Below are 144,179 nucleotides of genomic sequence, written 5' to 3'. Positions count from 1 at the left end.
GAGGACATCATTAACATGCTAGGTAGATACACAGGTCACATGGCCAGGTGACTGATCGTTTACCAATGCTGTTTGAATTCTAAGATATCTCAACGGTTTCCGGAAGAGTAATAATGTTTGTGTACATGTTTAGAATTGTTGGAAACCTGAATAAACGTTGGGTATATTTTTGTAACTACCTGTACCAATGCCATACATGGCAAACCCATTTCCTTCAGTTACTTTGAAATGATTGTGTGATGCAATTATTTGGGGTTTTGAGTAAGAAATGGGAACAATATAAGTGCTATTAATATCAACACCCTCACAATTCAGTAGTACTGTTATTCCCTTGAAGTAATTTTCCCCGAAGCAAAGGTAATTCAGACCCAACAAGGCCTCAGAGATTCATCCAGTCCCGACACTCAATCCAGGTTGGAACATTTGTTTCCAAAACCCATTGTTTTTTCATAATTCATGTCTGCATGATCAGATGGCCTTGTTTCTAGAGACATGGGTGGGGGAGAGCAAGGGTGAGGCGGTAATCCCTGGGTCAAGATGTATTTATTGAAGATTAATAACAGCAGCAATCTCATCATGCTTTCTATGATTTTAGACTTTTTTTTGTGTAGGGGATCAGGGGCAAAGACAGAGGTAGGGGCCTTACTGACTGACAGGCTACAGTAGATTTTCAGCTTTAGGAACTAAATTAATATCTGAAAAGGTACAGGGATTTATGTGGCATTATGTAGCATAACATTTAAACTATGAATACCCCCAGCCTTTCTCTGATAATACAACATACTGAATAAAAAAAAAGCCTGGCCTCATATCAATGGGCTGTTTTAGCTCTACGGACCATATGCATATTTCAGCAGGCCACTTGACACTTTGAAACCAAACACTTTAGGAGCAGTGGGACACCATGTATTGTGTTCACCTTGTCACAGACCATATATGTTCCCCTTAGAGGTGTCTTGCCATTTAAATCCCCCCCCCCTTTTCTCCTATACAGGGGACTTCTAAATGGGAAATTTATCCAAAACAACACAACACTTAAGATTGTCCCACATCCTGCTTGCCCTGGAATGATGCATGGATAAGAACACCTTTTCCGTTCTTGCAATAGCAAAATTGTCTCTGGGAATATTGCATATGCAGAGTGGTGGTGTCCATCTCATCCGCTTAATGGATCAGCTGCATGCATATCGGCCCGGAGAGATGGAAGGGTAGAGAAAAAGAAATAAAATATAAATTCCCTCTCAGGGGTAACAGTTCAAAGTTCAAGGTTCAGTCCTGATACAAATTATTTATATCCCTAATAACTGAGTGGATTGAATAGATTGGCCGTCCCTGACCTTGGTGTTCATCGAAACCTCATCCCACTATATCAGGGCAGGGAGGCAGGGAGAGGAACATTGTGCAGTCTTCAGGCCTGCAGGGAAGGGAGGATTAAGGGAAGGAATGTAGAAAAGGAGAAAGGAGGACAGAAATAAGGAAGGAGGGAGGTTTGGAGGATGACGGCGGAAGGGGGGGGGGGGGGGGGGGGTGGGAGGGGGGGGGCACCATGTTTGCATTCCATATGGAAATGAGGAGGAGCTGAAGGGTGTGTGAAGGACATTGTGGAAGGGCTGTGTGTGTTTGTGTGTCCTAAGGGGATGAGGGGGAAATCACATGGGATAGAGTCATACTGTGTGTTTATATGAAGGGTACTAAAACACCTCTGATCCTGAGATTAAGACTAATGTTTGAAAGGAGCCCACCTCTGTTTCGAGCCAAAGCGGATAGCTTAGAGGATACCATATGTATGTCTAACAATATAAAATTACATTTGGTTTTCAATAATGAAAATTAAAACAAATACAATTTATATGAATATACATGACAGACATCATACAGATTAGTGGTGGGGAACCTTTTCTTTGAACTCAACCAGTCCAAGACAAGATCTCGAAGATCAGCTCAGCACAGGCCATCCGATATTCAAATCAAACTGAATTCATCACATGCACAGAATGAAACAGTTTATGAAGAAATGACTACATCAATCCAGGCAATGTAACAATTATGAAGAACAATATGAATTTAACACAATATAAAATCAAGGTTATGCAATTATGTGGAGGAGTGTGTGGAGTCTCAGTAGCCATCAGATTATACATTTAGTAGCCTAATGGCTTGAAGGTAGAGGCTGATCAAAGTCCTATTGGTTTCTAACTGGCTAAGGTTCCACTAGTTGTGCTGCAGGAGTGAGGACAGCAATCTATGTCTTGGTTCGCTGGACTCTCTGATCATCTTTAGGGTTTTCCTTTCTCTGACAATATGAGGGAAAGTTACTGCCTCTTCCACTTCAAGAAGACAAGAATCAGTATGGGCTTTCAGATTCTCTAGATATTATGCAGCTACACCAGTGAGCATTCTGCCTTTCAGGATCACCACTCAAGTGAGGGTGGCCCAGTACCTCACAGGGACAAAGGAATCCATTGACCTGGCACTGGATGGCAAACGGTCCTGCACTGTGATGTTCTGGGCCATCTGCATTACCCTCTGTAGCACCTGGTGGTCCGATGCATGGCAGTGGGAAGAAGAGGAGAGGCGTTGACATGTGCGCTTCAGAACCGTCTGTTTTTCCTCGCGATGGGGACACAGTGGATGCCTAATCTGAACTATTCAACAGCCTTCCCAGATATATTAACTGTATTTACTGTAGATCTTTCGAAGTGCTCCCGGTTGACTCAAAGTCTTCTTTTAAATGACTGCGCATTTAGAGAAAAAAAGAACAGGCGGAGTCGGGGAGAAAAAGGGAGTGGTGGATTTACGGTGACAAAATGCCCAGGTCAGTCAGGGTGTGTGGCGTCAGTATTGATCAGGAGGCTTCACCGCGCCCATGGCCCGATCCCTGACCCTTAAATAGCGAATGAATCTCAATCCAATAGACTGGAGTGTCTGGGCTTCTTGGCCCAGCTCAGACCAGCCCCTCCCTCTACCACCACCTCCACCATTACACACACACTCAAACACACTCTCTTCCCCCCAGGCCTCCATCGATCGATACCACCAGAGCATGATTCCCACATTATGGATTGGCAGTATGTGTGCATACAACTGCATGTGTGTTTGTTGGTTTGCGTGTGTGTGTTTGGACTAATAAGTGAGTGTGTGCGTGTGTTTATCTGTGTTTTTTATGGCTCGTATATTCCAATTAAATTCTTGAATTTGAATTTAATTAGACCGTGTCTTTTGCGACCAGGGTTCTAATCCTAATTAATTGGCTTAACAACATCCAGGGTGGATGGGACTAATGTAGGGTTACCTTACCTCATTGGTAGAGGACTTTCCATATCATTCCTATGACCCTAGATCCAGTCCTGTATCCGGGTGGATGTTGAACCTTGAATCGCTAGTCAGATCATTCTCAGTGGCCAATGATCTGTGAGAAAATCTTTGAAATGTCAACCGAATACAATAAAAATGTTCCATATATTTCCCTTATATATCACATTTAGTACGCCTTACGGTTGGTTCAGGACAGATTCATTAATCTCTCTTCGGCCTGTCTGGCTCTTTCTTTGGGATGAGCTGTTTTTATAGAGAACTCCCAAATGTTGGCATATTGAACATATTGAATAGTAAATTTTTTCCTCACTATTGAACTCCTAACAGCTATTGTATTTGCATGAGGTAGAACCGTCCAGGTAGCACATTTGAGTGGCAATAAGGCTTTTATTTCAAGTCATAAATTGGGTCATGATACATATACAACCAAATTTACAGTAGATCTGACCCAATTTAAATGCAATTCTCCCTAATCGCTGACAAACTGGATTTTGGATTGCCCATGGTTGGATCATGTATTGATATGCTGGATCCTGTCTTTCACAGATACAATTTCAAACTGTTCCCTCCTGCATGTGAGGATTATGGTCTAGACATCCTGGTTTTTTGAAGACAGCTTGAAAAGAACCAGAATGACATCAGAGCAGTGGTGTCATTAGGCCTGGGTGTCCGGTGCTTTAGCCCCAGATCTTTTATGAATAGCCCCGGATCTCAAATTGACCAAAGAAAATAAGATTACAAAAATATCCCCTGTTCTATTCAACTATAATTCCGATTGCACATTATGACATTGTAGACGTGTAGGCCGCTGCGTATACGTAAGAAATGTTCGAATGTACCTTCAAAACCCTGTACTTTCTGTCCCAGGCGGGGCGGGGGGGTGGGCTAAGCCCCGAATGTACTGTGATCCTGGCGACGCCTCTGCATCAGAGGTGCTTCAGAAGGCACATTGGCTGTCCCAAATATGCTGGGAGTTACTGCAATAGGACAGCGGCTTAGTAACAAATTAAATACTGAAACTGATTAGAATAATAAAAACACAAATATAGCATGGACCCTTCTTTACACTTACAAGTAAATACATTCATTTAGCATTAACAAACATGCTAGCACTGCAAGGTAATTATTCTTAAAATAAAATGGTGGAGAATCCATCATTGCAGACTTTATATGTTCTTAAAGCATATAGATGTAAGAGCATTTACTATGCATTGTCTTGGCCAGAACACCAAAGTAGACATTTCAGGAGTTTCCATGTTTCAGGTTGTCCAGTTGAGATCCTATCCTATACTGTACTTTGTAAAGACTGTGGATCTGTTTGTCACTGGACTGAAGGGGCTATTTGATCTTCTTATCCAAGTACCAGTTCAAAGATTAATTCCTCTGGGACACTTCCAAGTTCAAAAGGTCAGACAGTCCAGAGGGTGGCTGAGTGGACGGCATCAAACAACAGGAGGGAGAGAGGGAGGAATAGAGGAGGAGAGTGCGAGGAATGAGGAGGAGGGAGGAAATGAAAAGAAAGTGAGGGAATGAGGAGAGAGGAAGGGAATGAGGAGGTGAGAGAGATGAGGAGGAGAAAGGGACTGAAGAAAAGAGTGGGAGGCAGTGTCCCACACATCTCCCAACAGAATGAGAGGCAAAGCCTCTAAAATGGTGACTCCAAAGCAAACGTTCCCTCACAATGATACACATTACACAGGCTCAAAATGAGCATAAAATACTGTTTAAAGCAAATTATATGAAAATTAAGCTATACTGTAGGCTTAAAACATTTTGAAATAATATTGCTTTTACTATTACAATTGCTGAGAATTCTTTTTGTTTAATATGTAAGACTTTTTCTTTCTCTCTCGCTCTAAAAGTTATTTTTCAGATCTCCATCAGCCCTCTGGATGCAAGGATAACAACACTTATTCAAGCTTTTTCTCATACAGTGCCTACAGAAAGAATTCCGACTCCTTCCATTCTCGACAATGTTTTGTTATAGACCTCACTTTTACAATTTCTTATATATTTTTTTTTTAACAGTAAATAATGATAAATAATGACACAGCAAATTTTTTTTTTTAAAGATTTGTACCAATTTTTTGAAAATGAGAAACAGCCTTGTACATAAATAATCAGACCCTTTGCCATCACACTCCAAGTTGAGCTCAGATGCATCCTGTGTCCTTTAATCATCCTTAAGATGTCTCAAGAACTTGAACGGAGTTCACATGTGGCAAATTCAATTGACTGGACATGATTTAGAAAGGCTCACAGTGCATTTCAGAGCAAAGAACAAGTCAAAAGAACTCTCCAAAGACCTCTGAAATTGAATTGTGTCATAGATCTGGCATAGATCTTGTGAGGCTAATAAAAACCTTGCTAAAGCATTGAAAATGCTTAGCAGCACAGTAAGCTCCATTACTGTGAAATGGATAAAGGTTGGAACCACTAAGAATCTTCCGAGAGCTGTCCATCCAGCCAAGCTACGTAACCAGGCAAGAAGGGCCTTGGTCAGGGAGGTGACTAAGAACCCAGTGTTTCTCTGCCAAGACAGGAGAACCTGCCAGAAGGACAACTATCTCTGCAGCACTCCATCAATCAAGGCATTATGGTTGAGTGGCTAGACAAAAGCCACTCCTGAGTAAAAAGCATATGAAATGTCATCTGAAGGACTCCAAGAGGATGAAACCAAAATCTAACTTTTAGGCCTGAAGGCCAAGCAAAACTTCTTGTGAAAACAAGGTACTGCTCATCACCTGGCTAATACTGTCTCTACAGTGACGCATCATGGAGGGATTATCATGCTATGGGGATGCTTCTCAGTGACTATGACTGGGAGACTGGTCAGGATTGAGGGAAGACCTTAAAGAAAATCTGATCCAGAGCACACAGGACCTCCGACTGGTGCAAAGATGTCTTTCAGTATAACAATGTCCTGAAACACACAGCTAAAACAATGCTGGAGCGTCTTCAGGACAAGTCTGTGAATGTCCTTGAGTGGCCCAGTCCAATGAAACCAAAACATCTGTGGGGAGGCTTGAAGACCCCAGTTCAGAGAGGATCTGTGAGGAAGAATGGGAGAAACTGTTCAAATCCAGGTTTGCAAAGCTGCTAAAGGCATACCCAAGAGGACTCAAAACTGTAATTGCTGCCAAAGACTTTACTTAGTACTGAATAAATGGTGTGAAAGTGAAAACATATGTTTAATTATTAAATATTTTATCAAATGTACATGAAATATTGTACAAACATTTTGTACACACAGTTATATTGGACACGCACCAGTGTTGCAATTTACATAGTTTTCAACAATACTTGTATATAGGGAATTAAAATATTGATATCTGAGGCCATTTTTCAGTGGGTGAAGAACAACTCAATACAAATAAGAGAACACATTCCAGTCCACAGTCAGAATATTGGGATTATTTTCCTAAAATGCAGCAACTGTTATGAGTGTCCTTTTTCCTTCAGTCCTATGTTCAGGTATATTCAGGTAAGTGGTGCTGAATCTAAACTGGGCCTCCCATACCACTATGGCTCATACTTGGATTACTCTAATGTGGATAAAAGGCTCTTGTCTTCATTTAATATGATGGTCCTTTTTGCGTTTCATTGATCTTGATGCTAACCCCTATGCCCCATCCTTACTTCATTCAAAACACACACACACATCAACACAAACACACACGCACACACACACACACACACACAAACACACACGCACACACACACGCGCACACACACATACTGCTCACGTGCGTACATAAGGCTTTGCTAATGTGAACACCCTGTCTTCCCAACAGTCCTCCCCCACTGCTCCACACTCTCTCCCACAAACACACAATCCTTTTACGTAATGAAATTACAAGAAGTCATATGTTCCATCGTGGCCCAGAGTTATGGGGACGTTTTACATAAAATTCATATTGGAGCCATTGTCCCGGATGCATGTGTGCATACGGATTTACATTTTAAAAGGTATTAAAGAAATGAGCATGGTGCAGTAAAAACAGAAAGGAGGAAAAAAGGAAAAAGCCTTGGATTTTCCTGTCCCATCATCTTAGATCCGGGCAGTCATAAATAACAGAAAACCACATGAAATTTTTTTCACACACACACATACATACACGCACACACGCGCACGCACGCACTCACGCACACACATATTACTGTTGTTATTTTCTGTTATTTTCACTGTATAAATTAAACTCTTACTATTAATTGCATACATCGTATGGAGAAAACAGGTTGATCTAAAAACGATCGTAGTCAAATAGGTTTCTTTTATGAGTCGGTTTAGCTTGTGTTTCTGCAAAAGAAAATCAGCTTTGTAGCGTTTCTATATTCAGTCTAAATGCCAAGTTGAATGATTCCCACGTAAGCACCTATGAAACATTCAGTACATTCTGTCAAAAGGTGGAAAATATGCTGATGGGGGATTATAAGAGAAGGTCTGTAAGACTGAACACTCAATTCCTTTTCTTACTTTCTTTGCCTTTACCTTCTTTTCACAGAACCCTCCCTCCAATATCTTCTCTCCTTCTCTCCAACAGGAGAGTTGAACTCTGGCCAGGCCAGGCCAGACAAGGCTAAGGGCAGACCACCCATAATCTAACATGCACCACTGGATTCCGACAAGCAAATCTCACATTTTTAAACACTGGATTATGCATTTCCTTTATTACTGTTGGACAGAACGGATGGGTGGGGACTGAAATGACTGACAGGATTAGGAGAATAGCCCTGAGACTTAAAATAAAAAATATCAAGACGAGGCCAGGAGAAATATAAATTACGTCAAACTATAAATAAAAAGGCAAGAGAACTAGGTCTATTGTGTACAAAGTGCTATTCCTTTGCTAAACTACAACTGTGGAGGTTAGCTGGAAGAAATGCAAAAGACATATTTAGCATTCCCACAAATGAATGCTAAAGGCTACACACATACACACAGACTCACAATTCAATGACTACAATCTATGTCTGGCCGTGTAACAATTATTCATATGTGAGTATATGTTAATCTCTTCATGACAATAATAACAGCCCAGCATGTGGTCACCACATGCTATGTACGGCCCATCACAGCGAGACGAGAGGGGATTTGTTCATGGGAGGGAGTAAGAGGAAAAATGACCTTGCTAGAAATAACAACAGCAACCTTAATGTGCTGCATTACAAGATATGTTATAAAACACTTTTATGAGCCGGTAATAAAAGGTGCCGTGTCGTCCTGCTCCACCCTTCCTCGGTGCCCTATTTGAAGGCTGCATCCGCTAAATGGGTCAGGAACCAGCGACCAATGATCTCTGGGGTGAGTGCTGACTATGACTAATATTTTTGTTCTCACCTTGGCCCAAGTTCTCCAGCTTTAACGGGTCGCCGTTTTCCTCCCGTATTCAGTATGTATGCCAGTTATGAGCCTCTGCATTAAAGGATATGTCATTGTGAGTCTGTGTCTTACAGTACTCTACAGCATTTATTTGATGGCAACACTCTCTCACTTTCTTAAGATGATTTCACCATAATAAGATGTTCGTCTTATAATGCAACTCGGGGGTTTCATGGGCTTATAACGGTTGGTCCCTGAAGGAGTCCACTTGAATAGATATGATTGTGCTATATCTACCTATCTCCTATCTATCTACCCTTGCACAGAGCATGTGACCTGGATGACTGCATTTAAGAACCGGGATGGCGATTCGCACACCTAAACCCACTATTGCCCCCTGTTGGAGAAGCCATGGAATGACATTGTCTGACAGAAGAGGATAATGGCAAATCAATGCCGTCTTCACTTGACTTGTGCTCAGTGGATGTGATCATAGGCGGTGGGAGCTGGGGAGCAGGAGGTTTGGTAATAATCATACTGTTTCTCTAGATAAGAACAGTCCTAATGATTTATTTACCTCCGTCCATTCATCATTTCATTTTTCGCTTCTCACTCCCTTTCACACAATTCTGATCTGCGTTCATCTCCCTCCCCCTTACACACTCTTCTCATGTGCAGGGTCTTTCTTTGTCACTCACTCTCCCCCTTTTTCTCCTCTCCACGGCCCGCCTTGCATCCTTTCTTTTCCTCTCCCTCTCATCTCTCCATCCTCACTTCCTTTATTGTATAGACCCTGACAGTCCTCAAGGCCCTCCTATGGGAGGCTGTGTGTGTTAGGCCAGGACTTATCGATCTGACCATAAATTACCCATGCATTCCTGCATGCCATGCCAGCCCTTAGAGAATAACAGAGAGAGAAAGAGAGAGAGAGAGAGAGAGAGAGAGAGAGAAAGAGAGAAAGAGAGAAAGAGAGTTTTCAGATGTCTTGGGCAAATTGTTAATTAAATACAAATCAATCCTGGGCCATTTATCAGAGAGAGCATCTACCTCACCTTAAAAAAGGGGGTCAGGTAGGCGGGGAAAGGGAATCGATGAGGCGGATTTGAGGGAGGAGTTTCCATTTCATTTGCAAATCAGATGGTGTCGTCTGCATTATCCACAAACATGTGGACACAATAGGACCTGGTGGATGACATGTCTGAAGTTATCTTCTGAGCATGCATTGTGTCTGTAAGAAGATATACACAGGATAATATATAAAGTCCAGGAAAGCAATACATATGGCAGGTCTGTGCTAGTAGAAAACTTCCCAGGACAACTCAGCCACTCTTCTATGAAAATGTCCACTGTAAGACCTTCAAAACAATCCTGAAAACAAGGTGGAAATATTGATGGATTTTATATGATAAATTATATGTTGTATACTAACCAGTGGAATCCTTATCTTCCAGCATTGACTCTGGCAGCCAATTATTTAGACTTGGACTTGGACTCCCTTAGATGACCTAAGGAATGATTACATCACTGTGTTTCTTTCAGCAGATGTTTACTATTGTGAACAGAGAGCCTTGCAGGCACTTTGTATTTCTTTGATTTCTGATGTCTGATTTCAGCAACAATAGGCAGACCCCCACCCAAATATCGTTTTACCACCTGTCGGTTTCCGCTTTCATGTTGCATAATGCATATCCATGTCCATAACATCAACAGTAACCTCCACCATCTCACATTCATAACAGAGTGTCATGTTACCTTATCCTTCAACCGACTGTTCTTCAACCGGAGCTGTCCAGTGCTGAAGTGAGAACATTCAAAACAGGATTTATTTGCCCAAACTAATGTATTCAACCAATGCATGGCAGGATCATAAAAAAATGTGTCTTACAAATCACATAAATCTAAGTAAAAACAAATATGTGTATAGGAAATAACATATAAAATCAAATGGATGACATTTCATCCACACAATAGATAATGTAGTACAGGGATTTTCGAATGTCTTTATATGAAGAAAACCCATGTAATAACTTGAGCCAATGCTAAAGGACCCTCTACTGATTTAAAATATATATTTGCACCTTGTAGGCCATGTAGGGTTAAAAATGTGCAATCTGTGTTCAGCAGCCCTTCAATTTGTTAATTAAAATCAACAAACAAATAAAAACAATTACCTAATGTCAGTGTGTTTCTGCAGTGTGAGGCCATAACAGGTCTCTAAGTACTTTGTGCAAGTAGGGTTAAACTCACCTGCTTGTACCGTTTTATCTCTGGTTGTCTGTCTGCTATGTTTTGTCTTGTTTTGCTATGTTTGTTGATTTATTGGCGATGAAAATGTGACCTACAGTTAGGTCTGGAAATATTTGGGGACTGTCAACATGTTCATAATTTTGGCTCTGTATGCCACCACAGTGGATTTGAAAGTAAACAATGGAGATGCAATTGAAGTGGAGACTTTCAGCTTTAATTCATGTAAACACATAGCTACAGTCAATTCTGTAATTTACATTACAGAACACATTACTAGAAAATATACCACTTACCCCTATTTATATTTCCAAACCAGGGAAAAAGTGGTGAACCGGCCTGCTAGTGGACACAAGTGCATGAGGCCGACACATACTGTGTGAAAAATTGTTTGGCAGGCAAAGAAAAATCCAAGTACAGTTAAAGAAATAGGTTGCATCTAGGGGTTAATGTCCAAAATGCAATCTATAGAATATATAGACTAAATATACATTGAGAATATGCATTTCAAGCCCCCGTACGGTCTCGGTCACATCAACTGGTAAGCCCCTTAATTAATCCGGCCCATCATGTGTGCATGAGTGTGCTTTCATCCGGATCTGAATGTGGGTGTTTCCCGGATGGTTTTCATCTTTTTAAATTACATAAGCCAGATTCATGGTCATAATTGCCCCCGATCCACCCCCTCCCCCACAACCACCCCTCCCACCCCCCACCACCACCCCCGTTCAGCTCAGCAAATCGTCCCTTTAATTATTACAGTGGTCTACCAAACAGACTGGCCAAAACTCTAAAAATCCACTCAGACTGGAAATCACAAGGGAGTTTGCCCCCTACCATAAATTTGGTAGAGCTTATAAAAGTTGCTGAAGGGAGGGATACTGATCTAATAAAACTTTTTGGGGGTGTTTTTTTAAACAATATTTAGATGTTTGGTTTTGGTTTGGTTCAATGGGAAGGGGCAATATTGAAGAGGAACAGATTATTTCTGTGAAATTGATTTATCAATAACCTTTATGTGAAAACTTTACTGACAAGATGACTAGAATGGCCACAACTTTGTGTACGATGTGTCACCCCATTACAGCTTTAAACCCCAAAGAAAGATTAACTGTGAGGCAACACTTACTCTGGAAAGATGATGACACTCCACAAAGCTAAGCAAGCTATTCCCAGCAGTAATCAACATTTATCATATGAGGTCCCAAACCTGAGAGGGTGTTCTTCTTTAATTGCACCCACCTGGTGTCAGAGTTCTTTGAGGCTTTGTGGTCCAGAGTTTGAATAAAAACAACAAACTGCAGCAGAAAAAAAAGAAAGGCCTAGCACAAATCCATCAGATTCACATTCTACCAAATCTTTAAAGGTAAACAACAGTTACATGATAACCACATTCAAATGGCCAAGCTCCTCAAACAACACACTTAATAAGTGATATCACCTTGTCTCATACCTATCAACACCTTAATGAGGTTCAGGTATCAGCAGGTAGGTTAGAGTGGGAGATGCGATGTTCTCTATTTCAATAGGTTAGAGTTGGTTGTCACTCTTATTTTGTATTCTAAACCAATTACCTGTTTGCTAGAACTATTCAGGTGTAAGTAGATTTCAGATGGATTATCATGATCATGTGAAACTTGATAAACTGCTGACACCAAATGTCATTTTATTTAAATCCCCTCCTGTGCCCTTTTGAACCCTCTCGGTAGCCTATATTATAAAGTACGGTACACATGGTAAACCTAGGAAAGTCTCAACAAACCATAAGAGGCAGCATCACTGCAGCCTCAGATGTCAACAGCTGTCTGTTGTCAGGAGAGGGCTGAGGTCCAGATATCAGAGAGATTGGTGTTGTGATAGTATAGTGACGTCCTGTTTCTGACTCTTATTTCACTGGGCTGTCTAGTGGGTGAACTGGGATTACAGTTACAGTACACCCAGTGCCCGGGATCAATGGGTACATTTCTTCTAACCTTGGTTTACAAAAATATATTTATCAAGGTTGATATTACTATAAATGTGGATTTTACTAAGTTAATTTACACTCACCTAAAGGATTATTAGGAACACCTGTTCAATTTCTCATTAATGCAATTATCTAATCAACCGATCACATGGCAGTTGCTTCAATGCATTTAGGTGTGTGGTCCTGGTCAAGACAGTCTCCTGAACTCCAAACTGAATGTCAGAATGGGAAAGAAAGGTTATTTAAGCCATTTTGAGTGTGGCATGGTTGTTGGTGCCAGACAGGCCTGGTTATGAGTATTTCATAATCTGCTCAGTTACTGGGATTTTCACGCACAACCGTTTATAGGGTTTCCAAAGAATGGTGTGAAAAGGGAAAAACATCCAGTATGTAGCAGTCCTGTGGGCGAAAATTCCTTGTTGATGTTAGAGGTTAGAGGAGAATGGGCCGACTGATTCAAGCTGATAGAAGAGCAACTTTGACTGAAATAACCACTCGTTACAACCGAGGTATGCAGCAAAGCATTTGTGAAGCCACAACATGCACAACCTTGAGGCGGATGGGCTACAACAGCAGAAGACCCCACCGGGTACCACTCATCTCCACTACAAATAGGAAAAAGAGGCTACAATTTGCACAAGCTCACCAAAATTGGACAGTTGAAGACTGGAAGAATGTTGCCTGGTCTGATGAGTCTCGATTTCTGTTGAGACATTCAGATGGTAGAGTCAGAATTTGGCGTAAACAGAATGAGAACATGGATCCATCATGCCTTGTTACCACTGTGCAGGCTGGTGGTGGTGGTGTAATGGTGTGGGGGATGTTTTCTTGGCACACTTTAGGCCCCTTAGTGCCAATTGGGCATCGTTTAAATGCCACGGCCTACCTGAGCATTGTTTCTGACCATGTCCATCCCTTTATGACCACCATGTACCCATCCTCTGATGGCTACTTCCAGCAGGATAATGCACCATGTCACAAAGCTCGAAACATCTGAAATTGGTTTCTTGAACATGACAATGAGTTCACTGTACTGAAATGGCCCCCACAGTCACCAGATCTCAACCCAGTAGAGCATATTTGGGATGTGGTGGAACGGAAGCTTCGTGCCCTGGATGTGCATCCCATAAATCTCCATTAACTGCAAGATGCTATCCTATCAATATGGGCCAACATTTCTAAAGAATGCTTTCAGCACCTTGTTGAATCAATGCCACGTAGAATTAAGGCAGTTCTGAAGGCGAAAGGGGGTCAAACACAGTATTAGTGTGGTGTTCCTAATAATCCTTTAGGTGAGTGTATGTAGAACAATGTTCTAATTTAGAACAATTGATGGTAAATAATCCTAAAACAAATGACAATTACCTGCTTCTGGATTAGTCCAGATGTCCAGAGAAGGGTAGTGCAATTGACTAACTCCGTCCAGGATTCCAGTGGTTAGAAATCTAAATGAAGGCCTTGTCTCATCATGCTCTAGGGACTCCATGTGGAGGCTCGGGTGCATGTAATCTCAATCAAGGTAGAAGACCTTAGATTGCATTCCATCCGGCGCATGTGTATTCTGGAGTGCCTTCATCACAAATTGAATATCACCAAATTGGCAGAAAAACAGGGTAAGGAAAACATGAAAATATCTGAAAATATGCATGCCCTATAATTTTTCTACTAATAAAGGTGAGATATTATGCGGTTGATTTTTAATATCTCTGTTTATTAATAAATATTCAACATGACATCTGGACCACACACTCAGGGCTACCTAAATCCACTGGGTGTGTAACCAGGTGGGTGAGTGGGATAGCTTGTTCCAGGTGACTGGATTGTTTCCTAATCGTATTGATTCTGTCTGGACATAATCCTATTGGAGCCGTGCCTTGCTACTATTCTAGCCATGAATCTTGAGGGTTCTCTCCCAAAGCATTGCATAAGTACTCAGCACATCCCTCTCTCTCTCTCCTTCCTTTCTCTTTTCTCACCAAACCACCAGAAACAACAAACATTTAAAAGACTAAATATTTACCCTGATAGACACTTAACATTTTCAAATTGTTCTCACAGTGCAGATAATATCACAGGAATGGAAAACAATGTAAATCAACAACTTGATCCCCAAGTGGCCCTTTAGCGTTACCTTAGGTCTGGCGTTCCCTCTATTACAGAACCAAGAGGGCAATGGGGGGAGAACCATTAGGAACAGAGAAGAGCAGTGGTCAATAATCCGGGGACTTATCCATAACAACATGAAAATATAAGCAAGGAAAATAGAGGAATAGCTGTGGAAAGTCGGAATATCAGAGCAATGATCCGGCACCGTCTGAAGGTGAGAGGGAGATTACCGTCTGGGAATAGATTGCTGTGTTTGATTCACTGCAGTCAGGCTAAATAGGGAAGGGGGGTGAGTAGGAAAGGAAAATGGGGGAAAAGAAAAGAGTTTTGAGTGGAGAGGAGAATTAAGGAATGAAGTAGGAGGAGGCAAGATGAGAAAAGGATGGAGGACAGAGGAGAAAGGAAAGAAGGAAAGAGGGAGTAGAGATGAGGGATGAAAGGGGTAGGATGAGGAGAGGTGAGAAGGAAGGAGCGAGAAGGTAGGAGGGAGGAGGGGCAGTAGAGATGAGAGTTGGAGCGCCATTTTTCACAGCAGACAAAAACATTTGCCTGGATATCAATTTGGAGCTACCAAGCAGTCTTCCCCTCCTGCCCTGTCATCCATCATCTTTTCCCTCGCCCACCTCTCCATTGCCCCCTCCCCCGGCTCTTCATTCCCCCTCGCCCACTTCACATTCCACCTCTCCCCATCTCCCCCTCACACCCCTCCCTCCACAACACTTCCAGATTGCACAGCGCTGAAAGAGTAGAGAAGAGAGGAAGACTCGGGGGTGGTGAGTGGGAAGAAACCACACGGATGACTGTGTGTGGCGGGGGGGTTAAGAGGCGGGGCATGGTGGTTTCCACAACGGCCGTGGCCTCAAGTCTCGTGGCATTAGGCTCTGGAGGGTAGTCCCCGCCCCCTCGCAGCCCCCATATTGGCACCTTCTCCTACACCCCATCACTCATCTCAGGCCCATCATCCATCACCCATCGCGATCAATAGGGGACCGCGCATTCATCAGCCCAAGCGCTGATGGGAAGAGGGAGGGAGAGAAGGGGGAGAAGGGGCTGATGGTTTGGAGGGGGGTTGGACGGGGGAGTCGAGCGAAATCACGAGGAGGGGAGTAAAATGGGGAAAAACAAGAGTAAAGGGGTAAAAGAAGAGTGCTATTTCAAGAGGAAGGGCTGAACATGCAGCATCAGATAAAATAGGTTGTCATCCTCTTCTCACCGTGCAGATGACAGGAAAAACATCAGTCAACATTGGAACTCTGTTAACTTTATCTGATAGCTAAACAAAAGGCAGGTAGATCTGCCGAGGGCACCCAGAACATAACACATGACTGGAGAGGAGTGGATGTGCTTCTGCTTCTGGCCTCTGTGAACCCAGGTCAGTGGGAGGTCAGGCTGTGACACTGATGAAGCAGTCTCAATGATAAGTGGGACATCACAACACAATGAGGGAAGAGGGAGGAGATGTAGCAGAGGAGAAAGAGACAAAACGAAGGGGAACAGAGAAGACAAATGAGTGAGACTTAGCACTTGGCCTTCACACATCTACACACACCAACGCACACACAGATTTTCCCTGCAATGTCACTGTCAGTCATTCGATGGTTGTCAGTTTACTGTAAGGCTATGCACTTTGCAGTGACAGCTCATAAGTTGTACCCAAACACATGCTGGCTAAGGTCTTTCCACTGGCTGAAGTTGGGCTGGAATGGATGGCACAGATGATGGATACCCACCCTCCTGCATAAAAAGGTTAGGGACAGGGGGATAAGTTACTGAGCTGGGCTGTGCCTTCAGAGCGAGTGGGTCATAGCAGTCAGGCTATAATGGATCCGGGAAATGGCTTGATGGCTTGACAGCTTGGAACATGAAACACTTTGCATTTGGCGGGAAACACCCTTAAAAGATTCAGAGAACCACCTTGCACTGTCATGGAAAATGTTTTTAGCAAAACTGTTAAGTACAATTCCGTTTTAGTAGGCTTTTTCTAATTTTATTAACAAACACTTATTAAAAGGCTGCATAGTGCCCTAAACACACTCACAATCACATTTGTCTTTCTATACTTCTGGGGACCTAAGACATAACCATAAGCCAGAAATCCTTGTTCCCTTTTCCCTGGTTGTACATCTAATCCTGACTCTTTTTCTAGCCCCAAACCTAACCCCTTACTCTAACCGTAACCTGAACAAACTAACTTTTATGCCTAAACTTGATCTGCCCTAATGCTTAACCTTAACCCAAATTGGTTATGCCTAAACTTAAAAGAAACCCAAATGTAGGTTCTTCCTTAACTTGACCCTAAAGCCCAAATTACAGCATTGCCCAAAAACTTTGTAAGGACATGGGACCAGTACCCACATGTACACATACCATACAGTGGATATAAAAAGTCTACACACCCCTGTTAAAATGCCAGGTTCTTGTGATGTAAAAGAATGAGACAAAGATAAATCATGTCAGAACTTTTCCCACCTTTAATGTGACCTATAATGTGAAAAATGTAATTGGAAAACTAACTGAAATCTCTGAGGGGGAAAAAAAAGTAATTAAAAACTCACAATAACCTGGTTGCATAAGTGTGCACACCCTTAAACTAATACTTTGTTGAAGCACCTTTAGATTTTGTTACAGCACTCAGTCTTTTTGGGTAGGAGTCTATTAGCATGGCACATCTTGATGTGGCAATATTTGCCCACTCTTCTTCGCAAATGCGCTCCAAATCTGTCAGACTGTGCACAGCCCTCTTCAGATCACCCCATAGATGTTCAATTGGATTCAGGTCTTGTCTCTGGCTGGGCCATTCCAAGACGTTAATCTTATTCTGGTGAACCCATGCTTTTGTGGATTTGGATGTGTGCTTTGGGTCGTTGTCATGCTGGGTCGTCTTCATCTTCAGCTTTCTAACAGATGCCTGAAGGTTTTGTGCAAAAACTGCCTGGTATTTGGAACTGTTCATAATTCCCTCCACCCTGACAAAGGCCCTGGTTCCAGCTGAAGAAGAACAGCCCCAACGCATGATGCTGCTACCACCATGCTTCACTGTGGGTATGGTGTTCTTAGGGTGATGTGCAGTGTTGTTTTTGCGCCAGACATACCTTTTTGAATTATGGCCAAAAAGTTCAACCTTGGTTTCATCAGAACAGAACACATTTTCCCACGTGCTTTTGGGGGACTTGATGGCTTGGATGTTTTTCTTTGTAAGAAGCCTATTCATATGAAGAATACAGGAGATTGTTGTCACATGTAGCACACAGCCAGTACTTGCCAGAAAGTCCTACAGTTCCTTTAATGTTGCTGTAGGCCTTTTGGAAGCCTCCCTGACCAGTTTTCTTCTCGTCTTTTCAGTTTTGGAGGGACGTCCAGTTCTTGGTAATGTCTTTGTTGTGCCATATTGTCTTCACTGTGTCCATGGTATATATAATGCTTTGGAAATTATTTAGTACCCTTCTCCTGACTGATATCTTTCAACAATGAGATCCCTCTCATGCTTTGGAAGCTCTCTGTGGACCATGGCATTTTGCTCTGAGATGCAATTAAGAAAATGTCAGGAAAATCCTCCTAGAACAGCTGAACTTTATTTGTGATTAATCAGAGTCACTTTAAATGATGGAAGGTGTGGAAGGTGTTTTATGTCAACTGTATATGTATATATATATATATATATATATATATATATATATATATATATACATATATATATACAGGTGCTGGTCATATAATTAGAATATTATCAAAAAGTAGATTTATTTCAGTAAATCCATTCAAAAAGTGAAACTTGTATGTTATATTCATTCATTACACACAGACTGATATATTTCAAATGTTTATTTCTTTTAATTGTGATGATTATAACTGACAACTAATGAAAATCCCAAATTCAGTATCTCCGAAAATTAGAATATTATTTAAGACCAATACAACAAAAATATTTTTAGAAATGTTGGCCAACTGAAAAGTATGAACATGAAAAGTAGGAGCATGTACAGCACTCAATACTTAGTTGGGGCTCCTTTTGCCTGAATTACTGCAGCAATGTGGCGTGGCATGGAGTCGATCAGTCTGTGGCACTGCTCAGGTGTTATGAGAGCCCAGGTTGCTCTGATCGTGGCCTTCAGCACTTCTGCATTGTTGGGTCTGGCATATCGCATCTTCCTCTTCACAGTACCCCATAGATTTTCTATAGAGTTAAGGTCAGGTGAGTTTGCTGGCCAATTAAAAACATGGATACCATGGTCCTTAAACCAGGTACTGGTAGCTTTGGCACTGTGTGCAGTTGCCAAGTCCTGTTGGAAAATGAAATCTGCATCTCCATAAAGTTGGTTAGCAGCAGGAAGCATGAATTGCTCTAAAACTTCCTGGTAGACGGCTGCATTGACCTTGGACCTCAGAAAACACAGTGGACCAACACCAGCAGATGACATGGCAGCCCAAACCATGACTGACTGTGGTAACTTTACACTGGACTTCAAGCAATGTGGATTCTGTGCCTCTCCTCTCTTCCTCCAGACTCTGGGACCTTGATTTCCATAGGAAATGCTAAATTTACTTTCATCAGAGAACATTACTCAGCAGCAGTCCAGTCTTTTTTGTCTTTAGCCTAGGCGAGACGCTTCTGACGCTGTCTTGTTCAAGAGTGGCTTGACACAAGGAATGTGACAGCTGAAACCCATGTCTTGCATACATCTGTGCGTGGTGGTTCTTGAAGCACTGACTCCAGCTGCAGTCTACTCTTGGTGAATCTCCCCCACATTTTTGAATGGGTTTTGTTTCACAATCCTCTCCAGGGTGCAGTTATCCCTAGCTTGTACACTTGATTGTACACTTTTTTCTACCACATCTTTTCCTTCCCTTCGCCTCTCTATTAATGTGCTTGGACACAGAGCTCTGTGAAAAGCCAGCCTCTTTAGCAATCACCTTTTGTGTCTTGCCCTCCTTGTGCAAGGTGTCAATGGTCGTCTTTTGGACAGCTGTCAAGTCAGCAGTCTTCCCCATGATTGTGTTACCTACAGAACTAGACTGAGAGACCATTTAAAGGCCTTTGCAGGTGTTTTGAGTTAATTAGATGATTAGAGTATGGCACCAGGTGTCTTCAATATTGAACCTTTTCACAATATTCAAATTTTCTGAGATACTGAGTTTGGCGTTTTCATTAGTTGTCAGTTATAATCATCAAAATTTAAAGAAATAAACACTTGAAATATATCAGTCTGTGTGGAATGAATTTTCACTTTTTACATTATACAAGTTTCACTTTTTGAATGGAATTACTGAAATAAATCAACTTTTTGATGATATTCTAATTATATGACCAGCACCTGTATATGGTATGTATACATGTGTTTTATTATTTATATTTTCATATTTTGTTCTCTGTTTGGGCCCCAGGAGGAGGAGTTACGGCTTCTAGACAGACACTAATATTATACTTAACCCAACACTGGCAGCACTGGCAAAAGCATCCCAAGCCAACCACCTGAAGCTACGACACTGTTACCATAGCTACATGGAGTGTTTTTGCCAGTCACAGTCATCTCTGCACCAGTGATCCTGGTAAAGAGAGGAAGGCAAGAGAATGCATGTGGTCAGGTGATCAGCTGGACGGCCACACCCAAGGATCAGCCACTCTCCAGGTCTCTCCCCCGTCTCCCTCCTCAGGTGTCTCTCTCCTCTCCTGTTTCAAGCAACCCAGATCCCCATCTGCTGGCTGGCCACCCATTCTGGCCGACTGGATTATTCAGGAGCGGCTAAACGCTTTTTGTAGCTAGCTGACTGGGACAAAACCATCAGCAGGCCCACTCAGCCCCAGGGCTCTCCATGCTATTTTGGAAGTTCCCACTGGGAAAAATGCAATTTCCACTTTAGCAGTTAGGTTTTGAGAAAAACATACAATTGGGCATAGTTTGGGGAATTAGACTTACTAATAGGGTTAGGCGTTATTGGTGAGGGTAAGGCATTAAATGTAGGCATAAAGGTTAGTTTGTACTGAGTTTGAGGTTAGGGTTAGGGCCAGTGAATAGGAAACATGGATTTCTGGGTTTCAGATAGAAAAACAACATGGTGTTTGTGTGTGTGTGTGTGGTAAAGAGCACTTCACCTGTGTAAAGGGAGCTCCGCAGGAGATAAAGAAGGGGTGTGATTAATATTAGAGCAGTTGAGGTAACCGCAGACCTCCCAACCTGGGGTCACTGTGTGTGAAGCCTGAAACCAGACCTGCCATTATTCTAAACACAGCCACAGCATACAACAGGAATCATTTCTTCAACCAGAATATGGCTTTTTTGTATATACTTACATCACATACCAAAATCCATTAGAAGTGTCACTTCCATTTAATGTAGTTTGACGTGATGCATAATTAGGGCGTGACTCAACATGCTGCATAATTAGGATGTGATCGTACATGCTGCGTAATTAGGATGTGATCGGACATGCTGCATAATGAGGATGTGATTGGACGTGCTGCATAATTAAAATGTGATTGGACGTGCTGCATAATTAGGATGTGACTGGATGTGCTACATAATTAGGATGTGACTGGACGTGGTGCATTATTAGGATGTGATTGGATGTGCTGCATAATGAGGATGTGATTGGAGGTGCTGCATAATTAGGATGTGATTGGACGTGCGGCAAAATTAGGATATGATTGGACGTGCTGCATTATTAGGATGTGATTGGAGGTGCTGCATAATTAGGATGTGACTGGACGTGCTACATAATTAGGATGTGACTGGACGTGGTGCATTATTAGGATGTGATTGGATGTGCTGCATAATGAGGATGTGATTGGAGGTGCTGCATAATTAGGATGTGACTGGACGTGCTACATAATTAGGATGTGACTGGACGTGGTGCATTATTAGGATGTGATTGGATGTGCTGCATAATGAGGATGTGATTGGAGGTGCTGCATAATTAGGATGTGATTGGACGTGCGGCATAATTAGGATGTGATTGGACATGCGGCAAAATTAGGATATGATTGGACGGGATGCATTAGCACTATTGCACAATAAGACAGGAGATTCATCTGTGAAAAGCTACCCTATTGTACATTAGCATGAAACAAACAGAGCTTCCGAGTACAATTGGTAGGTTATAGAATATTACATTTTTCAGCTTTCCCGACCAGTGATCAGAAACTCACAGGTGGTTTATCTGCAATAGTTCCCCCTCACCCTCTCTTTGTGACTCTCCTACCTGCCCAGCCTGACTCCTAAGATCAGAAAGCGCCATTCCTCCTGTTCATGAGCTGTGTCTACCTGTAGACCGAAATGAAAGACAAACAAAGAGAAACACAGATGAAACAGAATGAGAAATCTCCCTCCCACCTCGCCGCCTGACCTTTTAATAAGAGGCCAGTTGTTAAGCGAATTTCGGGAATCCCATAAACACAAATTGCCGTCGGTAATCTCCTGCCACAGAGCAGAGAAATATGACCACAGAGAGTGATCAATCAGATACTTAGAGCCCCTGCTGACGCCTGGAACGAGGGGAGCAGGAGGAGGAGAGGGCGAGGAGGAAAGGGGGAGGTGGTAAAGTCTAAGTCAGATACTGGGCAGGGAGAGAGGTAGTGAGGATGAAGGAGTTATTCTGTAGGGAGTGGGAACCGTGTTATAAGGAGAGAAGAAGAATGAGAGAGTTGAGTGTAGTATGAAATGAAAAAACAGAATGAATGGGTGAGAGAGAGAGATTGACCAGTCCCAGTTCTCCTTCATCCTCTCCTCATCCATCTGGGAGATGTAACCACAAGGTTAGGTCACCCGTTAGGCTGTTTCCCCATCCTTAACCTCCTGACCTCTGACATTATGGCCCTTGGTCAGAGCTGGTTGTTGAGGTATTTCTTTCCGGTAGCTGTGGTAGATCCGGTTTGGACAGGTTAAGAGTGGTATCCGAGCCGTGATACTTTTGTACTTGCTGTAACTTTAATGGACCCTGATAAGATAGATCCTGTAGCACGGGTGGTGGATTACGTTGCTCACTTCCAAACCAATGCTTTTATCTGAATCTACATCAAGCCCGGACATGTTTTGACTGTAACAAGGGTTGGATTTGTTTATTATTCATATATTCATAGACCTAGAAAATGACAGCTAAAGGTATGATGAACCTTCACAAACTGGGGCTTTAACAGGTGACCTGTGGGTCATAAAAGCCTGCAAATAATTATTTGTTTTTGCAGAGAAAAGTTTTTCGGGGGAAGAAAAGCTTTAAAACAAAAAACCAGGATGCTGAAGCTATGACAATAACTTATGTTTGGTAGAACAGCTAGGGGCAATGGTGGGCTCTATTTCTTTTAAATAGAGTTGTAGTGGTTACCCTAGTGGTAATGGTAATGTTTATGTCTTATATGAGCATAGATGTTGTAAATTTGCCGTTTTTATATATCTCAGATTGGAAAAAAATATTAACATATATGATCATGAATTTTTAAATATATGTTATGTATTTTATTGTATATGGCCATATATTAGTTTTCTTTATGGGTAAGCGGCAGACTGACTCCAAAGGATTGAGTCCCTAACCCTAGGATGTCATTTCTTCTGCAGTTTGCCAATACTCTTTAAATCATTTCTTTCATGCCTGTGGAGGAATTTATTTGCCTAAACCTGCTTTACAACAAGTGTTGGTTTTTTTCTACATACGCAGTGTACTTGCCACTTCTACTATTTATTTCAATGTCTTCTTTTTAGAAGCAATCAACTAGCATCAAAAACAGGCATTGTTCAGATATGTTCGGATATACACTTCCCCAATCCCTCAATAACAGTCAAGCAACTATGACATAAATCTACATGCATTAAAAATGTTCGTTTGAGCTGGTCACAAGGCTTGTGCAGCTCACAAGCCCAGGTGTAAATCACAATAAGTGACTTGATAGATTTTTCTGTGTTAATGTAGCCAGATCTTGGCATGGCCAATAACTCAGGCTAGGAGAGCTAAAGAACCGACCTTCTGTACACTCCTCCAATGTGGCGGGTCACCCAATCGACAATGTGATTGACCCCTTGATTGACCCTTGTTGACTCCTTTAGCCAATCAGGCTAATGGTTTACGGTGGTCTGAGGCCAGACCTCAGTGACCCCCCTAACACCCTCACACACAAACACACTTCAGCCCCGCCCCTCAATCTCACACCCCAGGTCTTTAACCCATCTCTACTTTAACTGCATGTATTGGCGTTTTGCTTCATTTAGGCAGTCTCGTTAGTGCTGACCCCTCTTCCTCTCTGCAGAGCATTTAAAATTAACAGTGCCTACCTACAATTACTTAATAATGCAGCCAAAGAGGTTACCTAGCCTCAACCATAGGGGTTTCGCTATAGTATTTGATCTGCAAAGAAGGCAAAGTGTGAGTTCTATGCACAGTTCCTATGCCAAGACAGTACGTTTTGATGCTGAATCGCTGTAACCACTTGGGTTTAGCAAGGTGTGCCATAAAACCGTGAAATCTCAATTTTCCATCCAGGCTACCTCGTCTAGATCAATAGGTTTCTGCTGTGGGAATCTGCATAAATCAATTACAATAAAATGAAGGGAGTTAGGGGGAGAGGATAGACAAGGCATGGTGGCCCACGTATTCAGTCAAGATTTACACCACTGCCGAGATACATGGAGAATGTGCATCTTTGCTTCTTTTTTAGCATATAAACTGGAAGATCTAAACATAAAACACTATGAATGAGATAAATGAGACAAAAACCTTAATAATTTAATTCCTGCTCCCCAAAGCAATGGTTGACACCACCCATTTCCCACACACACAAAAGTATCAGTTCCATCTGAAGAAATAGTATGACAACGTCTAAAGTGAATTGTGTAGGGACAGCTATACATTTATTTTTAATGGAAGGTAAGTGACATAATCATTGAGCCAATAGTATGGCAGTGGTATTGCTCACCTTCCATTGTAAGCCAGGTGGGTGACTGGGATTATGAAGCAAAATGTGACAACACCAATGTTGGCAGCTCGATAGTAAAATATTTTAAAGAGATAGGGAGTCCTCCAACTTGGATGAACCACTACAACTCCAACAGAGGTGTTTTTACCTTATCCTATCAATTATATAGTTCCTCAAAAACTGGTTTAAAAAAGAGTTGAGTTGTATTTTAAAGGATCTGTGGATGAATATGTTTGTTGGAAAAAACAGTTCCATCTAAATTTGTACACATTGTGAGCGCATTCTGCACTGGGCTCCGCAATGTGAGCACATCCTTCCTGCTTCTTTGCGTTGTGATTCCTTCGTCCCTCTAGCTGAACACAGCGTCAAAGAATGCTAAGGGGCCCAGTGAAGCCTCTTGGCATCCATGAGGATGTATGGTAGATAGGCCACAGCTTTCAACTCACATCCACTACAAGACCATGTTGCTTGCCTGCAGAGCAGAAAGGGAAACAGATCCCGCCCACCCTTCAGGCTCTGCTTAAACAATACAAGTTCCACCACCTCAGATAAACTCAAATGTAACTTCTTTAAGGATTCCAACAGCACTTTATTTACAATATTCATCCCGTGTCCAGATTTAGCAGATTCTGAGAAGTGAAAGCATGTCTATGAGGAGGACCTCCCTGGTATAACAGTAGTTGGAGGTTTTTATACAGTACCCATGACCAGGCTGTGAGTTCATTTGATCATTGCATTGCTGGTTTAATTGAACTGAGCCTTAAGATAGTCTGTTATATTACTAACATGTAAATACACAGTGGGGAGAACAAGTATTTGATACACTGCCGATTTTGCAGGTTTTCCTAGTTACAAAGCATGTAGAGGTCTGTCATTTTTATCATAGGTACACTGTGAGAGACGGATTCTAAAACAAAAATCCAGAAAATCACATTGTATGATTTTTAAATAATGAATTAGCATTTTATTGCATGACATAAGTATTTGATCACCTACCAACCAGTAAGAATTCCAGCTCTCGGAGACCTGTTAGTTTTTCTTTAAGAAGCCCTCCTGTTCTCCACTCATTACCTGTATTAACTCCACCTGTTTGAACTCATTACCTGTATAAAAGACACCTGTCCACACACTCAATCTCCAACCTCTCCACAATGGCCAAGACCAGAGAGCAATGTAAGGACATTAGGGATAAAACTGTAGACCTGCACATGGCTAGGATGGGCTACAGGACAATAAGCAAGCAGCTTGGTGTGAAGGCAACAACTGTTGGCGCAAATATTAGAAAATGGAAGAAGTTCAAGATGACGGTCAATCTCCCTCAGTCTGGGGCTCCATGTAACTAAGGAGTGGCTCCGTAAGAAGCATCTCAAGGTCCTGGAGTGGTCTAGCCAGTCTCCAGACCTGGACCCAATAGAAAATCTTTGGAGGGAGCTGAAAGTCCGTATTACCCAACGACAGGCCCAAAACCTGACGGATCTGGAGAAGGTCTATATGGAAGAGTGGCCAAAAATCCCTGCTGCAGTGTGTGCAAACCTGGTCAAGAACTACAGGAAACGTACGATCTCTGTAATTGCAAACAAAGGTTTCTGTACAAAATATTAAGTTCTGCTTTTCTGATGTATCAAATACTTATGTCATGCAATAAAATGCATATTAATTACTTACAAATCACACAATATGATTTCCTGGATTTTTGTTTTAGATTCCGTCACTCACAGTTGAAGAGTACCTATGATAAAAATGACTTCTACATGCTTTGTAAGTGGGAAAACCTGCAAAATCAGCAGGCTATCAAATACTTGTTCTCCCCACTGTAATTTATACTAGAGTATTTTACCGGGTAAGAATGACCACAATCTTTGTTATTTTCAAAAATGACCTGGGAGCAGTTGTAGCTCAAGGATTTAATGTAACAGATCAGTGTAGCCTGCTGCTTGCGATAAGTTGGAGAGAAATGTTTATAAAACAAATGACGTAACAGCCTCAAATGTCACAGCGCAAAACAATGATTTGTAGTTTTTGCAGAGCAGGTTTGGTTGAATTCCAGCTCTTTATATGAAGACAGCGAGGAAGCACAGGGGAAAGCCACCATGACTTTAAAGGCCTCCTCTCTACACAGCATCTCCTTCCGTAGGATTTGGAGGGAGCACTAGTTGGCAAGTGGTGAGACAAGCTGGCAGGGCGTGCTGTAAATCCCTGTGATTTAGGTTAGGGGAGGTGTAGGAGGAGCTGTGGGTCTGCAAGCTGAAGGCCTGGGAGGAGGATTAGCCACGGTAAGCCCACACTAAGTTTCCTGATCTGTCTTCTCTTCCTGAGCCCCCTAGCCTGGCAGGCGACGTGTCAGAAGGACTTAAGCTGGCCAGTGGAGGCCAGCTGCACAGGTTGTGTGTTTGTGTGCGTGCGTGTGTGTGTGTGTGTGTCTCTGTTCTCAAACGTACATATACATGTGAACGTATAGCTGTTGGTCTGGTTGGCCCCTCCACAGCGATGTACCCCACACAAACACCCAACTGAAAGGCAACACCCTCCCACAGTCGCCTCATCACTCCCTCACAAGCGTTTGTCCCCTGGTTCCCCCATCCCTCTTTCCTCTTTCCTGACATCCACCTAATGCTCCCAAACCTGGCTTTTCTCATTATCACACCACCAAAACAAAAGGCATTTTTCTCTCTTTTCTCTTTCAGCTCTCCTTCCCCCTTTTTTTTGGTGCTGCATGCCAAGAAAGCCTTCTCTGGCGATACAATGTCAACAGGAATAAATTGCACATCTTTTCCAAACAGAGCAATTTCTCTGCCATCTGCTCTCCAACGTAAATCAGGCCTTGTTGATGCAAACCTCCTCCGTCGGAAAAGTCCCATGCTACAGCAGGAGCCAAAAGTCTAATCCCTTGTCTCCCCTGGGCTCTAAATCATCCTGAGATATTAATGGTTCTGTGTATATTAACTAGAAAATATGAATATATGCTAAATGCAATACTAGCACCTGCTGTGCGGTCTGGGTAGAAACCAGCAGTTTGTAATTAATCAATTATGGACATCTTTGTCTTCAACAAATGGTCCTCCCTCAAACTGATTACATTGTATGTAAGTTGAATTGTGTTTCAAAAGAGGGGATAGTGTTTACGACAACATTATTGGTTTTGTATGAAGGGATTAAGCAAACAAAATGTCTGGACGCAGTTATACTTAAACTATCACAAAGACATTATTTGCACAGGTTCTTCAATACCTGCTATTTAAGTGAATGAAGGTTATACCATAGCAGGTAAAACAACAAATAAATGATGTTCTATCGGTCTGTTTTTAAATCACATTCAATAAAGTAAATATAAGAGTACTTGAAAACTGTGGAAAGACGGAAGGGATGTGAAGAACTCTAGCTGTCAAATACAAGAACACACACCAAGAAATAAACACGCGCACACACTTCTGTGATGTGAACCATGTTGCAGTGAATTTCTTACCAGAAATAATTTCTCACCAGAAAAAAACATGGAGTCAAAATGTACATGGAAGGAAATCCAGGAAACCCTGCTCTTTCGGTCACACACATGTGCACACACACACATTGCTTCCCAAGGCTGTCTTCCTGCTGATCCAGCCCCGATCCAGATGTTTCCACATCAGTATATAATCCAGACAAGCCCCCTTATGCCAGGGATTAACACCAGGCCCAATCTGCATGGGGATGGATGGGGACATGGATGGAGAGAAAGGGCTAGAGGTTGTGTCTGAGTCATTCTTGAATTGCAGCACTGAATGCTGTCTTTTGACAATGTAAAAAAACATTGTCAAAGGACAGCATTTTTATTTTATTTCACTGACATAGCTAAATACACAGCTCTGGAAAAAATGAAGAGACCACTGCACCTTTTTCTTTCCTTTCCAAAAAAGTTGAAAAGGAAGGTTTTGGGTGAGGAACAGAAGGGTTAAAATTAAGAGACCACTGCAAATTGAACGCTTCTGTTCCTCACTCAAAACTTTCCTTTTCAACTTTTTTGGAAAGGAAAGAAAAAGGTGCTGTGGTCTCTTCAATTTTTCCAGAGCTGTATACTACAAATCTGTAACAATCCTGGAAACTACTGGCAGTTAGTACACTGGCTTGTTTTCAATTATGTTTAGAGGTGTATTGACATGCTTTGAGGATTTAGATGTAGAAATACAATATTGAAGGCTGTATATCTGCTTTTTTCAGCATCTTTAGTACAGACCTAATGATCAATAGATTCACCAAAGTTCTCCCAGTGTGGAAAACAGTCAATCTCCTCTGTACTTGTAGAGATCAGGTTACTATTGCAATTTTGCATTCAAAGTTCAAATAATTAATTCATAACTATTTTGTCTCATTAAATAATCAAATATAACAGTAAGCTGTAACATTCCTGCATGGGAATTAAAAAACTCTGCTAAGAAGTTAAGTTGCTTTTCGATTTTGATGTTTTGTTGTTTTGTTGGCATTGTCTTATCAAGCAGATTCTATTCGCTGTCAATAGCACAGTTAATCTGTCAGGTTCTGTAGCAAGTTTTTGTTGGATGTCTTAATTCATTGCAAAGTGAAGACTGTGGCTGATCCAAAGACAAATTCTAGTCTAGTTGTTCTGCGGCGTTATTCGAAGAAGGGAAGAGAGTAAGGTAATTAACTTCACACTTCATTACCCACTGTTGTGTTCTGGTAAAAAAAAAATATCTGTGAAATGTGTTTTCCATCCCAGCCTGTCTGGAATCTGCTGTCAATAAAGCTGAGTTCATCATGGCCTATGCTGCAAGCTCTTGAATTTCTCGCCCTGACAGAGACATGGATTACCCAAGGAAACACTGCGGTAAAACTTTACTTTGAGAGATAATCTGCTCTAAAGATTGCCTACTGACTATCAGTAACAATTTAACTATCTACTAACCCTTACCCTGACCCTGATCGTTCTTGTTCACCTAGACATTTCCTCTTGTGAATTCCATGCTGTCAATGTGACCTGTCCATTCTATCTTAACATTGTTTTCATTGACCATCCGCAAGGTGCTTTTGGTGACTTCTTCAATGAGCTTGATATGGTGATTAGTTAATTCCCATACAATGGCTCGCTTCTCATATTATTGGGTGAATTCAACCTTTGTATCTGTGCCTTTGATTAATTAATTTATGCTTCTTTCTTTCCACACTATTCCAAAAACTACAAGCCGGTATCCCTTCCGTCTTTCCTTTTAAAGACCCCTACCAACTCAGAACAATCTCCTCGAACCTAACAAGTCAAGCTTCATAACAGGCCACTCGACCGAGACTCCTCTCCTCTATGTAACAGAAGCTCTTTACAATGCCCAAACTAACTCCCTCCCCCAGTTCTCGTCTTTCTAAAACTATCTGTCGACTGTAAGCATTAGCGACTTCTGAAATCCAAAGGCTTCATCATAAAAATAGACGTTATTTAAAAATTTTGTGAACAAGCTTTATTACAAGACCTCTAAAGAAGTGATCTTATCTGTATTTTAGCCATTCTAGAGGATGAACAAGCGTTACAGTGTTTTTACTAGTGTTTTTACATCTACAGCTGATAAGCATGCCCCTTATATGAGGATAAGAGACATTGAAAGTATCAACGCATAGAAACCAATGTGTAGAACATATTAGAAAAGCAAAAGCAGACTAGCATGTAAACACACTACCTGTAACGGATAAACACAGTGAGAACTCTTCTCTGTCCTGGCACACCCTGGAGACTGGGATAGCAGACTCTGTCCATTTTCAGAAAACATCTGAAAACGTATCTTTTCATATAGTACTTAAAATAGTTCCACAGCCACCAGTCTGTTGCCATTGATAAACTTTGATTTTTATATTTATTATTTGTTTGGTCTACTGAGCTGTTTGGTTGTTTCAACCAGCTTTCTTAAAATGCATGTACTTCCTTGTACTTCCTCTTATTCTGAGCAATTTAATTACTTTGCTTCTGCTAAATGACTAATGGCCGTGGCACACTTCAGTGATTTAAGTGTGGACGTGACAATTGCTAATTGGGACTAGGTGCTATTTGCACTTGAGCACAAAACAAGCACCCATGCAAATGTAAATGTAATGGGCTCCAGAGGGGCACTGTTTTGCACACTCAGATGCTTTACCCAGTGATATACATACATGCAGTCACTTGTGAATTGAAGGAGATGAAGCTGAGAGTGACTAAAGATATTTTATTTCATTGGCATTCATTAAATATGCAAGGAATTCACAAGTAAAATGATGTTTAGTTAATACAATATTTTTTTATGTATAACCAACATAATACACACCCAGCCCAAAATGCTAGGTTTAAATTTTTTACATTATATAAACAACTTGGACAAAACTGTGATCCTAAAAATATTGAAACACAAGTTCAACTGACGCCTACATGAAGGTTTCTAAAGAGCCAACCAAGACACCCAGACACAGAACAGGACTTGTCTGTTGTTTGGTGAAAGGTCTTATGGATCATTAGAGGGAGATGCATTGAACTAGCACATAACGCAATGTTCCTCAAACGCAAGTTTAATTAAACTTCCTCTAATTAAAGTCTCTCTTGTTATTAGCCCTTCCAAATTGATTTAATTTGTCTTTCCTCAACTATCGGCTGTGACCTCTACTTAGTTAATTAATTAATTGATTTTCCCCAAGTCTTTTGGGCTTTCTAAGAGGATTTTGACATCACCTTTCCCATCTCTCAAGTCTCCAAGCTCAGTGCTCACTTTGTGACTTTGCTGCCGCTTCCACATTAAAGACAGTTTGAACAAAGTTCTTTGAACTAAGTAATCTATTGTAGACATGACCATGGCACAGCACAACTGGCAGTCAAGCGATTATATGTTTTAGTCTACATGGAGCTATTTAGACAACAACGTTTAAACAGGCAAGACACAGACACTCAGTCAATAGCATTTAATCAGGCAATACTGCATGTGAAAAGCCTAGAAGGGTGAGCCATTTCTGGGATGGTACAACTGGTATGTATAGCACTGATGATCATACTACGCTTAAAGATGCTGAGTGCCTCAATGCTTGCCTGCCTGCCTTAAATGGTAAGCCACAGCACAGTGACTTGCGTTCTTTAGGAGCAATACATTTTCATGTTCAGAGAGGTGTGCTTAATAAACTGGCCACTGAGCGAATAATATACATGGATGTTCAGTTAATGTACACATTTACAGAATCAGTACCACATATATAGAATTAGGGAGATGAACAGAGTTTCAGTGCAGAAACTTGGAGCTTTTTAGTTTAGAGGGGGCTTGATGTGATCATAGACCACTGCTGGGAGTACAACTGTTGGTACAACAGGGAATAGAGTCGGGGTGAGATCATGTATCCTTGCAGAGGGATAAAAAATCCAGGATGTGTTTACCCATCTTCACATGTTGATTCCTGTTGGTCAGGATGTCAGTGATCTACTGACTAGAAAAGTTACTGTAGCTATGAAAGTGTGTCTTGCAGTATTCTTGAAGTTGTCTTTTGGTTATCAAGCTCTTGGAGTCAATGCTGATGTTATTGTCCATGGTCATGTTGATGGTCAATGTTGATGTTATTGTCCATGGTCAGGTTGTTGGTCAATGTTGATGTTATTGTCCATGGTCATGTTGATGGTCAATGTTGATGTTATTGTCCATGGTCATGCTGATGGTCATGCTGATGGTCAATGTTGATGTTATTGTCCATGGTCATGTTGATGGTCAATGTTGATGTTATTGTCCATGGTCATGTTGATGGTCAATGTTGATGTTATTGTCCATGGTCATGTTGATGGTCATGCTGATGGTCAATGGTGATGTTATTGTCCATGGTCAGGTTGATGGTCAATGTTGATGTTATTGTCCATGGTCATGCTGAGGGTCAATGTTGATGTTATTGTCCATGGTCAGGTTGATGGTCAATGTTGATGTTATTGTCCATGGTCATGTTGATGGTAATGCTGATGGTCAATGTTGATGTTATTGTCCATGGTCATGTTGATGGTCAATGTTGATATTATTGTCCATGGTCATGTTGATGGTCATGTTGATGGTCAATGTTGATGTCATGTTGGCTCTGTATGCAAACTGCTGTGTGTCAAGGGAGGCATGTGAGGGTTTAGCAAATATATATGGCATCATAACTAAAAAATAAAATAAATGGTCACACAAAAAGCGGATATTTCTGCCAAATGCGTCTTATTGCTCGTTACCAGTGACAAATATCATATATTGATGTATATGAGAAGGACATCAAAATGCTGTCATCATCATCGGACTATCATCATGTTGATCAGATAGGTTGAAGGTTCAGAACAGTGAGGAAATAAAAGTAACATGAAGATGTCGTGATAATAACACATGCACAGAACGTTATTGGGATCCTTAGCTTTGAGAAAGAGAGTTCGGTGGCATCAAGTGGGGGGTGGGGCATGATTGAGGATTGTGTTTCTGTAACTACAGCTTAATCTCATGCATATGGTCACTCTGAGGATGAACAATGATGTATTGGGAAATACTGCTGGGATTCTGCAGTAGATTTAGGCCAAAATCATTCTATATTCTCAGGCCTTTGCATCCCAACAGGCATTTGTCCTATTAAAATATTGAGATTAAAAACAAATAAATACTTCAAATACAAACATACTATCATTTGTTGTGAACAGTGGTGTGGTACTTTAATTCTGAAATAAAACCCAGATAATTTGTAGCCCGGAAACTTTGGAAAAAGGCAGTATGTTCCAAATGCCCTCGAGTTTTAAGGGAAAATATATGGTGTGGTAATATTGCCAGCAAATGAATGATTAAGACTAATATATCTCATTTAAGAGGGTCTTGGATGCTCAAATCATCAATATTGGTTTATGGAAGTAATTTTTCTTGATAACAGCATGGGCACTGAACTTCTGCAGCTAGATGCATTTATTAAGGAGAAGCTCTAGGATAAGAGAACTCTTGCCATGTTTTAGTGCTATTTGCTTTAAAGAGGTAGAAAGTAATCGTTACTGAATCTTCCCATTTATCAAATTAGATGGTGTTAAAGTATTTCAACACTGTTAAAATTTGCCCACTAACAGGAAAAAGGCAGTTTGATACCATGCCATTAAGATAAATCTTTGCCATTGACTCAAACGTGTATGAGTGTATTTGTATGTGAGTGAATATGTTTGTGTTCCTTGTAGGTTTGTGTGCTTTTGTACGTGTGAGTGAATATGTTTGTGTGTGTATGCGTGTATGCATGTGTTTCACATGTACACTGGCATAATGAACTGTTATAAAATAAGACATGTTTAGTTTTTCCAAAATAACAGAAAGCAAAATGTAAAATATGTTGCAGAAAGCAGTGAGTTATTAGATGTTTTTGTATGAAAAAAAGCAAATGAAGCACTCTAGAAGTCTCATCGCACGTCACTGTCAGTCAGCAGATGGGTGAATACCTGGACACACAGCTCTCTCTAGTGGTTAAAGTACAGACAGACAAGGTGTTATATCTTCATCAGGGACATTCTTGAAATGAGAATACAAAAAATTAAACTGTACTGTACAGCTCACAACCCACAACATGGATGTAGGTGATCACAGAAGGCCTAGAATGAACATCTTTAAAAGGTCAAATTGAGGATTCAGCCATGGAAAATGACATCAAAATAAGGGCAGTTCTGAGGCAACCTTGTGGAGTACCTTGACACTGCAATTAGCAGTGGTACATTGACAAAACACCACAAACCCCGGAGCTGCCCTGTTGTTATTATGAACACAATTTGAACAGTGAAAATACATGTCTTGTCATATATGTGGTTTATGGTGTCATACACCATGGCTTTCAGCCAATCAGCATTAAGGATAGCAAGCACCTGTATATAATAAACCCATACAGCAGGCCTAAAGGCTATTAGGTTTGTCGGTAATGTACAGTGGTGAAACATTAGATTAAACTAGTATGTCTAGGAACATTTCAACCCACTTAAACCCCTTAAAACAAATTATCATAGTCTCATTTTTACTGTAAAGGCATTGTTACAGTATTTTATCATTGTCATTTGTCAGTGCTAATATTTATATTAATGTGATGCATTTACATCTGTCCCTGATTTAAACAGTAACTTACTCAAATATTAATTTCACCAAATTGAAAGACCAGCTTTGTGGGAACAGCATAGTGAGACAGGTCTTCTATTTCGTTTTTGGCCTATCATTGTTTTATAATCTTTGACTGAGGTGGCAAAGCTCAACACCTGAATCATGTCAGCGCAATTATTGTCAGGAAAATATAGCTATGATTTTAAGATGCAGTCTGATATATTTGCAAATAACAAAATTGTTTTGACTTTCATTTTGGAATGGATATGTTGTCTGTTTGTACCTATTCTATCAGTTACCCATGAAATTCCAAGTTTGAAAGCAAGTGGTTTTATTCCCATCCCCATTAGCTATTCTACTTACTTGAAATATCAAAAATATTTAATTATACAAAAGGGGGGAATTAGATATGCCTCCTCATTTATGAAAAATGCTGCTTCAGTCATTTCATCCTGCAGCCGGGCCTGGCCTAATCTTGGACCAAAAAACAACAAATGGAGTTTCTATTGAACTTGATTTTTTAGTCCTGGACTAGGGTTAATCCATTTCTGCAAAACCGGCTCTATATGTTACCCACTGGTAAATCTTATTCATTACTAACACCTGGAATGGATCACAATAAATGCCAATAAATAGTCTGAATTAGGTGAAATAGTCTTTAGGGACTCAAAGACAGTTTATGGTTGTCAGGGCAGCCAATTCATTTTCAATGAACTCCAGGCTGTCAGTGGTGCTCATGCCCTTAGATTCTCAACTGGCAAAAGTATTTGGGGATATTGACAAGAGTTGACACCTTTAGAGAGTGCTAAGCGCCAATAAATTGTCTGCTTCTTCAGGCTAAATTGTGATTTTCATTTTAGGACTAAGACATACAGAATTGTTTCTTTACTAAGAAACAATTTATTAGCTAACATATTCCTCTAAACTGTCAAATGTTTTGCTTCATTCACTATGAGGGTTATTAATACATACATTTGGTTCACTCCTAATATTTCTTTTTCAGACATATTTGCTGAACAAAGCAACTCTCTCCAGCATTTGGTCACAGAGTTCATTGCCCAGCAGTGGACATTTCAAATTAGCATAAAGTGAGAGTATAGCAACATAAACTTTTTTAAGGTCTTGCTTCATCTAGGCTTTTTCTTCTATTGATTCGTTTTTTCTTCTATTGATTATTGGAATGCAACCATTGGCGATCCTTTCTGAAGTTGGGATCACAGACCTTATGGGTCATCTGGAGGGATCAGCCAATAACATTGGAAATCCCACATAGTCCATTACAATTATTAATGATTAATGATTGAGGCCTTCAGGCTATGTCTATGGAAAATCATGTTTGCTCCAAATTGTGTCCTCTAATCATCTCTGTAAGCCTTAAAGTTGGTGGGCAATTTGACATGTATGGAAAAAGAAAGCATGGAGCTCTCAGCAGAAGTCCTTATCTCTTTGTTGTCTCAAATTTGGCAACAAACCTCAGCCGCCACTCAAATTATTACACTGTTGATTTAATTACTAAAAGCAATCACAATCTGGAAGCAAGTTAATTGGGAGAATTTATACAGCCCTGGCGACAGCTTTATGCATGTTTGATTAAGTATTATAAGGTTTGTTTTTTCGGTTTTGCATAATATACCTTTAAATCCTGCGCAAAGTGATCTGGCGCACCATTAACGACTGTAATAAAGTCTTTTTAAAAACGCCTCTGTTTATGATTTATCTGTAGGAGCCTTGTCTCTCCCCCAGCCGCCTGGCCAGCTGACAAATAGCTGGGATGTAATCATCGGCCACCTCGTAAATCTGCCCCATGAAGGTTGCTTGAACTGCTGGAAAAGTTAGAGGTTATAGAGCAAGTTTACTGGGGTGAAACTTTGAAAGTTATCATTTATCAAACATATACAGGTATCAAATTCTTTCATGCAAAGGTTTCCAAACACACTCCCTAGGCCAACATGTTTTAATGACTCACAGTGTATAACTCAACCTAATCACAATGGCCCGTGTCCACTAGGCGTTTAGCATTGTCGTTTGTTTCGCTGTTTGCTGAGTACTTGTGGGCATGTTTGTCTGTTACAGAAAATGTTCTGGTTTTCTTATCGACAAAGGAAGTTACAATAACTAGGTTATGTGGAGAGCAGTATTATGATGTCAATCCACCTTTTTGCACAGGTAAGGATAAGGGATAATTAGGTTAATGAAAATAAACCAAATAAATAATAATCCAATTTGTTCTATAGGAGAAAGTAGCTACAGGGCAGTACTACAGTAGTTAGTGTAGTGTTTGTGTAATTGATGACGATGTATTATATTAACTAGCCATTAATAATACCAAATTAAATGTCTTCCCGCTCAATATAGTAGTATTTGAACAGGGACACATTGTAAAGCTCTGGAAATTCGAAACCGGCAATCATTTTTCCTCAGTGTTGGTTGTAGAATAGTGAGATATTAGGCTATGGTATGAACTGATGAAAGCGATTCTGCGGAAAGGCACCGTAACAGTACATTGACACTATTCGCGATGGGACCACTAGTAAAACTAGTATTAGCTTCAGCAGCTGATGCGTCTTCTATAGAGCATCACATTACTACTGCTGTTACTACTACTATGTAGCTGTACTAGTATTATAAATACCTGTGCCGTTCGCGAAATTCTGGATAGCCAACGCTAGCATCGCCCAGAGTGCCACACTCATGGGCATCTATGGGCGAGCTAGCATCATGAAATACTTTACGGTTGGTGTAGGATATGTATGGCCTATTCAGTATTGGAGTACATCCTACAAGCTTTCCTACTGGTTTACCGCTGTGCTTTTTTGAACAGCTAGCAATGGAGCGCTTCCGCTTTGAACAACGGAACGAAAGAGAGTTTGCGCTCAGGCTTAAATGAAAGAAGGACCTCTGTTGCATCAGCGAAACAATTAATGAACAAGACAACAGGCAAGCCTAGTTCAGCCGGTCGGCAATAAAATGTGTTGATCGTGGCCACCCTCTGGAGAATCGAACCCCACGACATCACAGAGCTGGGGGATGTTAGAGACCTAGCTCTCCTCCACCTTCCGTTTGAGCATGCCCCACAGATGCTCAATAGGGTTTAGGTCTGGAGACATGCTTGGCCAGTCCATCACCTTTACCCTCAGCTTCTTTAGCAAGGCAGTGGTTGTCTTGGAGTTGTGTTTGGGGTCGTTATCATGTTGGAATACTGCCCTGCGGCCCAGTCTCCAAAGTGAGGGGATCATGCTCTGCTTCAGTATGTCACAGTACATGTTGGCATTCACATTCATGGTTCCCTCAATGAACTGTAGCTCCCTAGTGCCAGCAGCACTCATTTAGCCCCAGACCATGACACTCCCACCACCATGCTTGACTGTAAGTAAGACACATTTGTCTTTGTACTCCTCACCTGGTTGCCGCCACACACGCTTGACACCATCTGAACCAAAAAAGTTTATCTTGGTCTCATCAGACCACAGGACATGGTTCCACTAATCCATGTCCTTAGTCTGCTTGTCTTCAGCAAACTGTTTGCAGGCTTTCTTGTGCATAATCTTTAGGAGAGGATTCCTTCTGGGATGACAGCGATACAGATCGATTTAATGCAGTGTGCGTCGTATGGTCTGAGCACTGACATGCTGACACCCCACCCCTTCAACCTCTGTAGCAATGCTGGTGTAGGGATATTTCCATAAAAAGTTATTTCACATTAACCTGATGAAGAGTAGACAGAACGTCTCATGTGATCACTTGCATATTAATTGAGTGTTAATTGAGAAAACATTTAACCAGGGCTCATATTATTTTCCCAAACAGTTTAATTGTTAAGAGAGAGTGATGAACTATTGCTCCCATGGTCAGTGCAATGAGTGGTTGTTGTTATCTCATATTGAGGACAGAAGGACCTGTAGCTTGTCCTTGACTGTCATTGCAAAATCTTGGGAGGATGAGTGAGACCATAGATAAGGAAATCTTTCCATTTCAGAGAATATGCTGAGTCATGATGAGTAGTGACTGGGGGAGCGAATCCCAGAGGGTTGTGAAAAACATTGATGGAAGATTCGAGAAGGAGCCATCCAGAAATTAGCATAATGGGAGGACCATAATGGGAGGACCTAATATCATTGTATAACCATACTGTATAAAAATGTGTGTTTAAGGTTTGGAAGTTTAAGGTTTTGGAAGTTTAAGGCTTGGTTGCTCTGCAGATCAGCACGGCTTTATGACGTCAATTAAGTCTACTTTTGGAATCGAAGGCTTTGCATTTTTTGTCTGGAAACCTGAAGTGTTTTCCACGACACTGGCAGCACTCATACGTCTATTTCCCAAACACAACCTCTGGATATGATGCTGAGCATGTGCACACAGATTATTTGGTCGAAAATGGTGAGGCCTGTTCTGAGTGGAACCTGTCCGGTTAAACCGCTGTATGGTTTTGGCCACCGTGCTGCAGCTCAGTTTCAGGGTTTTGGCAATCTTCTTATAGCCTAGGCAATCTTTATGTAGAGCTATACAATTCTTTTTTTCAGATCCTCAGAGAGTTCTTTGCCATGAGGTGCCATGTTGAACTTCCAGTGACCAGTATGAGGGAGTGTGAGAGCGATAACACCAAATTTAACACACCTGCTCCCCATTCACACATGAGACCTTGTAACACTAATGAGTCACATGACACCAGGGAGGGAAAATGGTTAATTGGGCCCAATTTTGACATTTTCACTTAGGGGTGTATTCACTTTTGTTGCCAGCAGTTTAGACATTAATGGCTGTGTGTTGAGTTATTTTGAGGGTACAGCAAATGTACACTGTTATACAAGCTGTACACGAGTGTAATTTCTTCAGTGTTGTCACATGAAAAGATATAATCAAATATTTGCAAAAATGTGAGGGGTGTACATGCAAGGTCAAGTTCTTCTTGACCTGGGGATGTAGAGTCTTAAGGTAAAAAAAATCCACCTTGCTTCACATTTGAGAAGACGCTCTTCTGTGTTGCGGCATAAACAGCTACAAAAGACACGCAAAAAAGTAAATAGCGTAAAATATTCAGGTCACCAAAAGCGTGATTGGCTTCCTGAAAATGTTGCGCTTCTGGCGATTTAGGGTCATTACTCCAAATGCTCAGAGAAATGTTGTTGGAAAATAATATTTGAAACATTAACTGCAAATGTCTGCTGGTAATTTTTGCTTGTATGTATGCTAGCAGTAGAGTAAAAAAACAAATCATATATATGACTCCTTCATATAAAATAAAAAAATATTTTTAATGTTAATTAAGATCCAATTATTTCCCTCATTCAGATGGTCCATATAATAACATTTAAATTTCTCCACAAATATGACGGTAAACTTTGTATGTTGAGTCCAACTGCAATTCATTGCAATCTAGATTTTATAAATGCCTCTGCCCTAAAATGAGATAAAAATACACAGATTATTTTTTCCAGACCATGAGGTGATATACAGTACACACGTTCCAATGAATAAAGGTACAGTGATTAGGTATCGATTCGTTACACTCATTGGGTGCAGAGATTTGAAAAATATGACTCCCAGTTGAAGGGTTGACGTTAGAAATGTACCAGAGCGCACATTAATGTTTTGGACAAAAATTACACGTGTCAGTTTGCCCCTTTCATTGTGGTTACAGACAGTGTCGGCCATCAAGACTGGAATACAGATTTTGCGATTATACTTCGACAGAAATCACAACTAGTTATTCTTATTGAGGCACCAAAAACATGTGAGGCACCAAATCATGCCGGCCGCCTAGTCGAGACGTCTGGTGTGCCTAAAAGCATACCCGGAAGTATCGTGATAGTGCCCCTCTTTGTTTTAACTCTTTGATATTTTACGACAGGATTTACGACTTAACGTACAACAGAACCCGTTGTCGGAGCAACACTACCACCCATATATCCACGGAACGACGTTTCAGAGGTTGTAACTACAAACTCAATGTGTTACTCTGTGTGCAGGTCTATTTGCACTGAGTTCGTGACTTGCATCCGTTTTTCCGGGCCGCACCACCATTGTGGTGAAGAGGAAGACGTTTTTGAGTCAGTTGTTGAATATAGAATTGAATGCTGAAAATTCGTTGTTCAAGTCATTCTTCAAGGAAACTCAAAATCCTTCATTTTCTTAACAAACGGTGTGTAAATTCGAATGTTAATTAATTTATTGTCTCAAAACATTTGATGCGTGTGTGTGTGTGTGTGTGTGTGTGTGTGTGTGTGTGTGTGTGTGTGTGTGTGTGTGTGTGTGTGTGTGTGTGTGTGTGTGTGTGTGTGTGTGTGTGTGAGTGTGAGTGTGTGAGTGTGTGTGTGTGTGTGTGTGTGTGTGTGCGTGCGCGCGCGCGTGTGCATGTATCTTTGCGAGTGAGTGCGAGAGACTGATTGAAGGAGACCTACTTGTTATATATTTTATATACTTACAGTATGTGGGTGTGTCCTAGTACAGTAAGAAATGTATGTTGTTACATTTTACAGAGCCTGGTCTGCAATCCTGATATCGACGTAAACCAAATAAACCTTATCAAAGGCCTACATACCTAGTGAGGGGTTCCTAAGCAATAAAAGTCAGCCAATAATGATAACCACCACCAACTCTAAAGCAGAGGACGAGGCCTGTTACCGGGACTCCCAGCAGAAACCGGGTCCTCAATTTCCCCACTCATGCCTGTGATCCCCATCCCTCGGCGGGTGCGCAGTTTCCATGGTCCACACACCACCTGCATGCACTCGGCCTGTGGGCCGGCACGCACCACCCAGCTTGTGCGCACCAAGTACAACAATTTTGACCTGTACTTGCGCTCGCGCTGCATGTACGGCTTCCTGCGTTTCCTGCTCTACTTCGGCTGCAGCCTTCTGACCTCTCTCCTCTGGGTGACCCTGTCAGCTCTCTTTTGCCTGCAGTACGTGTGTGCCCGGGTCTTCCTGCGACTGCAGTACAAGCTTTCCGTCATCCTCCTGTTGCTAGGACACCGGCGCCTTGACTTTGGGGTACTAAACAACCTGTTTATCTACAGTATGCAGGTCACCATGTTTCTGGTGGGAGGCTTGGGCTGGTGCTTCATGGTGTTTGTGGACATGTAGCTTCTGGTGACAAACGTGACCATGGGTTCGCTTGTATACCATTGACAGGCCTCCATCTAAGTGATGCGCAGCACACATGGGCAGGTGTGAAGCAGTTTGTTGTCTGTAGGAAAACAGATGACAAAAGGATAGGTTCGTATTAGTGTTTGAATTGACTCGCTATAACATTACTTTTGTTATGTTATTTTATACATTCTCTGTTGAGAGAGTTCAGAGGCAAATGTACCATGCATTAAAACATTTTGGATGAGTAATTGTGTACCTGTGTGTATGATGCATGTAGGTTGTCTTTTGGATGCCAGTAATATCCATGATAGGTATGGTGAAAAGGCCTGCTTCTTGAGCTGTTATCAAGTCTAAACACATGTAGCAGGCTTTAAGGAAATGTCTGCAATCAGGTCCCACACACACTCATTCTAAATGATTAAAATAAATATGAAGGTTCTCTTTTGTGATGTTCAGCCAGTCCAGTGTGGAGGAGTAGTTAAGATGGCCTGTTAACACCCAAAAGTGCAAGTTGTCATAGGCTTCTCCTTTTCCTCACTGGAACTTTTTCTTGTTGAGGACAGCAGAGGGTGTCCAGTCTTGAAGTGCAAGTTACTCTGGATGAATTTCGTTAAAGCCCTCATTTAGTCCCAGAATCCCACACTCACACACAGAACATTCTGTTTGGCCTCTCTAAGAACACAATAGCCAATCAGCCAGACCTCCATCTGTGCCAACCAAAACAAAGACTGTGATTTGTGGCTGTGGCCCAATGACCTTATATAGCTTATTTTCCCCCTACACTAGGACTGATCTGAAGCACAGACTAGAAGTATGGTGTAAAACATATTCAGTAGTGTAATTCAAGTGTAAGGCCTGTAGTTTTCACATTCAATATGCCCATTATTTTTCCCTTTAAAATGCATTCTGGGATTTTTGGCCACAGGTTTTTAAAGTGGCACTGTCAAGCCAAAAACTGCCCTAAAAAATGTGTGCCATGTAATGTACATGCATATGCCTGTGAATTGAAAACCACTCACTTTCAAATGTGGGAGTTTTATGGCTTTATACTTACAGATTATGCACATATAAAATATTACACATCCAGACCAAAACAGGTTTAAAAAAAGGTCAGTCACAGACAGCGTCTTTAAAGTTCTGGTCAGTGAAACAACAGATGCAGTAAACAGCGGAGGCTGCATTTTCTCCAATACCAAGAACATTGAACCATGTTGCCAAACTGTACCTCCTTTTCTGGACCTGTGGCTACAGTACCTGTGTGTGATTGTATGAGAGGGAATGACTGCTCATTGCAAAGTCATTGTCCTGAGACAACCTAAAAAGTAGAGGTCCTACTCAACCTATCATTTTTCTTCGTTTTCCCCTTTCCTGCAATTCAAGCACAAGGCCTGGCCAGGAAACCATCTGGTCCCTAGTTATAGGCAAAGCCTCAGTACTTAACCCATTAATGGTTAGAGAGCTGACTTTCCAATGTAGTCATTTCAGATCGGTGCTGAATACTTAGGGAAAGAAACAAGAAAACCAATGGCCCAGAGAGAGATGAGTCCAGCTCAAGTTTGTTTCTGAGATTGCTGAATACTGGCAGTAGGGGGAAGTGCGTGACCTGCACAAGCCTGTATTGTTTTTACTCCGGGACACTTAGGTTGCATTTCGACAGGCAGCCCTATTAATTCAACATATGTTGATCCTCATCAACACTCATAGCGAGGGGTCTACTGCTATTATAGCTGTAAAATACTGCCATTATTAAAATATGTATATATTAATGGCAGTATTTGACATATAACAAATAACAGAATCTGTTCAAAGCGTTTGTTCAGAAAGTTCATGTGGACTGCTTTATGTGTAAATGTTCTGTTGTTTCTTTAGTTTCTGCTAATATTCTGGTCATTGCACTGTATATTTTCATTATGCCTAAGCCTTTCAGGAAGGGCATATGAATAAATGGATAAAACATTTTCAAATGATTCTGCTCTGTGTGTTTCTATGGGTCTTTACTGTTAAAACTACTTTGATAAGGCTTGATCATAGTTTATAATGTATGTGAACTTAACTAACACATTTATGCTTTTATATAATGTGTTGGTGAAGATACAAATATTTTCTTAGTTTATTAAAAAAGTTTATTGCTTGGAAAATCTGAATTTCATGCTTGTTTTGTTATTTAAGAGGAGCATAATTTGCATCATTCAAGTCACGAGTGTGTCCCAAGTTAATATATATATTGATCTCCTTGCCACTCTAAAAGCCCCTCTGAGTTTCATCAGCAACAGATGACGATGGAGGATCCCTCCAGCCAAGTTGTTAGGGGCGTTGTTAGCCAAGTTGTTAAGCTTAGGGAGGTGTAGGGACCAATAAGACCCAGTCGCCCCTTCCAGCATGTGTGTAATGTGGCAGCCTTCACTAGCAATGTGAAGTCCCACAATGCACCACGTTTATGTGTTTATTAAACCCCTAGCCACTCTGTGGAAGTCACTCCATGTTTTGTCAGCAACACGTGACCATGGAGGGTATTCCGAGCAAGTGCGTAGGGCATAGGGGTTGGATAAGGATCCACACTGAGATTCACAGAGGCTTTTCTTTCCATTTTTCTTTTTAATCAGAATATCTACATGTTTCAGACCTGCAGAAGGTAAGCTGGCAGTCAGTTTGCCACTTTGGCTTTGTATCTGTTCAAACAACACACTAGGTGGCAGTAGCCACCTTTAAGGTTAGTTTTCCAACTAAATGTAACGTTGCAGGCGTTAAAAGAATGCCTGAAACTAGATCTTCTACATGGTTGTCTTAATCAGAATATCAAAAAGAGTAGAGGGAAGTTTTCTTTGCTGTTCAACCATTCTGATAAATGTGGAGAACTGGTTGAATTATCATCTTGTTTATTTCCAAATGTGAAATTTGTGTCAAAGGCTCTCTCTTTCCATTTCCCCACTGAATACCAGAACTTTAGCTTGCAAGGACACCGTATAAGGTGGCCAACTCATATGTCTTTAATGAAAGTCTTGTGTAGAATGCCAGTCTGCACCATAGAGAATGATAGTAAGCAAACATGGCAGTCACTAAAAGTTTTTAAAATAAAGGCCTGAAGCTAGATTCCCCACATAGCCAAGCGCAAAGAAAAATCCATGAAACAACAACGCTGTTTCCAAAATGCTGGGACACTGCATAAAATGGAAATAAAAACAGAATGCAATGACGTGTAAATCATTTAAACCCTATATTTAATAGAAAATAGTACAAAGACAACATTTCAAATGTTGAAACTGAGACATTTTATTGTTTCTTGAAAAATATATGCCCACTTTGAATTTGATGCCCACAACATGCTTAAAAAAAGTTGGGACAGAGACAACAAATGACTGTAAATGTTGTGTAATGCTAAAAAACTGAACTTGGTGGAAAATCACACAACTAATAAGGTAAATTAGCAACAGGTCAGTAACATGATTGGGTATTAAAAGATCATTCTAGAAAGTATGGGTCCGTCAGAAGTAAGGATTGGTTGGAGTTCACCACTCTGTGATATACTGTGCGGGCAAATAGTTCAACAATTTAAGAATAATGTTTCTCCATGTAAAATTGCAAAGAGTTTGAGGATCTCATCGTCTACGGTATATAATATCATTAAAAGAGAATCAGAGAGACATTTCTGTATGCAAAGGCCTGAAAAACAATATTGGATGGCCATGATCTTCGGGCGGAACTGCATTAAAAACAGACACAATTCTGTAGTGGAAATAACTGCATGGGCTCAGCAAAACATTGTCTGCTAACTCAGTACATTGCTGCATCCACAAATGCAAGTAAAAACTTTACCATGCAAAGATGAAACCATATATAAACAAGATTCAGAACTGCTGTGCCTTCTCTGGGCCCGAGCTAATTTAAGATGGACAAGTGGAAAATTGTCCCGTAGTCTGACTAATCAAAAAGGGACCATCCGGCTTGTTAATAGTGCATTGTTCAAATCCAGCATCCGTGATGGTATGGGGGTGCATTAGTGCACATGGCATGAGTGACTTGCACATCTGTGAAGGCACCATTAATGTTAAACAATATATACAGGGTTTGGAGCAACATATGCTGCCATCCAGACAACATATTTTTCAGGGAAGGCCTTGCTTATTTCAGCAAGACAATGCCAAACAACAATCTGCACATATCACAACAGCATGGCCCCGTAGTAAAAGAGCCTGGATGCTAAAGTGGCCTGCCTACAGTCCAGACATGTCACCCATTTGAAAACATCTGCCGCATTATGATATGAAAAATATGACAAAGGAGACCCCGAACTTTTGAGCAACTATATCAAGCAAAATTGTGAAAACATTTAACTTTCAAAACTCCAGCAATTGGTCTCCTCAGTTCCCAAATGCTTACAGAATATTGTTAAAAGGAAAGGTGATGCAACACAGAAGTAAATATGCCCCTGTTCCCACTTATTTGAAATGTGTTGCTGGCATCAAATTCATAATGAGCACCTATTTTTCCAATAACAATAACATTTCTCCATTTAAACATTTGATATGTAGTGTTTGTAAGATTTTTCAATTAAATGTAGGAATACATTATTTGCACAAAATTGGATTCTGTTTATATTTGCATTTTACCCAGCGTTTGGAAACAGGGTTGTACATTGCCTACATAGAAAAATAAAATTTTCAAAAGGAAGTTTGGTTCTTTTTACTATTTTAACTTTTTAAGTCAAAAGAACAAATATTAACTTTGTTCATTTGATTCAGCAATGCTTAGATTCTGTTATTTGTGATTTTTAACTGTGTTTTTATTATTGCTGTCTGGTTGTGACCAGAGCTTTGTTTCTAAGCAATGAATGAATAATTATAGACAGATACACAGGCATGAAATAGAAACATACAAAGAAAAGCAATAACAGTGAACAACAAAAAGGTAATCTGACAAATATTCTAACTGCAGTATTGGCACCAGAACATCTAGCTCTGCAAGACATTCAATGACTGGGGGCGTAGTAGTCAATAGCAGTTTTACCTAACACTGAACAGGTGTGTTTTTACACTACAATGTTTTTATTGAGATGTACAAGACATGCTAACTGACTTGCGTCTGAGACAAATGTTTTATAGTTTAAATGGGTGGAAATGTCACTTGTGGGGCGCATCACTTCCCGAGGTAACATAGGACACTCTTCCAACAGATATTCCCAGCGTTTAACTGACTGAGGTCTTAAGATTATTTTTCACTTGAAGCGTATTGGAGTCATGACGTAGGAAGTCGGTTCTGTACGTCCTTCCAATTTTGTCCAGAATCAGAAAAAATATCATTTTGTAGTTGGGAATCAACTAAAAAAATTCTCAAACTGGCCCCAGGACAATCCTACTATCACAAGAAACAGCGCGTGTTTAACAGTGAGTGCCATGTTAGTTACCAGGTAAACAACATTGTTAGTGAGTATACAGTATACACCTTCCAGGTCTGTGGTCTTCCGGAAAATGTATATTAATGTTGTTTATTGACTATTGTCTATTGATCTAATTTAAAATATGCTCTAAGTGTGCAGTACCGCTAGGACTAGTCTGTCTTCAAAGTGCACTTGATAACTGCAAGTTTTCCAGTTTATTTTTTAAGGTAAGATAATACAGATGTTTCTCCAGTACAGCCTTCTGTACAAACATAAACCAATGTCTGGCCCTCCTGGATGTCAAGGAGTTCCCTGAACTTTGCCTACATTTGCGGAAGGTCTGGTGGACCCTTGCCTCAGATGTGGCTTTCATAGTCTATAAGAAAACTGTCAGAAATTGTTTGAAAACGCTTGTCTCCTAATACATGGTTTGATTTAAACAGGGCTAAACAATGATTTGTTTAAGTTACTCTAGGTGCTGGGAAAAACTTGGACATTGTTAAAGTGGGTGACATTAATTAGAAAAGACATGCCTTCATCATCAAAATAATTTAGACTGATGGAAGTGTTGGTATTAGCTAGCTAAGTTAAAGTTAGCTAGCCCTAAAATCAATCTGGGAAGTCACTGGGAAGGTTTTTGAGACACACCGCCATTTCCTGCCAGATTCCTACCTCAGTTTTGGAGCCCCATCCCACAATATTGCTATTCACTTAAATGAAATGATGACAGCAACATTTACTTAGTAAAGTCCCTCCTACAAGACCAACTTCAAATGAAAGGTGTTCCTGGCTCATTTACGCTGCCAACTAAAATACATTAAAGACAATAATGTGCAGAGGTTAGCACCAGTAATAAAACAGAATGCTGCATGATAGACTGGATCCAGAGGTTACAGTGCTGACTGTATTATTTTGTTTCTATGCTGAGATGACAGACATGCTTTGATTAGATTAGATTCAACTTTATTATCATTGAACAGTACAAGTACAGTACAACAAAATGCAGTTAGCATCTAACCAGAAGTGCAAATAGATGTGGGCAAGTATTAAGTATAATGTATGTTAGAAGAGGGATGTATAGATGTGCAATGAAGGCAAATGCAAGTGCAAATGGTAATTCGAAATGTGCAATGAAGCCAAATTGAAGGTAGCATATGCAACTGAACTGATTTGTTTGTATTATTTTAAAATGTAATTGAATTGAGCTTCTACACCAACTCACCCAACCATTAAGGGTAACAATATTCTGTCACAATGACTTTACTTTTATAAAGGAAATAGATTGTTGATGAAATTGGACACCCCCCAAAACACATTTGCACTTGACTTTGAGTTTTAAATAAAGGCAGGCTATGTTATGGATGAACAAAGCATGTCATTGATACCATATAATAATCAATTAATTGCATCATGTTACAGTTATGAGTTCTAAACATTTTTTATCTGGATTATAAAGTAACACGATAGAAAGGTTGAGGGGCATAGCAAGTCCATAATTGTGGCTGTAAATAAGAATGTTTTCTTAGTATACTAAAATAACTGTAAAAACAAAAATGAACGTGCCACTCAGAAAAAGTAAACATGACTGTCAACGTGAATACAAAAAGAATGAATAACTGAACAAATGAACATCCCTTTTTCAAAAGGAAGAATGCATCAAGGGCACTCGCCGTGCGCTCACAGACGCAATCATTTGATGTACAGTAAGGATGATCTCTCTATCATTCTCTATGGCCTGCGCACAGTTAATAATATAGCTTCCATGTGAGCAGCATTCAACTTCCTGCACAAGGGATAGAAAGAGAGAGAGAGAGAGAGAGAGAGAGAGACAGACAGACAGACTGAGAGACTGAGGGACAGAGAAACAGAGATGGGGTGCGAGCGGGCAGTATAGAAGAGCGAGGGAGCGAGCAAACGAGGTGAACCCGGGGTTTGCCAATGTTACAGACGGACCCTAAAAACTTTACTGAAGAAATAACACTGTGCGGACAAGCCTGCTGGCGGCACCCTTTTATGGAGGAGCGGCATATCGGGTAAACATTCGCTTTCATCTAGATTCATATGTAGGCTGGTTTGTATGACGCATATGGTTTTTCCATGTTTTAGTTATTCGTAATTTAGATTTAATCTGCTCATCTTTCGTGTTCATCGCTTGGCTACAGACATTCAGCGTTGATATTGCGACAGTGATTTAGGCCTAAATTATAACAACACTTTCACTTTTTACAAGCCTTATTATTTCGAATAGCCATATACTTTCGTCAATTTTAGGTTTTGTTAGAAAATGGTGAGTTGATGACATTGACTGAATGGAACTGGATTTCGAGAAATGTAACGCGCGTGGTAGAACGTGAGGCATTTGCTCAGATGTTTTGAAATGTTACTTTGCCAAAAAGCATAACTCTATAACATGTAAAACATTTTGGATGTCACTTCATGTTAGTCGACAAAATGTTTCTGACGGGATGAGTGGCGAAAGTGGGATGTCGGTAATTGCGTCATTGGTTAAGTCCAACCAAAAACGCATTATAACAAAAATGATGCCGACATCACCAGTACCACACGTACATTCCATAGCCTATTCATGTCTGTAAATCATGAAGTTATGGTATCACCATGAACAAGTCTATTATGACAAACTGTATAAGACTCACTCGTAAAGGATGGGAAAACCGGGTTTGCTTGTATATCTTGTTGCCTACTGTCTACCCACTTCGTCCACAGTGGGTGAAAACGCACATGGGTTTTAGTCTTAAAGTTTGCAAGTACAACCATGCAGTGGTGTAGTGGGAAATAAACGCAATTAAACTGTCGTTCTGCACCTGAGCAAAACACTTAACACTAATTGTTCCCAATGATTTTGCTGTAAATGAGAATGTGTTAGAGAATGTGTTAGGTAACTTATAAAGTGAAAAACCAAAAATCTGCTTCAATAAAACAGTTATTGGGTTACCATCATAGCAGGAAAATGCCAGAGTATTTGTAGGCTACCAATTCTATGGTATTTTCTTCAGATGGTAGTGAACAAAATACCATAAGAGTACCATGACATTTTTCATTGTACTACCATGGTACACTGTAATAAATGTCATTGTTCTTGTTCAGAATGTTTGGAGAGTGGTATTTCTCTAACATTTCAGTGACATTATATCTAAAAAGTTGTATTTCATATCCTAATACAGTGGTTGTAAAACAATGGCTTATCTTGCAAATCCAATTAATTGTGATTAGCTTGTGTATTCTTAAACTTTGCCAATAGGCAAAGAGAAAATATTTAAATTAAAAATTAATTAAAATAATTTGTGTTTAAAACCTTTTAGAGGGAGAACACAAGTTGTATGTTGAAATCCTTATTGGTGGTACTAGAACTATGTATACTAATGTCTCTGTGTCGACTAATAATATGTTTTACCTCCATATATACATTTGCCAAAACCTTTTAATTGGTTGTTGTTGGAATATACAGTGACTTGCAAAAGTATTTAAACCTGTGACCGATTGGCCTCCAGTGAACCATTAAAATAGCTCTCATCCAAGGGTTTGGATATCCCAGTGACCACAATAGGACCAGTAACCAGAAATTCAGAAACTGCACCTTAATTCTTCCAAAAAAGGATGTTAATCAAAACTCAGTGCCTCAACAAAAATGAGACTGGTGAGAGTAGCCACGGAGAGGCCAACAATTACTTTGCAGGAGCTACAGAGTTTGGTGTCTGGATGTGGATTAATGTTGTACCGATCAATCATATTAAGAGCTCTGCATAAAATATGTATCGGAAAGTCTCAAGAAAGAAACTGCATCTGAAAGCCTGACAGTCAGCGGCAGTCAGTTCCAGTGACCCAGAGGCAGTGTGGGAAAATATTTTGTAATAAGGTGAAACTAAGATAGTACTTTTTGATCAAAAAGTGAAGTATCGTGGTGGCAGCATCATGCTTTGGGTATGCTGCTCATCAGCAGGGGTAAGCATATTTAAAATATGTAAGGAAGAGTGGATGTTGCAAAATAAAGGGAAATGCTGAAAGAGAACCTGGATTGCTCTGATGCTTTGGAGGAAAGGTCAAGTTAAAGGGCAGTGCAACATTGGAGTGGCTTAAGCACCAAATTTTTTTACATTGTGCCAAGAAGAAGGGGCTAAAATCACACTGCATGCTGAATAGGGGTTGAATAGTTTTGCAAGCAACATATTTGTTTTTTATTACAAATATTTTCCAACATATTTCAAAGTCACCATTCAATAATTGATGTTGAGTGTCAGTGTTTTTTTAAATAAAAATTCTAAAACACAAGTACATTTCTATTTACAATTTTATACGGCACTGAATACTTTTGCAAGGCACTGTATGTAAGTGTGTGTAGTATAGTGTATATATACAGTATACATTTTATTTTTTAAAAATATATAATTTCATTTCACAGAGATACCTGTGTTTCTGTCTGAAGTCTTCCAAATAAAGGTACAGGAATCTCAAACTTTTACAAAGAAGTGTATCCTAAAATATATCAAATGCTACAGAGCACAAAGTCTATGTGAATGTTAACTCAATTGCTTTTCATCTTTTGGATTTTAAAAGTAATATGACATTGAATGGGGAACTGAGTTTGTTTGGTATGTAGCCCGTCAGAGCCTTGAGCTGTTCAGCCTAGTTGACAAAATCCTACACTATAGATTTACGGTGTCTAGCACTAATAATATTTATATTTTATTTATATGTTTTTATTAATAGCACTAATACTTAACTGGTAATATAAACCTTGTTGCCCATTGGTGCAATACATTTCATTGCTATTAATGGTGTTGAAATAGCATTGCAAGCACAACCTTTGTATTTTATTGTATTTTCACTACAGGTCTGGTCTTCCAATTTTTTTTTCCAATTAACCATGTTAACATTTTTGCCGACTGATTTAAGAAGATCCTTACAGTGTAGTGCCCTACTATTACCATATCTATATATAATGTCTTGCCATGAACAAGATGGTGTTTTTTTTAAATGGCTTCCTCGACAATCGCAACATAGCAACATAACATAGATTTTTTTCTCATTGAGACAATTAACTTGCTAGCTAATACAATATGTAATTAGCTTTTTAAGTAGCTGCCTCAATTTGGAGCAATGCCCCGCAGTATTGTTGTTTGCTAAAATTAAACAATAACAAAATGTTACTTCCCTCCTACTCAGCCGACTTTGTATGGAGAGGGTTATAGTAAAATAACAAGGAACATTCAAATCACTTGCGACACCCATGGTATAGCCCAAAAAGTAGTTTGGCTGCAATGCCTTAAAAACATAACACAGTGACGTCATCCAATAAACCTAACTTTTGTTTTTATTTTTATTACTTTTAGTTGTGATGTAATTCATTTTTTATTTTGACAATTATCTTAGAAAAATTAATCAAAATATTAAAAAAATTAGACACCCTATCTTCTGCTTAATTTTCAGCACCAGTAATTCCTACTCCTTTCAACATCAATTGATGGACCAAGATCTTGGGTTGAAATAGGAAGAAGAAGAAATTATCTTCTTAATCTAATTCCAACATGGAGTTATAAGCAATTGAACACTCTTTCCACTTGTGGCCACCCGCCCCATAGTGGGGTTGATTGGCACAAAGTATGAGTTTTTTTGTCACAATTCTAGCTAGTAACATATTCCATTTCAACAGGAAATACAGTCATACAGAGTCATAAATGGACAAGCCTTTCTTTGTACAAACACCCATATACATCGTATTACAGTCTAACATGAGAATCATTTTTAAGTATGTTTCAATATTTTCACTATAATTTCAGGTGGATAATAACGTTCTCTGTCTTAATTGTCTGACTCAGACCTTTCACATTCCAGGAAATTAATATTAAGTCCCAACCTCCTGTCCTTTACTGCTCTAATGGTATCTTGCACAAAGGGCCATTCACCAAAGAGAACACTTCAGATGTTAAAAATTTCCATTATAAGCATTATCAACTGATGAGTATACATCAACACCCCTCCTCCAGCCTGATCAAACCACATTTCTTACAAACCTCAGCATTATATGCCTCGAGAACAACATATCACATTGAGTAAGTGTGTGTGTCTGTGTGCGCATACATTTGCACTGTTGTGTGTATGTGTGTATATGTGGGTGTAAAGGCAACAAATTCAGATGGCACTGATCCAGGGGTTCAAGTTAGTTATCTGCATGGTGCAATGCAAATTAAGAGTTGGAATGCGAGTCCCCTTTAAACATTTGCAACAAACATTGTTCATGGATATTCCCATTATTTATTAGGTAAATACCAATAAAATGTTTTTAGTTATTCATGAAAAACATACATTCCGTTCACAATTTTGAGAGTAATAAGCACTGTCATAATTAACCTATGAGACAACGAAATGCCATTACTCCATTACTGTGTAACAGAAAATCAACTAAATAGTATGCAGTGAATAGAAGTGCTTATAAACTAATCTAGAGTTTGTCTTCTATTTGTCTCTGTTGTTGTTTCATGGATTTGTGCTTACAGTAAGCCTAAATTATGAGTGTAAACATACATACAGTGCATAGTATATTGTTAATTAAATGGATTCAATAGGCTGCATCCTTTACATTTGCAGAATCGATCAGAGAAAAGAGTGTCATTTGACATAATCCCAGATTTTCAACCATTTACTCTGATGGTGACATACTGTATTAGAGCTTCTCCATGACCTGAGGTCTGGCTGGATTTCATCGTCACTGAAGCCCCAGACATGTGACTCCACACAATGCCTACTGTACTGGTTGTGCCTTACATGTGGCTCGTGGCAATTTCTTCATTTCCGGCTCTCTCTCGCAGTCTCTCTCTCCTACTCGATCATGCTTTCACTCTTTCTTGCTATCTTACTGTCACACACACAATCTTTGTTTTGTTTAGTTACTCCTCATAGACCAGTACATTGCAAGTGGCTCTTCTGTTTTCTCTTTCCAACAGATTAGGGTCTCAAAAAATGTTTTCATCTACATGAGATGGAATGGGCGGTGACTTGTTGGAGGTTGGCCTCATTTGCCTTGTGTGTGTGTGTTTGTAACTAACATGGCTGGCTTCCAGCACTCCAAGACTACAGGTTTGCCTTTCACACAGCAGCTCTTTGCACTGTGAAAATCATCTCAGCTGTCATACTTAACAAGAGAAAGATAATACAGACTAACACTAGCTCTCTACTTATGATCTCAATCAAAACCTATATGCTCAGTGTGTATGTGTGTATTGGTAGGCGTGTGTATTGGTAGGCATGTGTACAAGCCTACTTCTCTTTAGGATTCACAAAATTACACCTTTTTTCTATATATATTTTTTGCTTTATTGCTAGGAAGTCAGTGAGGGAATTAAGGTTTACTGCCAAGTTCTTATCTTTAATGTTTAAGACCACATACATGGAAAGTGTTTTTTTTCTCTAGCAAGGCTTTCACCGTCGCCTGTCTTTGAGTTGGACGGCCGCCAAGCGCTGTGATGGCGCTCAACAGCTGTATTTGTGTGTGCTGTGTCCTGGGATGCCCTCCCTCCATAGGCCCACACTACAAAACATTCCACAGGGGGCCAAGGGGTGGTGAGAAGACACACACATACACACACAGACATTGAAATATGAGGAAAGGGGGAGAGGAATGGAGAATCTTTATCACAAGCTTTAAAGGAAGGTTTACTTTACACCTTACATTGCCATGTTTATTTTCCAGCATTGAAGGATCCACCCACAATGTTGCTCTATCAGTAAAAGAATGTCTCATCTTTTTGAACTACTGTACTTGAGTCTGGTTTTTGTGATATAAATATTCAGCCTTATAGTTACAGTATATCTTGGTGCTTGGAATGAGAAGAGATATTTTATTTAACTTCCAGTATGTGGGAGTGAATGTTTATATGAACACCAATATTTGAGATGAGATTTCCTCATTCTTTGTTTACAGTGCACACTGCAAAATGACACCTAGTGTTGATTTATGGCTTTTTCATTCTTTGGCTTAGCTATCGCACTTTGTGAGATGGGGAGGGAGAAATCATGCTACCAAGGGTCTGTGTAAAAAGGCCCTTAACAGTGTTCATCTGGCTTCTGACTGAGACCCTATAGAGATCATCATGATGATGAGGCAATGGGATGAGTATGTGCATGGTACGTGATACAGTGCAGGCATACATCCTGTCCTCTTACATCATCTTTTGTATAGAACGTACAGTAGATCTGAAAGAACTATAAACTACTGACAACATTACACCCAAATTCCAAATAAACATATTGTCATAAAGACAGCGGTTCCCAAAACTTTTTAGGCCGACGACCCCATTTCAATATCTAAAAATTCTCGCGACCCTAGCCATGTGAAGAAAAATGAAATAATCGTTATTTTTTTATTTGAGGCTATGAGAGTCAACTGTAAAACATTCTCCCCCGACCCCATTTTCATATCAGGTGATCCCACATGGGGTCACCACCCCTAGTTTGGGAACCTCTGCATTAAGAGTATTTATTTGTAGAAAACAACAACTGGTCAAAATAACCCAAAAAATATGCATTGTTTTCAGACCTCAAATGATGCAAAGAAAACAAAATAATATTCATTTTTCAACAACAAAATACTAATGTTTTAATATAGAAAGAGTTCAGAAATCAATATTTGGTTGAATAACCCTGATTTTAAATCACAGCTTTCATGCGTCTTGGCATGCTCTCCACCAGTCTTATTGCTGTTGGTTGACTTTATGCCACTCATGGCACAAAAATTCAAGTAACTCTGCTTTTTTTAATGGCTTGTGACCATCCGTCTTCCTCTTGATCAAATTCCAGAGGTTTTCAATGGGGTTCAGGTCTGTGGATTGGGCTGGCCATGACAGGGTCTTGATCTGGTGGTCCTCCATCCACACCTTGATTGGCTTTGTGGCATGGAGCATTGTCCTGCTGGTAGCATTGTCCAGTTTTGGCCAAAACGTATTGGCACCCTTGTACTTTCAAATAATTTGCAATAGTCTCTATAAATAATATAGACAACCTAGACTAAATATTTGGGAGCACATTTGGCCAAAATAACTTAAATCAAGCACTTCCTATAGCCATCAGTGTGCTCCCTTTCACCTCTATACTGGCAGTTTCTTGTGTAAACTGCTTCACCCAAATTTGAATGGTGCCTCCCAGCTGCTTTTTTCATCTCTCCTAAGGATTTAAAGGGATTTAGATCTGGACTCAATGCTGCCACTTCAGAACAGTCCAGTGTTTTGACGTGAATCATTCCTGGGTGCTTTTAAATTGTGTTTGGTGTCATTGTCCTGTGGGAAGACCCATGACCTTTGACATAGACCCAGCTTTCTGAAAGTGTGTTAAACATTGCTCTCCAAAATGCCAATGTATTCTGCTGATTTCATGGTTCCATGCACATGTTCTAGATCACCAGAGTCGGAAGCAGCAAAGCAACCCCAAAACATCACTGAACCTCCTCAATGTTTGACTGTGGGGTAAGTTTTATTTTCTTTGAAGGATTCAATTTCTTCTTGTGGATTGTGGATTGTGGATTGTGGCGTGTTAAGGTCTGTTTTGGCAAATTGCAGTCAAGCTTTCTTGCGTTTTTCTCTCATTAATTGAGTTGGCAACGGAGGGTGCGACTTAAACCTGTTGTCACTTTCGTCTGAATGTCAGCTTGAATCTGAATGGCAGTGGATTGAGGTGCTTTCTCCACAATTTGAATAATCCTTTACTGTGATCTTCATTCAAGTTTTCTCTTGCAGCCAAATCCATGGAGGTTGACTACAGTGGCATAGGCATTAAACGTCTTGGTAACATTACGTGCAGTAGGAACAGCTGGAACGTCAAGTTCACTTGAAATTGTCCATTCTTGGCTATAATCTTGTGTCTGACCTTTTCAGAATTTTTTCTTTGACATTTTTTTCGCCACACTTAATACCATACACGCCAAGTTCAATTCAATCAATTAATAACACACCGAAGGACAGTTTTGTGCTTCAACAAAACATCTTGCTGACAACCTTAATTCACATCTTATGTACTCCCACCTCATCTCAAGATTGGTGGCACCAAAACCACCTATTCTCTGGAATGGTCAACACGGGAGCATATACGTCTAGCAGGCAATAATACATTGATGTCTAAGAACCATACCCAACCAACCCATGGGATTCACATGGGGTTTACAGAGAAATGATGTGGAAATATGATGACACATTCAAATGTATTGCTTGTTTATTTGCCTAGAAACAAGTTTTCCACATAGAACAATGTCTTGGTCTGCAGCTCCTCTACCAGAAAAGCAGCTTAGTCCATTGCTGTTATTACCATGCTGTCTAACAAAAAGGTCTAGGTCCAAATTGAGGTTTACACAAACATTCTGACCATATCCAGTCAATTAAGTTGTAGTTACTCTATTGTCATTATAGTCCATTTTTAGCAGTTGGGTTTGTTGATTATTGATATTTAAGAAACATTTCTCTGAGCTTAAGGAAATTCTGTTTTCTCGGATTGTATATGACCTTTACTACAATATGGGTTGGCCTACCTTTGGAGCCTAACTGTTGTGTGTGGGTTTTCTTTAAACTACATTTTGGATGAAAGTTTAAATCAAACTATAGAATGTTGCTGGTTGATGTTATGTTAAGAATGAATTGTTAGTGACACATTTTCCAGTAGCATTTTATCAGTATGTCCTAGCAGTGCATTTACTTCTATCCATTCTACCTGAACTCACATATATAGACACACACACTCTCTCCTCTTACACATGTACAAACTACCCCACACATTCACTTAATGTGAAATGAAGGGAGCGAGAGAGAGAGAGAGAGGTATTAGGATTTAAACTTTACCTTTTACATGGGGGATTGTAACTGATTTGGCTGCTTTGGCTCCTTCTGTGCATTTCTGGAAGTCATCCAAGAACTGAGACAATGGACAGTAAACATGCTCACCAGAACTATTTAACATAATAACTAACTCATGTGCTAGATTTTACTGGGAACCTACTGCCTCAAGAACATTGAAGATGTGAAGTTTTATATTGCTTCAGTGTGTGTTGTAGAGGGGTCTGACAAGTAGCTTTCGGCAAAACTAAAGTCCCCTTTCTCTTCCCCTCCCTTCCTTTCTCGTTCTCACTCACTGTCCCTCTCTTTCGTTCATGTAAACGCTCTCTCTCTGTGAGATTTCTGGTAAGTGACATGGTTGGCCTTTGGCATAGTGCCTGGCAAGATCACATGGCATGGATCTCACGCCAGTTTGTGTGTGCGTTGGTGTGTGAGTCAGTGTGTGTGTGTGTAAGAGAAGTGCTGAGGGGTGATAGGATTATGGAATTCTAATGCCATTTTGATAGTATCACGAGTCCAGCTTCCCTGGGTTTTCTAGTGCACCCTACATATGGAGCAGTTATATCACCCTTTATTCACCGTTTATGAACGTTGGCATGACTTGAAGAGCATGTGTTATTGGATTAGCATAAAACAGACAGCAAGCCCGCTTTTGCTAGTTACACCCGCTTTGCTTCAGGCCTGAACACAATGTATGCCTCAAGTATGGCAGTTCCATAAATTATGGAAATTAAAACCGCAGTGTCAACGTTATTACCATCAGCAATTACATCTAAATTAGTATTATGTTATGAAGCACAGCTTTTGGGGGGAATTGTCACATTTTGCAATTCGGCCTAGGGAACTAGTATATCACCTTTTATTCACCCTTTTTAAAGAGCCACTCCGGTTGCATGACCCTAAAATATTCGAGTCAATTTAAACATTGCCTGCTGGATACCTGAATATATTTTGACTGGGATTGTGATTGGTGGTTATATGTCTGAAAAAGGTAAGGTCACATTGTGTTTTAGGAAAATATTGCCAATTTCAATTGGGTTAATTGTGTGATCCAACTGTACCCTTAAAGTATGTCCAGTGATCTGATAGCATGTGTTATTAGCTGAGCATAAAACTTGCCTGACATTTTGCAGAGTAACGTACAGTACAAAAATTCACATTTTACATACTGGCCCCCCTTGGGAATCGAACACATGCACCACCTAATGAGTAACACAGGACACTATTGACAGTTACACCTATTCAAAATACTTAATTTGTTGATTATCAGCCATTCTGATGTAGACTCAGAGGGGTGTGTTGGATCATTGTCTTACTGCATGACACAGGTCTGCTTCAGCTCAAGGACAGATGGCCTGACACTCCTTTAGAATTATCTGATACAGAGGCAGAGTTCCTTTAATGGACAGATGGTCTGACACTCTTTTAGAGTGATCTGATAGAGAGCAGAGTTTCTTCAATGCACGGATGGCCTGACACTCCTTTAGAGTGATCTGATACAGAGCAGAGTTCCTTTAATGGACGGATGGTCTGACACTCCTTTAGAGTGATCTGATACAGAGTAGAGTTCCTTCAATGATGGCAGGTAGTCCTGGTCCTGAGGCAGCAATGCAGCCCCAAGACATCACATTACCACCACCATGCTGGGCTGTTGACATTACCACCACCACCACCATGCTGGACTGTTGACATTACCACCACCACCACCATACTGAACTGTTGACCTTACCATCACCACCACCACACTGGACTGTTGACATTACCACCACCAGCATGCTGGACTGTTGACATTACCACCACCAGCATGCTGGACTGTTGACATTACCACCACCACCATGCTGAACTGTTGACATTACCACCACCACAATGAACTGTTGACATTACCACCACCACAATGGACTGTTGACATTACCACCACCATGCTGGACTCTTGACATTACCACCACCACTATGCCACCACCACCATGCTGGACTGTTGACATTACCACCGCCACTACCATGCTGGACTGTTGACATTAGGTTTTTACTGTGGAATGCTTGATTTTCGCCAGACGTAATGGAATGCAGTCTAAAAAATGATACTTTTTGTCTGTCCACAGAACATTTGTCCAGTCTTCTTGGCTTCCCAGTACTACCAGGTGCTTTTTTGCAGACTTTAGTCAACTTTTAGGAGTTTCATTGTGTCTGGCAAGAAGAGTTTAGACCAAAATCTGTCAGCCTCTAACTCTGGGCGAGCGGAGGTGAGGGCAAATTGGTCTGGGCTCACCCTCCCTTAGCCCCCTGTTACTGCATTGAAAGTTCCTAAGAGCACACAGTTGTGAAATAGAAATTTACAACCACAAAAAGTCTTCCTAGAGCTGGCCGTCCAACAAAACTAACCGGACAAGAAGGGCCTGTCTACTAATTGTTCTAAATTTATTATGAATACAAAACAGAAAATAATGAATTGCATAAGTATTCTCCCCTTTAGCCAATTTGGGAGATGCAGCAATTACAGCCACAAGTCTTTTCAGATAAGTCTCTACTAGATTTACACATCTAGACATGGTTTTTTATGCCAATTCTTGTTTGCAAAACTGCTCAAGCTCCATCAAATTCGATGGGGAGCTTTGGTGAAGGGCAATTTTCAATTCTTTGCACATAATCTCAACTGAATTGAGGTCCAAATTTAATCAGGGCTATTTGAGGACATTTACTTTTTTGTTTTTAAGGCACTTTGCTTGTACGATAGGGTAACTGTCCTAGTGGAAGATGAATCTTCTCCCAAGTCCCAGGTCTCTTGACGTCTTTACCAGGGATTCTTACAGGATTTCTCTGTACTTTACTGAATCCATTTTGTCCCCTATTTTCACAAGCTTTTCTGGCCCTGATGCAGAGAAACATGCCCATAGCATGCCACCATCATGCTTCACGATAGGGATGATGTTCTCAGGTTGATGTGCGGTGTTAGGAACGCACAAAACAGTTTTCCACAAACTGCTGATGAGATTTGATGGGGGTTTCTCTACAATGGCTTTTTTTTTGCCACTCTCCCATGAAGGCCTCTTTTGTGAAGCACCTGGACTATTGTTGCAGTATGCACAGTGTCTCCCAGTTCAGCCATGAAAGTCTGTAACTCCTTTGGAGTTGCCATAGGCCTCTTGGTGGCCTCCCTGACTAGTGCCCCTGTCGTCCAGATATTCATTTGTTGAGGACGCCCTGTTCTAGACAGATTCACTCTTGTTCCATTTTCTCCCCCATTGTTTAATAATATGTATTTTTCTTTAAATAAGTTTCAGTCAGGAAAGTTTAGATTTGAATGATGTTTTGCATATAAGATCAAGTTTGATAATAATGATTATTTTCACTGCCTTTTTTGTATATATTGTATATATAACTAGTGTGAAAATAATTGCGGAATGCAGTATGTGTGTGTGTGTGTGTGTGTGTGTGTGTGTGTTTGTGTGTATGTATATATTGGCCAAAATATAGCAATGGGCAAAAGCATTGGCCCCCTTGCAATTTTTTCAAATAATGTAATTTGTATTGTCTTTAAACAAAAAAGAAAAACTAGGCAAGCCAAATTCAGCCAGCCATAGCAGCTGATCAAATTGTATTACAAATTATAAGTATTGAAATTAAGACTCTTTGCTACTTGGCTATTAATTAAAAAATTGGATGTTTTTTGTTGTTGGGGGTATAATTTTTTTCATCCCTCATCAACAAATGTTTTTCTGGTCGGCTTTACCACTTTATAACATGATTACGTTTCAATAGCTATATGTTTGTTTGGGGAAAACATTGTTTGCTTTTTACAGCTAGAACAGCTAACTCTTCAGTCAAGTTTTTTTTTCCTGCCTAGCATTCCCAGCTACCTTAAGGAAGGGAATGGGTGTTTAATCCCTTCCTTCTAGCCATGACAGAAGTTGTGTGGACCGCCTTTTCTTGCAATGACGTGTGCAACACAACTGGCCACATCAATACAAATGTACTGATGAATCACAGTGACATATACAAATGTAGTGTAATTAGTAATCACTACGAGTAAGAAAGAACATGTACATGTACACTACCATTCTGGGATTCTGGTTCTTACTCTGTTCAGTGTCTTTATCTTTTCTATTTATTGGCCTGTCTGAGATATGGCTTTGTCTTTGCAACTCTGCCTAGAAAGCCAGCAACCTCAGAGTTGGCTATTCACTGCTGATGTTGAGACTACTGTAGCGGGTGCTATTTAATGAAGCTGCCAGTTGAGGACCTGTGACTGGTGTCTGCTTGTCAAACAAGACACTCAAATGTATTAGTCCTCTTGCTCAGTTGTGCACTGGGCCCTCTCCATCATCTTTCTGTATTGGTTAGAGCCAGTTAGCGCTGTTCTATGAAGGGAGTACTACACATCGTTGTGCAAGATATTCTATTTCTTGGCAAGTTCTCACATGGAAAAGCCTTTATTTCTCAGAACAAGAATAGACTAATGAGTTTCAGAAAAAAGTTCTTTGTTTCTGGCCATTTTGAGCATGTAATCAAACCCACAAATGCTGATGCTGAATATACTGAACTGGTATCTAAAGAAGGGCAGATGTATTGCGTATTTAATCAGTTTTCAGCAGTGCTAACAATGATCAGTTAGAAAACTGCCTTTTAAAATGAGCCTTTTAAAATGATCAACTTGGATTAGCAAACACTACGTGACTTTGGAACACAGGAGTGATGGTTGCTGATAATGGTCTTCTGTGTGTAGATATTTCATTAAATATCTGCTGTTTCCAGCTACAGTATTCATTTACAACATCTACAATGTCTACACTGTATTTCTGATCAATTTGATATTATTTTAATGGACAAAAAAAAATTTCTTTCAAAAACAATGACATTTCTAAGTGACCCCAAACTTTTGAATGGTAGTGTAAAGAAATTCATAGTTCGTACTCCAGTGGTAGTTGGTCAATAGGGTTACCCAACACGTTAAATAGTGACTCAAAAGGTGTTCAATTCTATTGGATTTTAGCTCTGCATTTCTAAGGCCTGTGAACAGGACCACATTGGTGGCGAATTTCCTTCCTCCACGGACTGTTCAACAGATGTATTTTCCTTGTTTTCTTTGACTGTATTGGCTTGTTTGCTTTGTATACTGTATATAGCTACTGATGCTTGTAGCTTGCATGACCACAGCTAATCTGGCCAGATTCAATGTCCGGTCTACTGGTTGGCAGTTTGCGTACCTAACCACTACGCTATTTAACATTGGGTAGTATCACAACGATGAACGGGTGGGGACCCAAATGCGGACACAGAGGCAGAGGAGGGCGGTCCAAAGTATTTATTGAACAACCAGGCAGTGGGCAGGCTCGTAGTGGTGGACAGGCAGGGTTCGTTATCGGGCGTTCAGATGGTCGAAGGTACAGGAGTGGGCAGGCAGGCTCGTGGTAGGGGACAGGCAGGGTTTGTTGTCTGGCGGTCAGATGGTCGAAGGTACAGGATAGGGCAGGCAGGCTCGTGGTGGGGGACAGGCAGTGTTCGTTCTCGGGCGTTCAGATGGTCGAAGGTACAGGAGAGGGCAGGCAGGCTCGTAATCCGGAAAACAGGCAAGGGTCGTAACCGGGGAATAGAAGGACAGGTAGACTGGCTGATGAACACATAGAACGCTGGAAACGACTGTACGGGACAAGACGATCTGGCAACTGCCAAACAGAGAACAGGGTTTAAATACACGGGGCTAATAGGGAACCGGGAACACCTGGTGAGGGGCGGGGACAAAACAACAGGTGAAACACATCAGGGTGTGACAGGTAGTCAGTTAGTCCTTCACTCAGTCAGTCACTTTTCTTAGCCAGCTCCACTTAGCCAGCTTTAATTAGCCAGTGAAAATGTATTAAAATTGACCAAAAGTAGCTAGGCTCCACAATTCTTCATTTCCCTCTTAATGTTAGAGCAATTCGTATGTGACTCAGAGGCTAACATATACTTTTATATCAGAAAATGTACAGAAATGGGATTAGCAAACAGATTGACCCCCTAGACTCAATTTTTGAAGATGTTCTTTTCTTTGATGCTTTTTGTTTTGTGTAAACATAGAGATTAATTTGGTATAATTTGTCCACAGGATATTGTCCAAGAAGGATGTGGAATGTTCAAATGGGTTTTGGCAAATTGCAATCTGGCTTTCTCATGTGAGCTGTCAGCAGTGGTCTCTCTAAATTAGACAGAAAATTATTAATCCCATTATTATTAACATTTTGCTTTACATGATTCATTTTTGGTTCTTCATGGTTCAGTTTGACCAAAGGGCAAACCCCATTCAAGTTTTGGACCTGCCCAGGTGCTTGTGCAACTTGACAAATCATATTGTTTGCTTGGTATAGCCTTCCTACATGGTTACAGGCTATATAGGACTGGGGAATGTCATACTGTACAATTGATGCACTTTCTCTTTATTGTGTGTTAAGTCTTCAGTCACATGTAAAATATCTTAGCTTTTTCATTGATGTAGGACCTGCTTAACCAAAGTTTGACTGAGCTTGCATTTCACAACATCCCGCTGGGCATTGCTAGTTGAGGTTTCTTTTAACATTAGCCATGTCATTTTGGCAGCCTTGATAATGCTAATAATCAATATTACTTATTTATCAGTTATTTATTAGTTGGAAATCAACTGAACCCATCACAGGAATTATTTGCTCCTTATTTTCATGGTGATGGCTGCATTGTGATATGTTTATGCTTGACATTGTCAAAGACTGTGGAGTTTTATGGATTTGAGAAAAGAGGAATGGAGTTAACCACAGGCGAAATCCTAGAGGAAAACCTGGACTGTGGTACTTTACACCAGACACTGGCATGCCGGTTCTGCAAAGTTGTAATTGCTTTTACTGATGTATAGCCATGGAAAATGCATTGAACCTGGTGCAGTGTGGGAAATTCCAGCCTGACAAGGGTACAGCCATGCAAACTCACTGCAAGGGAGTAATTGTGATAGTGGAGGGCATAGCAACACAGGAATTCACTTGTAATCCAAAAGTATCGAAATAGACGTCACAGTGGGGGGGTGGGGGTGGAGGGTTGGAGGCAGGGCCGTACTAGGCTTTTCTGGGATTTCCCTGGGTCAATGTTATGACTGAAGTTGACTTTTCATTTCCCTTGGATTGTCAAGAGTTCAACCAATATTTTCTTCACAAGTGTTATATATTGGCTGAGCCCTCCCGATGACCCAATTGGAGACATATGATCTTGAATACAGTGCTGATTGAAAGAATGTGAATCACATGCGCTATTGCTTTTTTAAGTCTTCATTTTATCACACCCAGTCTTTTTTAGCGTGACAGGTTTATAGTTACCGATTCCAAATGTTTGTTTAAAGGAAATCATTCGTGTTGCAGATAAAAAAAATATGAATTATTGCAGGTGCAAAAACAAGTGAACCCCAAGTGACATGAAGTCTGTAGCCAATATTTTGTGGGGCTTTCACAAAACAAAAATAAAACAGACTTATATCCATTTACTTACATACACTAGTAAAATAAAATAAAAACAACACGCAAACAAATATTCAATATATTTTTGGATGCTCGTGTCGACCTTCCAAGGAATCATCCATATGGAGCTTGCTGGATGTAAAAGTCAATAGTTCCTATACAGTGAATTCCCCTGTAACTGATTCGCTGTGCTCCAGTTCAGAAATATAGTGAGGCTGTTGTGGACATTTCGGTGTGCCAGCAGTGCGCTGACAGTGAGCAGTGATGCTGAATGATGTGTCCTCATTTCACTCTGTGCTTTAGAAGCCATGTTGTCCCCCTCTGATGCCAGGCATGCATTACATGATTTAATTCACTTGCAGTGTATAATAGGAGTTTATGTACAGAACCCGACTAGCAGGTTTTATCTCTATCCCTTCTTTTTTTGGGGGGGTTTCTCTTGCTCCTTCACTTTTTAATTGGTGTGTCTGTTTTTCTCATTCCTCATGATGTATCTCTCTCTCTGTCTTACTCACTTTCACTGTATGTCTGTGTTTCTAATCTTGTTCCTCTCTGCCGGTCTCTCTCGCCCTCTCTTCTGCTGACTCATCTAGAATCAGGGCGGCCCGTCCTTAAAAACAGGTGACTCAATCACACAGGAACACTGCAGAGGTATTTTGTAGATTGAGTTATTGAGTCCTCTTACCTGCAGAGGATGCAGCTCTGTCCTACAGAAATACACACACGCAGAAAAACACATGCCCGCACCTCACTCTCTGTTACACTGTACACAGACATGCACACACTCAGGGGTACGTCTACACACTCCCTGGCTCTCTCGTTCAAACTCACACACACCACTCCCATTACCTCAGACTGCATGGAAACAGAATCTCTGTATGAGATAGTGACATTGCAGGCCTGAGTCTGTACTGCTGACCCCCCCCCCCCTCACACAAGGTCACACAATTGACAGCACACATGAAAATGATGAGGACATGTTTGCATGGAATAAGTCTACAGGATGAGCCAAGAGAGCAAGCCGCAAAGGGGCCATATTACACCTCTACTCCTGGGGTGGCTGTGATTTATCTAATATCTAATACACCAGGGAGCAGCAAACCACAAACGTGTCCCTGACTACACGCTATTAGTGGATATTGGTGCTAGATCATATGGTTACTGCATTTTTATGATCACCAAAAAGGCACATTAATCCTTCTTTGATGATGTATTAATGTAAATCTAATTAAAATAATTTAGCTAAAGGCCTCTTTTGAAGGTCTCCATGAATTTCCTAAGTGTTTGGCCATGTACACAATTTTGTACGTCGACGGTTGATGCCTGATTTTCACAAGGACTTAGACATAAACTCAGTGTGACGGTCCTCTCACTGTAGCTGCTATTAGGGTTGATTGTTTCCATGGAATGATTGACCTTTAAGATCGCATGGGAGTCGTGACTCCAGTACACACGCAATGCATGTACACAATAGACCCCCACACACGTCAGCACACGTAGACACAGTCCCAGGGTTTACCTGGGTGGAAGGGAATAACTTGCTCATATCCCTGTTGTGATATTAATTTATTCGATGCCATCTTCTAGCACTCTGATGGCATCTCTATTGTTATCTTTATGTAATTCTCTCTGCCTCTTTCACTATCGGTCTTTGTTCTGCTTATCCCCTCCTCTTTTCCCCTCTTACTCCAACTTTCTTTCCCTCTCTGTGTCTCTACATCCCCATCTCATGCTGTACTCGTAAACTATGGATACAGTTGATTCGGACTTCAACAAGGTGCATGTGCAGGAGTCTCTGCGCAGTGTGATGTACCTATAGAAAAAAGGCTGCTCCTGTGAATGGTGCACGGATATGGTGCACGTTAAACCAATGTGTACTAGAACTCAATGATAGCAGTTTTAATAGCAGAACAAGATATAATAGCACAGTTAAAAAAAGAAACACACTTTCAAGAGGATTGTGGGAATGGTGGCTTTTTACCCTTATGTTGGCAAAACTCAACAGCGTGTTGCACTAGTTTTAATATGGGCTTTGGTTTAAGCTAAACACAGGTAGGCTATGCAGAATTATGTACAGCGGGTGAATATTAGAGCAAATGGTGATCAAGTACAATAACTATAATAACTGTCTTTAGTTTCAATCAAAGTAAATATTTTGCCTAGTGGCACGCTTTTGAGTTTTGCCCACATGAAAGAAACATGCAACCATTCACACAACTATCCCCAAAATCTACAAAATGTTGTGTTTTTATTTCACAGTAACATTATACTTTGCTATTGCACAGTTCTTTTTGGTAGAATATTCTTATCATTATGTGATCTTGAAGACATGTATTTAGCTATGATCTAACTGTAAGAAATCAGCACTATTTGCCAATGTAATGCAGAGATGGTGAAATAGAGAATCCTTTTCTGAAAGTTTCCCTGCTGAAGCTTCCGGACTTTTGGCCTTTGGGAAGTTGGACCACAAAAGTTTGATCCACATTCACGGCCAGTTGTTAAAAGGTAACGGAATCAAAGACACTCACTTATAGAATACGTACTTTTAAACTTTGTTAGTCTCGTCTGAAACGTGGATTATTTTAACTAAGTGATAATGACTTAATATGGTGTATCACAGGGAACAAACATCAGGAAATGGTTCTTCAAACCATACCTCATGGACAAATGTTTTGTTTTTGTAGCAGAAAAACACTTGTGGAATGGATGCATTCAGACACTGTGTAAAGCCCTGCTGTCTTGCTGTCATTGTCAGGGGGGCTGACGTGGCAGCTGCTGTGGTTGTTTATTTGTTTACCTCCTACACCCACTTGGAGTCCATTAGCACAGCCCCTGCCTCAGCCCCCCTTAACGCTACCACTAACACCAGCCTGCCTCAGCCCCCCTTAACGCTACTACTAACACCAGCCTGCCTCAGCCCCCCTTAACGCTACCACTAACACCAGCCTGCCTCTGCCCCCCTTAACGCTACCACTAACACCAGCCTGCCTCTGCCCCCCTTAACGCTACCACTAACACCAGCCTGCCTCTGCCCCCCTTAACGCTACTACTAACACCAGCCTGCCTCTGCCCCCCTTAACGCTACTACTAACACCAGTCTTCCTCTGCCCCCCTTAACGCTACTACTAACACCAGCCTGCCTCTGCCCCCCTTAACGCTACTACTAACACCAGTCTTCCTCTGCCCCCCTTAACGCTACTACTAACACCAGCCTGCCTCTGCCCCCCTTAACGCTACTACTAACACCAGTCTTCCTCTGCCCCCCTTAACGCTACCACTAACACCAGCCTGCCTCTGCCCCCCTTAAGGCTACCACTAACACCAGCCTGCCTCTGCCCCCCTTAACGCTACTACTAACACCAGTCTGCCTCTGCCCCCCTTAACGCTACCACTAACACCAGCCTGCCTCAGCCCCCCTTAACGCTACCACTAACACCAGCCTGCCTCTGCTCCTGAGGGATAGACATGGGTACCACTACAGGATATACTGTCAGAAACCTGTGTTGAGGGACCTGAGAGAGGGGGTTAAGACGTTAGTGTTCAGGTTGAGGGAACTAGACATAGTTAGTTAATGCATTAAGGCTACTAGACTAGAGTAGAATTAATATGCATATTTTGCACTGTTTATGTGTTTGTGAGTGTGAATGTCAGTTTATTTGCTGTTGTGATGTGGACACTATGTAACCATTGTGGTGACAACCTGAATTAAGAGACAGTTAAGAAAGCCTTGAACTTCCCTGTTTCCATCCAGAGCTACAGCCTAAGTGCTCTGCTTTAGAATACTTTAAAAACCTAGAAAATATTCATACCATCAACAAGCGAATTGTTGTATCCATATTACATAAGCTGTGACTCATAATCTGATTCCAATGACAAACAGAAATGTTCTTACATTGACTTAATGCATACATCTCCTATCAGGGGAGTAGTAAAACTAGACTGATGTCACATTATAACTTGCTATAAGCTCTCAGCCATCTAAGCTCTTTCTCTATTCATCTCTCTTTCTCTGTCTGTCTTTCTTTATCTCCCTGTCTCTTTCTCTCTATGCATCCTAAAATTCTCCTCTCAGACAGAGAGCTGAGGCAGACGCTCCGTCCCGATTGGTAGAACTGTTGCCAGGGAGCTGGCCGTCTCAACAACGTGGATGAAATGTGTTTGTTACACTTTAGACATGAGAACAACTGCAGTATTTGAATATTTATAGAGACGGATTGTTCATATTGAGATTGTATAGCCCTGCTGTTAGAACAGTATGGTTTCCTCTGAGTTTCCTGGATCCTCAAGGGACCATAGAATCATCACATTCGCATACAATAGCACACATTGCGAACATTCAGAAGTGCTGTACTTTGAAATGCGTATTGTGTTATGTTGTTACTTTGTGAGTGTTCTCTAAACTTGTCATTGTTGTGTGCTGAGAGTGGGACCAGGGGTGACCTGTACCATCTGGTCAATAAGCCTGCATTGCATTCTCAAATACTCCAGCCTGCTACTACAAATAATCAGCACCAGCCCGGGAGAGGTGGTACACACTGTTTTCAGATTTCCCAAACACATTCCAGGGAAGTTGGTTGGAGCAGAAACAGCGTCTAACTCAGTTTCCCGTTCGGTAAACTACACCAACTCACAGTGACACACAGAGACATGATTCTGAATACACACCTCGTAGAAAGGGAGCTTTGTGAGGCTCTGAGGTACTGTGGCACGTGGTTGTGGACACCCATGCATGTTCAAATGCATACACACACAACTACATCCTCTCCGACACATGGGCACATTCACTTTTTCTTTCTCCCTGTCTCGCTCTCGTTCTCTCTCCATTCAGAAGAGACCCAGCCACGAACAGACACACACTGTGCACGTAGACAGACATTAATCTCTTGAGGACAGACAATGTAAACAAAATGGTACGCCGACCGAATAACGCGATGTTGTAGTTTTGGGTTAACCAAGATTAGCCCCAACGTGGATGGCAGGTTTATGGAGTTCATTTCTTTATAGTATTTGTTATCAGAGATGTGCAAAGTCTAAATTTAGTGGGGGCTGTTTCAAAGCTGGTGAGCTGTGCGCAGTGCTGTCCCGTCTGCCTGACTCAACATTTTCTGGCTCCCCCTCCCCCTCTCCGCCTAGGCTGGCACGTACATGCATGTTTGTAGAGTCTATACCCAGCATGCCTCACTTCTTTCTGTGCTGTGGCGCGCGTGAGACTCACTGCATTGCAGCCCTTTGCGCATTAATTGGCAGTAAGCGACTGAGGGAAAGTGAAGAGAGGAAAGGGGAAAAGAGAAAGGGGGAGGGAGGTGGGGAGCTATTGTAGGGCTTCAGCGTCCTGACAGACAGAGTTAGACGGACTTGTGTCATTGCAGGTATTGTATGGGACATTCTTTTTAAATACAGCCATCATGACTGCCGTGACATAAATGTGAATGCTAATGACTTTCCAGGTGGGGGAGGGAGGGAGGAAAAGTGAGCTATTGTAGGACTTCCGAGTGCTGACAGACAATGCCACGACATGAATAACAAAACACCGTCTAATTTCACATGATCTGTAATTTCTAGTATATGTGTTATGATTATTGGAGATTTTTTTTTAAATAAAATGTTTTTTTTAATCTGGATTGATCACACTATCCATCACGTATTATCTGCGTCTGGAGGCCACATACTGTCACCAGCAAGCCTGCACCGATAGCCCAGGCCACTTAGGTGCACTTTAAAAAGAATAACAATATTTGAGGAGATTTTTGCTAGACATCATTGAAATGTCTTGGAAATACTGCTTGGTTTTAGAAATGACTTTCTAAAACCTAGCAGTGTTATCTAACTTTAGCTTGTTAAGAAAGAAAAATCCTTATTTACCATTACCTTAAGGATAGTTAGATTTCTTACATGAAAACAAGATCAACATACTTGATGATCCGTATTTTTTGCAGTGTGAGACACAAAGGGCTGGTATTTCAGTTCCTTTCTGCAAAGGCCTTCTGCCATGTATTAGTTTTTCTCCCCATTTCACCCGTCTTTTCAGATTTCCAGGCCTCCGATGCACGTCACACCACCGTGTTCTGTCTCTCATCCCTTTGCTCGCCCAATCAGGAGGTATTCACAGGAAACCTACTTGCCCTGAGAAGAGTGCATTCTCTGGCCAATAACCATGATTGTGTATGTAGCCTGACCAGCCACCAGGAGTCACGCAATGAGGCAACGCAGCCCTGTCCGACATCCACCCCTTCAACCCCAGGTGGTGCTGAGCCAATTTGCACTGCCCTCGAATTTACACTGGATATCACAAAATCATCTACATCAAACCCACTTCCTGTCACCCAAACACACAGACAGATGCCCCCACCCCTCACTCTGTCACTCTCACATGTGTGTGTCAGTCCATGTCCTAGTTGTTTTATTGTTCAGAGTTTCCCTCACAGTCCTTAAGTCCTTATCTGCGAAGCACTCTGCAGAGTAAGCTGCTATCTTCCCTTTCCTTGGGCTTTCCTCTGTCAAACTCAATGATGTCTATTAAGGTTATTTTTCCTTGTCTAATCCAGCCTAAAGAGCAGTCCGGGAGCCCTTCTCGGTGCATCCAGAAAATGCGACCGAATAACAACAGAGAGAGACATCTACCTGAACAAAGGAGTAATGAACTCCCTGGGTTCATACGGCACCTGCATTCTTTATCACAGTTTGAAGTTATGACGGCCGATCAGTCCCGAAACCAGGCCAGAAATTACCCTATCGCCCATATTCTACAGACGATAAATGGAATAATTAAGGCAGATTATCTGATGGATGCAGATAAAATGTGCCTTGGCATCACCACACCACGGACTTCTATTGGCTGATACAAATGTTAGGACGTTTCAGCTCTCATCAATGTAAAATTTGAATAATGTCTGGACCCATGAACATCTTACCTGCAGACCTCACTCATGTTAGAAATCCCCAGTAGTCAGACCATCCAGCATCAAACCACAAACATGCAAGCAAGTTCAGTTTTTTCTGTCATTCAGAATGTGCAGTAGTAATGCAATTAGCTGTTGTGAGTCACATTCTAAATACCTTCTTGCATCAAATGGGACATTTCAAATGACTGGGCTGCTTTCAACTTCACATTGTGCATGACATTCTGTGATTTGTTTTCTCTCTTCTCCATTTTCTGAAATTCTATTGAATTTCCATTTAATTGTTGTAGATGTTTTCTTGTTTTTCTATTTGCTGTTGCTTGGGTAACTCCATTTGAAATAAATCCCTTTGGATTTCACTCAGAGTTTTTGTACATGTCGGACATATTTTTAAAACATTGCTCCCTCAACTATAAAAGTTGTCCGGAACCGCTACGCTTGGTGGAGCTTCCCTGGCAACAACCAAAATTAGCATAAATAATAATAATTTAAGAAAGCATGAACCCAGATATTTTTTAGATTCTCTTAGTAGTCTATTTCACATCGCCTTACGTCTTTGCGTTGCGTTCCCCAGCGGTTGAGACACGACATGCTTTTGATTACAGGGCAGGTATTATGTTTTGGCTGATAAATATTGCAAAATGTATTCAAAGGTAAAAAGAAATGATCTTCTTAATGATCAGGTCAAAAAGTAACTTTCTGACAACTTCTTCCAAACATTTATGATCATTCTTTATTTCAACTCAAATAGGATGCTGAAATGTGCGGATTGGAGCTGAAGTTGCTCCAACTCAAATGTCTTTCTTTGCTCATACTGTACTGTACCAATGACTTTCCATTGGTCTCATCTCACCCCCTGCTCTACCCCTCACCCATTTTCTGTCTTTGTCTAACTGAAGCCTGTGTTTTTTCTTCTTCTCTTGTCTCTCCCTCCCTCTGTCTTGCTTCCTCGCTCCATCCCTCCCTCTCCCTGCGACGTACGTATAGATGCTGCATTGATTGCACACAGAGAGCCTCCCACTCCTTTCATCATTGATGCGCCCTCTCCAGCTGCAGCAGCACTTGTTGAATTCAGCCCTGAGAGAGAGAGAGAAAGAGAGTGAGGGTGAGTGAAAGGAGAGTGAGAGAGAAAAGGAGAAAAGCTTTGACAGGGAGAGAAAACAGAGAAAGAGGAAAGATCGAAGTGAGACAGAGAGAGCATGATAGTCAGAGAGTGAAGCTTTGGAAAAGAGAGTACATTAGAGTGCTATTTTCCCCCCCATCTGCCTCCTGGTTTCTATTTTTTCTGGTGCTGGCGCATGAATGCTTCATGGTGTGTCCACTCCCCTTTCTTGAGGACTGGGTTGCACAGGTCAGAGCTAGGTGAGTGAGGTGAGGGAGGGAGGCATGGGAGTGAGGTTTGTGAGGGAGGGAGAAATGTGTGTGTGTGTGTGTGTGTCTATTGAGGGGGAGGGGGGGCACTTTCCAGTTTGTATTCCTGGAAACCCTTCTGCAGTATTGCTCAACAATGAAACTGGAAGCCAAACACAAGGAAGATGAGATTCATGGAAAGAAGGAACGAATGCAAATATTCTGGGTAGCTTGTCTGGCTGTAACTTGGTTTTTTTTCTGTTTTAAAGGGCGTGATCAAAGTTGCATTTAAGTGTTTCCTGTGATTTTACTTGTGGTTCCTTGCTGGTCCAAGTACAGTTGATAATCTAATCAAAGTGAACATTACTAAGAAAGTCATGGTTTCATAAAGTTTTTCTGCAGTTTGCATGTTTTCAGCGATATCTGCTAGAATGAGAAACTTGGTTACAGTATTCATTTATGTGCAGATAATGTATATTTTATTATTCAGGAATTTCAGTTTTCATTCAGGCTATCACATTGATAATGCGTTTTTGTATTTACATCCCTGTTTTAATAAAAGGTGAAATCAGGCTGTGTGAATCCAAGTATCCGTTTTGCAATTCTCTCATTGAAATAAATCCGTGCTGTTGTTTGAACAGCGTCTTCTGCCTTCTTTACTCTCCTGTCCTATTCTCTTTCCCTTGCATGGTGTCTTTTTCTGCTATCTCACCCACACTTTAGCCAGTTATTCTTTTGGGTTCCAATTTGTCTGATCTATCTCTGCTTTTGTCCTTTGACAGATGTCCCTCTTGCTGGCCTTGTCTACGGTGACTCTTTGAAGCCCCTCTACCTCCCCTGGCTCCTCCTCCACATCCACCACCATGTCCCAGCTGCTCCACGTGGAGATCCCCAACTTTGGCAGCACTGTGCTGGGCTCCCTCAACGAGCAGCGTCTGCTGGGTCAGTACTGCGATGTCTCCATCCTGGTGAAAGGTCAGGCCTTCAAGGCCCACCGTGCTGTGTTAGCTGCCAGCAGCCTTTACTTCCGAGACCTGTTCAGCAGCTCGTCCAAGAGCCAATTCGAGCTGCCATCCTCTGTGACTCCCACCTGCTTCCAGCAGATACTATCCTTCTGCTACACAGGTAAGCTGACAATGGCAGCCAGCGAGCAGCTGGTAGTGATGTACACTGCCGGGTATCTTCAGATCCAGCATATTGTGGAGAGGGGCATGGACCTGATGTTCAAGGCAAACTCACCCCACTGCGACTCCCAGACGACCACCATGGAGGAGCAGCAGCCAGGCTCAGAGCCCCAGAGCCCCAGCAACAACACCCTGGCTGGGGCAGGGACTTCCATCCTGGGGCCGCCAGGCTGGTCCCCATCTGTGGCTCCGCCCACACGGAGAATTAAATTAGAGGGATGCGATCCGACCCCGCTCGGGTTGCCCAGCCTGAGTCACCATAAAAGAGGGTCGTCTTCATCTGAGATGGGGGGGCGGCTCTCCAGAGGGAGCTCATTGTTTTACGCGGCGGGTGGGACGACCATCTTCCCATGGATGCAGCCCAGCCCCGTGGCAGGGGGAGAGAGGTCCAGTCCTGGGGCATCTAGTCTGCCCACCACAGACAGCCCCACCTCCTATCAGAACGAGGATGAGGAGTTTGAGGAAGAGCCGTTTGATGGGATCACAGAAGAGGCCTATAGTCAGATCTATGGGCGCTCAGCCAACCCATATGGCAGTAAGTATCAGCTGTTGTTTGATAAGCCAGATATTGTATTGTTACATTAGAATGCACCAAATGTGATACTTCACACTGGTCAAAAAGAGAATGGTGGTAAACAAATTTACAAAAATGACTTCTTAGCAAAGAGCAGTTTTTTAAGCGGAAAATGGAAAGATTTTATTAACAGACCTGTATTACTCTCTTCATGTTTATCTGCTTTCCAATTTACCATCTAGGGAGGCAAAAACTACATCCCACCAAAACATGACTGACATTTCCAGCACTCTTTTCAAAGACACTGAAAAGACATTACCATACCATTTACAATTTGACAGTATTGTTCTAATCTCATAGAGTGGAAAATATACATAAGAATAACACATTTTTTACATCAGCTATTTGCTGGGTATTACTTAGATATAATCTGCCTGCTGTACAGCTTTAGCTGTCATCATTAAAGTGAAAAACTGGTACAAATCTGAAACTTGGATAAATGATTGCAAGATAATGGACATTTTTAAAGTTAATTTTAATCGGAATAAAAGCTAATGCAGGTTAGGATATACATTCAAATATTTTAATTGAGTAATATATATTTTATTACATCAATTATGAAAACTGTAGATGCCTAGATGCCACTATGCCACTGAAAAATTTTAATTACTAAAACTCAACTGGGACATGCTTTCAATGATGCTGCCCGACAACTCACACCAGTACCCTGACTCAAATCTTGGTCCCTGTGACTAAAACTGACACCAGTACCCTGACTCCAACCCTGGTCCCTGTGACTAAAACTGACACCAGTACCCTGACTCAAACCCTAGTCCCTGTGACTAAAACTGACACCAGTTCCCTGACTCAAACCCTGGTCCCTGAGACTAAAACTGACACCAGTACCCTGACTCAAACCTTGGTCCCTGTGACTAAAACTGACACCAGTACCCTGACTCCAACCCTGGTCCCTGTGACTAAAACCATTATAGTGTCACCATTCTTGCTATGAGCATCCAGTTCTAGCCTGAAGACCCATTCCAGTGACATGACGGTGCCTACAATACCAAAAGGCTAAAACCTCTAACATAACGTTGCTTGGTGTTGTCAAAATCTTGTTCAGTATTTAACAAGGATTTTTTTTGCTGTCCTCAAAACATTTTTACATTTGTATAGTCTTACAGGGACATAACCAACCATGCAGAAAAATGTTTTAACAGGCAATCTTAAAGAAGCACATTCCTGAACATTGTATATGAGCTGAAGAATGAGTCTGATTAGCACTCTTGTACCAGGTAATATATTTGATATCCCGCACGTGCCAGTCTTTCAGACTGTCCTCTAAATTATTATTGCAAAGTAATGAATGTGTTATATAATGTCACATGGATTTCATATAATGCAAGTCATACTGTGTCATGAATGACGGACGTCGTGCAGGACCCCACGCTGATTATTGTGTTGTGTGTCGTTATGACAGTCATGATGGCACGACGTGTAGCCCCACCTACAACTCCAGTCACACTCTCAGAGCAAAGGCAAACTCCTCTGGTTCCGATGTTAAAGACGTTTATTTCCCCCTAGTTTACATATGCCGTTCTTACAGCATGTTTGGCGTTATATAGGCTGGAATAGATCGTAGTTACTGTACATCATGACCAACAACAGCTCCTTCTTCACAGCTGCGACAGCTGCTCTGCTGTGCTTTCATCACGACTGTAATGCACATTCACAAACCTTACTGTACCTACTGCTCTGGTTCTTAATTCAAAGCTGAAAGCATTGCCAGTGGACGGGTTTGTACGTCTAGAGTTTCAAATATTTATGAAATCCATCTGTAATCACTCAGAACAGCCCAGGGTGACATTGCAGGATGTTTGAGGGGTGTGTGTGATTGTGTTTTTCAGTGTGTTCGCATTTGGCCAGTACTTACTTTGAAAAAAAAGCTTTATCTGACTAGGGTTTAGGTTTAGATGTCAGGGATTTGTTAGGTTTAGGAGGGAAAGTTAGGTTGTTGAGGATAATCTTAGGTTTATTTAAATTTGATGACACTAACTTGTTAGTCCTTACGTTGAGAGTACTGTAAATCCAATTTGTGTGTGCATGCGCATAAGTGCATACGTGCACGCATGTCTGCACGCCGTCTTAGAGGTCAACGGGAAGGTTTTGGGAGGGAAATTAATCCACGGTTTCAAACCAGTAACACTTTCTCGTGTCCCTGAAGATGCTGATTTGGCACATTGCTTATCTGGAAATTTGCTGTGATATGCCTTGAATAATTTATTTAACACCCTCACTTTTAATGGAGATCACTTCCACCTTGTGTAGGCTGATGTTAAATCCTATTGAGCTTTCTCCTTGAAATATGTAGGAGCAGCGTTGGATGACTCGATGTGTGCCTGTCTCTCTCTCCTTCTATATCCCCTGTCTCCGTTTTGCATAAAGGGCATTAGCCTCCTTTTCTAAAGAAAGATTTATTCTGTCCACAACACTTACATATGAATTAATTCCTCCACTATGGAGTGAACAACCCATTTCTCCTCACCTATCCCTCCTCAGTCCAGGATAAGCCAGAAATGGCAGCCATGCCTCTTTCCTTGGAGAGCCGCTCCTGTGTGCTGATACGTAGGGACCTGGTAGCCCTGCCCGCCAGTCTCATCAGCCAGATCGGCTATCGCTGCCACCCAAAGCTCTACACTGAAGGAGACCCTGGGGAGAAACTGGAGCTGGTAGGAGGTAGGTTGTGGGGGAGTGGAGAGAAGGAATTCTGGTTAGGTGGGTCCAGTTTTGTGACATAGCAAGGTTGAGTAGTTTGCTGGTCTTTGATAAAAGGGTTCAGGGCTACATTGAATGCTGTATTTAACGTTAAGTTCAAGTTCATTTGTAATAAATGCACTGGAAATGCATACTTTAATGGCATAGTCTTTAATGCTAGAAAAGAGTTTTCATAGTTGGGTTGAAGTAGTGCTAGAAGCAAAAAGAGTAATAGTGTTGTAATGGGGAAACTCTCTTTCACACCACCAAGGAACATCTGTGTTCATGACACGAGGCCAGCTAATGAACTGTCACCTATGTGCTGGCATCAAACACAAAGTCCTATTGCGGCGCCTGCTTGCCACCTTCTTCGACAGGTGAGTCACAGTTAAATGTGCCAATTTATATATAAATTGTTGATATGTTGTTGTTGTGACTCCCATTCAGAAGCTGACATTATAGTGTTCATGATGAAGGGTCTGTTGCATATTTTTTACATTTCCTTTTTTAGTATTCCTAGTAGACACACTTATCTAGAGCAGAACTTAAATAGTGAGGACACATATTTTCATACTTTTTTTCATAATACGACCCTGTGGGAATCCACAACCCTGGCATTACAAGTTCATATTCCAGTTGAATAACAATGCAGCTCTGTATTCTTAAACTAGCATAGACCAATGGGATTGGGGTGGTCATGTTGAGGTGTGTATTCCTATGGGTGTGGTGTTATCATTGCCCCCTGGTGTTGGTTCTGTATGCCTGCAGGAACACTCTGGCTAACAGCTGCGGGACAGGTATCCGTTCTTCCACCAGTGATCCCAGCAGGAAACCTCTGGACAGCCGTGTGCTGAATGCTGTCAAACGTGAGTCCGGTGCTTTTTAAACGTTGTGCAAAATATTGTTTTTGAAAATCAAGAATGATTGTTCTGGGTGATGACAGTCTCTTTCGACTGATGCTAGTGTTTTTGGGGTCAAACTATTGTAGATTGTTTTTGAGATTTTAATGTTGTGTCCTAGCCAATAGTAAATTTAGGATATGAAATCATAATAAATTCTTATTTCATGAAGTTCTAAGTAACTTGTCCCAGCAAATATTTGTTTTTAATCATCAGAACAATAAGCTATTCATGTAGACTGAGCCACGTGCCAAATGGCTGCTGAATTCCAAAGCAAAATGTCTCCCAACCCTCCCTCTCATTCTCTCTCCCTCTGTCTCTAGTCTACTGTCAGAACTTTGCGCCGAACTTCAAGGAGAGCGAAATGAACGTGATTGCCGCTGACATGTGCACCAACGCACGGCGGGTCCGAAAACGCTGGCTGCCCAAGATCAAGTCCATGCTACCTGATGGTATGGAAGTCTACCGGGCCAGTGTGGGGGTGGCCGCTGGTGTGGGCCTGGGCTTAGCCATGGGAGCTGCTGGACCTGGGCCGGGAGTCCCCTTCGAAACAGATTTAAAATCCCTGACCCCCTCTAGCCTGTCACTGGACCAGAGACTGTACCCGGAGCGCAAAGATCCGCTCAGAACTCACTCACTGTTGGACACAGTCAGCGCCGAGTCGGGGGCGGCTGGAGGGGACGTTGTGGACACGGAGATCGTTGGCCCTCAGGCAGAGGAAGAGGAGCAGGAGGAAGAGGAGGTGGGGTTGGAGGGGACATTGATGCCAGGAGGAGAGGCCGGGGGCCGGGGCGACATGACCCCGGGACAAGAAGGGGAGGAGTTTGCAGATGGCCTGAGAATGAACGGGCAGTAAACGTCCACCAACGCCTGTCTCTGATCCATCCACCGCCAAAACTTTCTTTCTATCGCTCGCTCTGTCTATTCTCCTCCACCCCTTCTTCTCTGCACTCTCCAAAAGGGAATATCTCAGCCCAAGAAGCCATGCTTGCAGAACTTACAGTGGAGTGCGATGAACACACACACACACACACATACATGCAAACACACACACACACACACACAGACACACACACTGCAGTGTGTTCTTTAGTAGGGCAGGGAGTACAAGTACAACATTTCTTGCTGAACAGACACAGGCATTGCTGAGGAACAAACAGAATTACTTAGTGAAGATGAGAAAGCTCTAATTTGAATATGGAAAAAACAATACTTTAGACCTGAGACATCAAGTCCTTTTCAAGGAATATTCTTAGTATTCTTGTTAATCTTGCAGATGATGTTTTAGTTAAAACTGAAGAATGTAACACTGTACACCTATCACAGGGTTTCCCAAGCTAGGATATGACCCCATGTGGGGTCACCTTATCAAGTGGGTCAAAGGAAAACAAACCTTTGTTTAATACAAAAGTTTGTTTTCCTGAACATTTTGTTTAATACATAGAAACAGGGTTAGCTTCTCTGCAGTAGCCGTGAAATTAGGTGGTATTAAACAGAGCGGTTTCTGTTCCCTTCCAACAAATGTGCCTCTTTTTATCAGTTTAAGCTATTATGACCCCATGTCTGAAATATTTGACTCTCAGGAGGATGTGTATGTCTTCAGGTTTCTTTCAGAAACACAAAGAACAGAAAAGACTTGACCAGGCAGTAAATCAGACTGTGGGAGGGAGTACATCAATAATAATGTTATTTTCTGCACAAAAGATCAAACACAATTGTTGCCTGATCTTCTTTGATACATTTGAAACCTTGCTTCCTTCATATTGACATATTATTATAAATCTGTTGAGAAGAATTTTGTCCAGATTGTCTTAGCTCCAGTTAAGAAGTAAGCATATTAGTCGTTGAATACATAATTTTTTACATCGTTGTCCCACATACCTTTTTATACCAAAATGGGGTCACAGGCCAAAAACATTTGAGATCCCTTGCTTTATGTTGAGTCTGTTAAATGATAGGCCTGTGGGTTCTGAAAAGAACCTTAGTAACCTTGAAACAGATCACACATTGCACTACATAGCCAGAGAAATTCTGGGAAGACATGTGAGCTCATCTTAACATACAGAGAAGCTAATCAGATGAACAACTATGTGGGGAAAAACCAAGCATGTGATAGTTTTACCTCATCCTGTTGCTTAAGGGTTGTGGTTTCCACGCAATTGATGAAACATGAAGGGCTTTTTGTATATGGATCATGCTTAGACAAGATCACGCCCTCTTCAATTAGCCAGTCAATGCAATGCCTGTGTCTTTTGGCAGATGTACATATGAAGTACACACTTGTATACACAAAAACACACACACCCTGTTATTTTAACCTCTAAAACAGCACAGACGCATCTGAAACACAGACAAACCAGCTGAAGAGTCTTTGCAAACTTCGCGTTCTCTTACCATAGGACACAGTTACAGACTGTGAGGAAATGTTAGAGACACAAATGCGCCAGAACACACAGATTGCATGCAAAATGTATACAGAGAATCTGAAAAAAAACATCAACAACAGCACTTAATGAATGCGCATACATAAAAGAAAGGACAGCTGCAGTTGCCTGAAGATACAGTATATCATTAATACTTCAAGGAAGGGGAGATTTTTGTTTGTGTTTTTCTTCGGAGTGATGCTTTTTGGCCTGTGTTTGGTCCAGGGTGTTGGAACCTAGGCTTGGCCTGTGTATCACCTGGGGTGGATGGCACCAGGAACATGCTAACAAGAGCTTAGTACATAGTGATGGGGACTACAAAGCGAGGTGCAGGTGGATAACACTGTTTTACTACGGCGCGATCAATGACTACAACAGCCAGCCTACAGCTTCCTTCCATCCTCCAAAATGTATGTGTAAATTATTGAATGAAACTAATATGTAAAATGTCTGCCGGCTTTTTGCATCTGCACTTGAAGAGGTTATAGTGGGAGATTGATGGGAAGCCTATGAAGCTGCCTAGATATGACTGTTTTAAAGAAGTAGGCCAACTGAAATTTTCCCCATATCTCCATGTTCTATTGGAGGATTAGGTTTGTGGACTTGGACAATTGGTCGTATGAATGACGATTGTTGCTCTACGGCAGGGAGAAGATGAGAGACAAAATGTTGCACAGCCGCATTTACTGTTTTTGGCGCACTTTAAAACAATATATTGGATGTTCTCGCTCACTAGGGAAGGGTTGGAAATGGCCTCTAATGGCTGTACGACAGACCTCCAGAATGGTAGCCTGGGTTAACACATTGATAGACCGATCAGACACCCATAACATGCATATTATAGTTTATGAATGTGTTCTTGATCACAAACATCCAGTTAAAAAAAATACGGTAAGGAAACAGTGGACTTGGAGTGGTCCCAAACCTAAATAGTCTATTTCCAAAATAATAATTTGAACGGCCAGCCATTTAAAGCATCTTGCTTTGAATCTGTTGTTTTAGTAATTGCATGATGGGAAAGCGCATCATGTTTGTCAGATGTTATTGTTCTGGAAATGTCTATAGTTGGTGAAATAAGATTGATCTGGTTTCAGAAACTAAGGTCAATCGACAACAGCCTACACTAGAGAAACAAGATCACATTTCCTCTATCCAATTCAAATGCTTTATTGTGCCATTTTAAAGATTGTGCCCATTGTTTGACACCTACATGATCCTGTTTGAGGTTATTTTGGGGTAGCTTTAACATGGTCCTGGTTCTGTAATAAGGAGCACAGGGTTATTATTGCACTAGGTAATGAGAAAGTGAAAATGTTTACAAGAGTATTTTTGGAGAAATGTGACCTGCCATGGCGAAAAATGTAGGGAAAGGGATTGAAAGAATGGGTGTGTGGGACTACAGTTAAATGAAAACTGTTGAACTGCTTCAGCTGGTTTGTTGTCTTGGCAGTGTACAGGACAGTCTGGTACTTTATAGTGAAGTACAGTATCTTGATGCCACAGAAATCTGAGAATGGAAACTGCCCAAACATGGAAAACATGACACATCCTAAAACAAAAAGTTAGGAGTGAGGTCTCTGACATTGTCTCTAAAGGCCATTGGAGCTGTTGTACGATTTTAATAAAGTCATTTGTAAAGGTCTTCCATTGTGGAATTCTTGTCAGAGGATTCCCAAACATAAGGTCAAACTGGCCATGTTTGTAAGCATATAGATTCCAGCCACACCGATAACAAGAAAAATAAATCTTGTTCTTAATCCTTACTTACCTACAATGTAATTAAACCTGCTTTTTGCCCTTTGCTATTAGGACAGATAGACAGTCAATTTGCATGTGCAACCACATGACTCTAAGAGGAAGTGAATGGCTTTCCAGTGAAATACTGTCATTCAGGGAGGACAGTGTTCCTGTGATGGGAAGTGTTGTTATGTGCCCTGTTCTGAAAGAAGTGGTGGGGATCAGTGCCTTAATCGAGACTGCAGGAGGAGAGAGTGTCGTGTTTAATCACCATCTGTTTGCATTGGGACTTTGACAAATAATGAAACTAGCTTTAGAGAATGAGGACGACAGAATGGAGAGCCAGGTAATGTGTTATGTAGGCTTCAGATCTAATTGCTAAAGAAGTAGGAAATGCTGACTATAAGCTAAATGCTGTATTTTCTCTGAAAACTTTGGTAGGCACGGTTAGAATGGGGAGGGAGGGGGCTTTTCTTAAAATATAACCGTTTTACAGTGTGTTCATGTAAGAGCATTATCAGAATAAAATTCAGGAGTTAAGCCCCAATCCACCAATCAGCAAAAGATATGTGTTGTTCTACAGAAGTTGTGTAACATGGGGTCTGAAAAAAAGTGTATACTATTTTTCACGAGCTTTCAGCACGTCTTCCATATATGTCAAATATATATATATATATATATATATATATATATATATATATATATATATATATATATATATACTACTCATACACTTTGTTTTTATTTATTTTTATTGCATATATGACATTTTTACCAGAATTCCTTACCACCCCCCCAAAACGTGTTATTAATTAAACACACTTTAAGAAGTTGCAATAAAGGAAGAACCATGCACAGTAGCGATCATTTTCATTGACCTTCTATTACTGATTCAATTTAGAAATGGTATTTGCATACCAAATTAACCAGTATAAGATATTAACACAAGTTTGTTTATTTTTCTTCAAACTTTGCCCATTGTTGCTGTCACAAATTTTGTAATGTCCAATTAGCAAAACATCTGGCAGGTTCGAAAAGGTTTGAAGATCAAGAAACGTATGTTCCTTTTCCAAGCTGTTCTGGTCTTTCAACACACAGCCAGCCCAAATTTGAATTATTCGTCAGAACCTACTGTATGGGTCCAAATGAAAGTGCATTCTCCCGCCAGAAAACACAATTGACCAAGCTATAACTCAGTTGGTAGACAATGGTGCATGAAACTGATGCAATGATGAGGCCACTATGGATGTCTGTCGTGTCCAGTTTTTTGGTTGCAATTGTTTCAGTTTGGACATCAAAGATTCCCCATCTCTAGCATTTTGCTGTTTTTTTATGTTGCCAGAGCACTGTACATTCCTGCAACAATATTTTATCTTTCAAACCCATACTGCAAATTCCTTCATATACAGTTTTAGCTGTTTCGTAATGACTGTTCAGTCATTTTCTCCATAATGTTTTCTGACAGACTACTCAACATTATGGACATGCTGAAGAGGGATGCATTCCCATCACCTGTTGATATTTTGGGGGGTTTTGCTTAAGGCACTTTCATTGATATTTTGGTAAATCAAAAGGTAGGACTTTTTTAGTCTTAGAAATAGAGAAAACACCAAATTATATCAGTGTATTTGAATGTAATAGTAGAAAAACATAACATTTTCTCAATAAATAATCATGTTTAAAAAAATTATAATGAAATAGCTTTCGGTTAAATCATGATGTTTAGATGTAACTGTTTGAGAATGCCACTGAGAACCAGTAATGGGTGTATCAACAATGATTTTGTACTCAACAAATGTAAGTATATTTTTGTTAATGCATTTGATTGAGTTATAACATATCATGATTAATTGTCCTGAATGTCCTGAAAATACTTAAACGACAGTAATCTACACCACTTCTGTAGAATTACCCATATCTCTAAAAAATTATTACAATGAATGACCACATGGATCAAAAAGATTCAGATAAGCCATGGAGTAGGCTACCATAGTACAAACTTTCACTAATAGAAACCTTTGTTTTTCATTGTTTTTGTTTATTTACCTTTTTAATGCATCAGCCTGTTTATATCTAATTTGTTTCCTGCAGACCTTATTTCATATTTGGTACCTACCGCTGTCCTATTTCTGGGGGCTTTTGTTTGGCCTAATCTTCATGTGGGGTTGAGGTTGGAAATTAAATGATGTTGCACTAGAAAACTGAGTGAAACTCAGAGAATGTCATAGCTAAACTAAAGAGTGACCTCTTTTTGTGATGGCTGAAGAAATACTGTCCCTTAATATGTATGTAACGTAATATGTTCTAATTTACCATGTTTACGTTAGTGTAGCACTTCACTATTTATAGATATAGAGTCTACAAGAAATTAGCACTAATTTGGCAATGTATTTTAGTCCAATGTGTTAAAACTACATTGTATTGTATGAAATCAATTTGCAGATGGGATTGTTGGATTGTAGTGAGTGGGTGCTGTGGTCCCACCATTTTGGACAATGTGCTCTGCAGGGTCTGCACACAGTAGCCTTACACTGAGCTGTTAAATTTTCCTCAACTAACTGCTTTGTGTCCAGATCAGATCCTCAGTTCCGACACTAACCATTTAATTTGAACTATATCTCAATTTGTCTAGTGTGGTCCCGAAAGAATAGGTTCCACATTAACTAGTTTCTTTCATACGTTTTTTCTAACAAGGAAATCCGTAAGCTATCCTATTTAGATGTTGACACGCCGTGGATTATATTCTTTGCAATGGTGGGCTTTGACAAAGCAGACCAAAGTTGACATTTTTTATCTAACAACACAATGCTTCCTATTGAACGTTTACAGATATTGTAATACATTTCAGTAAAGTTGGAGCTGTCATAAGACTGACAAATGTAATAGATGTGCATGTGAATCTTCAGAATACAGAAAATCTCTGTATAAAAATAGTTAAGTTATTATTTGTGTTTGGACATAATGAGAGCACCAGAATTGTCCTATTAAATTACTAGTAGGGCAATGTCATAAGTTTCAGAATCTGGTCTAAATGTCTAGGAAGAAACCCAAACCAGCCTAATATAAATCAATGACAGTAGATTTGTAGGTGATGGATTTCCTGCTTCTACTTATGCAGGAAAATAAAATTAATCTATGTGATATCTGAAATTGTGTAATAAAATTATTGTCAACCTAAAATATTGTCATATAATTATAATTACTGTTTATACAGCTTTTATAAAATGTTTCTGTATAATTAGTCTCTAAAATATACAGTATGTCAAACAGACTGCAAATGTCTCAATTTGTGTTTTTTTGGAAACCTGTGACTGTTATATGATACAACATCAGAACTTGTTGTATTTACTGTAATCAACTGATTCAGCCAGTGTATGGCTGTGGTTGTAAGCCAGATTGTCTGCATTGTTAAAATGTAATGTTGGTATACAAACCTCTAAAAACTGTCTGGCTTTAACTAACAAAATAGCTAAGAAACATGAAGTGCAGATCTTCAAATGAACTGTTTTACGCAATATCTTATCACAGCACTGGCACCATAGTCCATTCCTATTCCAATTCTCAATTCTATTACCAGCACTAGAAACAAATACTACTTTTTTTTTTTAAACACAGGTTTATGAGACTTATGTCTTACAGAGGAAACTTCTAAGCCACAAAGCTAAATAGCACTGACAATCAAAACAAGAAAAACACGCACTAAAGGAGAACTGTCAGCAATTGCCATTTTCATGCTTAATCCTGCCTTGTTTCTTTTATTGTTCCCATTGGTTCATGTGCACTATCTAATCCAGAACAGAGTCATGTGGCAGTGCCAGACCTCAGGATTGCCTAGGCCAGTTATTCTCAACCATTTTGGGGCTAGTGAATCTTGTGACAGCAAAATTATCACAGAGATTAAAAAAAAGATGTTATTTCATGGAGTACTATGATTTCATCAATGGAAACAACATTGTGGAGGCCCATCTCTTGGCATTAGGTATTTTTGTTAAAGCTTTGATGCCTCATGCATAATATGCATATCTGGCAATTATGCATATTTTGTCATGGCACAGAGATACATTGTTTTATTGTTCTTATGATCTTATTATTGAATTTAGGTAAAAGCATATTTACAGTCACCATAAAACATATTGTGAGCCTAAAACAAAATAAACAATGCATATACTGTAGCTATATGGTTATATTGTACATTTCCAACATACATTGTTCTTTATTAATGAATTTAGAGAATAAACTGAATTTACTAAATGTATTTCCTCATAAAATAAAGCCCACATCAAAATCCATAGAAAAATGCTAAATTATTTCCTAAATCGACTTTATTTGCATAGGCTCCTTAGACTCAAGACTGGCATCATGTTGAAAACCTGTTGTTTGAATTGAAGTGGGCAGTCCATAAGTGCATACCAAAGAATCTGAAGTATCTGTAAATATTCTATGTGGAGAGCCATTCCAATGTGTTCTCTAATCTCATAGAAATCAGATGAAAATGCTCAGTCATTTTCTTTAGAGGGAGAGGGTGCACAAATTGCTGAAAACAACAGTGATCATTTGGAGACTTGTTTGAGAACTAATTTGAGAATCTCTGGTCTAGGCAATTGAATGTTCTTTGGGTATCCTTTTCCACAGTAGATTTGTTCAAGATAGCAAGTTTTTTGTTTTACAATAACCTTTTAGTTACTTAGCAGACATTTTCATCCACAGCAATTTACAGGAGTAATTTGGACTGTCTTGCCTCAAGAGCAAAACAACACATTTTTGTCATTGTCATGTTGTGTATTCAAACCAGCAACCTTTTGGGTTACTAGCCAAACATTCTACCAACAAGTACTAACCCAGGACCTGCTGTTTTTTATAAATGTCATGGACAGGATGAGAGAAGTTTAAGCTTATACATAAAGGGGCCATATGTCCGATTTTTAGTGCACTGCTGTTATAAACACATACCTAAATGACCAGAAGACATCTGCAGTTAATGTTTTACATTTTTACGAAATTTTTTCCGAGTGCCTGAGATATTCCCCATTTCAACTTGCTGGTCCATTTATCAGTTTGCATTGACTTTTAGTCTCTTCGTTGCTTTAGACACTAACAGTGCTCCCCGCCATCCTAAACCACCCTGTACTAGCTAATACTATTCTGGTCTCGTTCGGTTAGGGAAGGGGAGGAGAAGACAAGTTTTGTTGTTGCTTTAAATATTCTTGTAAATGTTGGAGGCAGGATTCTACAAAGTACACCTTTAATCGGTGTTTTGTGGTAGTTAAGCTTGATTGATAAATCTGCAGGTCAAGTGGCCTTTGGCATCGGCTAAACTCTGACATCATGTGTTTCATAGAGTTGGATCCTGGCTTGCCCAGTTTTGTCAAGTGCTATACCCGCATGTCTGAACTTGTAAACCAATTTTAATTTCCTAGTTTCCACATGCTTAGCAACACTGTTCCATCGTTCATGCCTAACTCTATTGCTGGACGGTTCTAACTGAAAAGTAATAATTTGCACCGCAGGGCAGTGCCCAAAATAAATAATTAAATCCAATATAAATGTTTTTTGGTACAGACCGCTGAAGTCAGGCACCAATTTGTGCTCATCAAGGGGGAGACTGGCCATCCCATCTGGCACCACTTAACTAACTACATTCATGTAGTTATTACTTTTAAACAAAACACATTTTGGGGGTTATTTGCAAAATCCCCTTTTTTTCAATGCAGCATTTGTTCACTAGAACGCCAACGGTCATTGACGTTGTCAACGGCTACAGCATGTTGAAACTGGTTTTAAGTCAAATGTAAGGGACTCGCAATAATGACACAAACATAATCAGAAAGTAGTGTGAAATGCATTCAAGGAGAATGTGAAGGGAAGCTATATTTTCATTAGCTCTACCGTCTGGGTTCTCCCACCAACTTGGTACCATCTCCCTTTTGCAGCAGTGTTTGCAAAAACAGAAAGGGGTATACTGTTAAATTCTACCACCCCTTCAAATTATCCCCTGTGTGCACGCCTGTTTTACACAAAGTGGTCTTGGCTAATCAGCTTTGCAAAATGGCCATCGTCAGACAGGAAGAAAACAATAAGTTGAATACATGTGTGCTTGCAAACATTGAACCATCTAATCATTTGATCTGGTGATTTGTTAGCCATTGCTCTGTGATGCAAACAAAGACCTTCTTATCAGCTTCTACTGATTATGGACTTACCTTCCAATGTTGTGCTTCTAAACAAGTACAGTCATTTTCTACATAGTTAACTCACATTATTCTCCTATTATGTGCTATATAAAGCGTTGCTGTTAAAATAACTTTACTTACTGTCATTAACTGCTACCTGATGGCAAGATCTGTAGGGCTAGAACATGGAAAAATGGGAGAGGGAGCTTTCAGTATTGAGGCAATGGGAGTGAATCTGTGAATGCTTCAGTTAAAAAAAAATTATAATGAACAAAACCTTTTTGCTCCTTCAGATTGAAGTATCAATAATATATGTACAAGAGAAATGCAAGATGTCACTCTTAATGTTGCATAAAGAATAAAAAAAAATCTCCTTCTATCACCAATTTACTTGAGTTGGACAAGGGTAGGCCTAACAAATTTCTTTCAAATGCAATATTGAGAAGTCTGCTTTCTAATAAATCTTCTTACTTCACCAGATATTGTGTCCTCTTGTTTAATATTCCTTTGTTAGTCATTGTTTTTTATATATGCCTCTGTCCAAGCTTTTTTTGAAATGTGTTGTTGGCATCAAATTCAAAGTAAGCATTTTTCCAAAAACAACATCATTTCTCAGTTTCTACATTTGATATGTAGTCTTGGTACTATTGTCAATTGAATATAGGGTTTATTTTATTTCCATGTTATGCAGCATCCCAACTTTTTGGAAATGGGGTTGTACTTACAGATTTACTTAAAAAACATCACACAACTGCTCATTCACTGGCTAAGACAAAGGACACGTAGATATCACAAAGTACGCCCTCCTGACTTCTTGGGTCTGTCCTTCAGTACATAAAGAGGTAATCCTCCTACCTGCTCCTGCTTATCAAATTCAGTCCTCAGGCTCTAATGTCCATTTGCATACCACAAGTCCTAGTTATCGGTCATATTAACTTTAACACGATCATACACATTCTAGATTACTTTAATCAGTCCTATGACACATGAAAATAATGACTTTACACACTAGATAATCATTTTGGTCAATTCTAACATAACTAACAGGATTGAGATTAACAATAAATGCATGTCTATCAGCATTATTTATTACTTTCTTTGCAAGGTTCTATAGTAGTCTGGTATTAGTGTATTTCTAAATGCACTCATTTTGTAATAAAAGCAAACTGAAAGAAATGTCTTCAACTTCAAACACACATTAGTTCAACTTCAAACATACATTAGACTAATCATATTGATAAAATGTATTATATATCCACTACAGTGATAACACCAGATACATCCAGAAACTACCATGTGAATGCCAACAGTGGGTAACAGTCTAGAGAATGTTCAGGAAGGAAAGAGAAATAAAGTCAAGCCCGACTATTGGAAGGCAGGGGCGAAGTTTTGTTTCCTTTTGGGGACCTTTGGGTCTGGCTCTGGGGCAGGCTGTTGTTAGTGTATCTTTAGGGCACAGGTGTCAAACCGGTTCCACGGAGGGCCGAGTGTCTGCAGGTTTTCGCTCTCACCTTGTACCTGATTGATTAATTAGTTCACTAATTGGTTAATTTCTACCCCCACCTGGTTGTTCAGGTCTGACCTGGGAACCAATTTAAAGGAAAACCCAAAGACCTGCAGACACTCGGCCCTCCGTGGAACCGGTTTGACACCCCTGCTTTAGGGGATCGATTGGGAGTACTGAGTAGTCTAGTGTGTTTTATGGTTGTTTTATGTTATTTTGTATTATTTTTTATACTTCAATGTTCTTTTAAGTTATTTATGGTTACTTGTGGTATTTTGTATTATTTTCTGTAGTTTTATGTTCTGTTTGGTAGTTTTGGGAACTTTTGGAGTGACTAGAAGGACCCACCTTAATTGTTACACTTTTCAACTATACAGACACAAATTTCCTCATAACTGATAAAAAACGTAATACTACACCAGTTAGCAGGCTAACTAATGTTGACAAGTAGCTATCTACTACGCAAAAACTAAGATAAGGCTGTGACTATATAAGTATCTATGCACTGAGACCGACTGACATAAAATTACCCAGATTTCTCCTTCTTACGTAATATTTTCCAAAAGACATTGCTATGAATTTCGTATTCAGCCATTCGCATTGGGTGAATTTTTGACCTTGGAACAATGGTTTAAAACTCTTGTCTCTAAAATATGGGCTATTGTTTACACAGTAATATTTTCTTAAACAATTTATAAATTACATCTACGTCAGTTTTGAACTAATACGTTGGCCTCTTTTTTTTTCTTTTTGAAATGTTCGTGACCCGGAAGTGTTTTTTTAGCGTTGCTCTTGTGCTCATAAGACGCTGATAGTTTTATGTGATAAACGAAAGTGTAACTCGTGTATGTTTCCTAAAGCTTTGTTGTAGGCAAAATAATTGTGCCTGCTCTTAATCAAAAATGAGTGATGACCCAGACTCTCCTCCCGAAAGGGAAATGAAGGTGTGTTATTCTGATTGCTAGCTTTCATATGTATGATTAGCTAGCTAGTTGTGGTGACCTAGCTAATGCAAGATCTAGCTAGCTACTGTGCATGGTTTGTCAACAATTTGGCGGTTAAGCGTAGTTGGCGTATTAAAAATGACAGGTCAATTCACGTTGTTTTCCTCGTGGGTGTGCTAGCTAGCAACGTTGTAACTGAATTCTTGTCTATGTTTCAGTAATTACCTTAGTAGTTACCTAGACACCCTCCCTTTCGAATGCATTCTAAAAAACACAACCGAGGTGAAATCAGATTCATATTCGAGACATTCACATCCGTAACTGCTTTTAGGGTCTTTTCCATATTTAGGGACCATGGTAAAAGAATGAAGTGTTATTGACCGAAATGTCAGCAGCAGTCTGTGTTGTTAATTCACTTTCTTATCAACACATTTTCATAAAGACGAATCCACATGCTGAACACTCTACTACATTTCATATGGTCAAAATGTTTATATTGATTCATGATCAATAAATCAATGGAAGCACGTTTTATTCGTCTTATCTTCAATATCTTTTTCAATAATTGTCATAGAAACTTCAGACCTGACGCATATTCTAGAAATAGCTGGCCTACTTGTTTAAATATTACAGTATACTACTTTATGAAAATAAGATACTTAAGTTACTCTACGGACAAACTGCAGTATGTTAAGTCTATTCATAGAACTTTGTAATTTTTAACATTTGTGCAAAACTCTGAAGTTCAGACAATTTCATGAGAACATTCTTTTTGTTAGGTGTTATTTTGTCAGTTCTAATGTTCAATTCACTTTCATGGGATAAATTGAACTAGCCTTAATGGCAGGTTACCACTACTAAAAACACCACAATACTCAGTAACTGGCTCCTTATTTTTAAGGATGATGGTGGCTGCATTGTGTTATAGGTATGCTTGACCTCTGCAAAGACTAGTGTTTTTCAGGTGAAAGGAGATATATTCACAGGCATAATCCTATAGGAAATCCTGTCCCTATATGTTGTGTACCACTAGTGGCACCATTGTACCAAGTAAATTCTGGGTGTGCATACATGTAGGCTACTTGGTGAATAAAGAACAGCCTGATATAAAATCTAGGTTTTATAATGGATAGGCTCTATTAGTTAAGCAGCCTAACTACTGGGCTAGTATTCTTTGTTGTACAGTGCCATTGTGGTCATTAAGAATTGTATTATTGTTTTATGCAGGATTTCCAGTTCCGGCAAATGAAGAAAGCCCGGGTTTTTGATTCACCTGGTGAGCTGCCAAAGTATAGGTCAAGTCTGCTTGCCATCTCGAATAAGTTTGGTCTTACATTTGTCGCTCTAGACAGAAAGATCAAGGTGTACCAAACGCAAGACATCCTAGCTGCAAACAAAGTTGATGGGAACTCAAATGAAATAGGTAAGCTTATGCATGCATTTGGCATTCTGTCAAATGCAGTTTTTCCCAACAACCTATACATTTTCTCTCTCTCCCGAAGTCTATCTCTCTCTCTCGCTTTCTCTGTATCATTCTCTCTCGATACGTCTTTCATGATGTCTCTTTTTCTCAATATGTCTCTCAATTGGTCTCTTTTAATTCCTCAGTTGAGGGGATACCAGCTTTATCCGATGTTCCTGTGGAGTTGCCTGTGTACCACCTGGGCCTCAGTAGTGATGAGCTCACCCTGTCAGTCAGCAGCATGTCAGAAGAATCCGGCCTGTTGCTTGCCTTCTATGATGTCCGTACTTTCATCAATAAGGTGATTTCACTTTTAACCCTATCCACTTGGCTATTTTCTTTGCATACTCCGAGTTGTGAGGGAGTTTGTAAGAATGGTGCAGAGTTTTCTGATTGTTCTTGATAAAATTCTGTGGTTTTCTCTTCATATCTGGGTGATAGCGTGCTAGGTGAGCTTTCATGTTAGTAGTATTACCACAGTACTTTAACTTAGAGTGGCAGTGTTTGCATTGCGGGTGGCTCTAATTAAGAACGTCCGTGCCTTGAATTTCATGACCGACAAATTGCATCAACACACTTGCTTTCAGTGAAGCAGGGGGCTGGTCTAATTTGTACTTTAGTGACCACCGCCATGCTTCCAGGTGTCGGTGAATAGAGGACTCGCTTCTGTTGCGTCATTGAGCATTGACAGTAATTTTGTTTACTAGTAGACATACGTTTATTTTTTCGATTCAATGTTATGACAGAATCGTGATTCGTACCTGTATCAATCACTATTACCCCACCCCTTATTTTTACATATTTCCCCTCGAGGAGGACAGGGTTATTTAAGGTAATCCAACTGTTGGGTTCTTGTAAAATGTAAAGATCCTATTTTTGAACTTCAATGTATTTTTTATTTTAAATTAATTACCGTTTGGTTTCTAATCTTACATTTTTCTAATTGTCCATTTAATTAGATTTCTTTATTTATCATTAATACATTTTACAAATGTCTGAAAAGGTGTGGCTATATTCCTATTAGTCAACTGCGGTGGTGCACACTGACCCCTCCCAGACAATTTGAGATGAGGAAGAATGTCTTAGTTAGACCGGTAATCTAACAATATAATGCTTCTTTATTCAAATATTAAAATTAGAAATGAAAAAATTACAACCTCTTACTGTTGGCCTATATCATGTAGCCTATTGCCCCTGTAGTCGACAATGATCGGGCTAAATAGGTTTTGTTACCGACTGGGAATATTCCACCAACATATCAGCAAGATCAAAGAATACTTTGTCTGTTTGTAAAAATACCTATGCTATAGGCATATACGCATGCATTGAATGCATTTAGAACTCACATCTTCACCAACCTTTATTTAACCAGGTAGGCCGATTGAGAACAGATTCTCATTTACACTTAGAGTACACAGAGTACAAAATATAAAATGAGCTAGGGTCTGTATAAAAAAACAGCTGAGAACTGGAAGGAGTGGTGGCTGAAGGAGGTGTGGCCTTTTGGGGTGACCAGAGAGATGTACCTGCTTGAGTGCAGGCTGAGGGGTTGGTAAAGCCAAGGTGATCAGTGAGTTTAAGTACAGTGGGGCTTTGCCTAGCAAGCACATGTAAATTAATTGGTACCAGTGAGACAGGCGCCGGGTGTGTAATGAGGGCCAGCCAACTAATGTGTGGAGGTTGCAGTGGTGGGTATTATATGTGGCTCCGGTAGCAAAACAGATGGCGCAGTGGTACACCGCGTCCAGTTTCTTCAGGAGAGGGTTTGAGGCTGTTTAAGATTGGTATGATGGTTATTTTCACCAGGACAAGCTTGGCTGCCTGAGTGAAGGAGGCCCTGTTGTGGAAAAGGAAGCCAACCCTAGACTTAATTTTAGACTGGAGATGGTTTAGGTATGTCTAACCAGACACCTACTGTAGATATTTGTAGGTGTCCACGTGTTCTAACTCAGACCCGTCAGGAGTGGTGATGCTAGTCAGACGGGCAGGTGTGGGCAGCGATTACAAGAGTTCAGTAGTAGTTGGAGCTCATGGAAGCAGTGCTGTATGGCAATAAAGCTCTCCTGGAGGTTTGTAAACACAGTGTCCAATGAAGGGCCGGATGTATACAGAATGGTATCGTCTGCATAGAGGTGGATTTGAGTCACCAGCAGCAAGAGCAACCTCATTTATATACAGCCTGAGAATCGAACCCTGTGGTACCCCTTTAGAGACAGCCATAGGTCCAGACAGCAGGCCCTCCGATTTGACACACTGGGCCATCAACGTGGTGTGGGTCCAGCTGGTATATAGCCTCGGAAAGTGTGGTGCGGTCCGTTTGGGCATTGTGTTTTCCGCTGCTTGTGTTCCTTCGTGAGTAACATTGCTGAAAAGGGTGCCTTTTGGGGAACCAAGCTCAGATTGCTATTAAGTTGCCATTCTGCAGTCAAGCTATTTCAGATTGGACTGAGAGTAAACTGGAATTTTCAGGACTCCCCACATATGTTCAATAGGGTTCAAGTGCTTGGAGTTCAGGCCTTATTCAATTTTGGTCTCATCAGACCACAGAACGTTTTTCCTCATACTCTGACTGCTTCAGGCAACATGTCATATGCCTTTTATTCAGGAGTGGTTTCTGTCTAGCCACTACCACAGAGTGATGTAGTAGTTAGGTTAATGCAGACTTCTTTGTTTTTCACAGGGGGGAAAAACACTGATTCGTTTTTGCCTTTGTTGTGATTATTTGTTTCAATTATTTTATTCTGAGATCAGGGAGAAAACTGCGTTACACAGCGTAATGCAACCTTGCTGAATTCCCTCCCTGGCCTGAGGCATATAGGATATACAGTGGATATATAGTCTACACACCCCTGTTAAAATGCCAGGTTCTTGTGATGTAAAAGAATGAGACAAAGATAAATCATGTCAGAACTTTTTCCACCTTTAATGTGACCTATAACGTGAAAAACTAATTTGAAAAAATAAACAAATCATCGATGGAAGAAAAATGAAAATAAAAATGTTGCAACATGGTTGCATAAGTGTGCAACCATCCTCTAACTGGGGATGGTTGCATAAGTGTGCAACCATCCTCTAACTGGGGATATGGCGGTGTTCAGAATTAACCAATCACATTCAAAGTCATGTTAAATAGAAGTCATTACACACCTGCCATCATTTAAAGTGACTGATTAATCACAAATAAAGTTCAGCTGTTCCTGTAGGATTTTCCTGACATTTTCTTAGTTGCATCTCAGAGCAAAAGCCCTGGTCCGCAGAGAGCTTCCAAAGCATCAGAGGGATCTCATTGTTGAAAGATATCAGTCAGGAAGGGTACAAAATAATTTCAAAAGCATTAGATATACCATGGAACACAGTGAAGACAGTCATCAAGTGGAGAAAATATGGCACAACAGAGACATTACCCAAAATTGATGAAAAGACGAGAAGAACTGGTCAGGGAGACTTCCAAGAGGCCTACAGCAACATTAAAGGGACTGCAGACATTTCTGGCAAGTACTGGCTGTGTGCTACATGTGACAACAATCTCCCGTATTCTTCATATGAATGGGGTAGGGTGGCAAGACGGAAGCCTTTTCTTACAAAGAAAAACATCGAAGCCCGGCTGAAGTTTGCAAAAACAAGTATCAAGTCCCCTAAAAGCACATAGGAAAATATGTTATGGTCTGATGAAACCAAGGTTGATCTTTGTGGCCATAATTCCAAAAGATGTTTGGCGCAAAAACAACACTGCACATCACCCAAAGAACACCATACCCACAGTGAAGCATGGTGGTGGCAGCATCATGCTTTGGGGCTGTTTTTCTTCAGCTGGAACCAGGTATGAATACTCATGTACATGAGTTATTTCTGATTTTCATTTTCAATAGGGCCTACAAATTTCTAAAAGCGTTTCTGTTAAAATCACGTGCCCTGCAAGAACACTGCTAAACAACACTGCCTCTTGGTTTTTGTGCTCTTAAATAAAGGGTATGTCATAAAAAAAAAAATCCAGACAGCCAAAGCCTTTTCGTCTGTAAACATGCCACATGTCTTATCTCTGTAATTTGATACTGTATTGATAATCAGTTTCTGATTATCAACAAGTTCTCAAATGTCTACACCAAGTCAAGGCACCAACAGTTCCACAGTTTCTTACTTTCTCCACACATTTAATCACCTCCTGTCCTTGTTTGTCCGTTATCTTCAGATGCAACCACAGAAGTTTCCCTTCGCGACTCTGCGACCTGGAGCTGGCCTGGGCATAATTGTGCAGGACCTGAAATGGAACCCGGCGCTGGCATCCATACTGGCTGTCTGTCTGTCCGACGGCAGCATGATGGTGCTGGACGTCATGGAGAACGTCACCGTGCAGGCTCGTCTACCCGCCACTGAGGGCATCACCTGTGGTATGTCATCGCGTTGGGGAATAAACCATGCACCTTTTGTCATTACCAAGGGGACTGTCCTGAGAAAAAGCACTTTCTGTCAATCTCATCCTTTAATATAGTGTGCTGGAGTCCCAAAGGAAAGCAAGTGGCAGCAGGAAAAATGAATGCAACAGTCAGTCAATACACTCCAGTAAGTTGGTCCCCCCAAAAAATTCAGCAAAGTACTGTATGGTGTGTTATATGCAGTGGTCTTACTCTGTTCTCTGAACAGGGGCTTCAGGAGAAGAAAGTAATCCCCTGCCCAAGCTTCTACAGCTCTGACAACCCAGTCAAAGGTGAACTAGACACAGATCACACTGGCTTGAACCAATAAACATTTTACTTGTTTATTTTCAGTGCCTTTTATTGTCTGCCTGAATAACCAGCATCTCAAGTATATGTTTTCTTTCTTCTGTCATTTCCTGTCAGTGCTGGATGTGCAGTGGCTGAGTACGTTTGTGTTTGCTGTGGTGTATGCAGCAGCCGATGGCTGTCCGGAAACACCCCCTGAGCTGGTGGTGATCTCCCTCCCTGTGAGTAGTATTACAGTTCTGTCATACATTTGAATAACAAAGATCTCCGTCGGTTAAATTGGGGTGGGGGGTGGAGAATTGGTCTCTATTGTGTTTGGTAAAACACATTTTCCATAATGCCTGAAATATACATCATGCATACCCTGCCCAATTGCCCCATCTGTGACCTGTCTGTTTCCTGTATGGAAAAATCCACTTTTCAGTGTAATGACTTCCTGCATTTGCTTGTGCCTATTAGTTTTTTTCTTTTGTAAACTCTACAAATATGTAAATGTTTTATTGACCTGTCAAACACTGGTTATGTCTAATAATGATGTCAAAGGAATCCAAATGTTTTCTATTGCACCTATGTAATATGTAAGGAAGTTTATAGGTTATGCTTGGTGTATCTTAATGCCTTTTGCGTTTATTTAAGATTAAGTTTTTTCATATTTCTAAACCCTATTGCCCTTGGAAAAGCTTTTTCACTATTTTACATTTTAATGTGACAGACAAAGAATGAGAAGAGCGAGGAGAGGTACCTGAATTTCAACGACCCTGTGTATGGCACTTGCACAGAGAGACAGCACCATTACTTCCTCAGCCACATAGAGGACTGGTGAGATGCTCCCTAGTCTATTTTGCCCTCCCTGACTGCAGAAAGCTTTTTGTTTTTTACTTGTTTGTAAAAAGTGGCTTAAATGCATACTCTGTTGGTATAATCTCTGCTCTGTTTGCCTCTGGCTCTCCCCTCTGTGAATCACTTACCCTAATTGTTCTTTTTTGTTTCAGGGACATTGTTCTTGCCGCATCAGCAGCTTCCATTGAAGTCAGTGTCATCGCTAAACAAGAGGATAAGGTAATATTTAGGAACCACCCATTGATTCGATTTTTATGTTTATGTTTAGTGGATTGTTTACTCAGTTTGTGCGGCACATACTCATATCCATTAAAGAGTATCAACACCATTATCTACGGCCAGCGGATATTGGTGAAGTGAACTAGTAGTTGTCTGTTGTTGTGTAACCTTTGTGTGTCGTGATGTTGTCCAGACCAACTGGGAGCTGTGGCTGCTGGAGGATGCCAGCAGGGGAGAGTTGCCTGTCTCTCAGAGTAATGACGACACACTGCCTCTGGGCCTAGCCATCGCCTACACCAGCCAGCAGGAGATCCACATCAGTGAGTGGTTGCGGTTCCTTCTGCTTTCCAGGTTCTTCTGACCACATGCCAGGTTCTTCTTAACCCACAGTTAGATTTCTAATTGCTGAAAGGACTTTGAAGGTTTGAGCTACTTGACACTCTTTCCATTAGCTGGCCATATTGATGCCAGTCCTTTTCTTTCAGATCTGAGATTTCAGGTAGCAAGAGAAGGAAAAAACATTTCATAGACCCTTTGTAATTAGCTGACGTTGGTCAACCATGGCAAGACCTGTTTTATTGATAATTGTATTATTTTTAGTACAGCGAATTGATGCAAATATGTTGACAAACATTACCTTGTCCTGACACTGTTCGAAACGCAGAACAGAGTGAGCCTAAACACAACACCATCCTTCTTTGTGGTACATCTAAAATTCTTCATGGGATAAATGAATGGTGAAATGCTGAAATAACAAATATTAAATTTTGCTGCTCGGTTTAACAGGGATTATGACTCGTTTATTATTTCAGTGAATAGGCCAGAGTATCATAAAATAATCAATATACTATTTGTTCTGTGAAATTGTAATCTAATGTTAGCTAAGGCATTTAAAAGATAAAATAAAACACAATGTTCTCATACAAGGTTTTATTGAAAAGCAAATATTTACTGTTGCTTCATCAGTGCTATAAATATCAGCCTCATTAATTTATGGCTTATAGTTCAACTAAACTACTGTCATGCACGCAATGCTTACTGAAAACAAGTGGGCAGATTGCATATATACCACTGTGTTTAACTACTAACCAGCAGGGCAGAAGATGTAACTAGACCATTGTCTGTTTTTCATGTTAAACGAGTTTCATTTGAATTTGACTCACGCAGCCGAAGTCTGGACACACAAATCTGTGAAAATGCACTGAGCGACTATTTGGGCAGCATTCCAAACAGCCTATTCCCTATTTGCTGTAGCCTGCCTGTTTAAGATGTGGTAGATACACTGTTAACCTAATGCAAGACAAATATGTAAATTATAGAAAGAGCTGAGAGCATAAAACGATGCAAAACATCAAATGTGGCATAACATGTTTTCTTCTCCGTTCATGATCAGCTATTGAATTGATAACAGTTCCATGTCCGAAAGCTGTTGTTTGGAAAGTAGTAATGAGAAAGCAAATATTTAAAAGAAAAAATTGATAAACTTGAACTAAAGTTGAACTTTAGAAGGTAATTAAAAATATTGTAATAGTGTTTGTTCATAGTTCAATAACACTTCAATACCAATGAACTAACAAATTCTGCTGTCCTTAGGATATTCCTATGAAAATGATTAGGCTCTTAAAATGATTAGACTGCTATGCATGGTTTTAATATTTGTGTGAATACGTTTGTATTCGCTGTATATGTGAGCCTACAGGCTTACACTTTAGAAAAAGTACAAGCATAAAAAGTAATGCATTTTGCCTCGTGCCACAGAACCGGTCTGTGTTGGCATTTTGACCTCCATGTTTTTCCAGTCCAGTTGAAGACCGCACTAGTACCAGCGCAGGCAGCTTTGACTTCTCCAATGAATATGAAAATACCTACTTGCATATAACCTTTTGAACAGTGTTTTTTCATTGACATTATCTATTTCCCAAGCAGATTTGATGTATGTCCATAACAAAACTGTAGTTACAGAATATTTGCTCACTTTCTTTTTTTCTTTTTTTTTTGCCAGTTCAACTTCTAGGTTAGCAGCAATTATTTGTGTGACGCTGGTTAGGCCATTGTTCGTTTTGGCGGCTGTGCGTTGAATGTTAAGCTACTTTTTCCACTATCTTCTACTTCAGTCAGACAGTCACGTAGCCCCGCTGGGTGGCCCTCTGGGCTACCTGTTCAAAAGACTCCACCAGCAACACAAACCTGCAATTTGAGCAGCGTTTCAGAATGATTGCATTCTGATCAAAACCTTTCTCAATTGAGGCCTCGGCTGCATTTGAGAAAAGGGTGGGGGGCCGGTGGGGCCCACATCCATTACAGTGACTCTGACGAATGGGAGAACAACAACAACCAAAAGCTGAGCCAGACAAGCATGTCTGAGAATGCTGATGAGGTTTACCTTGAGCTTTCGACACAGTGTTCTCTGTATTGTGTGCCGAGTCTTAGGCAAGTAGACTCATTATTTGGCTCATTACACTGGGTTTAGTGGTGTCCTGCTCTCCAAGTGCAAAGGGTTTCTCTTTCTTACTAGATCTCAGTCTCTGAAGTCATACAGCAGCATAGGACGTCATATTCTCTGACCTTGTATTCGTGTTTCAGCTTTAGTCTAAGGCTGAATGTGAGGGTGGTGTGTGTGGGCTTGCAATTGCCTTGAGAGCTTGAGTGTGTGCTTGAGTTTGTCTTCGACTGTGTGGGTGTTTATAATTGTTTGCATGTCTGTCTATCGCTGTGTTTGCCTTTATGCTGCAGTCAGATGTGTATGCATGTATTTTTCCTCTGGCTACTGCCTTTATGTAACTTAGTGGAAAATGAACTTAATGTATTGAACTAAAGTAATTTGCTCAAAAGTGTCATAAGACAACCAAATGCATTTGGTTTATTTCTCTAAACTTTCTGAAGAGGCAAGGTGAGAAGGCCTGTGTCTGTGTGCTTATGTGTAGACCTAGGCTACCACTTTGTAACTGGGATCCATATTCATATTTATGCAAAACTATAACTCTTCTGAAGGAGGAAAAGAGTTTCCCAGAAACGTTCTTATATAAATGTTAATAAAAAATTAAAATCCTGGCACTTGAGAGTGCCTGCCTCAAGTGGAGGAGTTTAAGTATCTAGGGGTCTTGTTCACGAGTGAGGGAAGGATGGAACGGGAGATTGACAGACGGATCGGGGCAGCTTCTGCAGTAATGCGGTCGATGTATCGGTCTGTCGTGGTGAAGAAAGAGCTGAGCCGCAAGGCGAAGCTCTTGATTTACCGGTCAATCTACGTTCCTACTCTCACCTATGGTCATGAGCTTTGGGTCCTGACCGAAAGGACAAGATCCCGGATACAGGCGGCAGAAATGAGCTTTCTCCGCAGGGTGGCTGGGCAATCCCTTAGGGTGAGAAGCTCGGTCACCCGGGAGGAGCTCAGAGTAGAGCCGCTGCTCCTCCACATCGAGAGGGGTCAGCTGAGGTGGCTTGGGCATCTGTTCCGGATGCCTCCTGAACGCCTTCCCGGGCAGGTTAAAATGCCAAATAAAATTCTGTAGACATACAGTGAAATGCTAGATTTATCTTCCCAAACGTATGTAAATACAAATCTGAAAAAGAGTATGGGTCATTTAGGTTCAAGTAAGTCTGTAAAGCTTTGTGACGAAGGATAAGAGGCAGTACCAATTTAAGTGATGCATGGGTGGGTGTTACCGGGTGTGTTTAATGAGAACACACCAAAGGGTGGCCTCCATGTGGTTTAAGTATTGTTCTGGAGTTAAAAGCTACATTTAACATTTTAACTGAGATTATAAGTGTAACTGGTTTAATATGGATTTATGCAACCCCGTTTCCGAGATAGTTGGGAAGCTGCATAAATGCAAATAAATCCGCAATACCTATATTCAATTGAAAATGGTACAAAGACAACAAATCAGATGTTGAACCAGAGAAAATGTATTGTTATTGGAAAAATAAATGCCCATTTTGAATTTGATGCCAGCAACATGTTGAAAATAATTTGGGACAGGGGCATGTTTATCACTGTCGCTTCGCCTCTTTAAAGAATACTCTTGAAGCATTTGGAAAATGAGGAGACCAATTGCTTTACTTTTGAAAGTGAAATGTTTACACATTTTTGCTTGTTATAGTTGCTCAACAGTTTGGGGTCTTCTTTGTCATATTTTTCTCATAATAATGCAGCAAATGTTTTCAATGGGTGACAGATCTGGACTGCAGGCAGGCCAGTTGTTCAAAAGGACTCTTACTGCGGAGCCATGCTGTTGTAATTCGTGCAGAATGTGGTTTGGCATTGTCTTGTTGAAATAAGCAAGGCCATCCCTGAAAAAGACACTGTCTGGATGGCAGCATATTTTCCTCCTTAACTTGTATCTATTGTTCAGCATTAATGGTGCCTTCAGAGATGGGCCAGTCATGCCATGTGTACTAATGCACCCCCATACCATCACAGATGTTGGCTTTTGAACAATGCACTGATAACAAGCCGGATGTTCACTTTAATCTTTTAATGATATTATGTACTGTACGTTATTAGATCGCCAAACTCTTCGCACTTTTATGTTTAGAAACGCTCTTCTTAAATTGTTGCATTATTTGCCCATACAGTCTTTTGTAGAGTGGTGAACCCCTCACCATCTTTACTTCTGAAAGACTGATCCTCTCTGGGATGCTCTTTTAATACCCAATCATGTTACTGGCCTGTTGCCAATTAACCTATTTAGTTGAGGTTCCACCAGGTTATTTTTTTGTATTACACAACTTTTCAAGTCTTTTGTTGCCTCTGTCCCAGCTTTTTTGAAACGTGTTGGTGGCATAAAATTTCGAAGTGGGCATGTTTTGCAAGGAACAATACAATTTTTCAGTTTCAACTTTTGATGTTGTCTTTCTACTACTTTCTATTGAATATAGTGTTTAAATTAGTTGCACGTCTTTGTATTCTGTTTTTGTTTCCATTTTAGTGTCCCAACTTTTTTTGGAAACGGGGTTGTAGTTCTACCTCACCTTTCTCTGTCATTTTATCTCTTATGTCTCTACAGCTGATGAGAAGACTTTACCCCCAGCGCCCACTCTGCTGTTGCTGTCTACGGATGGAGTGCTGTGCCCGTTTTCACTGCTCAACCTCAACCCTGGGGTCAAGCAGCTGGTCGCAGCCCCCACCAGCCTGTCGTTGGAAGGAGAGAGACTGCCTCCTGCAGGTCTGGAGGAACACTGAACTTTTTTCATAATTCCAATTAGTTATGATACATGGAATTCCTCTACTGCTGTTATTTTGTAGACTTACAATAGTGTTGTGATATGGTCCCCTCAAAACAGCTCTCCTCTGCCTTGCAGGTTCTGCAGCTCCTACTACCAGCCACGCCTCCCTCCCTTCCGTCCCTTCGATTTCAACTACCTCATCAGCTCCCCCTCCCCTTGTCTCCTCCCTGTTCACCTCCTCAGCCACTGCCCCAGGTCCAACCGCCTCGTCCGGCTTCTCCTTCTCCATGCCGCCCTCCTCCACGACTTCTCCTGCTTTCTCCCTCAGAGGTTCCACTGCCTTTAGCGGGGCCACATCCAACTTCCCTGGCTTCTCCTTCGCCTCCGTACCCCAGACGGAGTCTTCAACTGCAGCCTCCGCCTTCTCCTTCAATTCCCCTAAGCCTCAGGTGGTGGAGACAGCTCTGACACCTGCCCCAACGCCCACCCCCCAACACCTGGCGACCACCCCGACACCCACCCCCCAACGCCTGGCTGCTACTTCCCCCACCGTGGCGCTACGAGGCACCCCAGAGCCAGCCACACCGGCTGTGAAGCTGAACCTAAATGAGAGGTGCAATGCTCATATTAACTAGCGCAATAATTTAACATGCAAAGTTGGTACGAAGATGACTGAAATACTTGGGTTGGGAGAGCAGAAAATCAACTGGTGGAATACCTTGAAATTCACATATTCCTTTAATCCTTAAAGTCCTTCAAATTGATGTTTTTTTTTTGTAAGCTCCCGTGCTCTAATGTAATTATACAATGAAGTTCTTCTGATCAGTTTTTGTGAGAGTTCTAGGCCTCTTTTTAAATATTTCTGCTGTTTCCATTGGCAGTAAAGCCGTGTGCCTGAAATGTAGATTTCCCAATATATTTTTTAATGATCCTTTTGCCATCCTACAGAAGGAGACCATACAACTGCCATTTGCCCATCCATTTCTTAGACGCCATTTAGCATCCTTGGGGTGAACGTTTTAGCTCTTCTTCCGTCTCTCAGGTTTCTCTCCGTGGAGACTCCAGCCGCTGGCCCAGCCTCCCAGCCCTTCTCCTTCATCCCTAAGACATCCTTCTCTGATCCCAGCAGCCATCCCACCCCACTGCCCGTAGCTACCAAGCCAGCAGCCACACCACGTAAGGACAAAGATATGCTTCATTTATACGCATGTACAGTGTAAGAATGTGTTCTGATAAAACAGCACGCCCTATTCTTGTATTTTCCTCGCATCCTGAATGTGTTCTGATATAACAGTGTGCCATTTTGTATGTATTTTTCTGGCATCTTTAATATCCGTTCTCTCTGTTTCAGCTCCAGTCCAACCAGTCCAAAGCAAAGCTCCCATCTCATCAGTACCGAAACCTGCCCCAGCCAGTGTACCCTCTCCCCAGGTACTAAAGCATAATCTGCCTCAAATAAGTTGTTGCGATCGATTGGCTGTAGTGCTGGTCATAATAGATGGACAATCGGTTTTCCCCCCTGTAGGCAGGGCTAAGTGTAAAGTCCCTGGAGAGACAGCTGCAGCATAGGAAGGAATCAGACCCGGTCATGGCCGGAATACTGGAGGAGGTAAATACTTTTAAATCCTATTTTATTTCATTAATTAATGCTATTATATCCACATAACAGTGGATAGTCGATACTGCATAATGCATGCACTCGCTACTTTAAGTCGTCCTGGATAAGTGTCTGCTAAATTACTTAAATGTAAAATACAGTAGAGTCAGTATAGTCAACTCAGATCCAACCAATAACTTAAGTATTTCCTGCACAATGCTTGAATGCTCAGAACTGATTTATCGTGGTAGTTTCATGCTGGTTTTGTTCTTCTCAGATTGCCCACTTCCAGAAAGAGCTAGATGATTTGAAGGCACGCAGTAACAAGGCTGACTTCAGAGTAGGCTCTGCAGAGGAGATGAAGGAACTGAGGATAGAGTCAGAGGACCTACACGTCTTCACCCTGGAGATCAAAGAAACCACTGAGGTACGGACTTAACACTGCAATTACATGCTAGTTGACTCCACCTCACACTGTTCAATTGAAAAAGTAATCCCCGGGACCAACATTTACTGTGGATAGCTGACATTAGCTAATGTAGCCAATACCAGGGTGACTTCTTAAGCACCATTACTGTAGTGAATTTTCACAACAATGTACAAACACGGCATAGCTTTCTCTTTAGGCTGTTACTTAGACCAAAACATATTTTTTTTTTTTTATTATTATTATTTTAAATACTCCTTTCTTCTGAGATTGAAGATTTTGTGTTAAGTGCATTACTGTTACTTGATGTTGCCAAATCGACAATTTATGCTGTATTATATTAGTTCCCTAGCTTGCTAAGATTAGGAGACAACCAAATATTACAGTTGCTTGCTCCTTTTGATTAGCTTTGGTCATGTTTGATAATGACAGTATGGTATTGTCATTTAAAGTACATTTGACAGATGATTTACCTACACTAGCAATGTCATCATATTAGGCAAGTATTGATGTACCCATAGAATAGGCTGTTAGCTAGACTTGTTGGATTGATGACCTTCCATATCCAATGGGGTTATTGGGTTGATATCGTTTCCCTTTAGGAATACAGTTGAACTTCAGCAATTCCTGTCTATTAATGTAGACGTAGTGCTAGTGTGGCTAATAACACAGACTTGCAACTACCATTCAGGTATTTCAGCTAGACATTTCGTTTGTCAATGTGACTACTGAAAACTGCAAAACCAGTGGTTTGCATTTGTCATATGTTACTTTAAAATAAAAGCAGTAAGGCTGACTTGAGTCAGGAAGGCCGTTGTCGAAGTGGCCTGTGGAATTTAGTGTGGTGTTCTTCCCAGTCTCTTCATGGGGACATCAGCACTCTGAAGACATCCATGCTGGAGGGCTTTGCCGGGGCAGAGGACGCCAAGGCCCAGTGTGAACTGAACAGGGACAGGGCCTATCGGCAGCTGCTGTACAAGAAGCCACTAGACCCACGCAGTGAAGACCAACTCAAGGTAAGGTTGGTGTGGAACCCCCATAGCAAATCTGACTTAGCCCAGGGGTAAACAATCACATTCAAACCCAGAAGTTGATTAACCTGTTCAATTGTAGTAAATCTTCACCTTGTGCATTGCTTTAATGATTGATTTCTAACACAACCAATGACATCGGTTTTATAAATTCGGGGTATTGAGCCATGTTTTTTGGGAGAATGTTCTTTGAATTTATTAGCTATTTACCTTTTCTCAGACCTCATCAGTTGATTTCGACCTGTGTTTGACAGGCTTTGCAGTTTTAGGTTTCATTACAGAAGTATGAGTTGGAGCAACAGTTTTCCAGGGAACTGTGCCATGCCCCCTTTAATGGTGCTATTAACACTATCCGGGCTGTCTTTTGTTTGACACGTCATAAGTTGCTTCTATCTGGAGTTTCCCTGTTTAAGGCATGTGTGGTTAAAACCCTCCATGAACAGGGTGATGCTTTGTAGTCTTTCCGTCCTGGTTCCAATTATTGTGGGACGGACAGATTTAATATTCTTCTAGTGTATATGGTAGAATGGAAAAGTGAACAGCATAGATTTCCTGGGACGTTTTTCTTCCTACAGCAGGGTTGTTCTGTGGGGTGATCATTTGTTATGGCGTTTGTCCCACCAGGAGATCCGCAGGCTGTACCAGTACGTGAAGTTTGCTGTGGAGGATGTGAACGATGTGCTGGACGTGGAGTGGGAGAAGCATTTGGAGAAAAAGAAAAAACAGAAGTGAGTAACATGTTTATGACATACATTTATTGAATGTCTCGTGCCAATTGTGTCTTGCACGTTCGCTTTCTCTAACCCCTGCGACACCTCTGGCTCCCAGACACATGATCGTTCCAGAGAGGGAGGCTTTGTTCACTGCTCTCGCCAACAACCTGGACATAATCAACCAGCAGAAACAGAGGCTGGACAAACTAGTGAAAGACCTTCACGCCCTGCGCCTCTACAACAAAACAGCAGCCTGGACCACTCCTCCCCCCTGCCAGCCTGCTGCTACCACCTTAGCGGAACAGGGGTACGTACAAGGTTGATTTGTTGGCGCTTTAGGAATTTCTTGTCTGTTTTGCCTTTATACGGCATTTCAACATTTTGACTGGAGCATACAGTGTGTTTGTGCTATGTGTTGCAAAGAATTATGCACACTCGTTTAAAACTAAATCACGTGTTCCCTTTGTTTACTAGCTTGGACAATGAGCTGGAGAGTTTGAGGGATGCACTTCTGAAAGCCAGTCTTGAGACCATTCCCAAGATGAACTCAAAATCTCCAGGTAGACCACTCTGATGTTCTAACACACGTCTGTCACTGGGTTAACTGTTGCACTTGACTGATAAAAGAAATCATCATGTTCCAAATTGCTGTTCCCACCATGGTGTTCCCCAGTAATGGTCAGTTTTATTGGACATGCCATGGCCCTCTGTATCATCAGGCCGACCTTTCCTGTTTCTTCCTCTTTGCTGTAACAATATCTCTGATGTATTTACTAACCTTGCCTGTATAAAATAGTACAGTATATTAAATATAAAATGTTCGTCCTTAAAGATTACAGTGAATTGCTTGAAGAAATCCATGAACGTTCTTGAATTTGACTTGCCACTGTCTATATGAAACCTATGGCTCTTTTGACTTCTGCAGCCAAGATGTCTCCAGTGAAGCAGTCTCAACTGCGTAACTTTCTCTCCAAGAGGCAGACTCCTCCGGTCCGCTCCACTGCTCCAGGTACTAAAACACGCACACGTCCTGACCTGTGTTGTGACGAATGGACCCGTCCTGAATGTCCTCTCTCTCTTACCCCAGCCAACCTGTCCCGCTCCGCCTTCCTCTCGCCACAATACTACGAGGACCTGGATGACGTGAGCTCCACCTCCTCCCTGTCTCAGGCCCTGGACCCTGACCATGCCCACTTTATTGATGAGGAGGAGGAGCCCGAGCCGGCCCCAGTCCTGCCCCCTTCTCTGCCCCGCCACCCCACGGTGGTCCGCACCCCCTCCATAGCTCCAGGGTTTGGGGCCATTCAGTCCACTCCCTTCAGCAAGGTGCACCCTGGCCTAAGCATGGGCCTTGGTCTCAGCCCGATCATTAGCCAAGGTAGACTTCCATACAGTTTATTCAATCAGACTGGCCAGTGGAGAGAACCTGTAGAGAGCTTGTTATGTAAGGACATTTGTTAATCTAATTATTGTCGTTTATTCTTTCAGCTTCAACCAATAAGATTAACCTGGGAGGTGCGGACAGCACTGCACTAGCCACTAAGACTGTAAAGCATGGAGCACCGCCTTCTGAGAAGGCTGTCCCCTTACCTGCCCAACAGGCTGCTGCTAAGGCTGCTTTCCTCAGGCAGATGGCAAATCAGAAGCCAGGTAGGTGCCAAATAAGGCTCTGCTGGTTTTAGCTGGTCCTGGGTGACAGAGTTTGCGCTTGAGTAAGCTTTTATTTTTGTTCCCTTATTTTATTTTGGGATTTATTCACGGAAAGCAGGCTGTATTGCATATACAGCCAAGTAGCATGCTCATAATAGTACAATATTTAGTCAAATTAATGACAAATAAAAGGCAGTATTGCGATATGTAATTACATAGATCTTCCTCAAGGAAAGCTAATGTGAAATATCTGACATGGTCACTTAAGTGTCCAATAACTTCTCACAATATATTGAATTTTTCTGTTACGAGTGTCCATGTTTAGGAAATTCCACACAATGCCTATATATGTAAAGGGTGATAGCATTTGTTTTCTGATGCCTTGGGTTATCTCACTAACAGCCAGCTTAAAATATGAACAAGCTAGCTAGAATCTGCCATAGGCAATCCTTGCAATAAAATATGTTTAAATCAGATTTAGGCACTGGTTGCCTATTATGCCTTTTCGGGTAATATATTTCGATTTGACCCGTAAAACTCAATGCAATGTTCTTACTGGTACACCAGGGGGAGACAAAGACCTCTTGATCGGTGATAAACCTTGTGTTTAACTGTGAACTGTGTTAAATTAATTTAGAGTGCATCTGTAGATGTTCATTCAAGTCTTGTTAATAACCAAGGAATATTTAAGGTTTTTCAATTTTCCATTGTTATTGGGAGAAGTACATTTTGACATCTTTTGGCTTTTGGTCACTTTCTAAAGAGATGGCCCACATAGGTAAACCATATAATTATAGCAGTGTCTAAAGGTTGTGAATTTGGTCGCTAATGACTGTATCCCCCTTTGCTCCACCAGCCATCAGTGCCTCTCTGACAGAGTCCACCCTGAAAACCGTTCCCCAAGTGGTTAATGTTCAGGAGCTCAAGGACAAAGGACCACACCCGCCTGTCTCCACGGTGATCAGGTATATCTTCATCAGTAGCACATTAGCGCTGTGACTGGGGGTGCAGTTAATTCACTTATAAGGACTACTGTATTTACTCTTGAAATATCAAAGGTAGAATGAATTTCATAGCCATTCTGGTTGTCATGTAGTTCTGGCAGGGTATTTAGGTTTTGGTTTGAAATGCGGTATAGAAAAAATATATATACACAACTAAATAAAATAAATCAGAATAAATAAAGTTTCAACAAATTGCCCTTTGGTCTGACTGAATAACTCCTGACTCACCAGTACTGTAGAAAGCCTGGGGTTAGGAAGTGGTGCAGTGTCCTAACCCACCACATCAGACTGAGGAGAAAAAGTAATGAAAAACATGTCAGGTCACTGGATATCATCAACTCGTTTTTGTGCTCCACTTGAACATATCTACCCTTTTGTAACCTTCCATTCAGGGAACGTCCGGCACGTTTAGCCAGGGAATGTCCCGGCATTCTTAACGAGGGATTTCAGTAACATTACTCATTAGAGAATTAACAAGTAGGAAACCAGTTAATTACTGTAAATAGAGAGCAGCTTCATGCTTCTGTGGAAGAGTCGGAGTGTGACGAGGTGTGTCGTGCACACCGGCACAGTGAACCTGGCATGTGCTGAAGGAACACATTTATTACACGGCTCAAGAAGTCTGAAGCGCGGATCGCCACGTCATTGCTTTGGTACCCGGAGTTCGGTCTGAAACTGCGAGCGTAAACATTCTAGACTGCAGCTTGCTTTTGTCTTTCTTTGTGGCTGACTTGACAGTGTGCCGTAGTGTGGAGTCAGCTGACATGGTGCCTGGAGGAGTCTTTCTGGGTCTGCCACATTTGCTCTTTTAGTTTTTGTTGCCCCGGCCGATAGCCAGTACAGTCATAGAAATGCTCTGTGGTCGAATGCGTAACATCTATGTGAGTGATTCACGCCGGGTTTCCTTATTGGCTGGTCTTTAAAACGAGTTCGCGCTAAGGGCCAGAGTATTCTGGTGGGGGGGGGGGTCACTGTTTTTGCTTGGTGATGCACATTGACAATGACCTGCCGATGCAGAACAATACACAAGCGGGGATGATGAGGGTCGGCTGGACACAGAGAAGGTACAGATGGCTTACTGCAAACACCTTGTTCCATTGATGTGAAGCCCTTTCACTGGCCCAGTATATAGACTGTCATAGTACTATGTTGGTGCTGCATTGTGCGTGCGTGTGCGTGCGTACAATTATTTACAATTACATTTGTAGTTTACCTGCCTGTGTAGGTAGAAATGCATTTCAGAAACGTACGTACCATAGCTGAACAGATACATGCATTTACTCAAATGAGACCAAGCATTCCCTACCCTAATTTCCACAAACTATTGTCTCTGTTTCCTCAGAATTTGATTTACTGCTATGAACGTCCAATTGTTTTGCTTATTTGTCCCTTTACATGGAATTGGCCTCAATGCCAGACAGAAGGATGCCAGGTTGGACAGAGTTGACAGATGTTGGCCGTGGGTACAGGCCGATTGTCCCTGTTGCCATAAAAAGAGTGCCTGTGTGACACTGGAGACAAGGACATTCTCGACGGAGAGGGACCTTTCATTTGTATCGTCAGCAGCTTTATGGTTTTATAATAGATGTTCTTCAGGAAAGGAGTGCTTTTAATGCGTAAAAAGCACTCCACTCATGGTTAATTGTGCAAGTCAATTAACCATGATTGCTCTATGCCCATGGTCAAAATGGTTGATACCCTGGATGTGACCCCAGTTTTTAATGCACAAATTTGATAAATACTAGCACCTATATTTTGGTCAATATATGGTATTTGGGAATTGTTTTTTGACTGCTCCAAATCTCATTTTAGTCCACCATGCTTCCTTGGAATTCCTTCAAATTGAATTCAAAATAGTTTTGCACCAGATAAAGTTTGACTGGGCTTGGCACTCAGGAAATCCAGTGTTGAATGATAATTTTCAGCCTGAACCCGACAGGACCTAATTTCAGTTTAGATAAGTGCTGTGTTGGTGTCCCACTGCCAACATAGTAAATCACAATACTGGATAAGACGAGCGCTGTGTGTGGTGGGACATTATTGGACACATTAAACAGATTTCAGGGTTATGTTGTAGTACTCATTAATTATGTATTAGCAAATCCATCAATGGACCAGTGTCCATTTATTTTGAAGAAGTGCAAATTCCCCAACTTCAGTTGACTATAGGCTATGCTGTTTATACATTTCTAGTCAACAAATTTTATTTCAGCTTCTGAATATTATATTACACCATTTTTAAAAAGTGTAACCCGTGGCCAAACATAATTACAATTATTACAATCTTTATTACAAAATTGCAAATTGTAAATTAAACCGTGGATTTAGTGAAATAGCATTTTCCTACTTAGTTTCGATATGTGGTTGCTTGAGGCAGTGTTTCCAAAATGTGAAGTCTAATAACAAGCAACTGAGGTAGCAGCATCTGGTTTCTGATGCTATACATGCTAGGGGTCTTTTATAATCACTTCAGTTTTTGATTTATATTATAGTTGATTTAGCAATGTTTTTTAGTCCGTCTTGTTCTGGGTTCAGACTCATTACATTCCTGTGATATTAGACCAGGCCTGAGCTCTGGCTTCATCTCATCAGGCTTGGGTTGGACCGGGCTCAAGTTCAGACTCAATAAGAACTGTAGTTCTTTGTCTCTTCCTCTCTTATTTTCATACATGGTATCTAACTAAGTCACCCGAAACAATCAGAAGAGAAATCGACAGGATTAGTTTTCTAACCCGGTATCCCAGCATGGCCGGTCTCCACTGCAGTAATGCTGTTTGTCCCGTCCCAGCCTTGTGGTGTTACTGGGGACACAGTATAGATTATCAGAGGTTCTGCTGCCAGATGCCAAGAGCCGCTGTGACATTTAGGTTGACGGAGTGCCAAGTACCAGGGCCTGGACCGGGCTCGGGTGTATGGGGCACTACAGACCCATTCTAGGGTTTTCCCTCTTCCTTCCCTGTCGCTTGCTTTCTTGTTCCATTACTTGTTATACATAAAGATGAACACATTTAGTGCCAATCAGTAATGTGAGACAAGCACCTGAAAACAATGTTACATGTATCTGATGCATCATATCCTGCCTTTCCTATTAGATTTACCTATGTAAAAATACTTTTTGTGGGTGGTTTTTTTCATTCCAAGCTCCAGTGACGGTTGTGGTAGCTATGGTGTACCAAGTTCCAGTTAACAGCCAGAACGTTGATCTGATGTGGGTGGGTGTTCCTGGGTGCCTGTCCTAAGCCTGGATGGTACTGTCAAAGCAAGCTGCGTCGTGAACCTAGGCACATGCATGTACTCTACCTCTGCTACCTAGGAAACCGCATGCCACAGCAGATCTCCGCCTTATCTCTGAGTTAATGCATGGGTAAGCCCTTGAAACTTTGATAGACACTGAATAATTGATTGTGTGGTTGACCCCAGGCGATACATCCACACAGCGAATAGGGAGTTGGCGACACACAGGTGCTTGTCTCTTCAGTTTACTGACATGATTTGGAACTATGGAAACGCTGTAGCACAGGAAGACCTGTGCCTGGTCCGGGTAGGGGGAGGCCCTGTTGGCAATTGTATTTTTGTCCGTTCTTTAGCCGATACAGGCTGCCCGGCGCTCATACTGATGTGGCACAATGATGACCTTGGGTGAGGCTGATGAAACATCCCCAGCTCTGACACCTAACCTGTTCCCCTGACTTGACCGTCTGGACAGGGTGTTGTGACGTGGTCCACCCGAGCCCTTGATAATGGAGATGATTTCTGCCATTTGAAATGCGCATGATCAATGTTTTACTCAGGTTTTGAACTTTTAACTTAAACCTAACCCGAAGCTGGAAAGCCTTCCTTGTTTTGGGTTTTGTTTTGAAATACTACCAGAATAGTCAAACTTGTGTTTACACGCGCGCACACACACACATTTTACAGATCACTACTACGGTTCTTATATAAACTAGACTCTAATCAACACTACTTCTTATTTCTAATTAGCACACATAGTTCTCACCATAGTTCCAACTTAGTCACATCTTAAACACACATTTGTTTCTGCTCTGGTCTGATACTAGTTGGGCTGTGGACTCAAATTAGTGGTGTTATCAGCCTGGTTTGTGTTGGTTGCCCTTAACGCAGATAAAATAGACTTCCAACTAAATAGCTTTATCAGGTCTTCGCCTCTATTGCATCTGATTCACTTCCAGCAGAGGCCAGCAGTCTGAGTGCATGTTTCTACCTCCCCCCTCTGTCTCCCTCCATCATAGTCCCTCTCCCACCCCCCCTTTCCCTCTGTCTGTCCCCACAGAAATCATTGCCAAACTCCCCCTCGGTCACTCGTTTCCAGACTCTGTAACAAACAGGCCCCACTGTTCTCTCCCCCCTCATCTCGTCTTCCTCTTAACTTTCTCCACTTCAGTTATGGTCACTTTCTCTGCCATCCCAATATGTTTGCCGCCCTATAACTCCCGCTCTGTCCATCCCACTCTCTGACCCTCTGAGATGGACGGTCCTCTCTCTGCCCAGCCAGGCCCGGCCTCGCTCCACCATTGTGTTGTGCTCGCTTTGTTTGGACAGGACTCCGCTTGGGGCCATTTTCCAAATTAGCCCAGCTCACAGTAACGTCCTCCATAGCCAGACATTCAGATAGGGTGCTTATTTTAGAGAGGCAGTGTCCAGCCAGCCAGCCAGTCTCCCAGCATTGTGACCCTCCATGCCAGGCTGGTGTTAGTTGATCTACATGGTCTGTCTGTGGCAGGGGTTATGTGGTTGATGCTGGAGAATATCCAGTGAGGCAGTGCAGGCCCATTGTTCTCTGGCTTTGGTTTTCTGTTCACTACTGTAGGTGTTAGGGTTATCTTTGGGTTGTGTAGTTTGTTTGCCGATTTAGAGTTTTATGTTATAGGTTGATGTAGCAGCTTCTGCCACCCAACACACACACACACACTCACACACCTTGGTCGTAAGTATCGGCCAGTCTCGATAAAAACAAAATAGTAATTGTAATTTAAAATGTAATTTATGGTTTTTATCCTTCCTTGTTTCTCATAAGTACTTTCTTGGCCCTTTCTCCGTTTCCCTGTCAGCTCCTCGGTCCCTGCCCCAGTCGGTCAGGTTGTCCAGCAGGTTTTGGCTACAGTGGCCAACACCAACCAGGCCAAACGAGTGAGTATTAGCTGCATGGCATCCTCTGAACTGTCAAATGTTATCTACTGCAGAACTCTCTATCCCTTCAAGCCAACTTTATTACTAGCCAAAGGCCTGATAGATGCCTGATTTCCAGCCAGATACAACTGAATGTGTGCAACAGACATTCAACAGCTCTGACAAGATTAGAAGTAGGAAGTTTTTTTTTTTTTATTAATACCTTGCTGTTTAATGTATGCGATTATCAGTAGCTTAATGTCTCTTGTACACTTCCAGTGTAGTTGGCTGAGTGCTGGGCTGAGATGTTATTGGTTTGAATAAATGGTCATTATGACTGGAAAATGTGAAACGCCCCAGATCCCTCAAGTCCCAGCAGTAAAGTGATACAATTGGCATCTGGGTGGAAACTGATTCATACAAGGGAACTCTCACACCTTGGACCAAACCAGGTTCAACATTGTGACGACACATTCACCAATTAGGAATACCCTATTCATAGTAAAAGAAAAAAACGATATATACAGGTGCTGGTCATAAAATGTGAATATTATCAATAATTTGATTTATTTCAGTAATTCCATTAAAAAAGTGAAACTTGTATAGTGTATACATTCATTCCACACAGACTGATATATTTCAAGTGTTTATTTCTTTTAATTGTGATGATTATAACTGACAACTAATGACAACCCCAAATTCAGTATCTCAGAAATTTCGAATATTGTGAAAAGGTTTAATATTGAAGACACCTGGTGCCACACTCTAATCAGCTAATTAACCCAAAACACCTGCAAAGGCCTTTAAATTGTCTCTCAGTCTAGTTCTGTAGGCTACACAATCATGGGGAAGACTGCTGACTTGACAGCTGTCCAAAAGACGACCATTGACCCCTTGCACAAGGAGGGCAAGACACAGAAGGTCATTGCTAAAGAGGCTGGCTTTTCACAGAGCTCTGTGTCCAAGCACATTAATAGAGAGGTGAAGGGAAGGAAAAGATGTGGTAGAAAAAAGTGTACAAGCAATAGGGATAACCACACCCTGGAGAGGATTGTGAAACAAAACCCATTCAAAAATGTGGGGGAGATTCACAAAGAGTGGACTGCAGCTGGAGTCAGTGCTTCAAGAACCACCACGCACAGACGTATGCAAGACATGGGTTTCAGCTGTCGCATTCCTTGTTTCAAGCCACTCCTGAACAAGAGACAGCGTCAGAAGCATCTCGCCTGGGCTAAAGACAAAAAGGACTGGACTGCTGCTGAGTTATGTTCTCTGATGAAAGTAAATTTAGCATTTCCTTTGGAAATCAAGCAACGTGGATTCTGTGCCTCTCCTCTCTTCCTCCAGACTCTGGGATCTTGATGTCCAGTGTAAAGTTTCCACAGTCAGTGATGGTTTGGGGTGCCATGTCATCTGCTGGTGTTGGTCCACTATGTTTTCTGACGTCCAAGGTCAACGCAGCCATCTACCAGGAAGTTTTAGAGCACTCCATGCTTCCTGTTGCTCACCAACTTTATGGAGATGCAGATTTCATTTTCCAACAGGACTTGGCACCTGCACACAGTGCCAAAGCTACCAGTACCTGGTTTAAGGACCATGGTATCCATGTTCTTAATTGGCCAGAAAACTTGCCTGACCGTAACCCTATAGAAAATCTATGGGGTATTGTGAAGAGGAAGATGCGATACACCAGACCCAACAATGCAGAAAAGGCCACTATCAGAGCAACCTGGGCTCTCATAACACCTGAGCAGTGCCACAGACTGATCGACTCCATGCCACGCCGCATTGCTGCAGTAATTCAGGCAAAAGGAGCCCCAACTAAGTATTGAGTGCTGTACATGCTCCTACTTTTCAGTTGGCCTACATTTCTAAAAATATATATTTTTTTGTATTGGTCTTAAGTACTATTCTAATTTTCTGAGATACTGAATTTGGGATTTTCATTACTTGTCAGTTATAATCATCACAATTAAAAGAAATAAACATTTGAAATATATCAGTCTGTGTGGAATGAATTAATATAATATAAAAGTTTCACTTTTTGAATGGAATTACTGAAATAAATCAACTTTTTGACGATTATAAAATGTTATGACCAGCACCTGTTTAAATGCTTTTAAACACTGTTGTGATCAACCAAATCCATTTGAGGGGTGAGCTCAATAAAATTTTGCTTTCATGTTTTGGTTCCCTACGTTCTCTAAAACATTGCCTTTTGTTCTTCCCTTACCTACGTTCTGCTAGTTATTTCTTATCCATGCAGAGTGTATATAATGTCCTTCTGTTTTACTTTGCAGAATTCTAATCAAGGCATGGCAAAGGTTTCCGTTGAGAGTACCCACTCGTCTTCCCCCCAGGGTTTCGTGTTTGGTATGTACATCAGATTTAAAATGCCCTCCACCTATTGTCACTATGTTTGTCCCAGTATATCATTCTGAATCTACTAGAAATCCACTGGATCTGGGTGAACCATACATCCTTTACATTGATTCATGTGCATTCAATTCGCATTGTCTACCTATTTTCATTAGCTCTTGGTAAAATGAATGTGTATCATAAGTACTGTCATGCCTATTGTAATGTCATCTCACTCCCAGGTGGACCACCTAAAGCTGACGCCCCAGTCGTGTCTGCTCCCTCCAGTTCCTCTTCCTCCCTGGGCGAGCAGAGCAGCAAGGCCTTCTCCTTCACGGCAGCGTGAGTCTGTGTGGGGTGGAGGGTCACTGAGGGGAACTTCTCCAGGCTTGCTACTGTAGTCCCTTGTTACTCAGCCAGTGCACCTCAGTCCTGGTCCTTACATATCCCAATCCTGCTTCCCACTTTTCTTAGGTCTTCAATTGTCACCATAACCTATATCCAGATGTTCACTTTGCATGCTAACCCTGTTATCCACAGGTCTTAATCATGTGACCTCTGACCTGTATGCTGTTAGCTGAATTATTGTACAGGGATATAAAACACGTTCCCTTCAGCAGTCATCCAAACCAGGTCTTTACTTGTGCTTTAGCCCCTACTTTTCTCACTGATCTGGGGTAGACCAAATCTACACTTGCATATTACAGCATGTTCCAGTGCTCTATGGAGATGTTGGAAATGGTCGACTGACATCTATCAAATAAGAAGTATTTGACTTACACCACAATTTCAATTCCCCATTTTTGTGTTGTTGTTGTGACAGAATGATTTCCCCCATTCAGCTAATCCTTCTTTCACAGCATTCTATCAAGCAGTGTTTTTCAGGGGAGAGCAATGTAACTAGATGATGCTTTACATGCTGGTTTACCCTGCTCACCCTGGTGAGAGATTTGCCTGCATAGAGACAGATCAACAATTACTTCAAGCAATTTATTAACTTCCGCAAATCTTAAATATTCATCTTTCTTACCCTTCAGGTTTTTATGAATTTAAGACACTAATTATAGGACTATACATGGCTAGTTCCTCCAGTGACAAAATGTTATACATTCAAAATCATATTTACAGATTATATTTATAGACTAATAGAATAAAACCAATTCTTATTGGGAGCAACTTTTCTAAAGCCTTTAAAATACTCATGACCCCTGGGATTAAATGAACTAGAAAACTAGAAAGTTGTGTAGAAGAAATAGGTTTCGTGACTTTTTTTCATTCTTTCTGACAGTTCGGCTGGAAGCTTCAGTTTCTCCTCGGCCACCGAAGGAGCTGCACCAGGTACCCCTCCTCTCTCTAATGTAAAGTAATGAACAGAAGGCTGCTCATTACTTTACATTATTTATTAAGTGCATTAGTCAGAGGTTTTCCAGTGTCCACCATGTTTGGTAAAACTGTCTATTTCTATCTCTCCCCAGTGAAGGACACAAGTAAATTCTCTTTCGGCAGCACTGGCAGCAGTGGGAAGATTTTTGACTCCTTTGCCCCCAAGACGAGCTCCTCTGCCTTGGGGGGCACTGGTTCCCCTACACCTGTTCCCAGCATGTCAGGGGAGCCTGTCAGGCCCTCAAACCCCCCTACACTCAGACTGGAGCCCCAGGGTCTAAAGGTAGTAGGAGGAGAGACCCTGGGGAGTTTCTCAGGTCTGCGCGTGGGCCAGGGGGATGAAGACAAGCCTTCAGCGGCTGCTTTTAGCTTCGGGCTGCAAGACAACGGCGCGGCCCAGTTTAGTTTCGGGTCAACCCTCCCGCAAGTGAAGCCGGCCGAGTCTGCGCTTGGCGAGGCAGATTCTACCGTAACGGACTTATCCAAGATCGCGTTCAAGCCTCCGGTAACCAAGCCTGCCTTCTCCACGTCGGCAGCTACCTCCTTTAGCAGCCTCCTAGCAGCACCTCTCTCCTCCTCCCTCCCCCTGGAGAAAGATCCTCCTAAAACCTCCACCCCCCTGTCAGACCCCACTGTACTCCCAGACCCTGGTCCCTCTCAGCCCGGTCCCTCCATAAACCCTCCTGTCTCTGAGCCTGAGGTCTCCACCACCCCAGAGGCCTCGGTCACCCCCATCCCGGAAAAAGCCCCAACGCCTCCAGCCCCTATCCCCAGCCCAGCCACCACGGTCACCTCCGGCCCCACCGTCACCCCAGCCTCCGACACACTGGCAGACCCGTCAGCTCATGGCCCAACCGGAGAGACCGTTGGGGTTGCGGAGAACACACCTGCCCCTGAGGCCCGACCACCCGCGGCCAACCTCATCCCGGATGCCCCGCCGCCGGCTTACCACGCCCCCGTCTCTGACAAACCTGCTTCCATCGTTGCCCAGGCACCGGCTGTCACCACAGATAGCACCACCGTAGCTGCGACCAGCCTAACCCTGGTGATCAACACCACAGTCCTCGCCTCCACCACCCCCACGCCATCTGACTCCAACGCCGCAGCCTCAGCTACGGGCTCCATATTCGGGACTGCCGGCGGCTTCGGTTCCACCAGCTTCGGCGCCCCCCCTAGTTCGGGCCCCGGGGTAAGCTTTGGCAAATACGCGTTCGGACAGTCTGTGGGCGGGTTTGGTCAGCCAGCTGCGAACTCAGCCGGCGGCTTCAGTTTTGGCCAGTCTGCATTTGGGTCCGCCTCAGGATTTGGACAGGCCACAGCTGCCTTACCGGCCGCTACCGCCAGTACCGCCGCTGCTGGGGGTGGTCTGTTCGGAGCCCCCACTGCAAGCAATGCCAGCAGCTTCTCCTTTGGCACCCCCAGTGCCAGTACAGCTAGCAGCACGGGCACAAGTCTGTTTGGGCAGCCGAGCGCTACCCCGGCCTTTGGTCAGCAGAGTGCCGGGTTTGGACAAGGATCTGTGTTTGGAAGCAACACCACCACAACATCATCCACTGGCTTCAGTTTTGGACAGCCTGCAGGTGAGAGAGTGAGAGTGTGTATTTGGGTGCGCATTAATACAAAGTACGTTTTTAGCCTCTGCGTTCCATCAGAGAACTGGCAAATGGTTTATCCCTAGATTTCTGCATCAGTGACATGTATTTTGTTTGGCAGACGGCTCAGGACAGTGTTTTAATGGACAAACACAACATGGTAGAGGAAATAAGAAATCAAGCTTTCTTGACAGAGGTAGATCTGCTTATCACCGAGTCCCATCCAGTGCCCACGCGCTCAAATTGATGTTTATTTTCCCTCTATGGGACTGACTGAACAGCATCATTAGGAAAGGCATTCATCACATCTATTAGGATAATGCAGCTTGGCAAGGAGTCCTCTGTTCTCTCATACAGGCGATGTAGTAACAATCCATCTGGGGTTGGTAGGATCTGCTGGTGCTGTGCTGGCAGAGGTCAGGCCTTACTGCTATGTGTGGATGGGGATGTATCCTATGATAAATCGATACCGTAATTAAAAAATAATTGTAGTTAGATGTTCCAAACAGTGCTGAACAAATGTCTGTTGTAGAGAACACCATTCTTTTTTCTTTTTCTTTTTTTTATCAGTTGTTACTGTATGTTACTAATGTGATACTACTGCTTCTTTTTTACTTTTGCCCTATTTTACTTCTCCCAAATTTCATGATGTCCAGTTTGTGATCAATGCCCTACCATGTTGCTGCAGCTCCCATCAGGCTCAGAACAGTCTATGTCAAGGTGTGCTTTTTTGAAGCACGTCCCATGTGGTTCCAGTTCTTATCCGCTTGCTCAGTTAGGATGTCTAGACAGACTTACGCAGCGAAAGAACACATTCTCTGCCCTTCTGCCTGGGTGGAGCTCCCAGGTGCCCAAGCCACCACAAGGCATCACTAGAGCACCATGAGGCACGACAAACATATTTAATGAGCCCCCCCACCACCAACCTCCGTGCACCGCTGGGCTAGTCCGCAAGGCGCTTTGGAATCCTGGTCTCGTAGATGTCATTAAGGTTGGGGATGATGTAGAAAAGCACATCACTATACCTGCAACCCACCAACACAATGTTCTACTTTGATAGCGATATAACAAGTCCCTGCAATGTGTTTTTTGAGGACATACTAAATCTTATTAATTAAGCGCTAGTGTGCCTTCAACATAAGAATTTGACAGCTATGGAATATAACCCAGCTAAGTCAGAGGTCAGAGTGTCGCCCAGACAACCCAGCAGCTGGATGTCCTCAGCGGGTTAGTGGGGTCAGCGAGGTGGGAGGAGGGGGTTGTAGCCATGGGATCTGGTGTGGGGGCTCTTATGTGGTGGAGGCTGACCACCGGGCTTGTTCGTGAGGTGTGGCAGTGTGACTGAGAGACTATCAGGGTGGTGCAGGCATGTCGGGTGGAGAGCAGGGAGTTGCCCCGTTCCCAGGGATTCTCTGAATTGTCCGTCATGCCATCAGGGGTGGGGTGGGTCGCAGGGAGAGACAGCTGAGTCCATCCCAACTCAGCAGTTCCAGCAGCAATGTCCCTGTCTGTCCTGACCACTCAGCCTGGGCTCCCACCTGATCACTTGTGTTTAGCCTGTGTGTCAGCCTGGCCATAGGAACGCACTGCAAATAGCCGAGGTAGGTTTACACTTCAAAGGCGCGTTGTTTAATGCCCCCATATGTACATGAGGAAACTAGTACTGGCTTGACTTATGTTGACATTGTTCAGATTAAACAGGGTCAGACTGTCAGGGAATGTCAACCGAAGAAAAGGTAACCCAGTCTCGTTTGTCTGGAACAAATTAGGTTTTAATCTGGCTTTCTTAAACTAGTGTTTGGTTGCTTTTTGTCGCTTTTTCCGGTGTCACTTTTTCTATGAGAGCAGCCCTGGATCAGACAACAGTTTGTCTGCCGACCTCAAAGTAGCTTAAACATGAATGGCATTACCCTGCATCAGAAGATGATAGTGAATTCGACATGGCTCTTTATCCATAGGCAAGAGGTGATTGACATTAGTTATCGGTCACGTGTTGTAGAGAGACAGACAGTAATGGCCAGAGAGCTGCTCCAGGACCACAACAGGTGTCACTATTAATGGCCCTAAAATTCCTTTTGAGTCTAGATGTGTGTGCTTCATTCCCATGGATTATTTCTGGCCCTTTATCACTTGCCTGTTATTTCAGGCAGCATATTGTCAGTGAAGCTATGTGAACTAGAGAACAGAGTTTATTTTTGTGTACATCCGATAACTGTGCCCATGAACCCTGACCATTCACATTTACATATAGACTGTTACATTATGGAAAAGGCCAGTTATCCCCCATGAATGATTCACTTTTGTGTATTAAGTAGGTCAGTATGGGCCATATTGCAAAAGGCTAACCCTATGCACTGACTACATAAAAAAGAAGCTTGTGTTAGATACGTTTGCTGTTGGTTTTCCTTCCTCTGACATTGGCTGGTATAGAGGTCCTGAATGGATGGGAGCTTGGCCTCCGTGATGCTCTGAGCCATGTGCACCACTCTCTGCATTGCATTTACGGTCGTCAGAGGTGTTGTTTCCATACCAAACGGTAATGCAGCAAGTCGATATGCTCTCTGTGGTGAAGCTGTAGACACTTCTGAGGAGCTGGGTTCCAAATGCTGAGTCTTTTAAGTCTGAGTGGTGGTTGTTCAAGCACTGTGCTCCCAGGTTACTGACCTCTCTGTCGCTTGTGATCTGGCTTACTACTTTAGGTTCATCAGATGAGGATACGTTTGTGCGTGGCCATGCATGAATACTGAGATCAGGATGGGGCTAGGCAAACAGCCCCCATAGGGCCTCAGTGTTGGGGGTCCAGGTGACTATGTGAAGCTAGGTGAAGTGGGAGGTGTTCAGACCCAGAATCCCGTTCTTGCCCAAGAATTTGTAGGGCACTAGGGTGTTGAACGCTAGAGCTGTAACAATTCCAAATGTTGCTTTACAATTAATAGTCTCAGAAATAATTGCGATTAACAATACAATTGTCTTTTGGTCAAATTGAAAAAATATAAACAAAAGTGTGACCATGCTTTGACTCTTCCTACTCCTCTCCCGCAGCACCGATTTGCCACTACGCAATATCTCTAATAGCCTGATAGTAAACTAACTTCAGCAAGCAGTTGTTGTTTCTATATGACTGATAGTGGTAGAAACAAGAAGGAACATCTAAGTTTACAAAACGAAACACTGCGACTCTTTTTGAGCAAGCAATCATTCGAGGTAGGCATAACTAACGTGATCGGTAGATGCCGGACTTCATCATGATCAAGTGACGACGTTGTGAGCAAAGTATAACATTATAATGGCTCCAATCTTGGCTAGCTAGTGGAAGTGACAGCTCGTCAAGCGAAACACACTTTTCTGTAGTCTGACATACAAACTGAACTAGACAATTAGTTGTCTATTTAGCTATTGCAGTTTGCATATATGAATGAAATCGGACGAAACGCGATAAAACATTCAACTAGTTAGCTGACTACACAGCTAAATATTTCCATTACACATTTACACAGGGTTACTATTGCCATCTAAAATAGATTACCAACATTTCACAGCATCAAATATAGACAACACCAAACATATATCCGCAGTGTATTTGTTACTCACCACGACATCATTGTCGATGTCATTGTCAAATGACAGCATAACCTTTTTCATTTTTTTTAAATTAATGACAACATCCACGGGAATACCGTAACACATTTTTATCAGGACGATTTTGTGAATTGCGGTTAGACAATTATGGTGTTGACGTGAGCCATAACCTTCCTAATTTGATGGATACAGATTTGAGTCCTAAGAAATGGTAATCATTTAGACGATATTGTGGAGTTTCTTTAAAATGACTGCTAGCAGTGAGTGCCCTTGCACACACGCGCGCGCACACACACACAGCTCAAACATTTTCACACACTCATCATTTCTGACCTTGAATTACCACACAGGCATCATTCGTGAACATGCATATATTTATTAAACAAGTGGTTACATCAACTGTGTCTTTTCCTTATTTTCGGTCTTCTTCCCTCTAGCATTTGGCAGCTCCTCCACTACACCTGTATTTGGTCAACAGCCTGGTGGTGGGACTGTCTTTGGACAGGTAACTGTCACATTTTACGGTCTCTACAAAATAGATGACCATCTCACCAATTCCCATGTCTCCTCAAATGTGCTACACTCCTCACATACACATTACTATACTACTATTTAGGTAGTTGTTGAGAACACTCATCAGAGGCCCATGTACTGGTGAATACCTATCCAATACTGATCATTCTGACTATTTATGATGCCATCCCAGCAGCAGCCATCCAGTGGCGGGGGTCTGTTCGGGTCTGGCTCTGCCCCAGCGACGGGAGCCCAGCAGGCAGGAGGAGGTTTTTTCAGTGGCCTGGGTGGCAAACCCAGTGAGGACGCCGCCAACAAGAACCCCTTTGGTACTACCACCCCAACAGGGGGCTTCGGACAGCCCAACCAGACAGGTGAGAGGACCCCACGAGGACAGAAGTGAAAGGACTCGTTAAGGCAGCGCTTGTGGCTAACGCATGTTAGTTGGCAGCTTTACCGGTTGAAGTTGCAAAAGTGTGTACTGTCTTCTGTTGGATCTCTTTCAACCAGACGTAAGAGGTTAAAATATTAGTGTTTTTAGAAATCTGATCATATGTTGACATGGAAATTTTACATCACAAAAACCTGGCATTTTCACAGGGGTGTGTAGACTTTTTTTTATATCTACTGTATGTATTGCAGACATTAAGGCTTTTTTTTTTACATTACTCTACATTTTGTGAGACATAGAAGAAGACTCGAGCCGTTAGTTTTTGTTGTGTAAATAGCAGATATTGATAGCCTGAGACGCCACCTTCCAAGCATGTGCCACATTTTTGACCCCATACCTGACCCCCCCCCCCCCCCCCCCCCCCCCCCCCCATTTTGTTGCAAGTGTGAAGACATTTGTGTCAGTAGTGTATACAGTGTCTATGCCCTTGCACACACATCGCTTGATTTCCCCCTCATTTGACTTACCAAATCCCACCTAGTATGTCCCTGTTGATTGGTATAAATTGAAATGCTATGGAAATTATTCAAACTAAGATGTCGATCTAGCATTTTATTCTATCTTGTAATGCAAATAAGCCCTTATAATTACTCCAGAGTTCTTCAGATGAGAGCACAAATATTTGTTTGCATGAAACCGTTATCAACACAGGTTTTTTTTGTTAACCGTTACCGGATATAATATTTTTTTGTTTCTAAATAGCCTTACGTAAATCGATTTTCCTCAGCTGTCATCCGTGAGCTTTAATCTTATAAGCAGAGGAGTGATTTAGCCTGTTAATGCTGGAGGCATCAACCGCGTATGTATCTGTTCTGTCCTATCTTTGACACAGCACCAGTCTGCACCATCCTCTATAGCTCACAGTCATATGCACTGCTCAACAGACACAGGCTTTATCTAGTACATAGGCTGCTATGTGGGTTTTTATTCCTCTAATGCACACCAACCCATATCCAGAATGTAATCATCAATGTTGTGTGAATGTGTGTTTAGATTCAGGCAAATGTTCTCTTGACAAATCAAGTGATCAACATTTTAAAATGTGTATTGTTCCAAATAGTAGTTTTAAGATGATCAACGTTGTGCAGTGAGCTTGTCTGGTGCTTTAGAATTGCCCTGAATAATAAAAAAAAAAGAGCTGGAGTTTTAACAATGTGATTCATTTTGTTATCAATGTTAATGAAAACATTTCAAAACATTTCGTTTCTCAGTGATACAGTACTTGTTGGCGTGATCAGTTGAATATCCAAGTTTGTGTGCATTTGACCCACCCCCATGCTGTGCTTCAATACCCTCTGTGGTTAAAATTGAAATGGTGCAGAATTCTGCTTATTGCCATCTGAATATGTATAACCCATTTCAAAGAGACTATGCTTTTAGTAATGTATATCCATTGCATGCTCAAAAATTTGACTCTTATGTGAAATGTCAAGCACTGTCACTCGTCTGGCTTTGTAGAACATTTTCTTGGAATATATTCCTACCCACATTTGTGTTTACATGGTGTACACCATAAGCCTTTAGTTAAATTCTTGAATTGTAGGAATGTAATGATTGACAGATTCACACAACTTCCTGTTTCAGATGTTTTGTATACAAATGAGTCAACCGTCATGGCCTCAAACAAATCCAAATGAACCATGTATAACCTGTTTACGTTTTGCTCAGATTTCTTTTTCTCTGCCCTCTTAAATTACTTTATCTGTGGTGATAAAGGACATGTTCTTTGGTTTAGAACCAATCGTGTTACTGCTGTGACGGTTATTGATTTAAGTAATTTCACATGCCACACCCAGGCAATAGGCTATCAATCAAACCGCGAGTTGTGTTCACACAAATGCAAATATAAGCGTTTCTGCGTTTCACTGGTATTGACTGGCCATCAACGTTTCCTGGTTGTAAGCAGACTTCAATATCCTGAATTAATAGAAATATCCAGCTCTTGTGATTATGAAACATCAGACACTTTGTTCTCAAGAAGTTTAGCAAGCTCCTGAAAATCTGTAAAAACCAGTACCACCCCTAGTTTGAAAATAATAACTTGGAGGTGGGAAGATACTTTCAGGCTGTAGGCTTTACAAAGCAAGAGAAAATTAATCAATCTGGCTGTTCTGCGATGACACGGCCGATGGGAACATTGTTGAGACCAATGGCACTATTGGAGTACACATCTGCCCACCACTAATGTGATCGAGCAATGTGTGAAACAAAAAGGGCAGAATCATTGCTATAAGTCTGTTTGTTTTTCGTCAGACACAAGGCTCAATCAATGTCTTTGGTCAACTTTCCCAATTCTGAATTTCAGAAATACTGCTGTGCGGCATAATTTTGTCTGAAATACCTTTAGTCACTCATAGTTATGTAGAAAGACTTGAAATACACACCAGAAAATGTGGATTTGACCTTACATAGAGAAAAGCTCAGAAGATAAAGACAGGGAATTATAAGTCCAGCAGTACCGTCTCTCTGTAATGACACCCCTGAAACTGTATTTCACCGCATCGTTCTAAAGATGATCTATGGTGCATAGAAGGGGAGTTAGACTCCTGATTTTTCTTTTGTGATTGTAATTTTGAAATGGATAATCTCTGTAAACGTCGTCTTTGCTCAGCAGCTAATAGGCAATTGTTCAGGCTTGCTACATCTGTCTTTCGATGACCAATTGGAGAACTTTTCTTTATCACGGTTTCCTAGTAAAGCTGTCCTGACATTTTCAGCTACTTGATGATGCGGCAGTGGCACCTTGCAATATTGACTTTACTACAAATACGCTCTTTATCTGATGTCTGCCCTACAGGAGGAACTACCCTGTTTGGAAGCAGTGGGGCGAAGACCTTTGGCTTTGGCTCCCCAGCATCGGCATTCGGAGGAGGGGAGCAGAAGCCCAGCGGGACATTCAGCACAGGAGGAGGCAGTGTTGCTGCCCAGGGATTTGGCTCCTTCTCCACCCCCGCCAAACAAACAGGTGTGTAACACACAGTGCCTATAGAAAGTCTACTCCCCTTCACATTTTGATGTCTCTGTGCCTCATTTTTGTGCGTAGAATTGTATTCTTAGCATGCCCAGTGCAAGGTGAATTGTACTGTGTTCTACCTTCTACGTAGGGTGGCGATCTTACTCAGTCCCTGTCTGACTTTGTATGTTTAACTAAAATATGTGCTGAAGATTCCACAATCAAGGTTTTCCTGGGTTACTGTTCATATAATGTTGTTCCAAGACACCTTCGCCTGAATTCGCCTCAGATTAAACCGGATTGTAAAACATTTGTTTACATGATACATTTTTAGAAATGCAGCTCCAAATTTATGACTCACCTACTAGTATTTTGGAAGATAACAAATAATTTTTCTTTATAAATGTTTGATGGGAGCGCATGCTATGGCCAGTCTTCTGCGTCCTTGATGTGTGTGCATCTATGCCAATGTGCGTATCCCATTTGTGTACTAAAAACATTGTGGCAGAGGCAGCAATGGATTGAGGGGTTGACAAAATGGTCCTAATTGTCAAAGCCTTGGTTAAGGTGATCAAAATGGACCTGTTTTATACACCATACCATTACCCATCAATGTCTTTCAGTTAAGATTTGTATTAATAATTGTATTTAATCTGAATTGTTTGTTACATTAATTCATCTCTTGGTTTTCACTGCAATTCTTAAACTTGTTATATATTTCAAATTGATATAACCTAGCCTTACTGTGCGAGGATGCTTTAACATCCTTAATCTACAAGAAAATAAATCAGACAAGTTCTATTTCCTGTTCTAAGTTTAAAAGGAACTGAAAGCAACTGATTGTGAGTTAGCAAATCACATGCAAACGTGGCATCGGTTTCACTCTTTTCAGAAATACTTTCTTTTGTTTCTTATTAATTCAGCTCTTACTGTTCTAAACTGGTCACCACAATTTTCCATTCAATTATGCATTTTAGTAAAAAAAAATATGTGGTCCTTTGAATAATTTGCCTAAACATTAAATTCACTGGAATATGTTAGGTAACACCATTGCATTCAAGTGCATGTAACATTTGAATCTTTACTCTTTCCTATTTTCTGTGTTTTGTACACTGTCAGAAAACCAGTATTAAAAATAAATGTAGTCATCTAATAGCACAATGTTCACACATTGCTGTAAAATACAGTTTTTTGGTCTTTAGTAGTTTGACCAATGCCTCATTAACCTGCTTCCCCTTTCCCTCTTGAGCAACCGGTTAACATTCTCCTGTTTCAGCTGTATTTTTATCTTCCTTGTTAAGATCTAAATGATCCAGCAGTCTAATTTTGAAAGGGTTTAGGCACTAGAGATAAGCCAGAGTTACAGGTTTAAGAAGGTTTAAGTTACTCTTGCAGTCCAGCGAAACCAGTGCTCATCTAATAATTGGTTTTTTGAATGGATCCAAAATATCATTTTAAGGTATGCAGTATAGAGAAAAGAGACAGTGCTGCTTCATCTCTAGCATCCTGCCTCTGGGGGTGACGTGTGGGGGGTCAGAGAGAGGCGGGCGCTGGTGGATGACCGCGCGTGCATCACGTCCTACCTGCCTGGTCCATAGTGGCAACAACACTACCCCAAGTCAGCTGTCCCCAGCGCATGTTTTCAGAATACTCCGGGACACTGGGGTTTCCGGTACCACTCTTGGGTCTGTAAATGCCTGTTACTGGCCAGGCAACGACCAGTGTAACCCTATTGTTACCCTAGTCCAATGAATTATTCAGAGTTCCATGCTTATCTAAAAGCCAGGCTGTAATTTCAGTGTTCCCCTCTCTTTAACTGCCTCTCGCAACCCCCCTCCCTCTTCACATCCTGGTGAAAAGGATGGGAAATCAATTCCTATCATGGCCCCTTTGTGTTCTGTGTAGCAGAATACTGGCATAGGCTACCTTGTCAAACCACAGGAATTATTGACTTGAGCCATGATATTTGTTCAGTGGTCAGACATGTCTGTTTTCATATCACAGTATCTGTTTTTTCTGGCCTCTGTTGAGCCCACAGAAAGATAAAAGTAACTTGAACGTTTGATCGTTTAATCAAACACTTAAGTCTAATCAGAATTGTTTCTGCAGCTTTTTAATGAGCATTGGGCCTATTACATTATGTAAGAGCCGTTGTCCCTGAACAGAATATTAGTGAACGGACCGAAAAGTACAATTATTGTTGGGCCAGTTTGTTTGTGGGCACCAGCAGGCGTGATATACTCAATATGGAGGAAGAAGATACATTTTGCCTCTGTTTGCACCTGTCATGAAAAGACATGTCTCCTTACACATTTGAGCACAGGTATTTAAAATTCTGCCTCTCTCTGTATCCTTCTAGGTGGTTTTGGGAGCGCCCCTGTGTTCGGTAGTCCTCCTGCCTTTGGGGGTTCCCCGGCATTTGGGGGTACAGCGGCATTTGGCTCCGCCCCTTCTTTCAGCAGTCCCATGGGCTCAGGCAGCAAAGTGTTTGGAGAGGGCACGGCAGCTGCCAACGTGGGTGGATTTGGGTAAGAGAGGCCTGCAGAATGTCTGACAATGTTTTTCTGCAGCAATATTGTCTTGATTTCTTTCATGCATATTTAATAAGGACCGGAGGCGGGCTTGGTGGCCTGTGATGACAGAACTATGCCTAGGCTGTTGGGTAGCTCTGCATATAGCTCTGCATATAGCTCTGCATATAGCTCTGCATATAGCTCTGCATATAGCTCTGCATATAGCTCTGCATATAGCTCTGCATATAGCTCTGCATATAGCTCTGCATATAGCTCTGCATATAGCTCTGCATATAGCTCTGCATATAGCTCTGCATATAGCTCTGCATATAGCTCTGCATATAGCTCTGCATATAGCTCTGCATATAGCTCTGCATATAGCTCTGCATATAGCTCTGCATATAGCTCTGCATATAGCTCTGCATATGTGCACCGCAGCCAGGCTTATGGCTATAGAAATGTTATATTTTTGGAACCGTGCTGTCATTGTCAGAAAATAAGAGTAGAGCGTTTAGTCTGCCTGCGTGATAAATTCCTACAGCAAGACCATCTAGCTAGCCAATTTGTCTTTCTCTGCGGGGAACTCTGTAATTCTCTGCTCGCCGTCTGAAAAGCCCCTAAAAAACATCAATATGGGTGAAGGCTTTAGCCGCCTGAGGGGTTAATCAGGCAGCACTACCACGCGTTCCAGCACACTGACCCCTCCCAGTCACTATTTTCATGTTCACACCTGGAGTTCATCAACGGTCCCTGACAACTAAGCAATACCCTGCCAAGCTCAACCTCATCTTTTAGCCTGGGAATATCACACTAAACCCCATTCAGCTGAACTGCCATACATGCTTGTGTGCTTCATCAGCTGTCAGTGAGCTTGATTTGATTTTACAAGTAGTTGAGTACAATCTCTGCTCTCTGCACAATCTGTTCTTTTTAAACATCTGAATACATCAGATGATGTGACTCATTTGATGTAACCGCTCAGACCCCCTTAGGAGTCAACCTCTACCCTCATTGTAAGATTATGATAGAAAACTGGATTATTCTTCTGTCCTACCCCCACCCCGCAATCTGCTGGGTACCTCTTCCTTGCACCAAACCATGGAGCCATGCAGTGCTAGATTATTCCACCCAGATTATCCCAGTGTGGGCTCATGTGCCTGCAGATTAGGATGGGCTGGTTCCCCCTTTCTGTATATCTTCTGTAAGAAGCTCATCCAGCTCCTGGTGGAATGTACGGATCTTAACGGGTCTAACGATTAACATACTTCATACCTTAAAAGTATCAAAGGCTACTTCATACATAAACCAAAAAATAGTTGACTAATAAAGGAACTTATTGACTTGATGTCTTCATTGACTACAGAATCAGTTAAGTCTTATTGACGTCTTCGTTGACATCTCAGCAAGTCTTATTGACGTTTTCATTTTAATGCGACATTGACAGTTTTCGCTGGCCCCTGGTGGGACGTAAGAGATTTCGAAGGAATTTACCTCTGGCCCTCAATTTTCATTTCAAAGTATGTTCTCCTTCTCTGTATGGTTGTTAATAAGTAGGTTACAATGCATTTCTCTTCACTGTACGATTCTCAGAGGGTGGTTCCTTTCCCCTGAGAATGTGGTCTAGCCACACCCAGGGGGTCCTTAAAGGCCCTTATTGGTGGTACAGTTATCACAGAAGGGCTGAAGCCACTGTTCTAAAAGGAATAACCAATGAACCCTCCTCCCCCTCTATCCTTCACCGTTCCCTCCAAAATGTGCCCTAACCCTAGTGCCTCTGGCCTGTTTTCAGGCTGTCAGGAGGGTAGTCTTGTTCTGAAGTTTTTCTGCCATCCTCTTACTTTTCTTTATTCAGGTTTCAGTCAGGGTTTAATCTTATGGAGCTGATAATTGGCAACATGCTTGGGTGTTGGGTCTTTTTTTTTCCCTTTGTCACTTGTCAGAATTGTGTTCGGTCTTGTTTTTCCATGTCAGAGCGATTTCCCCTCCCATCACCCTGATGTGTTGTTTTCAGGGAGGAATATCACACTTACTTTTGTAAATGCCAGTGGTAGTTCAGTTGTTGTCCAAAGCCCCTTGTTGATGTGTTGAGAGATCAGGCACCTCAGCTCTCCCTATAGCCAGTGAATGTCACCCTCCCTGTTCCCCAAGTTGGTCTTCAATTTAGTGCTCCGACTATGCAGCCCGATAAGTCTGGTCCCGGATTGAGCTGAGGGCGTGTCAGCCAACGAGAGATTGGCTTCTTTATTGGGGTGTGAGGTCATTCTAAATTTCTGTCTGGGTCTGCTGCCTCCCAGATTAGACCCAGAAGAGCAGAGCAGCTGAGCTGGCTGGATGGTTCAGACTATTTTCTGCACCCTCTCTCTCTCTCATTACTCTCTGTATGTGTCCCCGCTCTCACTCTGTTGTTAGGGCGCTTTATTCCCTCTTGTCTATTTGTAACAGTCCTACCTCGTCTTTTGTTCCGTCTGTTCTCTGACAACCGTCACAGTCACACAGATGCCACAGTCTCTGTCCTTCAGCCTTCGTCCTGGTCTTTCTGCTGATGTTTGATTACTCTGCTAAACTAATCCTGGAGGTTGGACGGTGTCACTGGCGCTGCGCTTGTCTGTCTCACCTGGGGTGCCTGCTGTCTGCATGGCAGACCGAGCTTCCCCTCACACTTTTCTGCTACGCCCCAGAACACTCCCACTCTCAGCTTCCTGATGTTGTCCCGGCTTCCACACACACACATCCCAGATTCATAGGGTGACTGCTGTGGGAGCAATAGTCACATATTCTATTGTATTTCAAATGTAGTGTTATTGCAATGTGCTTTTGGCTCTGGTTTGTTTCCAGGGCATGCTGTTCCTCGGTATGTTTTAGGAGCTTCTGCCTGGGTTACTGTATGAGGGAAACGTGGTGCCCTAGTTCTGCTGAACCTGACCATCTTCAAACACCTCCAATATTGTTAGGGTGGTCCGGACTGGAGTAGAAATTGATTGAAAAGAGGATATGTTACCTCACCAGAATCCTTTCCTCATATCATTCTGTCATTTTTTATTTGTTTATTAATATGTTGTTAGAATTGAGTATTTTGTTTTTCCCTCTTTACAGCTTCGCCTCTACTCAGCCAAACACACCATCCTTTGGTGCTTTGGCCTCCCAGAATGCCCCATCGTTTGGTAGCCTGGCCCAGCAGCCGGGGCCTGGGTTCGGAGCTCCTCAACACAGCGGCTTCTCTGGGTTTGGACAGCAGGGAGGAGGAGGTACTGCTGGCATCTCAACCACTCCGTTATTTCAGATCAGTGCAGAAGACTCTAAACTATTGCGATCCACCCCAAGCCCTGTCTGACATGTTCTCCCTCTGTCTTCTCATTGTTTATCCCTACAAACCGTATGAAACCACTCCAAAACCCAACTTCATATCTCCCTGTGCAGTTTCCTCCACACTCCCCCAGCCACGCTAATGAGGGACAACTAAGCCAGAGCTCAATTCCCTGATTGAAGCCCTGCTAGTGAATCCTTTACCCTATTCCCCTGAAGCCGTGCCAGTGGTTACCGCAGCCCGTTAGTGACCAGTTAAATAGCAGTCTATTAGCCTAGTGTCTAATGTGTACAACTGGGTCTCTAGATTCAGGCTAACCCTAGGCTAGCTGTGGGGATGGTGGAATCCCACCAGTGGCTCCCTATTAACCCACATTCCTGCTACAGGCTCGCACCACCAGACTAGCTACTTTGTCCAACTACCAGAATAACGTTTGTACATGGCCCAGTTTTCTCAAATGGGAAGAGAAGGGTGGGATGACAGCTCGTTTCTCCCTCACACTCTGACACTGTCTCCCTCTCCCTTCATCTTTGTAGCTCTGAATATGTAAGATGCACAGAGAGCGCCGCTTATTCCGTCTAGAATACCATCACTTAACCCTTTCAACACACTGTACGACTTGGAGCCTGTTTTTCCTTTCCCTCCACTCCTGCTCTGGGGCCTTGAGTGGGGTCTTTGCATAATGTCAGTTTTAGTTTTCTACCTCTGATCTAGAGGAACTAGAGCTGCAGTCATATTATTTAGCTTTCTGATTGACTGGGTCTGTGACTGAGGCAAATTCTAGTAATCCTCCTGGTTTGTCTCTTCCTGTCATTGTCTTAGTTTTACAGAATTCTTCCTAATCAATAATAGTGTAGTTAATCTTGGTAAGAGCATCTGCTAAATTACTAGTTTTACAGTAATGTTATCATTCATTTTACTGTTGTTGGTTCTTTTACAGGCTTTGGTTCTGCTGGTAGCTTTGGGTCTAATCAGTAAGTATTTGCTTTTCTGTTTTAGTGTTTGTGTCCATGCGTCTTGGTGCTTGAGGGTATTCATGTGAGTGTTTGACTCCTGTTTGGAGGTCTGACCACAACGTCCTTCTGGCAATCAGAGGGATAGCATAAATTCACATCAAGCTCTTCTACAAGCTCATAAATCCAAACCCCCACCTTCAGACCCCAACTAATTCCTCCACCCTGGCTTCTGTCCTCTCTCTACCACCACCTTCTATCTGTCAACGTGTCCCACTGCCGCTACCTTCAACCCTTGACCCCCTGATCCCACTGCCTCCCTATCTTCCCACTACCCCCGCCCAGCTAGTGGAATGCCATCTGAAGTGCTCAGGAGACTGTGGCGACATGGCCCGGCTCGGAGAGGCATTGACATGCTGTTAGATAAGCCCATCATTCTTGTTCTCTGCAATCCACTTCACCCTCCTCCCTGTTCGGTCTTTTCTTCCAGTCTTCCTCTCCCCTCCTAACGCCCCTGCTACGCTAAAGCCCCAGTAGCCATACCTCGAAAGTCACCTTGTTGTCATGTCCCTCTTGGAGGTCTGGGGAGTGTTATATAGCAAAATGGGTCTGCTTGATTCTTTTTTTTCATTGGATGTTACATTTTAAGGACCCTACCTGTTTATAGACTGGTATAATCTCCCAAATGTTGGTTTTATTTTTATTACAAAACATATTTGCTTTCCTATTGACTAGTACAAGTTCCACAATATTCTATAGTACTTCTTTTGGCGTATTTTACATTGCAGTATCAGAACCTAACCTGCGGTCACGTGGATTAGATTAAATGTGGTTATAATATCCTTTACAAAAAGTCTGATTTGTTTGGATTGGTCTTTATACATGAGAACATGTACCATCGGGAGAGTTAATTATCTGGCTGTGTTTTCTTAATTAATGGCTGATGCTCACATTCATATTCGCTGAAGGCAAAGCAATGGAAACGATTTAACTGTCACTCATTCTGCATTTCTGTCCTGACTTCGTCATCTGCTCCTCCACCCTCCTCACACACTTCGTTGCTCCCTCTTTCCTTGCCCACTTTTCTTTCCTTCGATGATCAAATATGTTGTTTTTAATGGAAACAAAGTGCTGTGAATGCAGAGAAGGAGCTGGTCTTGAATGAACTAGAATCTAGATGTAGGACTAAATAAATACACTTTGACACAAGCCAACATGCCATTGTACTTTTATTGGTGCATAAGTTTGAAAGAGTCAGCCTTAATCTCTTAAAAGGATTATAACAAAGATTGAGAATACTTTTTTAAAATGACTTTATTTAAAACTGCAGTAGCCAAGTCAGTTAAATACTTTCAAAACTGGCAGCTGAAATGGTTGGGACTCCTTGAAGGACACCCCAACACATCTGGGCATGACTATTAAATAATGGCAGGTGACTTAATTACCAAGGTTCAAATCAGCTATGTAAATTAGCCACCTCATTAAAGCTTAGCCGATAGACAGAAAGAGACGAAACCACTAGCTGTAGGACATATTAACTTTGGAGCAGGGTGAGTGAATAACTAAATACATTTAAAACCTCTACAGACCATCATGTCTTTAGAACCAAAACTTCACCATGTGGTTGAAGTGTTCACTCTGAAAACCTTGTTTTCATATAGACAACTTAAAGCTCGTAACTACAGCTATTATATGTTTTTCTCGACTTAGTTCTCTTCTTCATCCCATAATGCTGATAACAATCTTGGTGTAGCTTCATTACAATGTTGCTCTGACTTCATCTGGACAGATCTCATGCCTTAATCCCTCTTCTCCTTCTCGTCCATCTGTCTTTTCCCCACTCCCTTTCTTCCTGCTTCCGCCCACCTATGCAACAGCCTCTTTCTGTGTGTGTGTGTGTGTGTGTGTGTGTGTGTATTGTGTTCCCTTCAGGACTCTGATATATGTTTCTGTGTGTACCTCCCTCCCAGTTCTGTCCTGTCACACAGCGCTAGTTGTCGTCATGTTGATCAGGCAGGGAAAGTCGGGGGCTGAAGGGAACAGTCCAAACAATTACACACGGTAGCTAGCTGCCCCACCATTCTCCATTTTTCAGCAACCTCTTTTTTTTCTTTTTTTTCCTTTTTGGTTTGTCTTCATTTTTTTTCCAGATCTTCACAAACGTTTGGAGCCAGTCCGGGTTGGAGAAGCTAGTTTTTGTAGACCCCCATGGGCGAGTGCATCCCTGGTGTCTGACCAGCAACACTGCTCTCTGCAATCAAGCTCTTTGAGTAGACGTCACTTAATGGGAGACGGGTGGAGACAGGGTTGGTGGATGGCGGGTGGAAGGGGTGTGGTTGGGATGTCAGGTCAAGGCTAGATGTTAAGTATGTTGACTGATCCAACTGTTACAATATGCTCATGGCCGCGTGGCCTACAACCAGTTTGAATGTGTGTTAGCATGAATTCAGTAAGAGGAACCTTTTATCACTGATGTTCGTCATCCACTGGGCCAAAACTCTAAAACCGAATTTAGAAAAATACTATTGACGCAAACCTTCTTGGAATGAGTAGGATCTTAATTATATTGATAATACATTGTCTGTCACATACTGTTTATCAGCTTTACCGTTTTATTCAGCTGTCCTGCTTTGCTTTAAAATATTTCAGTTACCAACAATAGTTACCAACCACCTTGTTGTTGGCACTTTGAATCAGGAAAATATCTAAGCTTTCTTTTAACATTGGATATTTGATGTTCCAAGCTTTAGTAGTCAAGTTCTCAGTTTAAAAAAAAAATGTGTGTATTTTTTCAGCAAATGGGATAAAACAAAAAAGTTAATTATTCTCCAATACCATACGTTGTTTCTGACTAGGCAAGACTTGGGCAGGTTGTTGATTGAAGTATTTGCTTTTGACTGTGCAAAAAGAACTGTTATATGACAAGAATGTATTTTTCTTTTTATAATGCATACTTCTAGAGCCCCCTATTCCTATAAAACATATATTTTACAACTGCAAAGTGGGAAATAAACTCAGCTGTTCTAAATATATGTATGTAATGTAGTCTTTTTTTGGGCCACACCTAATGATGAACACTAATTGATCACCTGTGTTTTTATGCCTTCAGCTAATTTCCTCTTGTATTTTTCTGTCTTTCTGCTTGTCAAAACAAGGATTTCGTATATGATTAACCTACTGTTTAGGGTGCCCAATAATGAATGTTTATGTATTTAATTTGCAAACCTTGGATTTACTATTGGAATCTTTAGTGGCGAGGAAGGTGGTGCTTCAGACTAGTCGGTGGCATTGGCAAACGGCAGTCTGGTGAATGTAGTCATTTGTTTCTGCATGGAGAAATAAGAGGGAGCTCTGGCCTATGTGTGGACAGTGATGCTAAATAGCGTCGTACCATTGGCGTGGTGTAGCCGCTTGTTGCACTTTCACTGGCCCTTATTAATGAATAGGTATTTGAATGTAGGCCTAAGACATTTCAGGAGTATGGATAGGCTGGTGTTGTGGTGGATTCCAGTCATGTGGATGTCTTCATCCATGGTCCCTGCCATGGAGAATGTTGCCCTGTTTCCTTATCGCAAGTACTTGACTGAATGTTGGGCTGGAGTCCTTCTAGTTTCCCTCAGTAACACTGTAATTCTCCTCTGGAGACAGCCAGGCTTGTTGGTCATACACTGGTCAGGGCAGCTTAATTAGACATGGAACTCTGTTTCTAATAAAGCTGAATGTTTGACATAGCAAATTTAGTAGTTGCTGTATAGTCGATTTCAGGTGTTTTAAATAATGGAAATCTGAATGAAGAGTGTTAGAGAGTGAACCCGAAAACTGAAAAAGTACTAAGAAAATTGATGCTTGCGTCTCAAATTTAAGCTGAATAGAATCAAAAGCAGTTAAGTTTATTAAAAAATACTTCTAGCTCAGAGGTGTCAAACCGGTTCCACGGAGGGCCGAGTGTCTGCAGGTTTTCGCTCTCACCTTGTACTTAATTGACTAATTAGGTCACTAATTGGTTCGTTTCTACCCCCACCTGGTTGTTTAGGTCTGAACTGGGAACCAATTTAAAGGAAAACCCAAAAACCTGCAGACACACGGCCCTCTGTGGAACCGGTTTGAGACCTCTGATTTACTCCCTTGTCTTCATTCCAGCTGTTTTCTTGGCGGCGTGTCTGGAAGCTGTCTGTCACTAATGTACTAAGCCCACTGAATAGTAGACGCTGAGCTGTTTTCTTGGGGGGGGGGGGGGGGGGGGGGGGTCAACGAAAGTTAATGTACCCAAAGTCCTATGTAGTATTTAAAGCTATGGCACCTGTCCTCTTTTCATCAGTGCTGTGCTACTTTTAGGTTGTGGTCAGGTTATTGGCTCCAAAAAAGCACTTAATTTCTTTACAACCCATTGAACCGATCATATTTATTTTATAAAGCCCTTTTTGCATCAGCGTTTTATCACAGTGCTAATTAAGATGCCCAGCCTAAAACCCCAAAGAGAATCAACCGGCAGGAGTTGTTGCACAGTTCCTTTGGAAAAACTCCCTAGCATAGAGTAAACCCCGGGAGAAACCTAGAGAGCAGGCCGACTGATGTGTGGCCAGTTCTTCTCTCTGTGCAGGTGAAGATCATAAGCTTACATGACCTTTATGGGCCACGTCAATATTTCTGCATGTTCCGATGACCAACGGGTCAATTTCCCAGGATTAATCCCAGGATTTTTTTCAACTTGATCGTCTTTGAAGTCCCTGTGACTCTTGTAGCCTCAGAGGCGTGGTTGCCTGTCATTTTAGATGGATAGAGAACTCAACTTGGATGAAACACTTTGAAGTACTGGGCCATCTACCATTTTAAAGTGAAATTGGTGGTACTCTTTGGCTGAGCCCTCCTGGTGTCTCGAGTGAACTCGTGTTCAGGTCATCAGGAGGAATCAGGTAGTGAATTGTATTGTGAAGAAGATTCTTCTAAATGCCTTAATAGCGTTGCCGTGCTCTCAGATGCTTGCAGTGTCTATTCAAGTGTTCCAGTAGAGGTGGTGTTTGATAACCGCAGTAAAAATATCCCTGTCACCCCACCACATACTGGACAGGCTGGGAGGTGGTAATGAGTGTGTAACCAGTAATTGCTGTAGTGTAGCTCTGGCTAGCAGCTTATTTTATTATGTAACTACGTCCCGGCAAAAAAGCACATTAGAGGCTTGAAATTGACATTCAGTGAGAGGTTTGCAAATTCTCACTTCGAACTGCTGTGATTTATTAAAGCCTAACCTTCTGAGGCATTAGAAATGTACTTTGATTATGGGAGGCGTGTGGTTACAATAGTGTCGACTGCAGGGTGGGCGATCGTTTAGGCTCGAGGGCAGCATGAAGGTTCAGAAAAGTCACAATTGATCAAAAGAAAATATACAGATTCATGAAAAATGAGACTATCTAGTTTCATACATTTACTGGTTGTCTGAAGTGTTATTATTATTATTATTACTTTTTTCTTATTGTGATTTCCAAAATAAAAGTGAATGGGTTTGACCTTGCAGAGGCTGCCTGACCTGGTTGACCTCCAGTCTCCTGGCTCCCTAGTACTCTCCGAGCAGCACCATACCATATATGCATGTATATGATGTTACTGGTCGATGTTCCCTTCACATGGTCAAAGGTGTTGAAATGGTGTGCATATGCTTTTTAGGGTGCGGGGAATAGACAGTTGGCCCTGCTCCTACTCTACATGGCCTGTCCTGTTTAGGATAGTAAGGTTGAGTTCAGGAAATCCCTTTCCTCTAGGGCTTTTACAGTAATTGCATCCAAGCGTTTCAAATGTGATTGTCGTCTGTGTGAGGACGTGTCACTGAAATCAGCCCTGCGGTTCAAAACTAACGACGTCAGCCAGCCAGTAATCTGACGAGCGCCACAATACTGAGAAAACGGCATCCATAAATCAGTCTGTGTGCTGTGTGGGTTTCTGTGGATGTATTGATTTTTCCTCTGTCGGACTTCGTGAATGAAATAAATCATTATTTATGTCCATGCTCATATCTGTTACTAGGAGGCTGTGCTCATTTTCTTAGGTTTAACTTAAGAGGCTTGGCTGTCACTCTGTTTGTGGAGCCTGGTTGTAGTTGTATGAATGCACAGGTGGAAAAACTGTCTTTACTATGAAAACAACTTCTCATTGTCCTCCCCTCCGAATTAACTGTTATACATATATGGCCTGGCTTTAGGTGGTTTGCTTTGAGTTCAGTGGATTCATTTCAGCCCCCTTAAGAATATCAAGTAGGAAGTGGTTTGGAAAATGATATACCCTAAAAAGTGGTTTCTTTCAGATGATCCAGTGACGTCGCCTAATCGAGGAGGACGCAAATGGTGTGTTTGCAAGTTGAGAACAAACCTACTCCAGTTGATAATGGATGCCTGGGCAGCCATGCCGTGTCTAACCCTGATGTTTCTGTGCTTTTACAGACCAAGATGGCCTGGACTACAATAAAGAATCTACACTTTGACATTTTTGAGGAGGGAAATCACTTGTTTTTGCCCACGATATGTTTATTATGTAGGCTTAATACTTTTATGTTTATTCACAGGGAAGGGACTAATAAAACCCCAATATGATGTTTGTTGCAGTCATCCTTTGCTGTACCTTCTCCGTATCACAGTTTATTGTCCCTTGCTAATATCAGGAATATGTAACATTTGAATGACCTTTCTTGGATACCAATAGTTGAAGTGTGTCCACAAACTGTCAAATGTTTATTTTGTAGATGTCCATCCTGACAGTACATTGTGGGAATATTCCTCATGCTTAAGATTAGCGGATGCTGTGGACCTAGCACGTACATATATGCATATATGTTGTGGATGGAGATTTCAGGATGACTACAGAGCTCCAATAAAAACCTATTGCTTCTTGACTGCAGTTGTATAACAGGGCCGGGGGCTATGGTTGTTGTTATTCTGTTGTATAGAGATAGCTGGGCTACTGAGTGCCACAGCTGCTTAAGGAGCTGCAGTGCTGAGTCGTGCACTACAACCAGGGTTAGTGCCAGTGGTGGTGTGGAAACTGACGTTCTCAATGGTCTGCTTACTAAAGACGGAAATGGAGTTAGGAAGGTTGGTCTGGTGTTACAGCAGTCTACTAATCCAAGGTTGCCCGTTCGTATTGTATCTGGGATAACTGTATCAGTTTAGCTGTACCTTCCCCTGAATGGTTTTGTAACCTTAACATAATTCTCAACATTTCGGCTAAATTTACCTGACCATCTATAGTACACCTATTCTTGGTCATCAATTGTTAACCTTTTCCCAGCATATTGAGTCACATTGCGAATAAAGGATGGAATTTATTCAACGCCTGTCTTTGTGACCATGGGATTCTTTGAGAGGGACCTTACAATTTGTATGTTTTATTTGATTGAATCAAACGATTGTGTGACTATTCCAAATGGAGACATGATGCGTATGGTAGATACATACCGGGGAGGGTTAGGGCAGAGGTGTTCTTCCAGATCATTGGTAGATTTAGCCATTGTCTCTGACCAAGGAGTTTCTCCTGGTGTTTTGATTGGTAGGCAAATGCGTGAAAAAAAGTGTCTGAGATCTAGATAATCTGCATTTTGATACAACGATTAGCCTGATCTCAGAGAGACTCATAACTCTGTTTCCTGTTAGACAGAAGTCATGTTTGATTCCAATAGGGTGAAATCTGTGGTGACTGAGCTAATGGATGCTGTCACCACCAGAATGGACTTCCACCAAATGCACAGAATAGACACAGATAATGAAACCCCTACAATTGCTTTTGAATTGCTCTATTGTTGGAGTAATATTGGAGAAACGTCCTTAAAACTGTTCTATGAAATTAGGACGAGTATTCAGCATAGGGGGGAATAAATCTGGGGTATGATGTCTTGTTGGTAGTAGTGGGGAACTAGTTGCAGTGTTAAATAATGTGCCTGACTGGTTGCCAGAAGAGGTTGCCTTAAGGAATGAGACCCCTTGAACGACAGGGTCATTAGCATTTTGGCGGTATCCGGTTTTTAAGCTATCCCAGGCTTCTCTTTAGGGAAGGTTGTAACTATAGTCATGAGTGCCAATGAAGGCCAGAACAGATCAGGACTAGGGGAGTTAGATAGTGAAAATGTGATTGCCTAATAATGTGACAGCGTTCTGTAAGCTTAATTAAGAATTATTTAAATACTAATTTCAAATAGAGGTGTTCATGTTTGTCGGTATGTAAACTGATGAGTTGGTGGATTTCTTATCAACTTATTGCTTGGAGGTTTTATTCTCATGTTGTTGCCTCAATCACTTTGTTTAATTTGCAAAAGCATTAGCACCTGATCCGTTAGTTGTGTTATTTCTGAGGCATACTTAAAGCTGGACTGGTAACAAGGAAATCAATGGTCCTCTCTGCAAAATATATATTTCACTTGACCCTCTCTGAATGCTTGAATAAAATCACAAGTTACTCTGTGTAGTTACATATAACCTAATGTACGTAGTATAGCGTAGTATATGCTTATAGGAGTAGACTTATTGTATCTTTGTAAAGAGAGAGTACAAAAGGCCTAAATTCAGGGGCGCCAATAACTGTGGCACTGTAGTCGTACGGTATAAGTTTCTGTTGACTG

General features: G+C 41.5%; 3 protein-coding genes across 10 annotated transcripts; all 3 read left to right on the top strand.

The window, feature by feature from the left end:
• The first annotated feature begins 40,783 nt into the window (after positions 1-40,783).
• tmem250 (transmembrane protein 250) lies at positions 40,784-43,947 on the top strand. The gene is made up of 2 exons (XM_010877991.3): positions 40,784-41,040; positions 41,378-43,947. The coding sequence occupies exon 2, from the start codon at positions 41,564-41,566 to the stop codon at positions 41,981-41,983; it is 420 nt and encodes a 139-aa protein (XP_010876293.1). The 5' UTR covers positions 40,784-41,040; positions 41,378-41,563; the 3' UTR covers positions 41,984-43,947.
• A 5,218-nt stretch (positions 43,948-49,165) lies between these two features.
• On the top strand, positions 49,166-84,077 carry LOC105015114 (nucleus accumbens-associated protein 2). 5 transcript variants are annotated; one of them, XM_010877989.4, is made up of 7 exons: positions 49,166-49,396; positions 73,530-73,647; positions 74,675-75,611; positions 78,150-78,326; positions 78,616-78,721; positions 79,113-79,210; positions 79,567-84,077. In XM_010877989.4, exons 3-7 carry the CDS (start codon positions 74,756-74,758, stop codon positions 80,097-80,099), a joined length of 1,770 nt encoding a protein of 589 aa, XP_010876291.2. In that variant the 5' UTR covers positions 49,166-49,396; positions 73,530-73,647; positions 74,675-74,755; the 3' UTR covers positions 80,100-84,077. The 5 variants fall into 5 exon arrangements, with proteins under 5 accessions (XP_010876291.2, XP_019909120.2, XP_010876290.2 ...); XM_020053561.3 differs by lacking the exon at positions 73,530-73,647 and adding an exon at positions 56,768-56,836; XM_010877988.4 differs by lacking the exon at positions 73,530-73,647 and adding an exon at positions 51,781-51,818.
• Positions 84,078-91,833: 7,756 nt separating this feature from the next.
• On the top strand, positions 91,834-142,165 carry nup214 (nucleoporin 214). Of its 4 annotated transcripts, XM_020053421.3 has the most exons (37): positions 91,834-92,021; positions 93,249-93,444; positions 93,630-93,784; positions 97,673-97,871; positions 97,973-98,043; positions 98,125-98,188; positions 98,322-98,425; positions 98,917-99,023; positions 99,197-99,263; positions 99,457-99,583; positions 104,273-104,431; positions 104,568-105,045; positions 105,475-105,608; positions 105,784-105,863; positions 105,958-106,041; positions 106,307-106,456; positions 107,314-107,472; positions 108,112-108,215; positions 108,316-108,507; positions 108,675-108,760; positions 109,126-109,209; positions 109,288-109,578; positions 109,689-109,850; positions 110,707-110,815; positions 115,924-116,002; positions 118,282-118,354; positions 118,582-118,681; positions 119,628-119,677; positions 119,815-121,302; positions 125,331-125,398; positions 125,600-125,780; positions 128,655-128,822; positions 131,170-131,338; positions 134,417-134,568; positions 135,568-135,601; positions 141,876-141,915; positions 142,012-142,059. In XM_020053421.3, the coding sequence occupies exons 1-36, from the start codon at positions 91,980-91,982 to the stop codon at positions 141,877-141,879; spliced, it is 5,970 nt and encodes a 1,989-aa protein (XP_019908980.3). In that variant the 5' UTR covers positions 91,834-91,979; the 3' UTR covers positions 141,880-141,915; positions 142,012-142,059. The 4 variants fall into 4 exon arrangements, with proteins under 4 accessions (XP_019908980.3, XP_010876288.4, XP_010876287.4 ...); XM_010877986.5 differs by lacking the exon at positions 141,876-141,915 and having other exon boundaries at positions 142,012-142,165; XM_010877985.5 differs by lacking the exons at positions 141,876-141,915; positions 142,012-142,059 and adding an exon at positions 137,731-137,875 and having other exon boundaries at positions 125,603-125,780.
• The last annotated feature ends 2,014 nt before the right edge of the window (positions 142,166-144,179 follow it).

The sequence above is a fragment of the Esox lucius genome, chromosome 14, assembly GCF_011004845.1.
Source record: "Esox lucius isolate fEsoLuc1 chromosome 14, fEsoLuc1.pri, whole genome shotgun sequence".
NCBI lineage: Eukaryota > Metazoa > Chordata > Actinopteri > Esociformes > Esocidae > Esox > Esox lucius.
Note: the sequence above shows the minus strand (reverse complement) of the source record. Positions and strands in the feature narration are given on the sequence as shown.

Bases quoted from the DNA above. Each gene is read 5' to 3' on its own strand.
- tmem250 (XM_010877991.3), top strand. From the start codon at position 41,564: ATGCCTGTGATCCCCATCCCTCGGCGGGTGCGCAGTTTCCATGGTCCA.
- nup214 (XM_020053419.3), top strand. From the start codon at position 91,980: ATGAGTGATGACCCAGACTCTCCTCCCGAAAGGGAAATGAAG. The intron at 98,044-98,124 runs GTAAGTTGGTCC...TTCTCTGAACAG, and splicing joins CAGTCAGTCAATACACTCCA to GGGCTTCAGGAGAAGAAAGT. The intron at 105,609-105,783 runs GTAAGGACAAAG...TCTCTGTTTCAG, and splicing joins CAAGCCAGCAGCCACACCAC to CTCCAGTCCAACCAGTCCAA.
- LOC105015114 (XM_010877987.4), top strand. From the start codon at position 74,756: ATGTCCCAGCTGCTCCACGTGGAGATCCCCAACTTTGGCAGCACTGTG. The intron at 78,722-79,112 runs GTGAGTCACAGT...GTATGCCTGCAG, and splicing joins CTTGCCACCTTCTTCGACAG to GAACACTCTGGCTAACAGCT. The intron at 79,211-79,566 runs GTGAGTCCGGTG...CTCTGTCTCTAG, and splicing joins TGTGCTGAATGCTGTCAAAC to TCTACTGTCAGAACTTTGCG.